This window comes from Ammospiza caudacuta, chromosome 31, assembly GCF_027887145.1.
Source record: "Ammospiza caudacuta isolate bAmmCau1 chromosome 31, bAmmCau1.pri, whole genome shotgun sequence".
NCBI classification, from domain to species: domain Eukaryota; kingdom Metazoa; phylum Chordata; class Aves; order Passeriformes; family Passerellidae; genus Ammospiza; species Ammospiza caudacuta.
In genome coordinates, this window is record NC_080623.1 from 3,841,091 (window position 1) to 3,976,479 (window position 135,389).

The 135,389-nt window shown below is 60.3% G+C and overlaps 10 protein-coding genes across 11 annotated transcripts in view; 6 read left to right on the plus strand and 4 right to left on the minus strand.

The window, feature by feature from the left end:
• Nucleotides 1-6,334: 6,334 nt before the first annotated feature.
• Nucleotides 6,335-14,262, minus strand: SUOX (sulfite oxidase). The gene is made up of 5 exons (XM_058822084.1): nt 13,946-14,262; nt 13,122-13,233; nt 12,799-13,042; nt 10,094-11,269; nt 6,335-8,380 (listed from the first exon to the last, which is right to left on the minus strand). The coding sequence occupies exons 2-5, from the start codon at nt 13,151-13,153 to the stop codon at nt 8,126-8,128; spliced, it is 1,707 nt and encodes a 568-aa protein (XP_058678067.1). The 5' UTR covers nt 13,154-13,233; nt 13,946-14,262; the 3' UTR covers nt 6,335-8,125.
• A 6,169-nt stretch (nt 14,263-20,431) lies between these two features.
• On the minus strand, nt 20,432-32,297 carry RAB5B (RAB5B, member RAS oncogene family). Its single transcript, XM_058822146.1, has 6 exons — nt 32,273-32,297; nt 29,451-29,641; nt 27,240-27,391; nt 24,850-24,972; nt 23,095-23,188; nt 20,432-20,591 (listed from the first exon to the last, which is right to left on the minus strand). The coding sequence occupies exons 2-6, from the start codon at nt 29,611-29,613 to the stop codon at nt 20,476-20,478; spliced, it is 648 nt and encodes a 215-aa protein (XP_058678129.1). The 5' UTR covers nt 29,614-29,641; nt 32,273-32,297; the 3' UTR covers nt 20,432-20,475.
• Nucleotides 32,298-33,961: 1,664 nt separating this feature from the next.
• Nucleotides 33,962-43,377, minus strand: CDK2 (cyclin dependent kinase 2). The gene is made up of 7 exons (XM_058822092.1): nt 43,163-43,377; nt 43,000-43,077; nt 41,211-41,331; nt 39,815-39,985; nt 37,855-37,956; nt 35,257-35,460; nt 33,962-34,208 (listed from the first exon to the last, which is right to left on the minus strand). The coding sequence occupies exons 1-7, from the start codon at nt 43,276-43,278 to the stop codon at nt 34,104-34,106; spliced, it is 897 nt and encodes a 298-aa protein (XP_058678075.1). The 5' UTR covers nt 43,279-43,377; the 3' UTR covers nt 33,962-34,103.
• A 3,644-nt stretch (nt 43,378-47,021) lies between these two features.
• PMEL (premelanosome protein) lies at nt 47,022-63,145 on the plus strand. The gene is made up of 12 exons (XM_058822000.1): nt 47,022-47,085; nt 51,711-51,842; nt 52,044-52,190; nt 53,779-53,904; nt 54,946-55,107; nt 56,721-57,119; nt 58,224-58,520; nt 58,649-58,936; nt 59,025-59,112; nt 60,129-60,334; nt 61,508-61,595; nt 62,947-63,145. The coding sequence occupies exons 1-12, from the start codon at nt 47,022-47,024 to the stop codon at nt 63,107-63,109; spliced, it is 2,160 nt and encodes a 719-aa protein (XP_058677983.1). The 3' UTR covers nt 63,110-63,145.
• Nucleotides 63,146-65,290: 2,145 nt separating this feature from the next.
• Nucleotides 65,291-71,603, plus strand: PYM1 (PYM homolog 1, exon junction complex associated factor). The gene is given in 4 exon segments (XM_058822211.1): nt 65,291-65,371; nt 67,785-67,878; nt 69,494-69,759; nt 71,174-71,603. Coding segments are annotated over 4 exon segments (660 nt in total). The 5' UTR covers nt 65,291-65,340; the 3' UTR covers nt 71,443-71,603.
• Nucleotides 71,604-76,572: 4,969 nt separating this feature from the next.
• Nucleotides 76,573-84,451, plus strand: DNAJC14 (DnaJ heat shock protein family (Hsp40) member C14). Of its 2 annotated transcripts, XM_058822182.1 has the most exons (6): nt 76,573-78,241; nt 78,321-78,427; nt 79,581-79,691; nt 81,648-81,808; nt 83,400-83,502; nt 84,162-84,451. In XM_058822182.1, exons 1-6 carry the CDS (start codon nt 76,592-76,594, stop codon nt 84,379-84,381), a joined length of 2,352 nt encoding a protein of 783 aa, XP_058678165.1. In that variant the 5' UTR covers nt 76,573-76,591; the 3' UTR covers nt 84,382-84,451. The 2 variants fall into 2 exon arrangements, with proteins under 2 accessions (XP_058678165.1, XP_058678166.1); XM_058822183.1 differs by lacking the exon at nt 81,648-81,808 and having other exon boundaries at nt 84,162-84,411.
• Nucleotides 84,452-85,811: 1,360 nt separating this feature from the next.
• Nucleotides 85,812-99,454, plus strand: SARNP (SAP domain containing ribonucleoprotein). The gene is made up of 11 exons (XM_058822161.1): nt 85,812-85,847; nt 88,356-88,455; nt 88,578-88,624; nt 90,075-90,142; nt 90,269-90,320; nt 90,483-90,556; nt 91,169-91,197; nt 91,474-91,499; nt 95,342-95,422; nt 96,848-96,901; nt 99,097-99,454. The coding sequence occupies exons 1-10, from the start codon at nt 85,812-85,814 to the stop codon at nt 96,887-96,889; spliced, it is 555 nt and encodes a 184-aa protein (XP_058678144.1). The 3' UTR covers nt 96,890-96,901; nt 99,097-99,454.
• A 9,121-nt stretch (nt 99,455-108,575) lies between these two features.
• Nucleotides 108,576-120,199, minus strand: GDF11 (growth differentiation factor 11). The gene is made up of 3 exons (XM_058822140.1): nt 119,848-120,199; nt 111,620-111,993; nt 108,576-108,956 (listed from the first exon to the last, which is right to left on the minus strand). The coding sequence occupies exons 1-3, from the start codon at nt 120,197-120,199 to the stop codon at nt 108,576-108,578; spliced, it is 1,107 nt and encodes a 368-aa protein (XP_058678123.1).
• Nucleotides 120,200-122,053: 1,854 nt separating this feature from the next.
• Nucleotides 122,054-128,851, plus strand: INPP1 (inositol polyphosphate-1-phosphatase). The gene is given in 8 exon segments (XM_058822001.1): nt 122,054-122,069; nt 123,963-124,230; nt 124,308-124,368; nt 125,321-125,524; nt 125,909-126,083; nt 126,927-127,089; nt 127,091-127,412; nt 128,562-128,851. Coding segments are annotated over 7 exon segments (1,419 nt in total). The 5' UTR covers nt 122,054-122,069; nt 123,963-124,026.
• The window catches only part of CD63 (CD63 molecule), a 7,691-nt gene continuing 1,115 nt past the window's right edge, over nt 128,814-135,389 (plus strand). The window contains exons 1-7 of the mRNA XM_058822186.1: nt 128,814-128,847; nt 129,442-129,519; nt 132,493-132,672; nt 133,940-134,014; nt 134,291-134,386; nt 134,813-134,956; nt 135,037-135,120. Of these exons, the coding sequence (XP_058678169.1) occupies nt 129,454-129,519; nt 132,493-132,672; nt 133,940-134,014; nt 134,291-134,386; nt 134,813-134,956; nt 135,037-135,120 (645 nt within the window). The 5' untranslated portion in view covers nt 128,814-128,847; nt 129,442-129,453. The remainder of the gene's footprint in view (nt 128,848-129,441; nt 129,520-132,492; nt 132,673-133,939; nt 134,015-134,290; nt 134,387-134,812; nt 134,957-135,036; nt 135,121-135,389) is intronic.

The following is a 135,389-nucleotide window of genomic DNA, read 5'->3' on the forward strand; positions in this document are numbered from 1 at the left end:
AGGGACCCTCCCCCTAAAAGGGTCAAGGACCCCCCAAAAGTCAGAGACCCCCCCCCCAAAATCAGGGACCTCCCCTAAAGGGAAAAGGACCCCCCAAAAGTCAGGGACCCCCCCAAAAATCAGGGACCCCCCCCAAAAGGGAAAAGGACCCCCCCAAAAATCAGAGACGCCCCCAAAAATCAGAGACCCCCCGCAAAAGGGAAAAGGACCCCCCAAAAGTCAGAGACCCCCCCAAAAGGGAAAAGGACCCCCCAAAATCAGGGACCCTCCCAAAAATCAGGGACCCCCCGCAAAAGGGTCAAGGACCCCCCCAAAAGTCAGAGACCCCCCCAAAAAGGGAAAAGGACCCCCCAAAATCAGAGACCCCCCCCAAAAGGGAAAAGGACCCCCCAAAATCAGGGACCCCCCCCTAAAAGGGTAAAGGACTCCCCCAAAATCAGAGAGCCCTCCAAAAAATCAGGAACCCCCCCAAAAGGGAAAAGGACCCCCCCAAAAAATCAGACTCCCCCAAAACTCAGGGACCCCCCCCCAAAAGGGAAAATCAGGGACCCCCCAAAATCAGGGACCACCCCTAAAAGGATCAAGGACCCCCCAAAAAATCAGAGACCCCCCCCAAAAGGGAAAAGGACTCCCCAAAAAATCAGGGACCCCCCCCCAAAAGGGAAAAGGACCCCCCAAAAAATCAGGGACACCCCCCTAAAAAGGGGCAGAGACCCCCCCCAAAAGGGAAAAGGACCCCCAAAATCAGGGACCTCCCCCAAAAGGTTAAAGGACCACCCCAAAAATCAGAGACCCCCCCCAAAAGGGAAAAGGACCCCCCAAAAAAATCAGAGACCCCCCCCAAAAGTCAGGGACCTCCCCTAAAAGGGAAAAGGACCCCCCAAAAGAAATCACAGTCCCCTAAAAGGGACAGGAGCCCCCCCCCGAAAATACAGCCTGGACCCCCCAAAAAATCAGGAACTCCCCCTCAAATAGAGCCCAGACCCCTCCCCAATATCAGACACCCCCCCAAAAATACAGCCCGGACCCCCCCCCAAACACAGCCCTGACAGTGCTGGGGAGACACGACCCCCCCCTCAAATAGAGGAGACCCCCCCCTCAAATCCAGCACTGAGACCCTCAGGGACCCCTCCCCAAAATCCCCTGAGGGGGACGCGAGCACCCCCAAAATCAGAGCCCGCCAAAATTCCTGAGGGGACACGGAGCCCCCCCCTCAAAAAACAGCACTGACACCCCCGGGGGGACACGACCCCCCCTCAAATTCAGCCCTGACACCCTCAGGGACCCCTCCCCACATTCCGAGCCCGCCAAAACCCCCTGAGGGTGTCAGAGGGACGCGACCCCTCCCCCCCCTCAGAACATGAGGGGAGCGACCCCCCCCAGAAATCAGAGCCCGCCAAAATTCCTGAGGGGACACGGAGCCCCCCCCCCCTTAAAAAATACCGCTGACACCCCCGGGGGGACACGACCCCCCTCAAATCCAGCCCTGACACCCTCAGGGACCCCTCCCCAAATTCCGAGCCCGTCAAAACCCCCTGAGGGTGTCCGGGGTCCGCGCCCCCCCCTCAGAACATGAGGGGACACGAACCCCCAAAATCAGAGCCCGCCAAAACTCCTGAGGGGACACGGAGGCCCCCCCTTAAAAAACAGCACTGACACCCCCGGGGGGACACGACCCCCCTCAAATCCAGCCCTGACACCCTCAGGGACCCCTCCCCACATTCCGAGCCCGCCAAAACCCCCTGAGGGTGTCAGGGGGATGCGAGCCCCCCTCAGAAAATGAGGGGAGCGACCCCCCCCAAAATCAGAGCCCGCCAAAATTCCTGAGGGGACACGGAGCCCCCCCCTCAAAAAACAGCGCTGACACCCCCGGGGGGACACGACCCCCCCCTCAAATCCAGCCCTGACACCCTCAGGGACCCCTCCCCACATTCCGAGCCCGGCATAACCCCCTGAGGGTGTCAGAGGGATGCGAGCCCCCCCTCAGAAAAGATCCCTCAAGACCCCCCAAAATCCAGACCTGAGGGGAGAAACACGCCCCCCCCCTAAAATAACCAGACCCCCCCCCCACAAATCCAGCCCTGAGACCCTCAGAGAGGACAGGGACCCCTCCCCAAAATCCCCTGAGGGAGACGCGAGCACCCCCAAAATCAGAGCCCGCCAAAATTCCTGAGGGGACACGGAGCCCCCCCCTCAAAAAACAGCACTGACACCCCCGGGGGGACACGACCCCCCCCCTCAAATTCAGCCCTGACACCCTCAGGGACCCCTCCCCAAATTCCGAGCCCGCCAAAACCCCCTGAGACCGTCATGGAAACGCGCCCCCTCCTCAGACCAGACCCCCCCCCAAAAACAGCGCTGACACCTCAAGGGGGACACGACCTCCCCCCTCAAATCCGACCCTGAGATCCTCAGGGACCCCTCCTCAAATTCCGAGCCCGTCAAAACCCCCTGAGGGTGTCAGGGGTCCGCGCCCCCCCCTCAGAACATGAGGGGACACGAACCCCCAAAATCAGAGCCCGCCAAAATTCCTGAGGGGACACGGAGCCCCCCCCTCAAAAAACAGCACTGACACCCCCGGGGGGACACGACCCCCCCCCCTCAAATTCAGCCCTGACACCCTCAGGGACCCCTCCCCAAATTCCGAGCCCGCCAAAACCCCCTGAGGGTGTCAGAGGGACGCGACCCCCCCCCCCCCTCAGAACATGAGGGGAGCGACCCCCCCCAGAAATCAGAGCCCGCCAAAATTCCTGAGGGGACACGGAGCCCCCCCCCCCTTAAAAAATACCGCTGACACCCCCGGGGGGACACGACCCCCCTCAAATCCAGCCCTGACACCCTCAGGGACCCCTCCCCACATTCCGAGCCCGCCAAAACCCCCTGAGGGTGTCCGGGGTCCGCGCCCCCCCCTCAGAACATGAGGGGACACGAACCCCCAAAATCAGAGCCCGCCAAAACTCCTGAGGGGACACGGAGCCCCCCCCTTAAAAAACAGCACTGACACCCCCGGGGGGACACGACCCCCCTCAAATCCAGCCCTGACACCCTCAGGGACCCCTCCCCACATTCCGAGCCCGCCAAAACCCCCTGAGGGTGTCAGGGGGATGCGAGCCCCCCTCAGAAAATGAGGGGAGCGACCCCCCCCAAAATCAGAGCCCGCCAAAACTCCTGAGGGGACACGGAGCCCCCCCCTTAAAAAACAGCACTGACACCCCCGGGGGGACACGACACCCCTCAAATCCAGCCCTGACACCCTCAGGGACCCCTCCCCACATTCCGAGCCCGGCATAACCCCCTGAGGGTGTCAGAGGGATGCGAGCCCCCCCTCAGAAAAGATCCCTCAAGACCCCCCAAAATCCAGACCTGAGGGGAGAAACACGCCCCCCCCCTAAAATAACCAGACCCCCCCCCCACAAATCCAGCCCTGAGACCCTCAGAGAGGACAGGGACCCCTCCCCAAAATCCCCTGAGGGAGACGCGAGCACCCCCAAAATCAGAGCCCGCCAAAATTCCTGAGGGGACACGGAGCCCCCCCCTCAAAAAACAGCACTGACACCCCCGGGGGGACACGACCCCCCCCTCAAATCCAGCCCTGACACCCTCAGGGACCCCTCCCCAAATTCCGAGCCCGCCAAAACCCCCTGAGACCGTCATGGAAACGCGCCCCCTCCTCAGACCAGACCCCCCCCCAAAAACAGCGCTGACACCTCAAGGGGGACACGACCCCCCCCCCTCAAATCCGACCCTGAGATCCTCAGGGACCCCTCCTCAAATTCCGAGCCCGTCAAAACCCCCTGAGGGTGTCAGGGGTCCGCGCCCCCCCCTCAGAACATGAGGGGACACGAACCCCCAAAATCAGAGCCCGCCAAAATTCCTGAGGGGACACGGAGCCCCCCCCTCAAAAAACAGCACTGACACCCCCGGGGGGACACGACCCCCCTCAAATCCAGCCCTGACACCCTCAGGGACCCTCCCCAAATTCCGAGCCCGTCAAAACCCCCTGAGGGTGTCAGAGGGACGCGACCCCCCCTCAGAAAATGAGGGGAGCGACCCCCCCCAAAATCAGAGCCCGCCAAAATTCCTGAGGGGACACGGAGCCCCCCCCTCAAAAAACAGCGCTGACACCCCCGGGGAGACACGACCCCCCTCAAATCCAGCCCTGACACCCTCAGGGACCCCTCCTCAAATTCCGAGCCCGGCAAAACCCCCTGATGGTGTCAGGGGGACGCGCCCCCTCTCAGAACAGCACCCCCAAAAAAACACAGCTGGGGAGACACAACCCCCCCGCAAAAAGAGGAGACCCCCGTCAAATCCGGCCCTGACACCCTCAAGGACCCCTCCCCAAATTCCGAGCCCGCCAAAACCCCCTGAGGGTGTCAGGGGGGCGCGCCCCCCCTCAGAAGAGCCCCCGCCGCCCCTCCCTCACCCGGACGCCCCCAACCCATCCGGGGGGGTCACCGCGCCCCCCCCCCGCCCCTCCCGGTGCTCGGACACCCCGTGAGGCCGCGCCCCCGCTCCCCGCCCCGCTCCCTCAGGCCCGGCCCGCGCGGCGCTCGCTCTCACCGGCGGGGCCGCGGCGGGCTCGGGAGGCCCCCCCGGGGCTGGGGGGGGGCGGCGCGGCGGTGCCGGTGCCGGTGCCGGTGCGGGGGGGTCCGGGGGGGTCCGGGCGCGGCGGCGGCGGCGGCTCCTGAGGAGGCCCCGGGCCCCCCCCCCCCGCCCCCGCCACTTCCGGCCCCGCGCCGCGCGCCGAGAGCATCGAGCGGGCGGCAGCGCAAGGGGAGAGCGCCGAGAGAGTCGATGGGGCACGGAGGGGGGGGGGGGGAAGTGCGCGGAGAGAATCGAGCGGGGAGTGCCGAGCGAGTCGATGGGGCGGGGGTTGATAACGGGGATTGATAACGGGAGTGAGAATGGGGATTTATAATGGGATCGATATCTGGGATTGATAACGGGGAGTGATATTGGGGATTTATAATGGGGATTGATAACGGGATCAAGAATGGGAGTGAGAGCAGGGATTGATAACGAGGATTGATAAAGGGGATCGATAACGGGGATCAGGGGGTCATTTGGGGTCAGGAGGTTCCTGTGGGGTCACAGGGCCCTACAGGACCAAGGGATCCCATAGGATCAGGGGGTCCCATAGGGTCAGGAGGTTTTTTAGGGTCAGGGGCTTACAAGGGTCACAGGGCCCTGTAGGGTCAGGGCATTATTAGGATCAAAGGGTCCCATAGGGTCAGGGGTCCCATGGGGTCACAGGGCCCTATAGGGTCAGGGGATCTCATAGGGTCAGGGGGTCCCAATAGGATCAGGGGCTTCCATCATACCATGGGGTCCTATGGGGTCCCAGTGTCCTATAGGGTCAGGGGTCCCAGGGGTCCCTATAGGGTCAGGGGTCCCAGGGGTCCCTATAGGGTCAGGGGGTCCCTATAGGGTCAGGGGTCCCATGGGTCCCTATAGGGTCAGGGGATCCCAATAGGATCAGGGGGTTCCATCATGCCATGGGGTCCTATGGGGTCCCAGTGTCCTATAGGGTCAGGGGTTATTTAGGGTCAGGGGTCCCAGGGGTCCCTATAGGGTCAGGGGGTCCCTATAGGGTCAGGGGTCCCATGGATCCCTATAGGGTCAGGGGGTTATTTAGGGTCAGGGGATCCCAATAGGATCAGGGGGTTCCATCATGCCATGGGGTCCTATGGGGTCCCATGGGTCCCTATAGGGTCAGGGGTCCCATAGGTCCCTATGGGGTCAGGGGGTCCCATGGGTCCCTATGGGGTCAGGGGGTCCCATGGGTCCCTATAGGGTCAGGGGTCCCATAGGTCCCTATGGGGTCAGGGGGTCCCATGGGTCCCTATGGGGTCAGGGGGTCCCATGGGTCCCTATAGGGTCAGGGGTCCCATAGGTCCCTATGGGGTCAGGGGGTCCCATGGGTCCCTATGGGGTCAGGGGGTCCCATGGGTCCCTATAGGGTCTGGGGTCCCATGGGTCCCTATAGGGTCAGGGGTCCCATAGGTCCCTATGGGGTCAGGGGGTCCCATAGGTCCCTATGGGGTCAGGGGGTCCCATGGGTCCCTATGGGGTCAGGGGGTCCCATAGGTCCTTATGGTGTCAGGGGGTCCCTATAGGATCAGGGGTCCCAGGGGTCCCTATAGGGTCAGGGGGTCCCATGGGTGCCTATGGGGTCAGGGGGTCCCTATAGGGTCAGGGGTCCCAGGGGTTCCTGTAGGGTCAGGGGGTCCCTATAGGGTCAGGGGGTCCCTATAGGGTCAGAGGGTCCCAGAACCGCCCCCACCCCCCATCCCCCCCGCCCTCACTGCCCCAGGAAGGCACCGAACCCATAAAAGTTCCCAAATCTTTATGGCAGGAGGCACTTTCACACATCGGGGTGTAAAACCGGGGCCATAAACCCCCGAGGCCATAAAACCCTGAGGCCATAAAAGTGTGGGGGCCATAAAAGTGCGGGGGCCATAAAACCCTGCTGACCTTCGAGCTGTGGGGCTGCAGGAACCCGCAGGATCCTTCGGGGCCGCAGAAATCTTTGGGGTCACCAGAACCCTTTGGGGTTCATAAAAATCCTTTGGAGTCCATAAAATCTTTTGGAGTCCATAAAATCTTTTAGGGAGCCATAAAATCCTTTGAGGGGCCATAAAAACCTTTTGGGGTCTGTGGAACCATTTGGGGTCTATAAAATCCTTTTGGGGTCATAAAGTCCTTTTGGGGTCTGTGGAACCTTTTGGGGTCTATAAAATCCTTTTGGGGTCATAAAGTCCTTTTGGGGTCTGTGGAACCTTTTGGGGTCAATAGAAGCTGGCGGTCTGCAGGACCTATTGGGGTCTGTAGAGCCCATTGGGGTCTGTGGGGCACTTTGGGGCCCTGGAATCCTTTAGGGTCTGTAGGACATTTTGGGGTCTGTAGGACACTTTGGGGTCTGTAGGATATTTTGGGGCCATGGAACCCATTGGGGGTCTGTAGGACTCTTTGGGGTCTGCAGGACACTTTGGGGCCATGGAACCCATGGGGGTCTGCAGGACTCTTTGGGGTCCATAGGACACTTTGGGGTCTGCAGGATCTTTTGGGGTCTCTAGGACATTTTAGGGTCTCTAGGACACTTTGGGGCCATGGAACCCATTGGGGTCTGCAGGACACTTTGGGGTCTCTAGGACATTTTGGGGTCTGTAGGACATTTTGGGGTCTGTAGGACACTTTGGGGTCTGTAGGACATTTTGGGGTCTGTAGGACACTTTGGGGTCTGTAGGACACTTTGGGGTCTGTAGGACATTTTGGGGTCTCTAGGACACTTTGGGGTCTGTAGGACATTTTGGGGTCTCTAGGACATTTTAGGGTCTGCAGGACACTTTGGGGTCTGTAGGACATTTTGGGGTCTGTAGGACACTTTGGGGTCTGTAGGACATTTTAGGGTCTGTAGGACATTTTGGGGTCTCTAGGACATTTTGGGGTCTGTAGGACACTTTGGGGTCTGCAGGACTCTTTGAAGCCATGGAACCCTTTAGGTTCCACACATGCCATTGATCTGCAGGGATCCCCGATGTCCCCGATGTCCCTCACTGGGTGACGGTGACACTGACCCAGTGCCAGGCGTTGCTCAGGACCCCGCGCAGGTTCCGGATGTCCCCGATGTCCCCGATGTCCCTCAGCAGGTGACGGTGACACTGACCTGGTGCCGGGACCCCGCGCAGGTTCCGGATGTCCCCAATGTCCCTGCTGTACCTGACGTCCCCGATGTCCCCAATACCCCGATGTCCAGGTGACAATGTCCCTCACAGTGTCCCTCGCTTGGTGACGGTGACGCTGACCCCGTGCCAGGCCTTGCTCAGGTTCCAGATGGGCCCCACAGCGTCCGCTTGGACGTCGTACCTCTGATGTCCCCAATGTCCCCGATGTCCCTGCTGTGTCCCCGATGTCCCCGATGTCCCCAATACCCCAATGTCCTTCACTTGGTGACGGTGACACTGACCCCGTGCCAGGCGTTGCTGAGCAGGTTCCACATGGGCCCCACGGTGTCAGGTTGGACGTTGTAGCTCTGATGTCCCTGGTGTCCCCAATGTCCCCAATGTCCCTGCTGTGTCCCCAATGTCCCCAAAGCCCCAATACCCCAATGTCCTGGTGTCCCTCACTTGGTGACGGTGATGGGGACGCGGTGCCAGGCGTTGCTCAGGACCCCTCTCAGGTTCCAGATGGGCCCCACGGTGTCGGGCTGGACGTTGTAGCTCCGGTCCACGGCCTTGCAGACGATCTCCAGCCGCGCCCCCGCGGGCACCGGCGCCCGCAGCTCCCACAGCGCCCAGGCCCAGCCCCGGCCCCGCTCCGGCCGCGGACCCAGCTCAGCCTCGCGCCACGTCCGGCCCCCGTCCAGCGACACGTCCACCTGCGAGACAGAGATAATTACCGTGGAGATGGCTAATTGGTGTTAATTAGCGGTAGTTAATTAGCATTGAGCCAAATCCGTCCATAGTCGAGCAACACATTCCCCTTTCCCCATTTTCCCTGCCCCGTTCCCTCATCCCATTCCCCAACCCCCTTGTTTCCCCTATCCCATTCCCCCCATTCCTGCCCCATTTCCCGCATCCCATTTCTCATCCCTGCCCATCCCATCCCCCTTTCCTATCCCCCTTTCCCCCACCCCATTCCCCATTCCCCTTTCCCCACCCCCTTTCCTCCCATTCCCGTTCCCCATCCCCTTTTCCCCATCTCCCATTTTTTCCATCCCTACCCCATTTCCCTTTCCCCACCCCATTCCCCCATCCCCATTTCCTGTCCTGTTCCCCCACCCCATTTTTGCCATCCATCCCCCTTTTCCTATCCCATTTTTCCCACCCCATTCCCCTATCCCCCTCGTTTCCCCCACTCCATTTTTCCTATCCATTCTCACTCCCCCATCCCATTCCCCCACCTCGTTTTCTGCCATTCCCGTTCCCATTTTCTCCCCCCCATTCCCATTCCCCCACCCCCTTTGCCCCCACCCCACTCCCACCCCATTCCCCATCCCATCCCCCTTCCTCCCACCCTATTTTGCCCACCGCATCCCCGCTCCCACCTCATTGCCTTTCCCCCATTCCCATTCCCTCATCCTATTTCTCCCCCACTCCATTTTCCCCATCCCATTTTTCCCATCCCATTCCCCTATCCCCCTTCCCCATTCCCTTTCCCCCACCCCATTTTTCCTATCCATCCCCGTTCCCCCCACTCCATTTTCCCTCCTTTCCCCTTTCCCCCCACCCCATTTCCCCCCATTCTCTTTCCTATTTTCCCCACCCCATTTTTCCCATCCCATCCACATTCCCCCACTCCATTTTTCCTATCCATCCTCACTCTCCCATCCCATTACCTCCATCCCCTTTGCTCCCATCCTGCTCCCACCCCATTTCCCCATTCCACCCCACCCCATTCCCCCCTTTCCCCCATTCCCCCATCCCATTGTTCCCCCACCCCATTTCCCCCCATTCCCGTTCCCCTTTCTCCCATCCCCATTCTCCCACCCCATCCCCTTTTCCCCCACCCCATTTCCCCCATTCTCGTCCCCATTTTCCCCACCCCATTTCCCCCCACTTCATTTCCCCCATTCCCATTCCCCTTTCCCCGTTCCCATTCCCATCCCCATTCCCCATTTCCCATCCTTGCCCCATTCCCCATTCCCCATTTTCCTCACCCCATTTCCCCCCTATCCCCTTTCCCTCCACCCCATTCCCCCCCCCCATTCCCGTTCCCCTTTCCCCCACCCCATTTTCCCCCCACCCCATTCCCCCACTCCCCGTTCCCATTCCCATCCCCATTCCCCATTTTCCTCACCCCATTCCCCCATTCCCCGTTCCCATCCCCATTCCCCATTTTCCTCACCCCATTCCCCCATTCCCCGTTCCCATCCCCATTCCCCATTTTCCTCACCCCATTCCCCCATTCCCCATTCCCATTCCCATTCCCCATTTTCCTCATCCCATTCCCCGTTCCCATCCCCATTCCCCATTTTCCTCACCCCATTCATTTCCCCCTATCCCCTTTCCCTCCACCCCATTTCCCCCCCGCCCCCATTCTCGTTCCCTTTGCCCCCACCCCATTTTCCCCCTCCCCTTTCCCCACTCACCCTGACCACCTCCCTTCCTCCTCCGCTCCACGCGTATCCCTTCACCGTCAGCTCCCCGGCGGGCACGGCCGCTCCGGGCCGCGGCTCGGTGATCGCCGACTGCACCGGCAGCTCCTGGATGGCGGGCGCGGCCCCGAAATCCACGGAATCCCAATCCACGGACGGACAGAAGCCCTTGTAGTCGTTCTGCTGCCAGTGGCTCGGGCTCTCCTCGGGCGACACCGCCACGCTCCGCAGCCACTTCACGCTCCGCGCCCCGACCACCCCGGGCACCACCACGCGCACCGGGAACCCGTGATCGCGGGGCAGCTCCCGCCCGTTCATCTCGTACGCCAGCAGCACCTCGGCGTCGGCGCTCAGCGCCCGTTTTAACGGGATGGACGCTCCGTACGGCGTCCCCGAAGCGTCCGCGTCCAGCCCTTCGAAGCACACGTGCCACTCGCCGTTCTCGGCGCCGTCGCGGACACCGGCGGCCAGCAGCACGTCCCGGAGCCGCGCTCCGCCCCAGCGCGCCGTGCTGATGGCACCGATATCCCACGCCAGCCCTTTAACCGGGCGGACCCGGCTCATCTCGGATCTCCGGTTACCGGCGCACTGCAGCGTGGCCGTCACCTCGTGCTTCGGGAAGCGCCGCCGCAGCTCCGACAGCGACAGCGACAACGCGCGGCCGCCGGGCCCCTCCACGCGCAGCCGGTAGGACGCCGGTTCCACGGCGGGCACCGGGAGGTGGTTGCGGGTGAAGAAAAGCTCGTTGGGCGTCAGGAAGCTCTGCGTGAGCAGCTCCGGGGGCGGCTCGGCGTTGAAAGGCTTCGAGCTGTTCACCCGCAGCGCGGGGTGGCGCGGGGGGTCCCCGGCGAACGGGTCCGCGCTGTCCGCCGGTGGCGGCGCCGCCTCCTCGGGGCTCAGCTCGCCCACTTTGTAGTCGCGGAGCAGCTCCAGGACGTGGGGCTGGCTGTGGACGGCGTAGAGAGCCCAGAAAGGCTCCAGGGCCCCCCCGGCCGCCAGCAGGATCTTGTCCGGTCCCCCCGGGTGCAGCTCCACGAATTCGGTAACGTCGAACACGTCGGTGCCGTAGGTGACCCACACGCGATCCGCCGGCGTGCGGTGCTGCGCCACCTCCGCCCGCGTGTAACGGGGGAACGGCGGGGCGGGGGCGGCCCGGGCGGCCTGGGCGGTCTGCGGGCACCGGGAGGGTCAGCGGGACCCACCCGTGATCCCGGGATCCCGGTGTCACCCTGTCCTGGATCCCGGTGTCACCCCGGTCCCCGATTTCCCTGTCCCGGTGTCACCCCCGCCCGGGATCCCGGTGTCACCCTGTCCTGGATCCCGGTGTCACCCCGGTCCTGGATCCCCTTGTCCCGGTGCCACCCCTGCCCCCGTATCCCGCTGTTCTGGTGTAACCCTGCCCGGTGTCCCGGTGTCACCCCCGCTCCTGTCCCGGTGTCACCCCTGCCCGGGATCACTCTGTCCCGGTGTCACCCTTGTCCCGGTGTCACCCTTGTCCGGGATCCCGGTGTCCCGGTGTCACCCCCGCTCCTGTCCCGGTGTCACCCTTGTCCCGGTGTCGCCCCTCCCCGCGATCTCCTTGTGCCGGTGTCACCCCTGTCCTGGTGTCACCTCTGCCCCGAGATCCCGCTGTTCTGGTGTCACCCTGTCCCGGATCCCTCAGTCCCGGTGTCACCCCGTCCCGGTGTCATCCCTGTCCTGGGATCCCGGTGTCACCCCTGCCCCAGGATACCCTGTCCCGGTGTCACACCTGCTCGGGATCTTCCTGTCCGGGATCCCGGTGTCCCGGTGTCACCCCGCTTCTGTCCCGGTGTCACCCCTGCCCGGGATGCCCCGTCCCGGTGTCAACTCCTCTTCAGGATCGTCCTGTCCCGGTGTCACCTCCACCCCCGTGTCACCCCTGTCCCGGTGTCATCCTGTCCCGGGATTCCTCTATCCCGGCGTCACCCCTGTCCCCGTGTCACCCCTGTCCCGGTGTCACCCCGGTCCCGGTGCCACCCTCGCCCCACGATCCCCCTGTCTGGGATTCCTCTGTCCCGGTGTCACCTATGCCCCGGATCCTCCTGTCCCGGTGTCCCCCCCTGTCCCGGTGTCCCCCCGCCCCGGGATCACGGTGTCCCGGTGTCACCTCCGCCCCTGTGTCACCCCTGTCCCGGTGTCACCCCTGTCCCGGTGTCACCCCCGCTCCAGGATCTCCCTGTCCCGATGTCACCCCCCCGCCCCGGGATCCTTCCCCCGGTGCCACCCCGTCCCCAGGATGTCCCTTTCCTGGTGTCACCCCTGTGCCGGTGTCACCCTGTCCCGGGATTCCTCTGTCCCGGTGTCACCCTGCCTCGGGATCCCCCGGTCCTGGTGCCACCCCGGTTCTGGGTTCCCGCTGTCCCGGTGTCACCCCGGTCCCGGTGTCACCCCCTGCTCGGGATCCCTTTCCCGGTGCCACCTTTTTCCCTGGTGCCACCACCCCCGTTCTGCGTTCCGCTGTCCCGGTGCCACCCCCTCTCCCCGGGATCCAGCCCCGGTGCCACCCCTGGTGCCACCCCCCCTCCGTTCCCGCTGTCCCGGTGTCACCTCTCCCCGGGCTCCGCCCCTCCGGTGCCGCCTCCCGCCGGGATCCAACCCCACCCCGGTGTCCCCGGCACGGGGACGGACCCCGAGCTGTCCCCGCCCCTCCCGGTGCCACCGGCCCCGGTGTCGCTCACCCTCCGCCGCCGCTCTCCGTAGGCCACAACGACGCCGAGCCCGAGCAGCGCCGCCAGCACCGGGGCCGCTCCTCGGTGTCCCCCCGGTGTCGCTTCCCGGTGTCCCCCCGGGTTTCCTTCCCGGTGTCCCCCCGGGTTCCCTTCCCGGTGTCCCCCCGGGTTCCCTTCCCGGTGTCCCTCCGGGGCCGCGCTACCGGCGGCCAACCGGGAGCAGCCGCGGGGCGGCCGCATCAGCGGCGGGAGCCTGCGGGGACAGCGGGGTTACAGCGGCCCCGGGACACCGGGGGGACACCGGGGGGACACCGGGAGCCCCCCGTTCCTACCTGCGGCCGGCCATGGCCCGGAGCAGCAGCATCGCGGCGGCGGCGGCGGGACGGGAGAGCGCGGCTGGGGCGGGCACCGGACACCGGGTACCGGGAAACGGCTCCGCTGGCGCTGCCGGGGAAAGCGAAAATCAGCGACTCTGCTGCGACACAACCGCGGTTTCCGCTGCGCTTCTGCCCTTCCGTGACCCGAGCACCGTTCCCAGCCCGGTGCCCGGTGTGTCCCCACCCAGTCGGTGCCGGTTGGTCCCGGTTTTTCCCAGCTCCATCCCGGTCCCCGTTGTCCCCAGCCCGCTCGGTCCCGGTTGTCCCCTCCCCAACCCTGTCCCGATCCCGATCCCGGTCCCGGTTCTTCCTGCTCCCAACGCCATCCCGGTCCCGGTTGTCCCCTCCTCAACCCCATCCTGGTCCCCGTTGTCCCCTGCCCGGTTGTTCCCGGTTTTTCCCAGCCCCATCCCGGTACCGGTTGTCCCCTCCCCAGCCCCATCCCGGTCCCCGTTGTCCCCTCCCCCAGCTCCATCCCGGTTCCGATTTTCACTTTCCCCGCCGCCACCCCGGTCCCGGTTCTCCCCTCCCCAGCCGCCACCCCGGTCCCGGTTCTCCCCTCCCCAGCCCCATCCCGGCCCCGGTTGTCCCCGCCGTAGGCCGAGGCCACCGCCGGTTGTCCCCAAACCGCCTCCCGGTCCCGTTGTTTTCTCGCAGCCCCAACGAGTTCCCGCTTTTCCCTCCCTCAGCCCCATCCCGATCCGGTTTTCCCGCCCTGCTCCCATCCCGGTTTTTCCTTCTCCCGGTTGTTCCCGCTCACGGTTGTCCCCGCCGCGCACCTGCGTAACGGTTCCGGTCCCGCGATGTCGCCGTGGGCGCGGCCCCTTTAAGAGGGGGGCGATGGGCGTGGCCTCGAGGAGAGCGCGACTCACCTGGCCACGCCTCTCTATTTACTTTAACGGGGGCCCAGTGGGCGTGGCCTCGCTCACGGTGGGCCCCACCACCGCCGGTTTAAAACGGCAACGCCACGCCAACCACCGGGGGTCTTAAAGCGGCCCCGCAGATTTAAAGGAGCAGCGCAGCCCGAAATTCCCGCTGGGAATTTGGGGGAAAAAACCGGGAAAAAAGGGAAAAAAACGGGGAAAAAAAGGAGCCAGCAGGCAGCTGTGAACTCTGATAAGCGTTATCAGGGCAGGGCTGCGATCTGGCAGCGGCTGCTGGCACCGGATGGCCCCGGTGTTGTCGCCTGTCCCCTCCCTTGGCACACAAAAAGTTGGGAATTTTCGCTTTTTTGGGGATTTTTTCCTGGTTTTTTTTGGTTTTTTTTTTTTTTTTTTTGTCCTTGTTGTGTTTTTTTTTTACTTTACATTAAATACACGGGTAAATCAGCGCCCCGAGGGTGTGGTCACCACGATTGTTATTTCACGGCGAGGGAGGAGCTTCCCAAAGCGAGGAGAAAAAAACAACGGAAATGAACCGAGGAGAGAAAGAAAATCCGAGGGGAAAAGGCGGAAAAAGAGAGAAAAAAAGGGAAAAAATAAAAATAAAATAAAATAAAATAAAAAGGGTGGCAGGAGCTGCGGTGTCACCGTTTGGGTCACCACTTTGGGGACAGCGATGTCACCAAGTGCAGAGGCTTTGGAGCACTGGGAATGTCCCCAAGGTGGCCTTGGGAATGTCCCCAAGGTGGCCCCGGGAATGTCCCCAAAGTGGCCTCAAGGTGGCCCTGGGAGTGTCCCCAAGGTGGCCCTGGGAGTGTCCCCAAGGTGGCCCTGAGGGTGCCCTTGAGATGTCCCCAAGGTGTCCTTGGGAGTGTCCCCAAGGTGGCCCCGGGAATGGCCCTCAGGTGTCCCCAAGGTGGCCCTGAGAATGTCCCCAAAATGGCCTTAAGGTGGCCCCAGGAATGTCCCCAAAGTGTCCCAGGGAATGTCCCCAAAGTGGCTCCGGGAGTGTCCCCAAGGTGGCTCCGGGAATGTCCCCAAGGTGGCTCCGGGAATGTCCCCAAAATGGCCCCAAGGTGGCCCCAAGAGCGTCCCCAAAGTGGCCTCGAGGTGGCCGCGGGAATGTCCCCAAGGTGGCCCTGAGGTGGCCCTGGGAGTGTCCCCAAGGTGGCCTTGGGAGTGTCCCCAAGGTGGCCCTGAGGTGGCCCTGGGAGTGTCCCCAAGGTGGCCTTGGGAGTGTCCCCAAGATGAACCTGGGAGTGTCCCAAAAGTGTCCCTGGGAATGGCCCTGAGGTGTCCCCAAGGTGGCCTTGGGAGTGTCCCTGGGAGTGTCCCCAAGATGGCCCTGGGAGTGTCCCTGGGAATGGCCCTGGGAGTGTCCCCAAGGTGTCCCCAGGGGTGGGGACAGGACAAGGACTCAGCGGGCTCTGTCACCACCCTGGGGACACCAATGTCACCAAGTCCAGAGGCTCTGGAACAGTAGGAATGTCCCCAGAATGTCCCCAAGGTGTCCCCGGGAATGTCCCCAAGGTGGCCCCGGGAATGTCCCCAAGGTGGTCCCAGGAATGTCCCCAAGGTGGCCCTGGGAATGTCCCCAAGGTGGCCCCGGGAATGTCCCCAAGGTGGCCCTGGGAATGTCCCCAAGGTGGCCCCGGGAATGTCCCCAAGGTGGCCCTGGGAATGTCCCCAAGGTGGCCCCGGGAATGTCCCCAAGGTGGCCCTGGGAATGTCCCCAAGGTGGCCCTGGGAATGTCCCCAAGGTGGTCCCAGGAATGTCCCCAAGGTGTCCCCAGGGGCTTCATACGGGACCGGGTCCCTCCACCCCACAGCCGCCACCCCCCGTGCCCGAGGGGACAATTCTGGGTGTCCCCAAATTCTCAGGTGCCACCACTTTGGGGTGTCCCCACTCGGGTGGCAGCACCCCAGGTGTCCCCTGGACAGGGTGGGGACACCGAGGGCCCAGAAGGGACAAGGACAGAGGGACAAAGGGCAGGGGGGTGGCCCTGCTGTCCCCTCACTGTCCCCTCATTGTCCCCTCATTGTCCCCTCACTGCCACCCTGGGGACACGGGGACAGCGCCAGGGGACGTCTGAGCGTGAAGGGCAAAGAGGGACAGGGACAAACTGGGGACACTGGGAGGGGACTGGGGGACACCCGAGGGTGGCCCTGGCTGGGATCACCTGGGGACATCGAGGCCACCACCGGGACCGCTGAGGGGACATTGGGGACACCACAGAGGGGACATTGAGGGGACACTGAGGGGACACTGAGGGGACCTTGAGGCCACCACAGAGGGGACACTGGGGCCACCATGGCTGGGAACACTTGGGGACATCGAGGCCACCACAGAGGGGACACTGAGGGGACATTGAGGGGACATTGAGGGGACATTGGGGCCACCACAGAGGGGACACTGAGGGGACATTGAGGGGACATTGAGGGGACATTGGGGCCACCACAGAGGGGACACTGAGGGGACATTGAGGGCACATTGAGGGGACACTGAGGGGACACTGAGGCCACCACAGAGGGGACATTGAGGGGACATTGGGGCCACCATGGCTGGGAACACCTGGGGACATCGAGGCCACCACTGAGATCACAGAAGGGACATTGTGGCCACCACTGAGGGGACATCAAGGCCACCACTGGGACAACCTGGGGGATGTCACCTGGGGGACATTGAGGCCACCACTGAGATCATTGAGGGGACATTGGGGCCACCATGGCTGGGACCACTTGGGGGACATCAAGGCCACCACTGGGACCATCTGGGCGATGTCACCTGGGGGCCAGGAATACCTGGGGGACACTGAGGCCACCACTGGGACCATTGAGGGGACATCAAGGCCACCACTGGCACCAGCTGGGGATGTCACCTGGGGGGCCACCATGGCTGGGACACATGGGGGACATCATGGCCACCATTGGGACCACTGAGGGGACATTGTGGTCATCACTGGGATCATTGAGGGGACACCGAGGCCACCATTGGGACCACCTGGGGGACGTCACCTGGGGGGTGACCATGGCTGAGGACACTGAGGGGACATCCCTGGGAGGTGACCACGGCCAAGATCATTCAGGGGACATCCCTGGGAGGTGACCATGGCTGAGGACACTGAGGGGACACCCCTATGGAGTGACCATGGCCAGGATGACCATGGGGACATCCCAACAAAGCCACCCCAGCTCCCACATCAGTGTCCCCCCAGGTGTCCCCTCAGTGTCCCCTCAGTGTCCCCAAGCACTTGGGTTCTCACACGGTGCCACCACAGCTCCTGTCCCACCAAAACCCCCCAGAGACCCCTGGGGGGCTCCTGGGACCCCCAAATCCTGGGATCCAGGAGGACCTGGGGGGGCTCCAGGAGGATCTGGGGGGGCTCCAGGAGGGATCCACAGGAGGCTCTGGGACCCCCAGATCCTGGGATCCAGGAGGGTCCATGAGGATCCACAAGGAGCAACCAAAACCCCCCAGAGACCCCTGGGGGGCTCCTGGGACCCCCAAATCCCAGGATCAAGGTGGATCTAGGAGGGATCTGGGGGTGTCCAGGAGGATCTGGGGGTGTCCAAGAGGGATCTGGGGGTGTCCAGGGGGGATCTGGGGGTGTCCAGGGGGGATCTGGGGGTGTCCAGGAGGATCTGGGGGTGTCCAGGAGGAATCTGGGGGTGTCCAAGCGTCCGAGGCCCCGCGGGGTCCCCGAGAGTCCAGTCCTGGACCCGGTGCTGCCAGAGAGGGATCTGAGGAGATCTCAGGAGATCTGAGGAGATCTGAGGAGATCTGAGGAGATCTCAGGAGATCTGAGGGATCCAGGAGGGGCTGGGGGGATCCAGGCGGGGGCTGGTGGAGCCAGAGGGGCTCTGGCGACTCCAAAAGGGATCTGGTGGAGCCTGGAGGGATCTGGAGGATCCTGGTGGAGTCTGGAGCATCTGTGTGACCTCTGGGGGAATCCAGGAGGGATCTGAAGGATCCGTGTGAAATCTGGAAGGTCCAGGTGGGATCTGGAGGATCCAGGAGGGATCTGGTGGATCCTGGTGGAGTCTGGAGGAGCCAGGAGGATCCTGGTGGAGTCTGGAAGGTCCAGGTGGGATCTGATGGAGCCAGGAAGGATCTGGAGGATCCTGGTGGAGTCTGGAAGATCCGGGTGGGATCTGGAGGATCCTGGTGGAGTCTGGAGGAGCCAGGAGGATCCTGGTGGAGCCTGGAAGGTCCAGGTGGGATCTGGTGGAGCCAGGAAGGATCTGGAGGATCCTGGTGGAGTCTGGAGGAGCCAGGAGGATCCTGGTGGAGTCTGGAAGGTCCAGGTGGGATCTGATGGAGCCAGGAAGGATCTGGAGGATCCTGGTGGAGTCTGGAAGATCCGGGTGGGATCTGGAGGATCCAGGAGAGATGTGGAGGATCCAGGAAGGATCTGGAGGATCTGTGTGAAATCTGGAAGGTCCAGGTAGATCCAAGTGGGGCCTGGTGGAGCCAGGAGGGATCTGGCGGAGCTGGGCAGGATCTGGAGGATCCAGGAGGTATCTGGAGGACCCTGGCGGAGTCTGGAAGGTCCAGGTGGGATCTGGAGGATCCAGGAAGGTTCTGGAGGAGCCGGGAGGGATCTGGCGCTGAGGTGGAGCTTTGGAAGCTTCAAAAAGTGCTGGGAGAGAGCTCAGGGAGAGTCCCAGGGCGGAGCTGGGATCTGGTGGGATCCAGGCTGAGACCTGGGCTGGATCCTGGCTGGATCCCCCCGTTGCCCCAGCACTGGCTGTGGCCCTGGGAGCTGGAGCTGGGCTCAGTCCTGCTGGATCCTGGCTGGGTTTGGGCTCAATCCTGGCTGTGATCCCAGCTGGATCTGGGCTGGAGCCCAGCTCTGATCCCAGCAGATCCCAGCAGATCCCTCAGCGGCTCCAGCACTGCCCACAGCCCTGTGAGCTGGGTCTGGGCTCAGTCCTGGTGGATCCTGGCTGGACTTGGGCTCAGTCCTGGCTGTGATCCCAACTGGATCTGGGCTGGAGCCCAGCAGATCCCAGAAGATCTCTCAGTTACTGCAGCACTGCCCACAGCCCTGTGAGCTGGGTCTGGGTTCATTCCTGCCTGGGTTTGGGCTGGATCTGGGTTCAATCCTGGTGGATCTGGGTTCAATCCCAGCTCTGATCCCAGCAGATCCCAGTGGATCCCTCAGCTGCTGCAGCACTGCCCACGGCCCTGTGAGCTGGCTCTGGGTTCAGTCCTGGTGGATCTGGGTTCAACCCCAGCTGGGTCTGGGCTGGAGCCCAGCAGATCCCAGTGGATCCCAGCAGATCCCTCAGCGGCTCCAGCACTGCCCGCGGCCCTGCTGGGTGGCTCTGGGTTCAGCCCAGGTGGATCCTGGCTGGATCTGGATTCAGTCTTGGCTGGATTTGGGCTGGAGCCCAGTCCTGATCCCAGCAGATCCCAGTGGATCCCTCAGTTGCAGCACTGCCCACGGCCCTGCTGGCTCTGGGTTCAATCCTGGTGGATCCTGGCTGGGTTACGCTGGATCTGGGTTCAATCCCAGCTGGATTTGGGCTGGATCCCAGCTCAGATCCCAGTGGATCCCATCAGATCCCTCAGTTGCTGCAGCACTGCCCGCGGCCCTGCTGGCTCTGGGTTCAGTCCTGGTGGATCCTGGCTGGCTCTGGGTTCAGTCCTGGCTGGATTTGGGCTGGATCCCAGCTCTGATCCCAGCGGATCCCTCAGCTGCTGCAGCACTGCCCACAGCCCTGCTGGGTCTGGGTTCAATCCTGGTGGATCCTGGCTGGGTTTGGGCTGGGTCTGGGTTCAATCCTGGCAGATCTGGGTTCAATCCCAGCTCAGATCCCAGCAGATCCCAGTGGATCCCTCAGCTGCAGCAGCACTGCCCACAGCCCTGTGAGCTGGCTCTGGGTTCAGTCCTGGTGGATCTGGGTTCAACCCCAGCTGGATTTGGGCTGGATCCCAGCTCAGATCCCAGTAGATCCCAGTGGATCCCGTGGATCCCTCAGCTGCTGCAGCACTGCCCGCGGCCCTGCTGGGTCTGGGTTCAATCCTGGTGGATCTGGGTTCAGTCCTGGTGGATCCTGGCTGGGTTTGGGCTGGATTTGGGTTCAATCCTGGCGGATCTGGGTTCAATCCCAGCTCAGATCCCAGTGGATCCCGTGGATCCCTCAGTTGCTGCAGCACTGCCCACAGCCCTGCTGGGTCTGGGTTCAATCCTGGTGGATCTGGGTTCAATCCCAGCTGGATTTGGGCTGGATCCCAGCTCAGATCCCAGTAGATCCCAGTGGATCCCGTGGATCCCTCAGTTGCTGCAGCACTGCCCACGGCCCTGCGGGCTCTGGGTTCAGTCCTGGTGGATCCTGGCTGGGTTTGGGCTGGATTTGGTTCAATCCTGGTGGATTTGGGCTGGATCCCAGCTCAGATCCCAGCTCAGATCCCAGTGGATCCCTCAGTTGCTGCAGCACTGCCCGCGGCCCTGCGGGCTCTGCTCGCTCAGGTCCACGCCCCGGCCCCGGCCCCCGGCCCCGCTCGTGCTCTGCGGCTCCGTCTTTGGCAGCTTCTTGGCTGCAACGGGAAACTCACGGTCATTTGGGGTGCTTTGGGGTTATTTGGGGTGCTTTGGGGTTATTCGGGATGGTTTGGGATCATTTGGGGTGGTTTGGGACCATTTGGGATCATTTGAGGTGATTTGGGACCATTTGGGGTGGTTTGGGACCATTTGGGATGGTTTGGGATCATTTGGGGTTATTTGGGATGGTTTGGGACCATTTGGGGTGGTTTGGGGTTATTTGGGATCATCTGGGTTATTTGGGGTGGTTTGGGATCCTTTGGGATGGTTTGGGGTTATTTAGGATGGTTTGGGATCCTTTGGGATGGTTTGGGGTTATTTAGGATGGTTTTGGGGTTATTCAGGATGCTTTGGGGATCATTTGGGGCCATTTAAGGTGATTTGGGATGGTTTGGGATGGTTTGGGGTTATTTAAGGAGATTTGGAATGGTTTGGGACGGTTTGGGTCTATTTGGGATGGTTTAGGGTGATTTGAGTTTGTTTGGGATCATTTAGGATGGTTTGGGATGGTTTGGGGATATTTTGGGGCTATTTTAAGGTGATTTGGGATGGTTTGGGATAACTTGGGGTTGTTTGGGATGATTTGGGATCATTTGAGATGGTTGAGGATGGTTTGGGATGGTTTGGGGTTATTTAAGGTGATTTGGGATCATTTGGGATGGTTTGGGTTTATTTTAGGAGATTTGGGATGGTTTGGGATGGTTTGGGATGGTTTGGGATCATTTGGGATGATTTGGGTTGGTTTAGGATGGTTTGGGGTTATTTTAGGAGATTTGGGATGGTTTAGGATCATTTGGGATCACTTGGGACGGTTTGGGATCATTTGGGATCACTTGGGACGGTTTGGGATAATTTGGGATGGTTTGGGATGGTTTGGGATGGTTTGGGATGGTTTGGGATGGTTTGGGGTTATTTTAGGAGATTTGGGATGGTTTGGGATCATTTCGGATCATTTGGGATGGTTTGGGATCATTTGGGATCACTTGGGACGGTTTGGGATCATTTGGGATGGTTTAGGATGGTTTGGGATGGTTTGGGGTTATTTTAGGAGATTTGGGATGGTTTAGGATCATTTGGGATGGTTTGGGATGGTTTGGGGTTATTTAAGGAGATTTGGGATGGTTTGGGATGATTTGGGGTTGTTTGGGATCATTTGGGATGGTTTGGGATGATTTGGGATGGTTTAGGATGGTTTAGGATGGTTTGGGATGGTTTGGGATGATTTGGGACGGTTTAGGATGGTTTGGGATGGTTTGGGATGATTTGGGGTTATTTTAGGAGATTTGGGGTTGTTTGGGATCATTTGGGATGGTTTGGGGTTATTTAAGGTGATTTGGGATGGTTTGGGGTCGTTTGGGATGGTTTGGGATCATTTGGGACCATTTGGGGTGGTTTGGGATCATTTGGGATGGTCTGGGGTCCTTTGGGATGGTTTGGGATGGTTTGAGATGATTCTGAATCATTTGGTTTGGAAACGGGGCAAGCTCAGAAACCCAAAACCCCTCAGGACCCCCAAAACCCTCCTGGAACCCCCTCCTCAAATCCTCTTGAGCCTCCTCAGAACCCCCAAAACTCCTCAGGACCCCCAAATCCCTCAGAGCCTCCTGAGACCGCCCCCAAAAACCCCTCAGAGCCCCCCAAAACATCATTGAAACAGCCCCAAACCCCTCAGGACCCCCCAAAAACCCCTCAGGACCCCCCAAAACCCCTCAGGACCCCCCAAAACATCATTGAAAAAGCCCCCAAACCCCTCAGGACCCCCCAAACCCCCCTCAGGACCCCCAAAAACCCCTCAGGACCCCCCAAAAACATCATTGAAACAGCCCCAAAAACCCCTCAGGACCCCCCAAAACCACTCAGGACCCCCCAAAAGCCCCACAAAACATCATTGAAACAGCCCCAAAACCCCTCAGGACCCCCCAAAACCCCTCAGGACCCCCAAAAAACCCTCACAAAATATCATTGAAACAGCCCCCAAACCCCTCAGGACCCCCCAAAAACCCCCCAAACCTCCTCTAAAACAGCCCCAAAAACCCCTCAGGACCCCCAAAAACCCCTCAGGACTCCCCAAAAGCCCCACAAAACATCATTGAAACAGCCCCCAAACCCCTCAGGACCCCCCAAACCCCCCTCAGGACCCCCCAAAAACATCATTGAAACAGCCCCAAAAACCCCTCAGGACCCCCCAAAACCACTCAGGACCCCCCAAAAGCCCCACAAAACATCATTGAAACAGCCCCAAAACCCCTCAGGACCCCCCAAAAACCCCTCAGGACCCCCAAACCCCCTCAGGACCCCCCAAAAACCCCTCAGGACCCCCCAAAACCCCTCAGGACCCCCCAAAAACGCCTCAGGACCCCCAAACCCCCTCAGGACCCCCCAAAAACCCCTCAGGACCCCCAAATCCCCTCAGGACCCCCCAAAAGATCATTGAAACAGCCCCCAAACCCCTCAGGACCCCCAAACCCCCTCAGGACCCCCCAAAAGCCCCAGACCCACCGATGGCCAGGAAGAGGTCGTTGACATTCATGGCTGTCTTGGCCGAGGTCTCCATGAAGAGCAGGCTGTTGTCATCAGCGTAGGCCTGGGCTTCCTGCAGGGAAAAAACTCATCAAAAACCCCAAAATTCCCCCCAAAAAATCCCCAAGAATTGCTCAGAACAGTCACAGAAAATTCCCAAAAAACAACCTCAAAAAATTCCCCCAAAAAAACCCCAAAAATTCCCCCCAAACCCCACAAACTCCCAAGAAAAACCCCAAAAAATTCTTAGAAAAAATTCCACACATTTCCAAAAAAACCTCCTCCAGAAATTCCCAACATTTTTCCAAGAATTTCCAAAATTCCCCCCAAAACCTCCCATACCTCGTATTCCACCATCCAAAAATTCCTCCTAAAAAAATCCCCAAATCCCCCAAAAATTCCAAAAAAATCCCCAAAGAATCTCCTCAAATCCCCCAAAAATTCCCCAAATAAATCCTGAAACGCCCCCTAAATCCACCCAAAAATTTCCAAAATTCCCCAAACCCCCCATACCTTGTACTGCACCATCAAAAAATTCCCCCCAAGAAATACCTCTAGATCTCCAAATAGTTCCAAAATTGCGCCCCCCAAAAAAAACCCCAAAATTCAAAAAAAATTCCCTCAAAATCCCTCAAAAATCCACCAAAATTCACCAAAAAGTTTCCAAAATCCCTCAAAAATCCCCCCCAAATTCCTCAAAAAATCCCCAAAATCCCTCAAAAATCCCCCCAAAATGTCCCAAAATCCCTCAAAAATCCCTCCAAAATGCCACCAAAATTCCCCAAAAAGTTCCTATAATCCCTCAAAAATCCCCCCAAAATGTCCCAAAAATCCCCAAAAGTTCCCAAAACCCCTCAAAAAAACCCCCAAAATCCCTCAAAAATCCCTCAAAAATCCCCCCCAAATTCCCCAAAATCCCTCAAAAATCCCCCCAAAATTCCCCAAAATCCCTCAAAAATCCCCCAAAAGTTCCCAAAATCCCTCAAAAATCCCCCCAAAATTCCCCAAAAATTCCCCAAAATCCCTCAAAAATCCCCCCAAAAGGTCCCAAAAATCCCCAAAAGTTCCCAAAATCCCTCAAAAAAAACCCCAAAATTCCCCAATATCCCTCAAAAATCCCCCCCAATTTCCCCAAAATCCCTCAAAAATCCCCCCAAAATTCCCCCAAAAGTTCCCAAAATCCCTCAAAAATCCCCCCCAAATTCCTCAAAAAATCCCCAAAATCCCTCAAAAATCCCTCCAAAATGCGCCCAAAATTCCCCAAAAAGTTCCTATAATCCCTCAAAAATCCCCCCAAAATGTCCCAAAAATCCCCAAAAGTTCCCAAAATCCCTCAAAAATCCCCCCAAAATTCCCCAAAAAATCCCCAAAATCCCTCAAAAATCCCTAAAAAAACCCCCAAAATCCCTCAAAAATCCCTCAAAAATCCCCCCAAAATTCCCCAAAATCCCTCAAAAATCCCCCCAAAATCCCTCAAAAATCCCCCAAAATTCCTCAAAATCCCTCAAAAATCCCCCCAAAATTCCCCAAAAAATCCCCAAAATTCCTTAAAAATCCCCCCAAAATGTCCCAAAAAGTTCCCAAAATCCCTCCAAAATCCCCCAAAATTTCCCAAAATCCCTCAAAAATCCCCCCAAAATGTCCCAAAAATCCCAAAAAGTTCCCAAAATCCCTCAAATATCCCCCTAAAATGTCCCAAAAATCCCCTAAAATCCCCCAAATATCCCCCCGTACCTCGTACTCCACCATCCTCTTGCTGGCCAGGTCAGCCTTGTTCCCGGCCAGGGCGATGACGATGCTGGGGCTGGCCTGGCGCTGCAGCTCCTTCACCCAGCCCCGGGCCCGGGCAAACGTCTCCTGGGGGGGCACTGGGGCTGAGACCCCTCCCCAAATACCCTGAGACCCCTCCTCAAAATCCCCTGAGACCCCTCCCCAAATACCCTGAGACCCCTCCCCAAATATCCCCTGAGACCCCTCCTCAAAAAACCTGAGATCCCAAGACGCCCCTGCAGCTCCTTCACCCAGCCCTGGGCTCGGGCAAACGTCTCCTGGGGGGGGACTGGGGCTGAGACCCCTCCCCAAATACCCTGAGACCCCTCCCCAAATACCCTGAGACCCCTCCTCAAATCCCCTGAGACCCCTCCTCAAATCCCCTGAGACCCCTCCTCAAATATCCCCTGAGACCCCTCCTCAAATATCCCCTGAGACCCCTCCCCAAATATCCCCTGAGACCCCTCCTCAAATCCCCTGAGATCCCAAGACGCCCCTGCAGCTCCTTCACCCAGCCCCGGGCACGGGCAAACGTCTCCTGAGGGGGGAAATTGGGGCTGAGACCCCTCCCCAAATATCCTCAAACTCCTGAGACCCCTCCCCAAATATCCGCTGAGACCCCTCCCCAAATATCCCCTGAGACCCCTCCCCAAATATCCCCTGAGACCCCTCCTCAAAAAACCTGAGATCCCAAGACGCCCCTGCAGCTCCTTCACCCAGCCCTGGGCTCGGGCAAACGTCTCCTGGGGGGGGACTGGGGCTGAGACCCCTCCCCAAATACCCTGAGACCCCTCCTCAAATCCCCTGAGACCCCTCCTCAAATCCCCTGAGACCCCTCCCCAAATACCCTGAGACCCCTCCCCAAATATCCCCTGAGACCCCTCCTCAAATCCCCTGAGATCCCAAGACGCCCCTGCAGCTCCTTCACCCAGCCCTGGGCTCGGGCAAACGTCTCCTGGGGGGGGACTGGGGCTGAGACCCCTCCCCAAATACCCTGAGACCCCTCCTCAAATCCCCTGAGACCCCTCCTCAAATATCCCCTGAGACCCCTCCCCAAATATCCCCTGAGACCCCTCCTCAAATCCCCTGAGATCCCAAGACGCCCCTGCAGCTCCTTCACCCAGCCCCGGGCACGGGCAAACGTCTCCTGAGGGGGGAAATTGGGGCTGAGACCCCTCCCCAAATATCCTCAAACTCCTGAGACCCCTCCCCAAATATCCGCTGAGACCCCTCCCCAAATATCCCCTGAGACCCCTCCCCAAATATCCCCGAGACCCCTCCTCAAAAACCCTGAGAATTCCAGACCCCCCTGCAGCTCCTTCACCCAGCCCTGGGTGTGGGCAAATGTATCCTGGGAGGGGAGATTGGGGCCTGAGACCCCTCCTCAAATATCCTGAAACTCGTGAGACCCCTCCCCAAATATCCCCTGAGACCCCTCCTCAAATATCCCCTGAGAATTCCAGACCCCTCTGCAGCTCCTTCACCCAGTCCCGGGCTCGGGCAAACGTTTCCTGAGGGGGAATTGGGGCTGAGACCCCTCCTCAAATACCCTGAGACCCCTCCTCAAATATCCCCTGAGACCCCTCCCCAAATATCCCCTGAGACCCCTCCTCAAATCCCCTGAGACCCCCAGACCCCCCTCCAGCTCCCTCACCCAGCCCCAGACACGGGCAAACGTTTCCTGAGGGGGAATTGGGGCTGAGACCCCTCCCCAAATAATCTGAAACTCCTGAGACCCCTCCTGAAAAAACCTGAGACCCTTCCTCAAATTCCCTGAGCTCCCTCAGAACCCTGAGACCCCCAGATCTGCCCCAAATCCCCCCCAAACCCCCCCAGACCTGGTTGGTGATGCCATAAAACACCATGGCTGCCTGGACCCCTTGGCAGTGCCCCTGAGACCCCCCAAAACCTCCTCAAATTCCCCCAAAAGCCTTCAGGACCCCCTCAAATGTCCCCAAACCCCTCCAGGACCCCCTGAAATCCCCTCAGGACCCCCCAAATCCCCCCCCAGACCTGGTTGGTGATGTCATAAACCACCATGGCTGCCTGGACCCCTTGGCAGTGCCCCTGAGACTCCCCAAAACCTCCTCAAATCCCCCCCAAAACCCTTCAGGACCCCCCCAAATTCCCCCAAATCCTCTCAAGACCCCCCCCAAATCCCCTGAGGACCCCCCAGACCTGGTTGGTGATGTTGTAGACCACGATGGCAGCCTGGGCCCCCCGGTAGTACCCCCTGAGACCACCCCTAAAACCCTTCAGGACCCCTCAAATTCCCCCCAAAACCCCTCAGGACCCCCTCAAATCCCCCCAAATCCCCTCAGGGCCCCCCCAAACCCCCTCAGGGCCCCCCAGACCTGGTTGGTGATGTCGTAGACCACGATGGCAGCCTGGGCCCCCCGGTAGTACATGGGGGCCAGGCTGTGGTAGCGCTCCTGCCCCGCCGTGTCCCAGATCTCAAACTTCACCGTGGTGTCGTCCAGACAGACGGACTGCGTCAGGAACGCCGCTGGGGACAGGGGACAGGGTCACCTCAGTGTCACCAACCCATCCACAGAGCCACCACAGGGTCACCAACCCAGACAGGGACACCTCAGAGTGTCACCAACCCATCCACAGAGCCACCACTGCACCCCAAACCCGGCCAGACACACGGACTGCGTCAGGAACGCCGCTGGGGACAGGGGACAGGGTCACCTCAGTGTCACCAACCCATCCACAGAGCCACCACAGGGTCACCAACCCAGCCAAGGACCCCTCACTGCACCCCAAACCCGGCCAGACAGACGGACTGTGTCAGGAACGCCGCTGGGGACAGGGGACAGGGTCACCTCAGTGTCACCAACCCACCCACAAAGCCACCACAGTGTCACCAACCCATCCACAGAGCCACCACAGTGTCACCAACCCAGACAGGGACACCTCAGAGTGTCACCACCCCATCCACAGAGCCACCACTGCACCCCAAACCCGGCCAGACAGACGGACTGCATCAGGAACGCCACTGGGGACAGTGTCACCAGTGTCATCAGTGTCACCAACCCAGACAGGGACACCTCAGAGTGTCACCATCCCATCCACAGAGCCACCACTGCACCCCAAACCCGGCCAGACACACGGACTGCGTCAGGAACGCCGCTGGGGACAGGGGACAGGGTCACCTCAGTGTCACCAACCCACCCACAAAGCCACCACAGTGTCACCAACCCATCCACAGAGCCACCACAGTGTCACCAACCCAGACAGGGACACCTCAGAGTGTCACCATCCCAGCCACAGAGCCATGACTGCACCCCAAACCCGGCCAGACACACGGACTGCGTCAGGAACGCCGCTGGGGACGGGGACAGTGTCACCACAGTGTCACCAGTGTCACCAACACAGCCAGGGACACCTCAGAGTGTCACCATCCCAGCCACAGAGCCACCACTGTGTCACCAACCCACTCTCAGAGCCACCATTGCACCCCAAACCCGGCCAGACAGACGGACTGCGTCAGGAACGCCGCTGGGGACAGGGGACAGCGTCACTAGAGCGTCACCAGTGTCACCAGTGTCACCACAGAGTCACCAACCCAGCCAGGGGCAGCCCAGAGTGTCACGACAGTGTCACCCGAGTGACACCACAGTGTCACCAACCCACCCAGAGAGCCATCACTGTGTCACCAAGCTGCGCAGGGACAGCTCAGAGTGTCCCCAGACCCACCCAGGGACAGCTCAGAGGGTCCCCAGACCCACCCAGGGACAGCTCAGGGCATCCCAAACCCTCCCAAAAAGCTCTCCCTGCACCCCAAATCCCACCCAGGACAGCCCCAGACCCCTGTGGGATCCCCCAAATCCCTTTTGGGATCCCCCAGACCCTTTTGGGATCCCCAATCCCGGCTCACTGCCAAGGAACTGGCCCTTGACGAAGCCCTTTCTGCACCCCAAATCCCACCTGGCATCACCCCAAATCCCACCTGGCATCACCCCAAATCCTACCCCAGACCCTTTTAGGACCCCCAGACCCTTTTGGGATCCCCAGACCCTTTGGGATCGCAGCTCACCGCCGGTGGTGCTCTCCTGGTACTCGTGGAACTGGCCCTTGACGAAGCCCTTCCTGCACCCCAAATCCCTGTGGGATCACCCCAAATCCCACCCAGGACAGCCCCAGACCCCTGTGGGATCCCCCAAATCCCTTTTAGGACCCCCAGACCCTTTTGGGATCCCCAGACCCTTTGGGATCCCAGCTCACCGCCAATGGTGCTCTCCTGGTACTCGTGGAACTGGCCCTTGACGAAGCCCTTCCTGCACCCCAAATCCCGCCTGGCATCACCCCAAATCCCACCCAGGACAGCCCCAGACCCCTGTGGGATCCCCCAAATCCCTTTTGGGATCCTCCAGACCCTTTTGGGATCCCCAATCCCGGCTCACTGCCAAGGAACTGGCCCTTGACGAAGCCCTTCCTGCACCCCAAATCCCTGTGGGATCACCCCAAATCCTACCCCAGACCCTTTTAGGACCCCCAGACCCTTTTGGGATCCCCCAGACCCTTTTGGGACCCCCAGACCCTTTGGGATCGCGGCTCACCGCCGATGGTGCTCTCCTGGTACTCGTGGAACTGGCCCTTGACGAAGCGCAGCACCAGGCTGGACTTGCCCACGGCCGACTCTCCCAGTAGCACCAGTTTGAACTGGCAGATCTTACTGGGCTGCGAGTGCCCGTTGGGCCGCTGGGCCCCGCGCGCGGCCATGGCCGGGCTGGGCGCTGGCACCGCGGTCCTGGGGACAGACGGACAGGGTGGCACGGGGCCAGCAGGGGGGACAACCCAACTGGGATGGGATCAACCCAACTGGGATGGGATCAACCCAACTGGGATGGGGTCAACCCAACTGGGATGGGATCAACCCAACTGGGATGGGGTCAGCATGGGGGACAACCCAACTGGGATGGGGTCAGCACACTGGGACAAGCTGGGTGTGATGGCACTGCCGGTCCTGGGGACAGACAGACAGGGCGGCACGGGGTCAGAATGGGGGACAACCCTACTGGGATAGGGTCAACTCAACTGGGATGGGATCAACCCAACTGGGACGGGATCAACCCAACTGGGATGGGATCAACCCAACTGGGATGGGATCAACCCAACTGGGACGGGATCAACCCAACTGGGACGGGATCAACCCAACTGGGATGGGATCAGCATGGGGGACAACCCAACTGGGATGGGATCAACCCAACTGGGATCAACCCAACTGGGATGGGGTCAGCACACTGGGACAAGCTGGGTGTGATGGCACCGCGGTCCTGGGGACAGACGGACAGGGTGGCACGGGGTCAGAATGGGGGACAACCCTACTGGAATGGGATCAACCCAACTGGGTCAACCCCACTGAGATGGGGTCGGAACACTGGGATAACCCAATTGGGATGGGATGGGGTCACTGGGATGGGATAACCCAACTGGGATGGGGTCGACCCGACCGGGATAAGCCAGCTGGCATGGGGTCAGAACACTGGGACGGGCTGGGCACAACGGCACCGCGGTCCTGGGGACAGACGGACAGGGTGGCACGGGGTCAGAATGTGGGATAACCCAACTGGGATGGGGTCACACCACTGGGATGGGATCAGCCTACTGGGATGGGATCAACCCAACTGGGATAACCCAACTGGGATGGGATCAACTCAACTGGGATGGGATCGGAACATGGGATGACCCAACTGGGATGGGATCACACTACTGGGATGGGACCACTGGGACGGGACCACAGAACACCAGGATGGGATGGGATGGGGTCAGAACATGGGATAACCCACTGGGACAGGGTCACTGGGATGGGATAACCCACTGGGATGGGGTCACTGGGATGGGATAACCCACTGGGACGGGGTCACTGGCATGGGATAACCCACTGGGATGGGGTCACTGGGATGGGATAACCCACTGGGATGGGGTCACTGGGATGGGATAACCCACTGGGACAGGGTCACTGGGATGGGATAACCCACTGGGATGGGGTCACTGGGATGGGATAACCCACTGGGATGGGGTCACTGGGATGGGGTCACTGGGATGGGATAACCCACTGGGATGGGATAACCCACTGGGATGGGATAACCCACTGGGATGAGATAACCCACTGGGATGGGATAACGCACTGGGATGGGATAACCCACTGGGATGGGGTCAGAACATGGGATAACCCACTGGGATGGGGTCACTGGGATGGAATAACCCACTGGGATGGGGTCACTGGGATGGGATAACCCACTGGGATGGAATAACCCACTGGGATGGGGTCACACTACTGGGATGGCGTCAGAACACTGGGACCAACCCACTGGGATCCGCCCCTGGGATGGGACAGGCTGGCCACCCAGGGGATCCCAAATTCTGGGGCAAGCCTCAGTTCTGGGGCATCCCAAATATCCGAGGAATGCCAAATTCCAGGGAATCCCAAATTCTGAGCAATCCCAAATTCCAGGAAATCCCAAATTCTGAGCAATCCCAAAGCCTGGGTGATCCAAAATCCCAGGGAATCCCAAACTCTGGGTGAACCTCAGTTCTGGGGGATCCCAAACCCTGAGGGATCCCCAGCTCCGGGCAGGGATCAGAACTCTCCGTAATGAGAGAGAGAAACACCCCCAGAATGGGAAAGGGAGGAGAAAAAAACCCCAAAGTGTGAGGAAAATGTTCCCAAACAGGGATAAACCCCAATAATGGAGAGTGAGGCAGGAAAAAAAATGCAAAACAGGAGAGAAACCCCAATAATGAGAAAGAAAGCCCAAAACAGGAGAAAAACCCCAATAATGGGGAGAGGATGGGAACCCCCCCCCCCCAAAACAGGGGAAAAATACCAATAATTGGGAAAGAGTGGGAAAAAAACTTCCCCAAAACAGGGAAAAAACCCAGATAACGGGGAGGTGGCAGAAAACCACCCCCAAAACAGGGGGAAAACCCCAATAATGGGGAAGGAACAGCAAAAAAATACCCAAAACAGGACAAAAACCCCACTAATGGGGAGTGGACAGAAAATAACAACCCCAAGAGAGGAGAAAAATCCCAATAATTGGGAGGGGGGCCAAAACCCCCCCCAAAATGGGGGCTGCCCCTCACAACGAGGCAGCGCCGCTCCCTTCAACCCCAACCCGGCCAAGCCGCGACCCCTCCGGGGGATCCCAGCTCGGAACCCCCCGGCTCGAGGCGGCCGCGGCCCCCTCAGGCCCGGAGCCCCCTCCCCAAATCCCCACAGGGGGGTCCCGCCCTCCTCTCAGCGCCCTCAGCGGGCCGGGCCGGGCCCAGCGCGGTTCCCCCCGGTTCCCCCCGGTGCTCGGGCGCTGTCGGTGCCCGGTGCTGCTCCCGGAGCGCCCCCGGTGCCACCGGGACCCCCCGCCCGCCCCTCCGGTACCTCCGGGCCCTCCCGGCGCGGCCCCGAGCGCACAAACAGCGGCTCCGCCAAGCCCTCACGGAGGGGGGCGGGACTAAGTAGGGTGTGGACCAATCAGCGAAGAGCCCGCCTTTGCGCTCCGCCAATGGGAAGAGAGGAGGGCACCGCCCCGCAGAGCGCCACCAATAGGTAGATGAGAATGGGTGATAGACAGCAGGGCGGCCAATAAGGAGAAGAAAGAGCATGGCCAATTGGGAGGAGGGAAGGCGGTGAGGAGGCGGAGTTTGTGCTGAATTACACTGCAGGCTACCAATGGGAAGAGGAGACGCGCGTGTGGGCGGGGCGAACAACAAATAAGGTGACCGAGGGGGGCGGAGCCCCGTGGCTGCATCACCCAATGAGAAGGCGGGCGGAGATGAAGCCTCGCCCAATCAGAGGAGCCGCTGTCTATGATTGACATCGGGGAAAGCCGGGAAGGCGCATGCTGGGGGCGTCGCTTAGACGAACCAATCAGAACGTTCCGATGGTGGGGTGGGCGTGGCTTATAGGTCAGGGGGCGTGGCCTGAGAGGCCCCTCAGGGGGGCTTGGGGACATTTTGGGGACATTTTGGGGCGGTTTGGGGACACTTAGGGAGGTTTGGAGACAGTTTGGGGGCTTTTAGGTGGGAATTTTTGACATTTTGGGTGCATTTGGGGACATTTGCAGGGATTTTAGGGGGTTTGGGGACATTTTTTGGGGTTTTGGGGCCATTTTGGGACATTTGGGGGGGGGGGTGTGAGGTGACAGGCCACCCCCAGAGGTGACAACGCCACTCTGACTCCCCCCCCCCCCCCCCCCAATCAAAAGAACCCCAACAACCAAAAGAAATTTTATTGCAAATTGTTTGCCTAAAAATTACCAAAAACATTTCGGCTCCAAAAACCGCGAAGGGGGGGGAGGGGACAAAGGGGGGGAGGGGACAAAGGGACATCGAGGGGGTGGCATTGGGGGAGGGGCATTGGGGGAGGGGACAGCCTGTAAGTGCCACACAACTGGGGGGGGGTGGCCTTGGGACCCCTCCTGGGGACGTTTTGGGGACAATTTTGTGTATTTTGGGTCATTTTGGGGACATTTGGGGACAATTTGGGTCATTTGGGGGACATTTGGGGACATTTTGGGGGTCCTGGGGACATACGGGGACATTAGGAAAAGTTTTAGGGGCATTTTTGGGGCTTTTAGGATCATTTTGGGGCCATTTGGGGTTATTTTAGGGACATTGGAGGGATTTTGGGGACACTTGGGGGCAATTGGGGACAACTGGGAGAATTTTAGGGACATTTTGGGGGGATTTGGGGCCATTTTGGGATTTTCGGGGGTTGTTTTGGGGCTTTGGGGCTGTTTTGGAGGGTTTAGGGGATATTTTGGGGGATTTGGGGTCATTTTTGGGGGATTCGGGGTCATTTTTGGGAGATTTGGGGTCATTTTGGGGGGGTTTTGGGACATTTCGGGGGTTTTGGGGTCGTTTTTGAGGGGATTTGGGGTCATGTAGGGGGAATTTGGGGTCGTTTTTGGGGATTTGGGGCCATTTTTGAGCCATTTCTGGTGGTTTTGGGGTCATTTGTAGGGATTTGGGCAGTTTTAGGGCCAGTTTTGGGGATTTGGGGTCATTTTGGGGGGATTTGGGATCATTTTGGAGATTTGGGACTCTTTTGAGGAGTTTTCGGGTTGTTTTTGGGGATTTGGGGCCATTTTTGGGGCCAATTTTGGGTCACTTGGGGGGATTTTGGGGCGGTTTTTGAGGATTTGTGATAATTTTGGGGATTTGGGGATATTTTGGGGGCTATTTTGGGGGATCTGGGGCCGTTTTTGGGGTCAGAGGCGCAGGTGGGGCACGGCTCTGGTGACGTCCCTGAAGAAGGGGTGGCCCAGGGCGGCCTTGGCCGAGATTCGCTTGTTGGGGTCGTAGTGCAGCATTTGCTGGGGAGAGAAATGGGGAAATCGGGAAAAAATGGGGGAAAAATGAGAGAAAAGTAAGGAGAAAATGGGGGGAAAGGGGTAAAAAATTGGAGGAAAAATCCGGGGGGAAATGGGGAAAAATGGGGGGAAAAAGGCAGGGGAAAAAAGGGAAAAATAATTGGGAAAAATCAGGAAAAAGTGGGAAACGAGGAAAAATTGGGGGAAAATCGGGGAAAAGTGGGGAAATCAGGGGAAAAATCAGGGAAAAAATCAGGGGAAAATCAGGAAAATTTGGGAAAAATCGGGGAAATCAGGGGAAAAATCAGGGAAAAAATCAGGGAAAATTGGGGAAAAATCATGAAAATTTGGGAAAAATCAAGGAAAAATTGGGGGGAAATTAGAGAAAAACCAGGAAAATTGGGGGGAAATTAGAGAAAAACCAGGAAAATTGGGGGGAAATTAGAGAAAAATTGGGGAAAAATCAGGGAAAAGTGGGGAAAATAGGGAAAAAGGGGAAAAATGGTGGCGGGAAAAGGTGGGGGGAAAATCAGGAAAAAGTGGGGAAAAATCAGGGGAAAAGTGGAAGAAAATGAGGAAAATCGGGGAAAAATCAGGAAAATTTTGCAAAAAATCAGGAAAAATTGGGGAAAATTGGAGAAAAATCAGGAAAATTGGGAAAAATCTGGAAAAATCAGGAAAAATGGGAAAAGCAAGGAAAAAGTGGGGGAAAAGCAGGGAAAAAATGGGAAAAATTGAGAAAAAATTGGGGAAAATCAGGGAAAAATTGAGGAAAAAATCAGGGAAAAGTGGGAAGAATTGGGAAAAATTAGAGGAAAATTGGGGAAAAAGTGGGGAAAAAGACAGGAAAAAAGCAATGAAAAATTGGGGAAAATTGGAAAAAAATGGGAAAAATCTGGAAAAAATCAAGGAAAAATTGGGGAAAATCAGGAAAAATTGGGAAAGGCAAGGAAAAAGTGGGGAAAAAGCAGGGAAAAAATGGGAAAAATTGAGAAAAAATTGGGGAAAATCAGGAAAAATTCAGGAAGAAGTGTCCCTTTTGTCCCCTCACCGCCAGCAGCTTGCGTCCCTCGTCGTCCAGCGGTGGCAGCACCTTGGCCAGGTCCTGGCGTGCCCAGCGGGGGAAGGTGGCCTTGTAATCGGGCAGCGCCGACACCCCCGGCCAGGCGGCCTCGTCCGGGGTGCCCAGGGTGCGGAAAATGCGGAACAGCTGGTCGATCTCGGAGTCACCGGGGAACAGCGCGCGGCGGGTGATCTGTGGGGTGACAGGGACATTGGGGACATTGGGGACATTGGGGACATTGGGGACAGCTGGTCGATCTCGGAGTCACCCGGGAACAGCGCACGGCGGGTGATCTGTGGGGCATTGGGGACATTGGGGACATTGGGGACAATGGGGATATTGGGGACATTGGGGATATTGGGGACAATGGGGATATTGGGGACATTGGGGACATTGGGGACAATGGGAAAGCTGGTCGATCTCGGAGTCACTGGGGAACAGGGCATGGCGGGTGATCTACGGGACATTGGGGACATCATGGTGACATTGCAGGGTCAGGACATTAGGGACAATGGGGACATTGGGGACAATGGGGACATTGGGGACATTGGGGACAGCTGGTCGATCTCGGAGTCACCGGGGAACAGTGCGCGGCGGGTGATCTGTGGGGCATTGGGGACATTGGGGACATTGGGGACAATGGGGACATCATTGGGACACGGGGACATTGGGGACATTGGGGACATTGGGGACAATGGGGACATCATTGGGACACAGGGACATTGGGGACATTGGGGACAATGGGGACATCATTGGGACACAGGGACATTGGGGACATTGGGGACAATGGGGACATCACAGGGTCATTGGGGATACAGGGACATTGGGGACATTGGGGACATCCATTGGGACACAGGGACATTGGGGACATTGGGGACATTGGGGACAATGGGGACAATGGAACAGCTGGTCAATCTCGGAGTCACCGGGGAACAGCGCGCGGCGGGTGATCTGTGGGGCATTGGGGACATTGGGGACAATGGGGACAATGGGGACATTGGGGACATTGGGGACAATGGGGACATCATTGGGACACGGGGACATTGGGGACATCCCAGGGTCACAGGTACATTGGGGACAATGGGGACAATGGGGACATTGGGGACAATGGGGACAATGGGGACAGCTGGTCGATCTCGGAGTCACCAGGGAACAGGGCACGGCGGGTGATCTGTGGGGTGACAGGGACACTGGGGACATTGGGGACACCATTGGGACATCACAGGGACATCACTGGGACACAGCAGATACAGGGACGTTGGGGACATCACAAGGATATTGGGGACACAGGGGACACGCCAGGGGACACCCACAGGGGACACAGGGCTGGATCTCAGAGCCCTGGGAGTGATCTGGGGGCACGCGGGGCTGTGGGGACACTGGGGACATCACCGGGGACACAGGGGACACTCCCAGGGGGGTTTGGGGACACAAGGGACACCCCCAGGGGGTTTGGGGACACTCCCAGGGGGGTTTGGGGACACTGGGGACACCCCCAGGGGGATTTGGGGACACTGGGGACACCCCCAGAGGGTTTGGGGACACTGGGGACACTCCCAGAAGAATTTAGGGACACAGGGGACACTCCCAGGGGGTTTGGGGACACAGGGGACACCCCCAGGGGGGTTTGGGGACACAGGGGACACTCCCAGAAGGATTTAGGGACACAAGGGACACCCCCAGGGGGTTTGGGGACACTGGGGACGCTCCCAGAAGGATTTAGGGACACAGGGCACACCTCCAGGGGGGTTTGGGGACACTGCTGAGGAGGGGACACCCCAAAGGACACCTGAGCCCCCCCAAAGCCACCCCGGGGGCGTTGGGGACATCCCGGTGTCCCCAGTCCCGTCCTGTCCCCTCCCCCCCCGGGCTCTGTCCCCTCCCCCGCCCCGTGAGCCCCTCGTGACCCCCCCCGGGCGTTGTGGCCACCCCGGGTGACGTGGGGGGGGTCACACGATGTCCCCTCCCCCCCCAGACCCCACAATGTCCCTTTGTTCCCACGGTGACGTCACCGCGGGGTCACCCCGGGGGGGTGGGGACAGCCTGGACACCCCCGGGGTCACCTGGGGGAGGTGGGGACATCCTGGGGGTCCCCAGTGTCACCTTAGGGGGGCCTGGGGACATCAGTGTCACCCCTGGTGTCACCCAAGGGGGGTTTGGGGACATCTTTGTCACCCCCAGTGTCACCTGAGGGGGGTCAGGACATCCTGGGCGTCCCCAGTGTCACCTCAGGAGAGGTTTGGGGACATCAGTGTCACCCCCAAGGGACCCTGGTGCGACCTGAGGGGGATTTGGGGACATCAGTGCCACCCCTCAGTGTCCCCAGTGTCCCCAAATGTCCCCAAGTGCCACCCACCATCTCGGCGAAGATGCAGCCCAGGCTGTGTCACACCGTGTGCAGTGTCCCCAGTGTCCCCTCAGTGTCCCCTCAGTGTCCCCTCAGTGTCCTTAATGTCCCCAGTGTCCCCTCAGTGTCCCCAAGTGTCCCTCACCCTCTCAGCAAAGATGCAGCCCAGGCTCTGTCACACCGTGTGCAGTGTCCCCCGTGTCCCCTCAGTGTCCCCAATGTCCCCAAGTGCCACCCACCATCTCGGCGAAGATGCAGCCCAGGCTCCAGATGTCCACGGCTGTGCTGTAATATTTGCAGCCCAGCAGGATCTCGGGGGCGCGGTACCAGAGTGTCACCACCTGGGGACAATGGGGACATTGGGGACATCACCAACATCATCATCAGCATCCCCAAGGTACCAGAGTGTCACCGCCTGGGGACAATGGGGACATCAATGGGGACGTTGGGGACATCGCTGACACCATCAATATCATCAGCAGCATCCCTAAGGTACCAGAGTGTCACCGCCTGGGGACAATGGGGACACCAATGGGGACATCATGGACATCATCATCAGCATCCCTAAGGTACCAGAGTGTCACCACCTGGGGACAATGGGGACATCAATGGGGACGTTGGGGACATCGCTGACACCATCAATATCATTACCAACATCCCTAAGGTACCAGAGTGTCACCACCTGGGGACATTGGGGACATCAATGGGGACGTTGGGGACATCGCTGACACCATCGACATCATCAGCAGCATCCCTAAGGTACCAGAGTGTCACCGCCTGGGGACAATGGGGACACCAATGGGGACATCATGGACATCATCATCAGCATCCCTAAGGTACCAGAGTGTCACCACCTGGGGACAATGGGGACATCAATGGGGACGTTGGGGACATCGCTGACACCATCAACATCATCAGCAGCATCCCCAAGGTACCAGAGTGTCACCTCCTGGGGACATTGGGGACTTCATCAGGGACATCATCAGGGACATTGGGGACATTATCAGCAACAGAACACCCTGACCCCGCTGGGGAACACCCCTAAGGTACCACAGGGTCTCCACCTGGGGACATTGGGGACAATGGGGACATCATCAGGGACATTGGGGACATCGCTGACACCATCAACATCATCATCAGCATCCCTAAGGTACCACAGCGTCACCACCTGGGGACAATGGGGACACCAATGGGGACATCAGGGACATCATCATCAGCATCCCTAAGGTACCACAGGGTCACCAGAGAGACAGGGGACACTGGGGACATTGGGGACACCATCAGGGACAGGACACCCAGAGGTATCACAGCATCACCACCTGGGGACACTGGGGACAATGGGGACATTGGGGACATCATCAACATCATCATCAGCGTCCCTAAGGTACCAGAGTGTCACCAGAGAGGGGACACTGGGGACATCAGGGACAGGACAAGCCTAGAGGGGTTCTGAGCCCCCAAATCCTCCACCTGGGGACCCCAAATCCCCCCCAAACCCCTGAAATCCCACCCAGATCCCACACAGGGACCCCAAATCCCCCCCAAACCCCTGAAATCCCACCCAGATCCCACACAGGGACCCCAAATCCCCCATAAATCCCCCCAAATCCTCACCTTGTGTGGGCAGGTCCTGACAGGCGCCCCAAAAGCGCGGGCCAGTCCGAAGCCAGCCAGCTTGATGGAGCCCCCAAACCCCTGAAATCCCCCCCAAATCCCACACAGGGACCCCAAATCCCCCCTAAACCCCTGAAACACTCCCCAAATCCCACATAGGGACCCCAAATCCCCCCCAAACTCCTCCAACCCCCACAAGGGAACCCCAAATCTCCTCACCTCATGCATGTAGGTCCTGACAGGCACCCCAAAAGCGCGGGCCAGCCCGAAGCCAGCCAGCTTGATGGAGCCCCCAAACCCCTGAAATCCCCCCCAAATCCCCCCCAAACTCCACATAGGGACCCCAAATCCCCCCCAAACCCCACAAGGGAACCCCAAATCTCCTCACCTCATGGGGGTAGGTCCTGACAGGCACCCCAAAAGTGCAGGCCAGCCCGAAGCCAGCCAGCTTGATGGAGCCCCCAAACCCCTGAAGCCCCCCAAACCCCCTGAAATGCCCCCAAATCCCTCCCAAACCACCCCAAAACTGCTTAAGGGAACCCCAAACCCCCTGAAATCCCACCTGGGGACCCCAAATCTCCTCACCTCGTGTGTGTAGGTCCTGACAGGCACCCCAAAAGCGCGGGCCAGCCCGAAGTCAGCCAGCTTGATGGAGCCCTCGGCGTTGATGAGCAGATTCTGCGGCTTCAGGTCCCGGTGCAGCACACGGTGGGCGTGGCAGAACGCCAGGCCCTGCAGCAGCTGGAACAGGTAACTCTGGGGACAGCATTGGGGACATTGGGGACATTGTTGGGGACAGCTCTGAGTGAGCCCTGAGTGGCCCAGGGGACCCCCAGGATGGGTTTGGGGTTTTGGGGTCAAATGGCAGAAGGCCGGGCCCTGTAGAATATAGGACAGGTGACTCTGGGGACAACACTGGGGACATTGGGGACACCAGGGACATCACTGGGACAGCTCTGAGTGACCCAGGGGACCCCCAAGATGGGTTTGGGGTTTTGGGGTCACATGGTAGAACACCAGGCCCTGAAGCAGATGGGACAGGTAACTCTGGCAACATTGTTGGGGACATTGGGGACATTGAGGACAGTCCCATAAGTGACCCCTGAGTGGCCCAGGGGACCCCCAGGATGGGTTTGGGGTTTTGGGGTTAAATGGCAGAAGGCCAGGCCCTACAATAGATGGGACAGGTAACTCTGGGGACAGCATTGGGGACATTGGGGACATCACTGGGGACATGACAGACACCAAGGTCAGTCCCCTGAGTGGCTCTGGGGACCCCCAGGATGGGTTTGGGGTTTTGGGGTCAAATGGCAGAACACCAACCCCTGCAGCAGCTGGAACAGGTAACTCTGGGGACAGCGGGGACAGCGTTGGGGACATTTGGGACAGTCCCTGAGTGGCCCAGGGGACGCCCAGAATGGGTTTGGGGTTCTGGGGTCACATGGCAGAAGGGCAGGCCCTGCAGAATATGGGACAGGTGACTCTGGGGACAGCATTGGGGACATTGGGGACATCACTGGGGACATCAGGGTGAGACCCCTGAGTGACCCAGGGGACCCCCAGAATGGGTTTGGGACAGGTGACTCTGGGGACAGCTTGGGGACATCAGGGTCAGACCCCTGAGTGGCCTAGGGGGCCCTCAGGGTGGGTTTGGGGTTTTGGGGTCCCCCAATATCCCCCCAGATGTTTAAGGGTCCCTCTCCCAGGTGTTTCAGGGTCCCCCCCAGGTGTTTCAGGGTCCCCCCAGGTGTTTCAGGGTCCTGCAGGTGTTTCAGGGTCCCCCCAGGTGTTTCAGGGTCCTGCAGGTGTTTCAGGGTCCCCCCAGGTGTTTTAGGGTCCCTCCAGGTGTTTTAGGGCCCCCCCAGGTTTTAGGGTCCCCCCAGGTGTTTCAGGGTCCCTCCAGGTGTTTTAGGGTCCCCCCAGGTGTTTCAGGGTCCCTCCAGGTGTTTCAGGGTCCCCCCAGGTGTTTCAGGGTCCCCACCTTGATGAGCGGCAGCGCGATCCCGCTGAGGGACGAGGAGTCCATGAACTTCTTCAGGTCCTGGTGCAGGAACTCGAACACCAGGTACAGCTTGTTCTCCGTGTGGATGACATCCAGCAGCCTGGGGACACATGGGGACAGCTTGGGGACAGCTTGGGGACATGGGGACAGCACCTGGGGACAGCTTGGGGACATGGGGACAGCCATGGGACACACGGACAGGGACATGGGGACAGGAACACCAGGTACAGCTTGTTCTCCGTGTGGGTGACATCCAGCAGCCTGGGGACACATGGGGACAGCTTGGGGACAGCTGGGGGACAGGGACAGGGACACAGGGACAGCCATGGGACATGGGGACAGCTTGGGGACAGGGACACAGGGACAGCCATGAGACATGGGGACAGCCATGGGACACACGGACAGGGACATGGGGACAGGAACACCAGGTACAGCTTGTTCTCCGTGTGGGTGACATCCAGGAGCCTGGGGACACATGGGGACAGCTTGGGGACAGCTTGGGGACAGGGACACAGGGACAGCCATGGGACATGGGGACAGCCATGGGGACAGGGACATGGGGACAGGAACACCAGGTACAGCTGGTTCTCCGTGTGGGTGACATCCAGCAGCCTGGGGGACACATGGGGACAGCTTGGGGACATGGGGACAGCCATGGGACACACAGACAGGGACATGGGGACAGGAACACCAGGTACACCTTGTTCTCAGTGTGGGTGACATCCAGCAGCCTGGGGACACATGGGGACAGCTTGGGGACAGCTTGGGGACAGGGACACAGGGACAGCCATGGGACACAGGGACAGCCATGGGACACGGGGACAGGGACACGGGGACAGGAACACCAGGTACAGCTGGTTCTCCGTGTGGGTGACATCCAGCAGCCTGGGGACACATGGGGACAGCTTGGGGACATGGGGACAGCACCTGGGGACAGCCCTGGGACACGGGGACAGGGACACGGGGACCCCACAGGGCCTGGCACAGCCTCAGCACATCCTGGGGACAGCCCTGGTCACAGGGGACCCCCCAGGACACTCTTGGGGACCCCTCCTCGGTGACATCTCCCGCAGGACCCCCCAGAGCCCCCCAAGACACCTCCAAAACACCCTCAGGACATTTCTGGGGACCCCTCCTCGGTGACATCTCCATCACAACCCTCCAGGACCCCCCAGAGACCCCCAGGACACTCTTGGGGACCCCTCCTCAGTGACATCTCCCCCAGGACCCCCAGAGCCCCCCAAGACATCTCCAAGACACACCTGGGACCCCCCAAACCACCCCCAGGACCCCCCAAAACACCCTCAGGACATTCCTGGGGACCCCTCCTCAGCGACATCTCCCCCCAAATCCCCCCAGGACCCCCCAAAACACCCCCAGGAGCCCCCAAAACACCTTCAGGACATTCCTGGGCACCTCTCCTTGGTAACATCTCCCCCCAAAGCCCCCCAGGAACCCCCAAATCCCCCCCAAACCCCCAAAACACCCCCAGGACCCCCCTGGGCACCTCTCCTCAGCGACATCTCCCCCCAGAGCCCCCCAGGAACCCCCAAATCCCCCCCAGGACCCCCCAAAACACCCTCAGGACATTCCTGGGGACCCCTCCTCAGTGACATCTCCCCCCAAATCCCCCCAGGACCCCCCAAAACACCCTCAGGACATTCCTGGGGACCCCTCCTCAGCGACATCTCCCCCCAAACCCCACCAAGACACCCCCAGAGCCCCCCAACCCCCCCCAGGACCCCCCTCCCGAAGCCCCCAGACCCACTTGACGATGTTGGGGTGGTTGAGCTCCTTGAGCAGCGAGATCTCCCTGATGGCCGTGCTGGGGACACCCTCGGTCTCCCTGCGGTGACAACGGCACGGGGGGGGCCGTGAGCCTCGGGGACCCCCCCGGGACCCCCCAGAGACCCCCGGGGACCCCCACTCACGTGTCCAGGCGGATCTTCTTGAGGGCCACCACCTCTCCCGTCACCTTGTTCCGCGCCTTGTAGACCACGCCGTAGGTGCCCTCGCCGATCTTCTCCACCTTCTGGAAGTTCTCCATTGGGGAGGGGGCGGCACCGGAGAGACCCCCGGGATTGGGGGGGGACCCCCGGGTGACACCGGGAATGGGGGGGACACCGAGGGGACAGCGGGAATGGGGATAAGGGGGGGGTTTTGGGGGGCGGGTCTTGGGTGGTTTTGGTGGTCCTGGAATTGGGGGCGGTGGTCTCAAGGTGGGGGAGGAGCTCTGGGGGTGTCCCCGGTGGTGGCACGGGAGTGTCACCGGGAGGGGGGGGGGGGGGTGTCCCCGGGGGTCTCGGGGGGGGTCCCCGGGGGTCTCGGTTGGGATATCCGGGATGGGGGAGGGGTTCCGGGGGGTCCTGGTTGGGATATCCGGGTGGGGGAGGGGCTCCGGGGGGTCCCGGTTGGGATATCCGGGTGGGGGAGGGGCTCCGGGGGTGTCCCGGGGGGGTTCCGGGGGTCCCGGTTGGGATATCCGGGATGGGGGAGGGGCTCCGGGGGGTCCCGGTTGGGATATCCGGGATGGGGGAGGGGCTCCGGGGGTCCCGGTTGGGATATCCGGGTGGGGGAGGGGCTCCGGGGGTGTCCCCGGCCCCGGGGGGGTCCCTGGGCGGGTTCTGGGGGTCCCTGGGTGTCCCCGGGGGTCCCTGGGGGGGTCCCTGGGGCTCCCGAGCGCCGCCGCCTCCCCCCCGCTCCCGCCAAAGCCGCGGCGGCCCCGCCCGCGCCGCTTCCCGCCTTGCCGCCGGCCACGCCCCCCGCGCCGCCGCGCATTGGCTGAGCGGGGAGTGACGTCAGCGGAGACGCGGGAGATCCCTTAAAGTGATAGTGACACTACCGGGAACGGGCGGCGGGGGTGGGATCGGGACACCGGGGACCGGGACAGGGGACAAGGACAGGGACAGAGGATTGGAATTGGGGCACCGGGCCCGGGACAGGGACCGGGATCGGGGATTGGGATCGGGACATTGGGGACAGGGACCGGGGACTTGGAGGGCACCGGGGACAGGGACACCGGGGACAGAGACCGGGACCGGGGATTGGGATCGGGACAAGGGGGACAGGGACACGGGATTGGAACTGGGACCCGGACCGGGACCGGGGATTGGGACCGGGACCGGATCGAGATCAAGGACCGGGATTGGGATCGGGACTGAGATTGGGATCCGGGACCAGGGATTGGAATGGGGACCGGGACCGGGACCGGGGACTGAGACCGGGACCGGAGATTGGAACTGGAATCCGGGACCGGAGAATGGAATGGGGACCGGGACCGGGACCGGGGACTGAGACCGGGACCGGAGATTGGAATTGGGATCCGGGACCGGAGAATGGAATAGGGACCGGGACCGGGGACTGAGATTGGGATCGGGACCGGAATCAGGAGCGGGTTTGGGATCAGGATCGGGACCAATGACCGGGACCGGGGACTGGAATCGGGACTGAGATCGGGACCGGGACCGGGGATTGGAATTGGGATCGGGACCGGAATCGGGATCGGGATCGGGACCAATGACCGGGACGGGGTCGGGGTCGGGCCCGGGGCACCGCCGGCTCCGCGCGGGATGCTCGGGCAGTGCCGGGAGCGGACACCGGGACCGCAACCGGACACACGGGGGGGTCACGGGGGACACACGGGGGTCACGGGGAGCGGCCCGGGGGGACGCACGGGGGTCACGGGGCTCTCCGGGGTCACGGGGCTCGCCGCACACGCACGAGCGGCCACACGCACCGGGAGAGCCCCGGGGGCACGGAAACGGCCCGAGATGGAAAGATCGGGGTCCTCCCGTGTCCCACACCGGGATCGGGGTCCCCCCGTGTTACACACCGGAATTGGGGTCCCCCCGTGTCACCCACCGGGATCGGGGTGCCCCCGTGTTACACACCGGGATCGGGGTCCCCCCGTGTCACCCACCGGGATCGGGGTCCCCCCGTGTTACACACCGGGATCGGGGTCCCCCTGTGCAATCGGGGTCCCCCCGTGTCCCCTCCCGAGATCGGGGTCCCCCCCCGTGTCACACACCGGGATCGGGGTCCCCTCGTGTGTGCAGAACTGGGGACCCCCCCTTTTGTCATGATTGGGGTCCCCCCGTGTCACCCTCCAGGACTGGGGTCCCCCTGTGACATCGGGGTCCCCCTGCGTGTGCAGAATTGGGGATCCCCCCCCTTTGTCACGATCGGGGTCCCCCCGTGTCACCCCCCAGGATCGGGGTCCCCCCATGTCACACACCGGGATTGGGGTCCCCTCGTGTGTGCAGAATTGGGGACCCCCCCCCTTTTGTCATGATTGGGGTCCCCCCCGTGTCACCCCCCAGGATCGGGGTCCCCCCATGTCACACACCGGGATCGGGGTCCCCTCGTGTGTGCAGAATTGGGGATCCCCCCCCTTTTGTCGTGATTGGGGTCCCTCTGTGACTTCGGGGTCCCCTTGTGTCACCCCCGTGCCATTGGGGTCCCCCCCGTGTGCCCCCCCCGGGATCGGGGTCCCCCTGCGTGTACAGAATTGGGGACCCCCCCCCTTTTGTCATGATCGGGGTCCCCCCGTGTCACCCCCCAGGACTGGGGTCCCCCACTCTCCCTAAACTCGGGGACCCCCTTGAGTGCCCCCCGCCGTGTGCAGAATTGGGGGACCCCCCCCATTTTCCTCACCCGCTTTTCCCCCCCATGGCTCGGTCACCCCCGCGACCCCCCAAAATCCCAAATAACCCCCAAAAACCCCCCAAAAACCCCAAATCCCCATCCCTGGGGTCTCCAGGATGGTGGGGCCGCCCCCCAAAACCTCCTTAGTGAATTGGGGGGTCCCTATATCCCTCCTAAACCCCCCAAACTCTGGGGGCGGGTCCCTAAATCCACTCACAACCCCCAAAACTGTGGGGTGGGGTCCCCATGTACCCCCCAAAACCCTCTCAGCGATCTAGGGGGGGTCCCCATGTCCCCCCCAAAACCCAAACCCCCTCACTGAACTGGGGGAGTGGCCCCCATGTCCCTCCCAGACCCCCAAAACGGTCCCGATGTCACCCCAAAACCCAAAATGGTGGGGAAGGGGCTCCCTATGTCCCCCCAAAACTCGGGGGGGGGGGTCCCCATGTCCCCCCTGACCCCCATAACTGTGGGAGGGGGTCCCCATGACCCCTCCAAACCCCCAAAACGCAGGGGGGGGGGTCCCCATGTCCCCCCTGACCCCCAAAACTGTGTGGGGGGGGTGTCCCCATGTCCCCTCCAAACCCCCAAAACTCGGGGGGGGGTCCCCATGTCCCCCCTGACCCCCAAAACTGTGGGAGGGGGTCCCCATGTCCCCTCCAAACCCCCAAAACTCGGGGGGGGTTTCCACATGTCCCCCCTGACCCCCATATCTGTGGGGGGGGGGGGGTGTCCCCATGTCCCCTCCAAACCCCCAAAACGCAGGGGGGGGGGGGTCCCCATGTCCCCCCTGACCCCCAAAACTGTGGGGGGGGGTGTCCCCATGTCCCCCCACCCCCTCCCGCGCACGTGGCCCCACGTGGGTTGGGGCGTCCCCCGCGCCCCCCCCCTTTTTTTTTTGTTTAAATTTAACGAGAGGGCGGAGTTATGCAAATGAGCGGGACTCCTTTTAGGCGCGGTGGGCGGGGTTACGCAAATGAGCGCCTCCCTTTAGGCGTTGCGGGCGGGGTTATTCAAATGAGCGCCCCCTTTCGGTGCGGTGGGCGGGGTTATGCAAATGAGCGCCCCCTTTTTGTGTCGCTGTCGCCGCTGGCGGCGCCTCTGCCCCGGCCGAGCCGAGCGAGGAGCGCGACACGAGCGGGGACCATGAGGGGACTCGGGGCCATCGCGGTGCTGGGGGCGCTGCTCATCCTGGCTCAGGCTCAGAGCAGTAAGTCGGGGGGTTTTGGGGTGCGGGGGGCGTCCAGAGTTCCATCCTTTGGGGTTTTGGGGTGCGCGGGGCGTCAGGAGCTTCATCCTGTGGGGTTTTGGGGTGTGGGCTGTGGGCTTTTGGGGTGCAGAGCCCACCCTGAAAAGGAAATCCTTCACTGAGTTGGGTTGCACCCCGATTTCCCCCCTTTTGGGTGGTTTTGGGTTCGGGTTAGAGGCATAAATTGGGGGTTTTTGGGGTGCAGGGGGTGTCGAGAGTTCCATCCTTTGGGGTTTTGGGGTGTGCGGGGCTTCATCCTGTGGGGTTTTGGGGTGCAGAGCCCACCCTGAAAGGGAAATCCTTCATGGAGTTGGGTTGCACCCCAATATTTCCCCTCTGGGGTGGTTGTGGGTTCGGGTTAGAGGTATAAATTGGGGTTTTTTTGGGGTGCAGGGGGTGTCGAGAGTTCCATCCTTTGGGGTTTTGGGGTGTGCGGGGCTTCATCCTGTGGGGTTTTGGGGTGCAGAGCCCACCCTGAAAGGGAAATCCTTCACTGAGTTGGGTTGCACCCCGATTTTCCCCCTTTGGGGTGGTTTTGGGTTCGGGTTAGAGGCATAAATTGGGGGTTTTTGGAGTGCAGGGGGTGTCGAGAGTTCTATCTTTTGGGGTTTTGGGGTGCAGAGCCCACCCTGAAAGGGAAATCCTTCATGGAGTTGAGTTGCACCCCAATATTTCCCCTCTGGGTGTGGTTTTGAGTTAAGGTTGGTGGCATAAATTGGGGTTTTTTGGGGGGTGGGGGGCTTCATCCTGTGGGGTTTTGGGGTGCAGAGCCCACCCTGAAAGGGAAATCCTTCACTGAGTTGAGTTGCACCCCAATATTCCCCCTTTGGGGTGGTTGTGGGGTCTCTGGGGGTGGTTTTGGGGTCCTTGGGGCTGGTTGTGGGCTCAGGTTAGAGGCATAAATTGGGGTTTTTTTGGGGTGCAGAGGGTGTCAAGAGTTCCATCTTTTGGGGTTTTGGGGTGCAGATCCCCTCCCTTAAAGAGTAATCCTTTATGGAGCTGGGGTGTACCCCGATAATTCCACTTTGGGTTTAGGGTTACAGGCATAAATTGGGGTTTTTTTGGGGGGTGGGGGGCTTCATCCTGTGGGGTTTTGGGGTGCAGAGCCCACCCTGAAAGGGAAATCCTTCACTGAGTTGGGTTGTACCCCAATATTCCCCTTTGGGGTGGTTTGGGGGTCCCTGGGGGTGGTTTGGGGGTCCCTGGGGGTGGTTTTGTGTTCATGTTGGCGGCATAAATGGTTTTTTTTTTGGGTGGGGAGTGCCAGGAGCTTCATTCTTTGGGGTTTTGGGGTTCAGAGCCCCCCCTTAAAGGCAAATCCTTCATGGAGTTGGCTTGTACCCCAATAATTCCTCTTTGGGGTGGTTTTGGGGTCTCTAGGGAGGGTTGGGGTTGGTGGAATAAGTGGGGTTTTTTTTGGGGTGTAGGGAGTGCCAGGAGCTTTGGGGTTTTGGGGTGCAGAGCCCCCCCGTCAAAGCCAAATCCTTCATGGGGTTGGCTTGTACCCCAATAATTCCTCTTTGGGGTGGTTTTGGGGTCTCTGGGGGTGGTTTTGGGGTCTCTGGGGGTGGTTTTGGGGTCTCTAGGGCTGGTTTTGGGGCCTCCAGGGGTGGTTTTGGGGTCTCTAGGGGTGATTTTGGGGTCTCTAGAGGTGGTTTTGGGGTCTCTAGGGGTGGTTTTGGGGTCTCTAGAGGTGGTTTTGGGGTCTCTAGGGGTGGTTTTGGGGTCCTTGGGGGTGGTTTTGGGGTCTCTGGGGGTGGTTGTGGGTTGGTGTTGGTGGTGTAAATGTTTTTTTTTTTTGGGTGGCGAGTGCCAGGAACTTTATTCTTTGGAGTTTTGGGGTGCAGAGTCCTCACTTAAAGGGAGATCCTTCACGAAGCTGGGTTGAACCCCGATATTCCCATTTGAGGGTGGTTTTGGGGTTCCCGGGAGTGGTTTTGGGGTTCCCAGGAGTGGTTTCGGGGTCTCTAGGGGTGGTTGTGGGGTCTCTGGGGGTGGTTTTGGGGTCTGTAGAGGTGGTTTTGGGGTCTCTAGGGCTGGTTTTGGGGTCTCTAGAGGTGGTTTTGGGGTCTCTAGGGGTGGTTTTGGGGTCTCCAGGGGTGGTTTTGGGGTCTCTGGGGGTGGATTTGGGGGTCTCTAGGGATGGATTTGGGGTCTCTAGGGGTGGATTTGGGGTCCCTGGGGGTGGATTTGGGGTCTCTGGGGGTGGATTTGGGGTCTCGGGGTGGTTTTGGGGTCTGACACTGGGGGCTCACAGGGGACTTTGCAGCCCCCCGAACATTGGGGTGACCTGGCAGCCCCCCGACCTTAGGGGGACCCTGCAGCCCCCCGATGCTTGAGGGTCACGGGGGGACCGTGCATCCCCCCTGACGCTGAGGGGACTCTGCAGCCCCCCAGCATTGGGGCGATCTGGCAGCCCCCCGACCCTGGGGGGACTCTGCAGCCCCCCGAGACTTGGGGGGGGGACAGGGGGACCCTGCAGCCCCCCGACCCCGGGGTGTCCCCGTTCCATCCCGTCCCGTCCCCCCCCGGCTCAGCTGAGCGTCACATGCAGCGGCTTTGGGGCCATGTGACGGCTTTGGCCGCGCGTGGCTTGGCCCGAGCTCCGTCACGAGGGCCCCGAGTCCCCCCCGGGTCTCCCCAGGGTCCCCCCAGGGTCGGGGGGACACCCCAGGGGAGGGGGGGGCGGACCCCGGCAAAGGGGAGACGCTTGGGGCTTATGGGGGGGACACTGGGGACATTGAGGTCCTGAGAGTTGGGGACATGGGGGACACTGGGGACTCGTCAAACTCCCAAGAACTGGGGACACAGGGGACCTGGCAGTGTCCTGAGAGTTGGGGACATTGGGGACTCGTCAAACTCCCAAGAACTGGGGACCTGGCAGTGTCCTGAGAGTTGGGGACATGGGGGACATTGGGGACCTCAGTGACCCCTGGGACTTGGGGACATGGGGAACCTGGGAGTGTCCTGAGAGTGGGGGACATGGGGGACATTGGGGACCTGGCAGTGTCCTGAGAGCTGGGGACATGGGGGACACTGGGGACTTGTCAAACTCCCAAGAACTGGGGACACAGGGGACCTGGCAGTGTCCTGAGAGTTGGGGACATGGGGGACATTGGGGACTTGTCAAACTCCCAAGAATTGGGGACACAGGAGACCTGGCAGTGTCCTGAGAGTTGGGGACATGGGGGACATTGGGGACCTCAGTGACCCCTGGGACTTGGGGACATGGAGGACCTGGGAGTGTCCTGAAAGTGGGGGACATTGGGGACTTGTCAGACCCCTGCAAGTTGGGGACATGGGGGACATGAGGGGCCTGGCAGTGTCCTGGGAGTGGGAGACATGGGGGACATTGGGGACCTCAATGACACCTGAGAGTTGGGGACACAGGGATGTGGGAGTGGGGAAATTGGGGACATGGGGCATGTGACAGTGTCCTGAAAGTGGGGGACACTGGGGACTTGTCAGACCCCTGCGAGTTGGGGACATGGGGGACATGAGGGGCCTGGCAGTGTCCTGGGAGTGGGGGACATTGGGGACATTGGGGACCTCACTGACCGCTGAGAGTTGGGGACATGGGGGACCTGAGAGTGGGGCCATGGGGGACATTGGGGACCTCAATGACACCTGAGAGTTGGGGACACAGGGATGTGGGAGTGGGGAAATTGGGGACATGGGGCATGTGACAGTGTCCTGAAAGTGGGGGACATTGGGGACATTGGGGACCTCACTGACCGCTGAGAGTTGGGGACAAGGGGGACCTGGGAGCGTCCTGAGTGTGGGGGACATGGGGGACATTGGGGATGTGGCAATGTCCTGGGAGTGGGGAACATTGAGGACACTGGGGACATGGGCACCTCATTGACTCCTGAGAGTTGGGGACACGTGAGGACCTGGAAATGTCCTGGGAGTGGGGGGCGTGTGGGACCCAGCAGTCCCCCAAAAATGGGGGACAGGGGGGGACACGACAAACCCCGGAAAAAGGGAACACAGGGGACATGACAGCCACCGAAAATGGGGACACGGAGGGACACGACAAACCCCGAAAATGGGGACACATGGGACACGTGGGACCCTTCATCCCCCTGAGCGTAAGGGACATGTTGGGGACATGGGAGACATGACAACCCACAAAAATGGGGGACATGGGGGGACATGACAAACCCCGAAAATGGGGACACATGGAACCCTTCATCCCCCTGAGCATAAGGGACATGTTGGGGACATGATAGCCCCCCAAAAATGGGGGACATGGGGGCGCATGTGGGACCCTTCATCCCCCTCAGTGTAAGGGACGTGTTGGGGACGTGGGGGACGTGACAACCCACAAAAATGGGGGACATTGGGGGGATACGACAAAGCCCTGAAAATGGGGACACGGAGGGACATGTGGGACCCGACAGCCCCCCGAAAATGGGGGACACGGGGGGCACATGCGGGACCTCTGATCCCCCTGAGAATGGAGACGCGGGGGACACGACAACCCCCCAAAACAGGGGACACGTGGCACCCGAGAGCCCCCCGACGACGGTGCCGCGTGTGCCCCGTGTGGCGCTGTCCCTGAGCGGGTGTCGCTGTCCCCGCAGGAGCCGCCGGGCGCGGCCGCAGCCGCGGGCGGGGCCCGGCCTGGGGCGGGCAGGGGCGGCCGGGGCCGTTCGGAGCCTGGGACTCGGCGCTGTACCCGCCCTGGCAGCGCGACAGCCGCGACTGCTGGACAGGTGAGTGCCACCCCCGGGACAGCCGGGTCACCTGCCCGGGGCGACCGTGTCACCTACCTGGGACAGCCGCGTCACCCACATGGGCTGGCCGTGTCGCTGACCCCCCCCCCCCCCACCCTGATGGTGTCCCCGCACAGGTGGCGATGTCACCTACCCGGGATGGCTGTGTCGCTGACCCCCCCTCCCATTGTCCCCGCACAGGTGGCGATGTCACCTTCGACATCAGCAACGACGCGCCGACGCTGGCGGGCGCCCAGGCCACGTTCTCCATCGCGCTGCGCCTGCCGGGCACCCAGCGGGCACTGCCCGACGGCCGCGTGGTCTGGGGGCAGAACTGCACCGTCAACGGTCTGGGAGCCCCGAAACACCCTGAAACTGCCCCAAAACCCACCCCGAAACTGCCCCAAAACCACCCTGAAACAACCCTGAAACCACCCTGAAACTTCCCCAAAAACCACCCTGAAACTGCCCCAAAACCACCCTGAAACAACCCTGAAACAATCCCAAAAACCACCCTGAAACTGCCCCAAAAACAACCCCGAAACTGCCCATAACTAACCCAAAACCCACCCTGAAACAACCCCAAAAACCACCCTGAAACTGCCCCAAAAACAACCCTGAAACAACCCTGAAACAATCCCCAAAACCACCCTGAAACTGCCCCAAAAACCACCCCAAAACTGCCCATAACTAACCCAAAAACCACCATGAAACTGCCCCAAAAACCACCCCAAAACTGACCCAAAAGCAACCCTGAAACTGCCCCAAAAACTACCCTGAAACTGCCCCAAAAACCACCCTGAAACTGCCCCAAAAACCACCCTGAAACAACCCCCAAAACAACCCTGAAACCACCCTGAAACTGCCCATAACTAACCCAAAACCCACCCTGAAATTATCCCAAAACCATCCTGAAACCACCTCAAACCAACCCCAAACCACCCTGAAACAACCCCAAAAACACCCTGAAACCCCTTAAACCTCCCAAACCACCCTGAAACAACCCAAAACTAACCCCAAAACCACCCTGAAATTATCCCCAAACCACCCTGAAACCACCCCAAAATCCCTTAAACCTCCAAAACCACCCCAAAACCACCCTGAAACCACCCTGAAGCTACCCCAAAAACCACTCTGAAACAACCCCAAAAACCACCCTGAAACCACCCTGAAACAACCCAAAACTAACCCCAAAACCCACCCTGAAATTATCCCCAAACCACCCTGGAACTGCCCAAAACCATCCTGAAACCACCTCAAACCAACCCCAAACCACCCTGAAACCGCCCCAAAATCCCTTAAACCTCCAAAACCGCTCCAAAACCACCCTGAAACCACCCTGAAACTACCCCAAAAACAACCCTAAAACCACCCTGAAACTGCCCCAAAAACAACCCTGAAACAACCCTGAAACCACCCTGAAACAACCCCCAAAACCACCCTGAAACCACCCTGAAACTGCCCATAACTAACCCAAAACCCACCCTGAAATTATCCCAAAACCATCCTGAAACCACCTCAAACCAACCCCAAACCACCCTGAAACAACCCCAAAACAACCCCAAAAACACCCTGAAACCCCTTAAACCTCCCAAACCACCCTGAAACTGCCCCAAAAACAACCCTGAAACAACCCCAAAAACCACCCTGAAACAACCCCCAAAACAACCCTGAAACTGCCCCAGAAACACCCTGAAACCCCTTAAACCTCCCAAACCACCCTGAAACAACCCAAAACCATCCTAAAACCACCTCAAACCAACCCCAAACCACCCTGAAACCGCCCCAAAATCCCTTAAACCTCCGAAACCACCCTGAAAGAACCCCAAAACTACCCTTAAATCACCCGAAACCACCCCAAACTCCCCAAAACCCCAGCGTCCCCTTTATGCCACGTGTCCCCACAATGTCCCCAATGTCCCCGGTGTCCCCGCAGGCACGCAGGTGACACGGGGGGACCCGGTGTTCCCGGAGCAGCCGGACGCCACCGGGACCTTCCCGGACGGGACCCCCCTGCCCCGGGGCCGGCGTGGGAAGTTCGTCTACGTCTGGTGGACCTGGGGTGAGTGAGGTGGCACCGCTGTCACCAAGGTGCCACCGCTGTCCCCGGGGTGGCACCGAATCCCTCTGGTGGCACCGCTGTCCCCAGGGTGGCACCGAGCCTGCTGAGGTGGCACCGAGCCCACCCTGGGGGCACTGACAATGCTGTGGTGACACTGACTTCGTGTGGTGGTGGCACTGAGCCTGCCATGGTGGCACTGGCGCCGCTGTGGTGGCACCAACCTCATGTCGTGACACCAACTTTGCCGTGCTGGCGCTGTCCCCATTGTGGTGGCACTGTTCCTGCTGCGATGGCACTGTCCTGATGGTGGCACTGTCCCCACGGTGGTGGCTCTGTCCCCACTGTCCCCAGGGCGGTACTGGCAGGTGCTGGACGGGCCGGTGTCACAGCTCACCGTGGAGGTGGCACTGTCCTGATGGTGGCACTGTCCCCACTGTCCCCAGGGCAGTACTGGCAGGTGCTGGACGGGCCGGTGTCCCCGCTATGGTGGCACTGTCCCCACTGTCCCCACTGTCCCCAGGGCAGTACTGGCAGGTGCTGGATGGGCCGGTGTCCCTGCTACGGTGGCACTGTCCCCATGGTGGTGGCACTGTCCCCATCGTCCCCACTGTCCCCGTTGTCCCCAGGGCGGTACTGGCAGGTGCTGGACGGGCCGGTGTCCCTGCTATGGTGGCACTGTCCCCACTGTCCCCATTGTCCCTGTTGTCCCCAGGGCGGTACTGGCAGGTGCTGGACAGGCAGGTGTCCCCGCTATGGTGGCACTGTCCCCATGGTGGTGGCACTGTCCCCATTGTCCCCACTGTCCCTGTTGTCCCCAGGGCAGTACTGGCAGGTGCTGGATGGGCCGGTGTCCCTGCTATGGTGGCACCGAGCCCACGGTGATGGCACTGTCCCCATTGTCCCCACTGTCCCCAGGGCGGTACTGGCAGGTGCTGGACGGGCCGGTGTCCCCGCTATGGTGGCACTGTCCCCATGGTGGTGGCACTGTCCCCACGGTGGTGGCACTGTCCCCACTGTCCCCACTGTCCCCGTTGTCCCCAGGGCGGTACTGGCAGGTGCTGGACGGGCCGGTGTCACAGCTCACCGTGGACACCCAGGGGGTGGCACTCGGCTCCTACACCATGGAGGTCACCGTGTACCACGCCCGGGGACGGCAGAAATTCGTCCCCATCGGCCACGGCAGCAGCCAGTTCAGTGTCACCGGTGGGTGACAGCGGGGGGACACCGGGGGGGTGACAACGGGACACCGGGGGGGCACGGGATGGGTGACATAGGGGGCACAGGGTGGGGGGATTTGGAATGGGAAATGGGGGGGATTTGGGGTGGGAGTGGTGGGTGAGGGGGTGCGGGTGACACTGGGTGCGGGTGACACTGGGTGTGGGTGACATTGAGTGTGGGTGGCACTGGGTGCGGGTGACATTGACTGTGGGTGGCACTGGGTGCGGGTGACATTGGGTGTGGGTGGCACTGGGTGCAGGTGACACTGGGTGCGGGTGACACTGGGTGCAGGTGACATTTGGTGTGGGTAACATTTGGTGTGGGTGACATTGGGTGTGGGTGGCACTGGGTGTGGGTGACACTGGGTGCGGGTGACACTGGGTGCGGGTGGCACTGGGTTTCAGGACTGTGACACTGGGCTTTGGGGCTGTAGGTGACACTGGGCACAGGTGACACTGGGCACAGGTGACACTGGCTGTAGGTGACAGTGCGAATGACACTGGGTGCTGAGGCTGGAGGTGACACTGGGTGTAGGTGACAGTGCAGGTGACACTGGGCGCAGGTGACACTGGGTTTTGGGTCTGTGACACTGGATTTTGGGGGCAGTAGGTGACACTGGGTGCTGAGGCTGGAGGTGACACCGGGTGCAGGTGACACTGGGTGCTTGAGCTATAGGTGGCACTAGATGTGGGTGACACCGGGTGCTGAGGCTGGAGGTGACACCGGGTGCAGGTGACACTGGCTGTAGGTGACAGTCAGGTGACACTGGCTATAGGTGACACCACACGCCACCACTCCATCTCCCAGTCACTCCCCTGCCCGTCCCCACGCTGTCCCCACACCCTCACTGTGTCCCCACATTGTCCCCAACTGTCCCCCTACCCTCACTATGTCCCCACATTGTCCCCTCGCTGTCCCCACCCTCACGCTGTCCCCGCTCTGTCCCTCCACTGTCCCCAACTGTCCCCATACCCTCACCGTGTCCCCTTGCTGTCCCCTCGCTGTCCCCAACTGTCCCCATACCCTCACCATGTCCACAACTGTCCTCTCACCCTCACTGTGTCCCCACACTGTCCCCTTGCTGTCCCCACACCTTCACCATGTCCCCAACTGTCCCCCACCCTCACCGTGTCCCCTCGCTGTCCCCGCACTGTCCCCCCACCCTCACTATGTCCCTGGGCTGTCCCCAACTGTCGCCATACCCTCACCGTGTCCCCTTGCTGTCCCCAGCCGTCCTCTCACCCTCACCGTGTCCCCACGCTGTCCCCTCGCTGTCCCCACGCTGTCCCCCCACCCTCACTATGTCCCTGGGCTGTCCCCAACTGTCGCCATACCCTCACCTTGCCCCCTCGCTGTCCCCACCCTCACGCTGTCCCCGCTCTGTCCCCATACCCTCACCGTGTCCCCTTGCTGTCCCCAGCTGTCCTCTCACCCTCACGCTGTCCCCGCACTGTCCCCCCACCCTCACAATGTCCCTTGGCTGTCCCCAACTGTCCCCATACCCTCACCGTGTCCCCACGCTGTCCCCCACCCTCACCGTGTCCCCACGCTGTCCCCACGCTGTCGCCCCCCTCACGCCGTCCCCTCGCTGTCCCCAGACCAGGTCCCGCTCTCGGTGGCGGTGTCGCAGCTCCCGGGCGCGGTGCCGGTGCCCGGTGCCGGTGCCTTCGTGCGGAACCGCGCGGTGGCGTTCGCGGTGCGGCTGCACGACCCGAGCCGGTACCTGCGGGACGCGGACGTGTCCTTCTCGTGGGACTTCGGCGACCAGAGCGGGACCCTCATCACCCGCAGCGCCACCGTCACGCACACCTATCGCGACATCGGCACCTTCTCGGCGCGCCTGGTGCTGCAGGCCGCCATCCCGCTCAGCCCCTGCGGGCCCAGCACGGCCCCCGCGGCCACCACCGAGGGTGGCACCGAGCCCGCGGCCACCACCGAGGGTGGCACCGAGCCCGCGGCCACCACGGCCACCCCCGCCGCGGGGGGACAGAGCACGGGTGAGGGGAATGGCGGGCGGGGTGGGGTCGCTGTCGCCGCGGGCTGGGGGGACAGGTCGGGGTTGTCGCAGCGCGTGGTTTGTGGCGCTGGTGTCGCCAAACCCCCCAGAGCCATCCCAGTCACAACGGTGTGACACCCTTGTCCCCCCGCCCCAGACTGAGTGTCCCCAATGTCCCCCCACCCCGTACTGAGTGTTCCCAGCCCCTCAGAGCCACCCCGTGCCAGAACGTGTGTCACCGGTGTCCCCTCACCCCGTAATTTGTGGCCCTAATGTCCCTCCAGCCCGTAATGTGTATCCCCAATGTCCCTTCACCCTCCAATGTCCCCCCACACCAGACTGAGTGTCCCCAATGTCCCCCCAGCCCCTCAGAGCCACCCCATGACAGAACACGTGTCCCCAGTGTCCCCTCACCCCGTAATTTGTGGCCCTAATGTCCACTCACCCTTCAGAGCCGCTCCATCCCATCATTTGTGTCCCCAGCGTCCCTCCAGCCCGTAATGTGTATCCCCAATGTCCCTTCACCCTCCAATGTCCCCCCACACCAGAGTGAGTGTCCCCAATGTCCCTTCACCCTCCAATGTCCCCCCGCACCAGACTGTGTGTCCCCAATGTCCCCCCAGCCCCTCAGAGCCACCCCATGACAGAAGGCGTGTCCCCAGTGTCCCCTCACCCCCCAGAGCCACCACAATTCATAATGTGTGTCACCAGTGTCCCCTCACCCCATAATTTACGTCCCCCCACACCAGACTGAGTGTCCCCAATGTCCCTTCACCCTCCAATGTCCCCCCACCCCATAATTTGTGTCCCCCTGCCCCACAGAGCCCCCAGACCGCCCCAACCCACCGTGTGTCCCCCCAGTGTCACCTAAGGGGACACGGAGCACCCCGGACACTGCAACTGGGGGGTCCCAGGGGGTCCCAAACCAAGAGGTGACCCCAGCCCGGAATCGAGCGGTCCCAGGGGGGTCCCAAACCAGAGGTGACCCCAGCCTGGACTCTGGGGGGGTCCCCGGGTGACCCCAGCCCAGATTTTGGGGGTCCCCGGGTGACCCCAACCCGGATTTGGGGGTCCCCGGGTGACCCCAGCCCCTTTTCCCCCGCAGCCTCCGGGGAGCCGGCGGAGCCCACGGGGGGCTCGGCAGCGGAACCGTCGGACCCGGCTGTCACCGAGCCCGCTGTCCCTGTTGTCACCGAGCCCGCTGTCACCGAGCCCGCTGTCCCCGTTGTCACCGAGCCCTCCGTGCCCTCCGCCACCGACCCCGCCGCCACCGAGCTCTCGGTCCCCGCTGTCACCGCCAGCGCCGCTCCTGTCGCCTCCTCCGCGTCCCCCGCTGTCGCCACCGCGCCCGGGGCCACCTCTGTCCCCTCTGTCCCCTCGGTGGAAGCGACAGCGGCTGCAGGTGGGTGCTGGCCCTGCCCGGGGGTGGGGACACGTCAGGGATTGTCCCCAAGGGCCGGGGGTGGGGACGCGTCGGGAATTGTCCCCAAGGGTTCCGCTGTCCCCAGCGTTTCCCGTGTGTCCCTGCAGGCGCGGGTGATGTCACGGCTGCTGCCACAGCTGGATCGGCCACAGCTGGATCAGCCCTCGATGCCACCGCCGCGGCCACGCTCGCTGTCACCGCAGATGCCACCGTGGGAGCGGCCGCTGTGTCCCTGGCGGCTGCCACATCTGGAGCCACATCTGGCGCCACATCTGGCGCCACGCCTGGCACCACGGCCCAGCCCCTGGCACTGGTGAAGCGCCAGGCGCCGGTTGGGGACGTGCCCTGTGTCCTGTACCGCTACGGCACCTTCGCCACCCAGCTGGACATTGTCCGTGAGTCTGGGGTCCCCGGGGGTCCCTGGGGGTCTTGGGGGCTCCAACCGGGGGTCCCCACCCCGCTGAGCCCCCCTGTCCCCCCCAGAGGGCATCGAGAGCGTGGCCATCGTGCAGGTGGTGCCCGAGGGCGGCGGTGGCAGCAGCGTGGAGCTGACGGTGACGTGCGAGGGAGGGTGAGTGGGGACAGAGGGGACAGCGGAGGGGACGGCGCCCAAAATGCTCCCCAAAACCCCCCCAAAGCCTCAAAATGGTCCCAAATCCCCGCAAAAATGACCCCAAATCCCCCCAAAACGGTCCCAAAAATGACCCCTAATCCCCCCCAAAAACTGCCCCCAAACCTGCAAAAACGGTCCCAAAAATGACCCCAAATCCCCCCAAAACGGTCCCAAAAATGACCCCAAATCCCCCCAAAATGGCCCCAAATCCCCAAAAATGCCCCCAAATCCCCCCAAAACGGACCTGAAACCACCAGAAATGGGTTGAAAATGGCCTCAAATCCCCAAAATTATTCTGAAACCCCGCAAAAACTGCCCCGAAACCCCCCAAAACTGCCCCTGAACTCCCCAAAATGGTCCCAAAGATGACCCCAAATCCCCCCATAATGGCCCCAAATCCCCCAAAATGACCCCAAATCCCCAAAATTGCCCCCAAATCCCCCAAAAAGGACCTGAAATCACCAGAAATGGCCTGAAAATGGCCTCAAATCCCCAAAATTATTCCGAAACCCCGCAAAAACTGCCCCGAAACCCCCCAAAACTGCCCCTGAACTCCCCAAAACGGTCCCAAAGATGACCCCAAATCCCCCCAAAATGGCCCCAAATCCCCAAAAATGGCCCCAAATCCCCCCAAAACGGACCTGAAACCACCAGAAATGGCCTGAAAATGGCCTCAAATCCCCAAAATTATTCCGAAACCCCCCAAAACTGCCCCCCAAAAATGGTCCCAAAAATGACCCCAAATCCCCCCATAATGGCCCCAAATCCCCCAAAACGGACCTGAAACCACCAGAAATGGCCTGAAAATGGCCTCAAATCCCCAAAATTATTCCGAAACCCCGCAAAAACTGCCCCGAAACCCCCCAAAACTGCCCCAAAGACGACCCCAAATCCCCCCAAAACGGCCCCAAATCCCCCGAAAACGGCCCCAAATCCCCCGAAAACGACCCCAAATCCCCCCAAACGACCCTCAGGGTGCCGTCGGAGGTGTGCACGGTGGTGGCGGACCCCGAGTGCCGCGCGGCCGAGGCCGAGTCGTGCTCGCCGGTGTCGCCGTCGCCGCCGGGCTGCGAGCTCGTGCTGCGCCAGGACTTCAACCGCAGCGGCCTCTTCTGCCTCAACGTGTCCCTGGCCAACGGCAACGGGCTGGCCGTGGCCTCCACCCGCGTGGCCGTGGGAGGTGCGACACCACCACGGGGTCCCCGATGTCCCCAAGGTCCCCTGGGTGTCCCCTGGGTGGGGCTGGGCAGTTCCTGGTCCTGGGAGGTGGCACTGGGTCCTGGGACGTCCCCAGTGTCCCCTGGGTGGGGCTGGGCAGTTCCTGTCCTCGGAGGAGGTGGCACCTGGCCGTGGCCTCCACCCGCGTGGCCGTGGGAGGTGCGACACCGCCACGGGGTCCCCAATGTCCCCAAGGTCCCCTGGGTGTCTCCTGAATGGGATTGGGCGGTTCCTGGTCCGGGGATGTGACAGGGACACGGGGACGGGCTCCTGGGATGTCCCCAATGTCCCCTGGGTGGGGCTGGGCGGTTCTTGCTCCGGGGAAGTGGCGGGGACACGGGGACAGGGTCCCCAAGATCCCTTGGGTGTCCCTTGATGGGTGGTTCCTGGTCCCAGTACGTGGCACAGGGTCCTGGAATGTCCCCAAGGTCCCCTGGGTGTCCCCTGAATGGGATTGGGCAGTTCCTGGCCCAGGGACGTGACAGGGACAGGGGGAAAAGGGTCCCTAAGGTCCCCTGGGTGGCACTGGGGTGTTTCTGTCCTGTCAGAGGTGGCACTGGGTCCTGGGATGTCCCCAGTGTCCCCTGGGTGGGGCTGGGTGGTTCCTGTCCTCGGAGGAGGTGACACCTGGCCGTGGCCTCCACCCGCGTGGCCGTGGGAGGTGCGACGCCACCACGGGGTCCCCGATGTCCCCAAGGTCCCCTGGGTGTCCCCTGGGTGGGGCTGGGTTGTCCATGGCCCAGAGGAGGTGACAGGGACACGGGGACAGGGACAGGGAGATGTCCCCGGCTGTCCCCTGAGTGGCACTGGGTGGTTCTTGCTCCTGGGAAGTGGCAGGGACACGGGGTCAGGGTCCTTGAGGTCCCCTGGGTGTCCCCTGGGTGGGGCTGAGGTGTCTCTGGCCCAGAGGAGGTGACAGGGACATCGGGACAGGGTCCCTGAGGGTTCCTGGGAGGGGCTGGGCTGTCCCTGCTCTGGGAGGTGACAGGGACACAGGGACAGGTCCCGGGGACGTCCCCAAGGTCCCCTGGTGGCACCGGGCTGTCCCTGCTCTGGGAGGTGACAGGGACACAGGGACAGGTCCCGGGGACGTCCCCAAGGTCCCCTGGTGGCACCGGGCTGTCCCTGTCCCCAGGAGCCAGCCCGGCCCGCGGTCACACCACGCTGTTCGTGGCACTCGTGCTGGTGGCGGCCGCCCTGGGCACGGCCGCGTACACCTACAGGTGAGGGGACAGCGGGGACAGTGGGGGGACATCGGGGACACTGCAGACATTTGGGACAGCGGGGGCATCGGGGACATCGGGGGGACACTGGGGGGATTGGGAACAGTGGAGCATTGGGGACATCGGGGGGATTGGGGACATTGGGGACAGCGGGGACAGCGGGGGGATCGGGGACATCGGGGACATCGGGGACAGCGGGGACATTGGGGGGCTTGGGGACATTGGGGACAGTGGGGACATCGGGGACAGCAGGGACATCGGGGACATTGGGGACAGCGGGGACATCAGGGGGATTGGGGACATTGGGGACAGCGGGGACAACGGGGACATCGGGGACATCAGGGACATTGGGGACAGCGGGGACATCGGGGGGTTGGGGACATTGGGAACACATGGGAGGGGAGCAGGGTGAGAGGACATTGGGGACATGGGGGAGCTGGGGACATGGGGGACAGTGGAGACATTGGGGACATTATGGGGTGGAGGTGACACCGTGGGGTTGGGGACACTCTCTGTGGGGTTGGGGACATCGGGGACACTTCCAGTGGGGCTGGGGACACTCTGTGTGGTTGGGGACACTTTTTATGGCTTTATGGGGTTGTTATGGGGTTGGGGACATTGGGGACACTCTGTGGGGTTGGGGACATTGAGGACACTCCCTATGAGGATGGGGACACTCTGTGGGGTTGGGGACACTTTTTATGGGGTTGGGGACATCGGGGACAGTCTTTATGGGGTGGAGGTGACACCATAGGGTTGGGGACATTCTCTGTGGGGTTGGGGACACTTTTTATGGGGTTATTATGGGGTTGGGGACACTGGGGACACTCTTTATGGGGTGGAGGTGACACCGTAGGGTTGGGGACACTCTGTGGGGTTGGGGACACTTTTTATGGGGTTGGGGACATCGGGGACACTCTTTATGGAGTTGGGGACACCGTGGGGTTGGGGACACGCTTTATGGGGTTGGGGACAGTTTTTATGGGGTTGGGGACATCGGGGACCCTCTTTATGGGGTGGAGGTGACACTGTGGGGTTGGGGACACTCTCTGTGGGATTTGGGACACTTTTTATGGGGTTGGGGACATCGGGGACAGTCTTTATGGGGTGGAGGTGACACTGTGGGGTTGGGGACACTTTTTATGGGGTTATTATGGGGTTGGGGACATCGGGGACCCTCTTTATGGGGTGGAGGTGACACCGTGAGGTTGGGGACACTCTGTGGGGTTGGGGACACTTTTTATGGCTTCATGGAGTTGTTACGGCCTTGGGGACATCGGGGACACTTCCAGTGGGGTTGGGGACATCGGGGACACCCCCAACGAGGCGGTGACCCCGTGTCCCCCCCCAGACGGGCCAAGTCGCCGTCGCTGTCCCCGGTGTCCCCCGCGGTGTCCCGCTCGCGGCCGTGGCTGTCCCCGAATGTCCCCGCGGTTCGGCGGCTGCTGCAGCGCGCCCTGGGCGCGGCCCCGAGCGGCGAGAGCAGCCCCCTGCTCCGGGCCCGCTCGGTCTAGGGACCCCCGCCCCAAAATCCCACCCCAAACAACCCCCCCGGAGCTGGGGACAGGCTTGGGGACAGACGTGGTGGCCTTGGTGGCACCGGGATTAAAGCTGCGATGCGCCCAAAGCTTTGGCTCTGTGGGATTTTTAGAGGGGGTCTGGGGGCGTTTCGAGGGGTCCCGGAGGGGTTTTGGGGGGCTCTGGGGGGGGGTCCAGGAGGGTTTTGAGGGGATTTTGGGGGGATTCTGGGGAATTTGGGGGGATCCGGGGGGGATTTTGGGGGGCTCTGAGGGGGATCCAGGAGGGTTTTGAGGTGATTTTGGGGAATTTGGGGGGATCCGGGGGGGTTTTGGGGCAGTTTTGGGAATGTCTGAGGTGATCTGGGGGGATTTTGGGGGGCTCTGGGGGGGATCCAGGAGGGTTTTGAGGGGATTTTGGGGGGATTCTGGGGAATTTGGGGGGATCCGGGGGGGATTTTGGGGGGCTCTGGGGGGGATCCAGGAGGGTTTTGAGGTGATTTTGGGGAATTTGGGGGGATCCGGGGGGGTTTTGGGGCAGTTTTGGGAATGTCTGAGGTGATCTGGGGGGATTTTGGGGGGCTCTGAGGGGATCCGGGGAGGTTTCGGAGGGGTCTTGGGTGGATTTTGGGGGAGTTGGGTGGATTTTTGGGGGGTCCTGGGGGGGCTATGGGGGGATTTTTGGGAGATTCTGGGCGTTTGGGGGTGGGGGTTTGGGTGGGTTTTGGGGGGGTCTGGGTTGTCCTGAGTGGATTTTGGGGGGTCTTGAGGGGTCCCAAGAGGAAATTTTGGGGGATCGTGGGGGGTTTTAGGGCGTCCTGAGGGGAAGTTGAGGCACCTTGGCGTGTCTGGAGACGTCCCAAGAGAAATTTGGGATGTCTGAAGAGTTTTGGGATGGATTTTGGGGGGTTTTGGGGTGTTCTGGGGGGTCCCGAGCAGCGAGAGCAGCCCCCTCCTCTGGGGCCGCTCCCTCTAGAGACCCTCACCCCAAAAAGAGTGACCACACCCCCTAATTTACATATTAATTAAAGACTTATTTGACTAAATCCTCAAATTTCTTGATTTGTTAATGACCACACTCACATTGTCCATATAAGCCAATGACCACGCCCCTAAATTTACATACAATGAATAATTCCTGTGCCCACACCCTCTAATTTCCATATTTGTTAATGACCCCGCCCATTATGTGACCACGCCCATATTTTCAACATGAGTAATGGCCACACCCCCTAATTTCCATAAAAGCAAATGTTCACGCCCCCAATTTTAATATTAATTAAGCTAATGCCTCCTTGACCACGCCTGCTAAGATCCATACTTTTAATGGCCACGCCCCCTAATTTGCATAACACAGACATAAATTTTGACCACATGATTGTCATTCTACTCAATGACCACGCCCCCTAATTTCCATATTAATTAAAGTTAATATCAGCATTTTGGTTCATGCTCTCAATTTTCATAGCAGTGGCCACACCTCTTAATTTCCATATTATTTAAATATAGTTCCCACTAGTTTGCATATCAAGTGACAACGCCCTCTAGTTTACAAAGTAATTAAAGGTCATATCCTCATTGTGGCCACGCCCTCTAATTTCCATATTAATCAATGGCCACGCCCCCTCAAATACACACATTTTCATTTTAATAAATGTCCACGCCCCTTAATTTCCATATTATTTAAATATAACATGTGGTCACGCCCATTATTTCCATACCAATCTATAACCACACCCTCTAATTACCATATGGATGAAGCTAATTTCTACTGTTAGCCCCACCCTCTAATTTGCATATCCCACAATTGGCCAAGCCTCCACGTTGGCCACACCCCCTAATTTCCATATCAACAAATGACCACGCCCTCTAGTTTGCATGCTAATTAAAAGTCATGCCATCGAGTTTGGACACGCCCTCTTGTTTCCATACCTGTCGTTGGCCACGCCCCCTAGCACCACCCACTTTCAATTTAAATGAATAACCGCGCCCCTTAATTTCCATGTCATTGAACTATAATATTTAGCCACGCCCACTGATTTCCATACAGACATAGCGCCACGCCCCCTAATTACCATATGAACGCAGCTCATTTGCGCTGTTAGCCCCGCCCTCTCATTTCCATATACCACATTTGGCCACGCCTCCATTTTTTTGCCACGCCCCCTGCTCGCCGCGCCGCCGCCTTTGCGTCACTTCCGGGGCGGCCCCGCGGCGCGCGCGCAAAGATGGCGACGCCCTATGTGACGGACGAGACCGGTGAGAGCGGGGGGGCCCCGCGGCCTGGGGGGGCTCCGGGACCCCTCCGGGGCTGCCCCGGAAACCCCGCGGCCCCCCGGGACCGCCCCCAACCCGCGCGGGGCTCCCGGGGGCGGGAAAGGCCTCAAGGGGGGGTTGGGGGGGCGGGACCCCCGTGAGGGGCCTGAGGAGGGGTCCGGGGGTTGTGAGGGGAGGGCGCGGCGAGGGTTTTGGGGAGGGGTCCGTGAGGGGTTTGGGGTCCCCCTGAGGAATTTGGGTTTGCGATTTTGGGGTGTCTGAGAGAGAAGTTGAATTTGAGGGGGGGTCCCGGGACCCCCGTGAGGGGCCTGAGGAGGGGTCCAGGTTTGGTTGGGGAGGGTCCGGGGTTTGTGAGGGGAGGGGGCGGGGAGGGTTTTGGGGAGGGGTCCTGGAGGTCTCCGTGAGGGGTTTGGGGTCTCTAAGGGGGCGTCTCGGGGTCGGGAAGGGTCTGAACGGGGGTTTGGGGAGGGGTCCCGAGACCCCCATGAGGGACCTTAGGGGTTCTCGGGTTTGCAAGGGGAGCAGGGGGGGGAAAGGTTTTGGGGAGGGGTCCTGGAGGTCCCCGTGAGGGGTCTGGGGTCTCTGAGGGGTGATTGGATTTGAGGGGGGTCCCGGGACCCCCGTGAGGGGCCTGGGGGGTCTCTGGGGGTTGTGAGGGGAGGGAAGCATGAGGGATTTGAGGAGGGGTCCGTGAGGGGTTTGGGGTCCCCGAGAGGGATTTGGGGTCTCTGGGGGGGGGTTGGATTTGAGGGGGGGTCTGGGGATCCCTGTGAGGGGTCTGAGGGGGCAGCGAGGATTTTGGGGAGGGGTCTTGGAGGTCGCCAGGAGGGGCTTTGGGGTATCCATGAGGGGTTTGGGGTCTCTGGGGGGGGGGTTTGGATTTGAGGGGGGTCCCGGGACCCCCGAGAGGGGTCTGGGGGTGTCCTGGGCTATTTGGGGAGGGGTCCCGGTGGTCTCCGTGAGGGGTTTGGGGTGTTCTGAGGGGGGGCTGGCTTTGGGGGGGGGGGGGGTGTCCCTGGGAATGTCCCCGAGCCCCCCCGGGGGTCCTGGCAGGGTCTTTGGGGTGTCCTGGGGTCCCCCCGGTACCGAGGGCTGTCCCCAGGATGTCCCCAGGATGTCCCCAGGATGTCCCCAGGATGTCCCCATCCCGCCATGAGTGTCCCCGTGGTGTGCCTGGGGTGTCCCCACGGTGTCCCCACAGTGTCCCCAATCCCTGTGCTGTCTGTGGGGCTGTCCCCGCTCTGTCCCCATGTCCCCACAGTGTCCCCACGGTGTCCCCACGGTGTCCCCATGGTGTCCCCAATCCCTGTGCTGTCTGTGGGGCTGTCCCCACGGTGTCCCCATGTCCCCACGGTGTCCCCACGGTGTCCCCATGGTGTCCCTGCTGTCCCCACCATGTCCCCACCGTGTCCCCATGGTGTCGCTGGTGTCCCCATGCTGTCCCCAGCTGTCCCCATGGTGTCCCTGCACTGTCCCTCTGTCCCCATGGTGTCCCTGCTGTCCCCACCATGTCCTGCCATGTCCCCATGGTATCGCTGGTGTCCCCAGCTGTCCCCACAGTGTCCCTGCACTGTCCCCATGGTGTCCCCACCATGTCCCCACCGTGTCCCCAGCTGTCCCCATGGTGTCCCTGCACTGTCTCAATGTCCCCAGTGTGTCCCCATGCTGTCCCCACCACGTCCCCACCACGTCCCCATGGTATCGCTGGTGTCCCTGCACTGTCCCCATGGCGTCCCCACCGTGTCCCCAGCTGTCCCCAGCTGTCCCCATGGTGTCCCTGTACTGTCTCAATGTCCCCATTCTGTCCCCATGCTGTCCCCACCATGTCCCGCCGTGTCCCCATGGTATCGCTGGTGTCCCCAGCTGTCCCCATGGCGTCCCCACCATGTCCCCAGCTGTCCCCATGGCGTCCCCACCATGTCCCCACCGTGTCCCCAGCTGTCCCCATGGTGTCCCTGCACTGTCTCAATGTCCCCAGCTGTCCCCACCATGTCCCCAGTGTGTCCACATTCTGTCTCCATTCTGTCCCCATTCTGTCCTCATGCTGTCCCCCCCGTGTCCCCGCCGTGTCCCCAGCTGTCCCCATGCTGTCCCCACCATGTCCCCAGTGTGTCCCCATGCTGTCCCCACCACGTCCCGCCGTGTCCCCATGGTATCGCTGGTGTCCCCAGCTGTCCCCACGCTGTCCCCACCATGTCCCCACCATGTCCCCATGGTGTCCCCCCGTGTCCCCGCCGTGTCCCCAGCTGTCCCCATGCTGTCCCCCCGTGTCCCCGCCGTGTCCCCAGCTGTCCCCACGCTGTCCCCACCACGTCCCCACCATGTCCCCACCATGTCCCCATGGTGTCCCCCCGTGTCCCCGCCGTGTCCCCAGCTGTCCCCATGGTGTCCCCAGGCAGGTACATCCCCTCCACGCAGCGCCCGGACGGCACCTGGCGGAAGCAGCGCCGGGTCAAGGAGGGCTACGTGCCCCAGGAGGAGGTGCCCGTGTGAGTGGGGGTCCCTGGGGGGGTCCTTGGGGGGGGTCCTGAGGGGTCTCGGGGGGTCCTGGGGGGGTCTCAGGGTGTGGGGAGGGGTCGGGTCCCACCCAGGCCTGGCTCTGCATCCCCCACACCTTCCCTGTCCCCCCTGTCCCCCTCAAATCCCTTTCTGGAGCCCCCCTCAGACCCTTCAAATCCCCCCCAAAACCCCTCCTGTCCCCCCCAGACCCCTCCTGTCCCCCCCAGACCCTTCAAATCCCCTCCAGGACCCACCAAAACCCCTCCTGTCCCCCCCAGACCCCTCAAATCCCCTCCAGGACCCCCCAAAACCCCTCCTGTCCCCCCCAGACCCCTCCTGTCCCCCCCAGACCCTTCAAATCCCCTCCAGGACCCCCCAAAACCCCTCCTGTCCCCCCCCAGACCCCTCCTGTCCCCCCTAAACCCCTCAAATCCCCTCCAGGACCCCTTAAATCCCCTCCTGTCTCCCCCAAACTCCTCAAATCCCTTCCTTGATTCCCCTAGACCCCTTCAGGACCCCCCAAAATTTCTCTTTTCCCCCCCTAAACCCCTCCAGGACCCCCTCAAATCCCTTAAATCCCCTCTTGGATGCCCCCAGAACTCCCCCCAACCCCTCTTGTTACCCCCAGATCCCTCAAATCCCCTCCAGGACCCCCCCAAACCCCTCCAGGACCCCTCAAATCCCTTCCTGTCCCCCCATAACCCCTCAAATCCCCTCCTGTCACCCCCAAACCCCTCCAGGACTCCCCCAAACCCCTCAAATCCCCTCCAGGACCCCCCAAATTCCCTCTTGTCTCCCCCAAATCCCCTCCAAAACCCCCCCTAAACCCCTCCTGTGTCCCCCAAAACCTCTCCTCTGCCCCCCTAAACCCCTCAAATCCCTTCCTTGATGCCTTGAGACCCCTCCAGGACCCCTCAAATCCCCTCCAGGACCCCCCCAAATCCCTTAAATCCCCTCCTGGATCCCCCCAAACCCTTCCAGGACGCCCCTCCATCCCCTCCTGTTACCCCCAGACCCTTTCAAATCCCCTCCAGGACCCCCCCAAACCCCTCCTGTCCCCCAATAACCCCTCCAGGACTCCCCCAAACCCCTTCAGGACTCCCCCAAACCCCTTCAGGACCCCCCAAACCCCTCCAGGACCCCCCAAACCCCTCCAGGACTCCCCCAAACCCCTTCAGGACCCCCCCAAACCCCTCAAATCCCCTCCAGGACTCCCCCAAACCCCTCCAGGACCCCCCAAACCCCTCAAATCCTCTCCTGGACCTCCCCCAAACCCCTCCAGGACTCCCCCAAACCCCTTCAGGATCCCCCCAAACCCCTCAAATCCCCTCCAGGACCCCCCCAAACCCCTCCAGGACCCCCCAAACCCCCTCTCATCTCCTTCAAACCCCTCCAGGACCCCCCCAGATCCCCTCCTCAAACCCCTCCTGTCCTCCCCAAACCCCTCAAATCCCCTCCTGGACCTCCCCCAAACCCTTCCAGGACCCTTTCAACCCCCTCCTGTTACCCCCAAACCCCTCCACGCCCCTTCCCCAAAACCCCCTGACCCTCTTCATTTATTTGATTTGATTTGATTTTGATTTTTTTCCCCCCCTTTATCTCCAGCTACGAGAACAAATACGTGAAATTCTTCCGGAGCAAACCCGAGCTGCCGCCGGGGCTGAACCCCGAGGCCGCCGCCCCCTCCCCGCCGGGCCGAGGGACCCCCGGGCGGCCCGATGGGGGCGGCTGCGACCCCTCCCCAACTTTATCCAAGAGCGCCCGAAGGAACCTGAAACGCAAAGAGAAAAGGAAACAGCAGCAGGAAAAAGATCGGGAAAACCACGGGGACGGACTGAGCCAGGAGCTGGAAAAAATCAACCTGGGAGGAGGAGGAGGAGGAGGAGGAGGAGGAGGAGGAGGAGGAGGAGGAGACAACGGAGGAGGAGGCGGGACAACGGGAGGGGAGAAAAACGTGGAAAACCCCGGGAATCCCGGCAAGAATTCGGGGAAAAATTCCAGCAAGAATTCGGTGAAAAATTCAGCAGAATCGGGGAGGAATTCGAGCAAGAATTCAGAAGATTCTGGGAAGAATTCCAGCAAAAGTTCAGCAGATTTTGGGAAGAATTCAGCGAATTCCGGGATTAAATCGGGGAATAGTTCTGGGGATAATTTGGGGAGTAACGTTGGGAGTTTGGGGAGTCATTTGGGGGCTAACACTGGGAATTTGGGGAGTAATTTAGGGTGTAACACCAGGAATTCCGGGGGTAATTTGGGAGGTAATTTAGGAGGTAACACTGGGAATTTGGGGGGTAATTTAGGGGGTAATTTGAGGAGTAATTCTGGGAATAACCTCGGGAATTCCGGGGGTAATTCTGGAAATAATTTGGGGAAAACTCCTGGAAATAATCCCGAGAATAATAATAATTTGGGGGCTAATAATTCAGGAAATAATAATTCAGGAAACAATCCTGGGAATAATAACTCGGGGAACAACAATTTGGGGCTGAACTGGGGGAAAAATTCCGCGAATAATCCTGGGAATAATCCCGGAAATAATAACTTGGGGATGAATTTGGGGAATAATTCTGGGAGTAAGCAGATGGATTCGGGGGGCAGTTTAGGGACCCGCTCGGGTGGTACCCAGATGAATTCGGGGGGCAATTCTGGGACGCCCTTGGGCAGTAAGCAGATGAATTTGGGGGGCAGTTACGGGAATACCTTGGGCAGCACCCAGATGAATTCGGGGGGCAGTTATGGGAATATCCTGAGCAGTACCCAGATGAATTCGGGGGGCAATTCTGGCACCCCCTTGGGCAGTAAGCAGATGAATTCGGGGGACAGTTATGGGAATATCCCGAGCAGTACCCAGATGAATTCGAGGGGCAGTTTAGGCACCCCCTTGAGCAGTAAGCAGATGAATTCAGGGGGCAATTCTGGGAATACCTTGGGCAGCACCCAGATGAATTTGGGGGGCAGTTTAGGCACCCCCTTGAGCAGTAAGCAGATGAATTCAAGGGGCAATTCTGGGAATACCTTGGGCAGCACCCAGATGAATTTGGGGGGCAATTCTGGCACCCCCTTGGGCATCACCCAGATGAATTCGGGGGGCAATTCTGGCACCCCCTTGGGCATCACCCAGATGAATTCGGGGGGCAGTTCGGGGACCCCCTCGGGCATCACCCAGATGAATTCGGGGAGCAATCCTGGGACCCCCTCGGGCATCACCCAGATCAATTTGGGGGGCAATCCCGGGACCCCCTTGGGCATCACCCAGATGAATTCGGGGAGCAGTTTGGGCACCCCCTCGGGCATCACCCAGATGAATTCGGGGGGCACTCCCGGCACCCCCTCGGGCAGCACCCCCCGTGCCCAGCCCCGGGCTCACCCCCGGCCCCTCGGAGCGGGCCCGGCGCATCAAGAGCCTGCGGAAGAAGCTGCGGCAGGTGCAGGAGCTGCAGCAGCGCCTGGAGCGGGGGGCGCTGCCCGAGCCCAGCCCGGAGCAGCTGCAGAAGCTGGGCCGGAGGAGGGCGCTGGAGGAGGAACTCAGGGCGCTGGAGCCGGACTCGGAGTGAGGGCGGCTGGGGCTTTTCAAGGCTTTTTTAAGTTATTTTTGGGGGTTTTTTCTTGGTTTATTTTGGTTTTAGTTTAGTTTTTATTTTGGTTTATTTGGGTTTTTTATTTTGGTTTATTTTAGTTTTATTTGGGTTTTTTATTTTGGTTTATTTTAGTTTTATTTGGGTTTTTTATTTTGGTTTATTTTGGTTTTATTTTGGTTTTTTATTTTGGTTTATTTTGGTTTTATTTTGGTTTTTTATTTTGGTTTCTATTGGTTTTATTTTGGTTTTTTATTTTATTTTATTTTGGTTTTATTTTGGTTTTTATTTTGGTTTTATTTTGGTTTTTTTATTTTGGTTTTATTTTAGTTTTTATTTTGGTTAATTTTGGTTTTATTTTGGTTTTTTATTTTGGTTTATTTTGGTTTTATTTTGGTTTTGTATTTTGGTTTATTTTGGTTTTATTTTGGTTTTTTATTTTGTTTTATTTTGGTTTTATTTTAGTTTTTATTTTGGTTTTATTTTGGTTTTTTTATTTTGGTTTTATTTTGGTTTTTTATTTTGGTTTATTTTGGTTTTATTTTGGTTTTTTATTTTGGTTTATTTTGGTTTTTTATTTTGGTTTATTATGGTTTTTTATTTTGTTTTATTTTGGTTTTATTTTTATTTTATTCTGTTTTATTTTAATTTTAATTTTATTTTTATTTTATTTTTATTTCATTTTATTTTTATTTTATTTTGTTTTATTTTTATTTTATTTTTGTTTTTATTTTATTTTGTTTTATTTTTTACTTTGTTTTATTTTATTTTTATTTTATTTTATTTTTATTTTATTTTTATTTTAATTTAATTTTATTTTGTTTTATTTTTATTTTATTTTTTATTTTTGTTTCACTTTTATTTTATTTTTGTTTATTTTATTTTTGTTTAATTTTATTTTTAACCTATTTTTATTTTATTTTACTTTATTTCATTTTATTTCATTTCTTTTGGTTTTATTAAATTTCGTTTATTTAATTTTGATTTTGTTTCATTTAATTTTGTTTTACTTTATTTGTTTTAATTTTTATTTGATTTTATTTTTGTTTTATTTTGGTTTATTTGGTTTTACTTTATTTACTTTATTTCATTTTGTTCCATTTTGTTTCATTTTATTTCATTTTATTTCATTTTATTTTATTACATTTTATTTTACTTTATTTTGTTATACTTTGATTTTATTTTGTTTTAGTTTATTTGTTTTACTTCATTTTATTTTGCTTTATTTTATTTTGTTTTATTTTGTTTTGTTTAATTTTATTTCGTTTATTATTTTGTTTTATTTTTTCTGTTATTTTCTTTTAAATTTTCATTTCTTTCATTTTAATTTTTCTTGGTTGATTTTTCAGTTGATTTGATTTGATTGATTTTTTGATTCCTTTATTTTAATTTTCTCCTTTTTTTTTTTTGGCTTATTTTATTTTAATTTAATTTTTGTTTATTCTGTTTTATTTTTATTTAGTTTTTGTTTATTCTGTTTTTATTATTTTATTTTTATTTTCTTTTATTTTTATTATTTTATTTTTATTTTATTTTATTTTTATTTTTATTATTTTATTTTATTATTTTATTTTTATTATTTTATTTACTGATTCCTTTTCGATTTTTTTTTGTTTGTTTCTTATAAATTTTATTTTGTTTCTTTTGATTTTCTTTTTTTTTTTTTTTTTCAATTTTTTATTTTAATTTTTTTTTTTTGCTCCATTTCATTTAATTTTTCCCCTAATTTTATTCCATTTTTTTTTGTTCTCTCCGCGTCCTTCATCCCTCTCCTCTCCCTCTTTTTAACGGGATTTAAAACTGGGGTGAAAATCCACAAAAACGGGGCCGTGCCCCCTCCCCCCGTGCCCCTCCCCCCTCTCTGTGGCGCCGCCCCCTCCCCAAATTTTCTCTTTTTGGTCTTTTTTTGCTTCCGTTTTTCAGAGCGGTGGAAGAATAAAAAAAAATCAGTGATCAATGGGGGGTCGGGGTGTTTGGGGGGGTCCTGGGGGAATTTGGGGGATCTTTGGGGGGTCCTGGGGAGGATTGGGGGGGTCCCAGAGGGGTTTGAGGGGGGACTTGGGGGTCCTGGGGGGGATTTTGGGGGGTCCTGGGGAGGATTTGGGGGTTCCTGGGAGGATTTGGGGGATCCTTGGGGGGTCCTGGGGGGATTTGGGGGGGTTCTGGGGGTGTTTGGGGGGTCCTGGGGGGATTTGGGGGGTCCCAGAGGGGTTTGAGGGGGGACTTGGGGGTCCTGGGGGGGATTTTGGGGGGTCCTGGGGGTGTTTGGGGGGGTCCTGGGGAGGATTTGGGGGGTCCTGGTGGGGGATTTGGGGGATCCTTGGGGGGTCCTGGGGGTGTTTGGGGGGTCCTGGGGAGGATTTGGGGGGTCCCAGAGGGGTTTGGGGGATCCTGAGGGAGATTTGGGGGTCCTTGGGGTATTTGCGGGATCCTGGGGAGGATTTGGGGGGGTCCCAGAGGGGTTTGGGGGGTTTGAGGGGGGATTTTGGGGGGTCCTGGGGGGGATTTTGGGGGGTCCAGGGGGGGTTTGGAGGGGTCCTGGGGAGGATTTCGGGGGTCCCAGAGGGGTTTGGGGAGGATTTGGGGGGTCCTGGGGGTGTTTGGGGGGTCCTGGGGAGGATTTCGGGGGTCCCAGAGGGGTTTGGGGGGGTCCTGGGGAGGATTTGGGGGGGTCCCAGAGGGGTTTGGGGGGTCCTGGTGGGGGATCCTTGGGGGTCCTGGGGGGATTTTGGAGGGATTTGGGGGGTCCTGGGGGTGTTTCGGGGGTCCTGGGGAGGATTTGGGGGATCCTTGGGGGATCCTGAGGGTTTTGAGGGGGTCCTGGGGAGGATTTGGGGGGTCCCAGAGGGGGTTTGGGGGGTCGTGAGGGAGATTTGGGGGATCCTTGGGGGTCCTGGGGGGATTTGGGGCTCCCGGGGAGGATTTGGGGGGGTCCCAGAGGGGGATTTGGGGGGTCCTGGGGGGATTTTGGGGGGGATTTTGGGGGGGTCCCAGAGGGGTTTGGGGGGTCCTGAGGGGGATTTTGGGGGTCCTGGGGGGATTGGATTGAAGAGGGTACAGGAGGGAGCCCAGACTGGGAGGAACTGGGAGGGGGAACTGGGAGCAACTGGGAAGGGGCATTTGAGGCACTGGTGGGTACTGGGAGGAACTGGGAGGAACTGGGAGGAACTGGGAGGAGGGGAATGGGAGCAACTGGGAGCACTGGGAGGGGGCACTGGGAGGAACTGGGAGCGCTGGAAGGAACTGGGAGCAATGAAAGGGGTCACTGGGAGGAACTGGGAGCACTGGGAGGGGGCACTGGGAGGGGGCACTGGGAGGGGTCACTGGGAGGAACTGGGAGCACTGGGAGGGGTCACTGGGAGCACTGGGAGGGGTCACTGGGAGGAACTGGGAGGGGTCACTGGGAGGAACTGGGAGCACTGGGAGCACTGGGAGGGGTCACTGGGAGCACTGGGAGGGGTCACTGGGAGGAACTGGGAGGAACTGGGAGCACTGGGAGGAGTCACTGGGAGGAACTGGGAGCACTGGGAGGGGTCACTGGGAGCACTGGGAGGGGTCACTGGGAGGAACTGGGAGCACTGGGAGCACTGGGAGGGGTCACTGGGAGCAATGGGAGGGGTCACTGGGAGGAACTGGGAGCACTGGGAGGGGTCACTGGGAGCACTGGGAGGGGGCACTTGGGCCGCTGGTGGGCACTGTGCGGAACTGGGAGCGCTGGGTCCCACCGCGGTGATGGGACGGCGGCGTTGCCCCTTTAAAGGGCGTGCTTCTAGCCATTTAAGGGGCGTGGCTATGCAGATTTAGAGGGTGTTGCCAATCCTTTAAGGGGCGTGGTCGCACCATTTAAGGACAGGCTCATGCCGATGAGAGGGCGTGGCCATTTCCTTTTAAGGAGTGCGCCGCGCGCCGCTCGCGCGTGCTGCCCCACCCCGGAAGTGGGCGTGGCCAGCGCGGCGGCGGGCGGAAAGCGGAAGTGCGGCTGTGAGGGGACCCGGGGGGGGGCGGCGGCGCGACCCCCCCCCCCCCCCCCCGCCGGTACCGGCGTGGTGAGTCCAGAACCCCCCAAAACCAGCCCCGAACCCCCCCGGTACCGGCGTGGTGAGTCCCGATCCCCCAAAACCAGCCCCGAACCCCCCCCGGTACCGGCGTGGTGAGTCCCGAACCCCCCAAAACCAGCCCCGAACCCCCCCCCGGTACCGGCGTGGTGAGTTCAGAACCCCCCAAAACCAGCCCCGAACCCCCCCCGGTACCGGCGTGGTGAGTCCAGAACCCCCCAAAACCAGCCCCGAACCCCCCCCGGTACCGGCGTGGTGAGTCCCGAACCCCCCGGAACCTCCTCCGAATCCCCCCGGTACCGGGGCTCCGAGCGCCCGGGGGATCCCGGGACCGGTTCGGGGCTCCCGGTTCCATCCATGAGGTCCCCGGGGCCGGATCTCGAGGTTGCCGGGGTTGATCAGGGGATCCCCGGGGGCCGTTCTGAGGGTCCCAGGGCTCGGTCCGGGGGGGTCCCGGGGCCATCCTGGGCTCCCCAGGGCCGTTCGGGGCTCCCGGGACTCGGTTCGGAGGTCCCGGTGTGTCTCAGAGGGTCCCGGGGCCGTTCTGGGTGTCCCGGGGCTCGGTTGGGGCGTCCCAAGTCCATTTTGGGGGGTCCCGGTGGTGTTCTGGGGGTCCCGGTGCGGCTCAGGCGGTCCCGGTGCTCGGTTCGGGGGGTCCCGGTGGTGTTCTGGGGGTCCCGGTGCGGCTCAGGCGGTCCCGGTGCTCGGTTCGGGGGGTCCCGGTGAGGCTCAGGGGGTCCCGGTGAGGCTCAGGGGGTCCCGGTGCTCGGTTCGGGGGGTCCCGGTGAGGCTCAGGGGGTCCCGGGGCTGTTCTGGGTGTCCCGGGGCCCTTCGGAAGGTCCCGGGTCCCTTTCGGGGGGTCCCGGCTCCATTCTGAGAGTCCCGGGGCCATCTGGGGGGGGTCCCGGTGCCGTTCGGGAGGGTCCCGGGGCTCGGTTCGGGGGTCCCGGGTCTGTTCTGGAGGGTCCCGGTGCTCGGTTCGGTGGTCCCGGTGCCGCTCCCTGGGTGCTGACCCCGCTGTCCCCTCTCTGTCCCCGGTGTCCCAGGGATGGCCGTGACCTAAGCCCGCAGCGATGGAGCGGCCCCGGTACCGGGAGGCGGCGCCCGGGGGCAGCGGGCCCGGGGGGGGCTCCAGCGCCGCCTGGAACGGGAGCTGCGGCCGCGCCCCCGGTGCCACCAGCGGCAGCGGTACCGGCACGGCGGGGGGCGAGGACGACGAGAGCGGCGAGCGCGACATTGCTGTCCCTGCGCCCGGGAGTGTCCCCAACCCCGGGGGTGTCCCCAACCCCAGCACTGTCCCCAACCCCGGGGGTGTCCCCATTTCCAGGACTGTCCCCAAATCCGGGAGTGTCCCCAACCCCAGGACTGTCCCCAACCCCGGAGGTGTCCCCGAGGGTGTCCCCAGCACTGAGAGTGTCCTCAAATCCGGCAGTGTCCCCAACCCCGGGGGTGTCCCCAATACGGGGCGTGTCCTCCCCAACCCTGAGGGTGTCCCCAAACCCAGGAGTGTCCCCAACCCTGAGGGTGCCACCAGCCCTGGCGGTGTCACCGGTGCCGGGATTGTCCCCAGCACTGGGAGTGTCTCCAACCCTGAAGGTGTCACCAGCCCTGGTGGCGCCCCTGGTCCTCGGGGTGTCCCCTGCACTGGGACTGTCCCCACTCCTGGCAGTGTCCCCAGCCCCAGCAGTGTCCCCAACTCTGGGAGTGTCCCCAACCCTGAGGGTGTCCCCAACTCTGGGACTGTCCCTGGTCCTGGGAGTGTCCCCGTTGCTGCGGGTGTCCCCAACTCTGGGAGTGTCCCCAGCCCCAACAGTGTCCCCAACACCGGGACTGTCCTTGGTCCTGGGAGTGTCCCCAACACCAGGAGTGTCCTCAACCCTGAGGACATCCCTAAAAGTGTCCCCAACTCTGAAGGTGTCCCCACATCTGGGAGTGTCGCCAGCCCCAGCAGTGTCCCCAACACCGGGACTGTCCTTGGTCCTGAGGGTGTCCCCAACCCCACGAATGTCCCCAGCCCTGGGAGTGTCCCCAACCCCACGAATGTCCCCAGCCCTGGGAGTGTCCCCAGCCCCGGCAGTGTCCCCAGCCCCGGGGGTCGCTGCAGCTGCCGGTGCCCCCCGGCCTCTCCCCCGAGCCCCTCCCGGGACCTCCCGTGCGGCCTCGGCTGCCGCCACCGCCGACCCCCGGAGCGCCCCGGCGACCCCCGGCCACACGGCCGCCACCACGAGGAGCCCGGTGCCACCACCGCCAGGGGACACGGCCACCAGCACGAGGAGCCCGGTGCCACCACCGCCAGGGGACACGGCCACCAGCACGAGGAGCCCGGTGCCACCACCGCCAGGGGACACGGCCACCACCACGAGGAGCCCGGTGCCACCACCGCCAGGGGACACCGCGGGTCCCTGCGGGCGGCCCGGGCGGGGGTCGCGCTCTGCCTGCGCCTCCTCGGCGCCCTCCTCGCGCTGCTCTTCCTCCTCCTCCTCCTCCTCCGCTCCTTCCTCCGCGCCGCCTCCGCGGGGCTCCGCCGCTCCCGGGAGCTGCTGGCCGAGGGGTTCCGGCCCCGGGCGAGCCACCGGGGTGGTGACAGCGACGAGGAGGTGACGCGTTTGGTGACGATGGCCGAGGTGGCCGAGGAGGAGCTGGATCCGTTCCGGGTGCTCGGCGTGGAGCCCACGGCCACGGACGCGGAGCTGCGGAGGGCGTACCGGAGGCTGGCCGTGCTGGTGGGTGTTGGGGACATCCCCGAGGGGTTGGGGACGCTTTGGGGACGTTTTGGGGACATTGAGGGTCGTGTCTCGGCAGGTGCACCCCGATAAAAGCCGTGACCCCCGGGCGGAGGCGGCGTTCAAGGTGCTGCGGGCGGGCTGGGAGAGGGTGAGCAGCCCCGAGAGGCGGCGCGAGTACCAGGCGTGAGTTTGGGGTGAAAATACCGAATTTTGGGGCACGAATCCCCAATTTTGGGATGTCAATCACAAATTTTGGGGTGGAAATCCCAGGTTTTGGGGTGTAAATCCCATATTTTTGGGCGTAGATCCCAGTTATGGGGTGGGCTGGGAGAGGGTGAGCAGCCCCGAGAGGCGGCGTGAGTTTGGGGTGAAAATACTGAATTTTGGGGCATGAATCCCCAATTTTGGGATGTCAATCACGAATTTTGGGGTGGGAATCCTATGTTTTGGGGTGGGAATCCCGGGTTTTGGGGTGGAAATCCCATATTTTTGGGTGTAAATCCCGGTTTTGGGGTGGGCTGGGAGAGGGTGAGCAGCCCTGAGAGGCAGCGCGAATACCAGACATGAGTTTGGGGTGAAATCCCAAGTTTTGGGGTGCAAATCCTATATTTTGGTGTGGGAATAGCAGTTTTGGGGTGGGAATCCCGGGTTTTGGGGTGGAAATCCCATATTTTGGGGTGTAAATCCCGATTTTGGGGCGGGCTGGGAGAGGGTGAGCAGCCCCGAGAGGCGGCGCGAGTACCAGGCGTGAGTTTGGGGTGAAAATACCGAATTTTGGGGCACGAATCCCCAATTTTGGGATGTCAATCACGAATTTTGGGGTGGGAATCCCGTGTTTTGGGGTGTAAATCCCATATTTTGCGGTTCCAATCCCATATTTTGGGTTCCAATTTCCATATTTTGGGTATTAATTCCCGTTTTTGTGTCGCAGGAAGCAGCTGGCGCAGGGGGAGCTGGCGCAGGCACTGGGCACATTCCTGGGGCTGTCATTCCCATTTTAATGGCTTTAAATCCCATTTTTTGGTGTAAATCCCATATTTTGGGGTTCCAATCCCATTTTTTGAGGTGCCAATCCCATATTTTGGGTATTAATTCCTGTTTTTGTGTCCCAGGAAGCAACTGGCTCAGGGGGAGCTGGCACGGGGGCAGGGGGAGCTGGCGCGGGCGCTGGGCACGTTTTTGGGGCTGTCATTCCCTTTTTTAGGGCTGTATATCCCAATTTTTTTGGTGTAAATCCCATATTTTGGGGTCCCAATCCCATATTTTGCGGTTCCAATCCCATATTTTGGGTTCCAATTCCATATTTTGGGTATTAATTCCCGTTTTTGTGTCCCAGGAAGCAGCTGGCGCAGGGGGAGCTGGCGCGGGCGCTGGGCGCGTTCCTGGGCCGGCTGCAGGAGGAGCTCAGGGACGCCATGGGCTGCACCCGCTGCGGGGGGCGCCACAGGTGGGGACACCGTGGGGACACCGTGGGGACACCTGTGACACTGCAGGGACAATGGGGACACTGTGGGGACACCGTGGGGACACCTGTGACACTGTGGGGACAGTGGGGACAATGGGGATAAGAGGGACGCCATGGGCTGCACCTGCTGCGGGGGGCGCCACAGGTGGGGACACCGTGGGGACACTGTGGGGACACCTGTGACACTGCAGGGACAATGGGGACACCATGGGGACACTGTGGGGACACTGTGGGGACACCTGTGACACTGCAGGGACAATGGGGACACTGTGGGGACAGTGGGGACACTGTGGGACAGTGGGGATAAAAGGGACACCATGGGCTGCACCCGCTGCGGGGGGCGCCACAGGTGGGGACACCGTGGGGACACTGTGGGGACACCTGTGACACTGCAGGGACAATGGGGACAGCAGGGACACTGTGGGACACTGCAGGACACTGGGACAGTTGGGACGCCATGGGCTGCACCCGCTGCGGGGGACACTGTGGGGACACCTGTGACACTGCAGGGACAATGGGGACACCGTGGGGACACCGTGGGGACACCTGTGACACTGTAGGGACAATAGGGACACTGTGGGGACAGTGGGGACACTGTGGGACAGTGGGGATAATAGGGACGCCATGGGCTGCGCCCGCTGCAGGGGACACCGTGGGGACACCTGTGACACTGCAGGGACAATGGGGACACCACAGACACCAGGGACACTGTGGGACACTGCAGGGGCAGCAGGGACAGTAGGGACTGCAGGGACAATGGGGACAGCAGGGACACTGTGGGACACTGCAGGACACTGGGACAGTTGGGACGCCGTGGGCTGCACCCACTGCGGGGGACACTGTGGGGACACTGTGGGGACACCTGTGACACTGCAGGGACAATGGGGACAGCAGGGACACTGTGGGACACTGCAGGACACTGGGACAGTAGGGACGCCATGGGCTGCACCCACTGCGGGGGGCGCCACAGGTGGGGACACCGTGGGGACAACGGGGACACTGTGGGACAGTGAGGACAGTGAGGACAGTGGTGGCATTGTGGGGACAATGGGGACAGTGAGGACATTGGGGACAGCAGGGACACTGTGGGACGGTGGGGACAATGGGGACAGCGGGGGCACTGTGGGGACACCTGGGACACTGCAGGGACAGTGGGGACAGCGCTGGGGGGGACATTGTGTGACATGTCCTGCAGGGTTGGGGTGACTCTGCGTCCTGGGGGTCTCACTGTGTCGATGGAGATGTCATGCTGTCCCCAATGTCCCTGGGGGTGGCCCCAATGTCCCCGTGTCCCCACAGGTGGTTCCAGCTGGACAGGGACCCGCGCGGTGGCCGCTGGTGTGGCCTGGGTGTGTCCCCATGTCCCCAATGTCCCCGTGGGTGTCACAGTGTCCCTGTGGGTGTGACAGTGTCCCCAATGTCCCCGGGGGTGTCACAGTGTCCCTGTGGGTGTCACAGTGTCCCCAGTGTCCCCGGGGTGTCACAGTGTCCCTGTGGGTGTTACAGTGTCCCCAATGTCCCCGGGGGTGTCACAGTGTCCCCAATGTCCCCTGTGGGTGTCACAGTGTCCCTGTGGGTGTCATAGTGTCCCCAGTGTCCCCAGGGGTGTCACAGTGTCCCTGTGGGTGTCCCCATGTCCCCAGTGTCCCCGTGGGTGTCACAGTGTCCCTGTGGGTGTCACAGTGTCCCCAGTGTCCCCGTGGGTGTCACAGTGTCCCCGTGGGTGTCACAGTGTCCCTGTGGGTGTCACAGTGTCCCCAGTGTCCCCGTGGGTGTCACAGTGTCCCCGTGGGTGTCACAGTGTCCCTGTGGGTGTCACAGTGTCCCCAATGTCCCCGGGGGTGTCACAGTGTCCCCGTGGGTGTCACAGTGTCCCTGTGGGTGTCACAGTGTCCCCAGTGTCCCCGGGGGTGTCACAGTGTCCCCGTGTCCCCACAGGCGGTTCCAGCTGGACAGGGACCCACGCGGTGGCCGCTGGTGTGGCCCGTGCGGGGGGTGGCACGCGGCCGACGAGGGTGACCTGTGGGCAGAGTCCAGCCTGATGGGCCTCAAGGTCACCTACCTGGCCCGCATGGACGGCCACATCTACGACGTCACCGGTGAGGGGACACCTGGGGGGGCACGGCCACAGAGACGGGGGTGACACGCAGAGAATGGGGGGGGACGGGTCCCCGGGGGGTCCCTGGTGTCACCATCCTGGGGACCTCTCTGGTGTCACCATGAGCAAGGGGACACCATGGCCAGGTCACTCTGGGGGACACCATGACCAAGGGGTCTCTGGGGACATCATGACCAGGGTGGTGTCTCTGGTGTCACCATCCTGGGGACCTCTCTGGTGTCACCATCCTGGGGGTCTCTGTGGTGTCACCATGACCAAGGGGACACCATGAACAGGTCACTCCTGGGTGGTCACCATGACCAAGGGGTCTCTGGGGACATCATGACCAGGGTGGTGTCTCTGGTGTCACCATCCTGAGGGTCTCTGTGGTGTCACCATGACCAAGGGGACACCATGGACAGGTCACTCTGGGGGACACCATGACCATCCTTGGGGACCTCTCTGGTGTCACCATCCTGGGGACTTCTCTGGTGTCACCATGACCAAGGGGACACCTTGGCCAGGTCACTCTGGGGGACACCATGGCCATCCCAAGGGTTCCTGGTGTCACCATTACCAGAGGGACACCATGACCAAGGGGTCTCTGGGGACATCATGACCAGGGTGGTGTCTCTGGTGTCACCATCCTGGGGGTCTCTGTGGTGTCACCATGACCAAGGGGACACCATGAACAGGTCACTCCTGGGTGGTCACCATGACCATCCCAGGGTTTTTGGTGTCACCATGACCAAGGTGACGCCATGAGCATCCCCAGGAGTCTCTGGGGACACCATGACTGGGTGTCCCTGATGTCACCATGACTATCCCTGGGGGTCTCTCGTGTCACCATGACCAAGGGGTCTCTGGGGACACCACAACCAGGGTGGTCTCTCTGGTGTCACCATGACCAAGGGGACACCATGTGCCGGTCACTCTGGGGGACACCATGACCATCCTTGGGGACTTCTCTGGTGTCACCATCCTGGGGGTCTCTCTTATGTCACCATGACCAAGGGGACACCGTGCCCAGGTAACTCTGGGAGACACCATGGCCATCCCAAGGGTCCCTGGTGTCACCATTACCAGAGGGACACCATGACCAAGGGGACACCATGACCAGGTGTCTTTGGTGTCACCATCTCAGGGATCTCCCTGATGTCACCATGGCCAAGGGGACACCATGCCCGTCCTTGGGACCCTTCTGGTGTCACCATGACCAAGGGGACACCATGACCAGGTGTCTTTGGTGTCACCATGCCCAGGGATCTCTCTGATGTCACCATGACCAGGGGACACCATGAGCATCCCTGGGGTGTCCCTGGTGTCACCATCCTGGGGACCTCTCTAGTGTCACCATCCCTGGGATGTCCTTGGTGCCACCATGACCAGGGGACACCATGCCCAGGTGTCTTTGGTGTCACCACCTCAGGGATCTCCCTGATGTCACCATGACCAGGGGACACCATGCCCAGGTGTCTTTGGTGTCACCATCTCAGGGATCTCCCTGATGTCACCATGACCAGGGGACACCACGACCACCCCTGGGGTCTCTCTGGTGCCACCCTGACCGAGTGTCCCCTGTGTGTCCCCAGAGTGGGCGGGCTGCCAGCGCGTGGCCATCTCCCCGGACAGCCACCGTGTCCCCTACCACCTGTCCTTCGGCGCCAGGACAGCCACGCCGGCCGGACGCCAGCGGTCAGTGCTGGGGGGGGTGTCCTGGGGGTGTCCTGGGGTGTCCCCAGGTGTGTCCCTGAGGGTGTCCAGGTGTGTCTGGGGGTGTCCCCAGGTGTGTCCCTGAGGGTGTCCAGGTGTGTCTGGGGGTGTCCAGAAATGTCCAGAGATGTCCAAGGGGTGTTCAGGGATGTCCACGGGGTGTCCCCAAGGGTGTCCAGGTGTATCCAGGGTGTGCCCAGGTATATCTAGGTGTGCCCAGGGGGTGTCTAGGGAATGCCCAAGTGTGCCCAGGTACATCCAGCTGTGCCCAGGCAGTGCCCAGGTACATCCAGGTGTGCCCAGGTGTATCCAGGCAGTGCCCAGGTACATCCAGGTGTGCCCAGGTGTGCCCAGGTACATCCAGCTGTGCCCAGGCAGTGCCCAGGTACATCCAGGTGTGCCCAGGTGTATCCAGGCAGTGCCCAGGTACATCCAGGTGTGCCCAGGTACATCCAGGTGTGCCCAGGTGTATCCAGGCAGTGCCCAGGTACATCCAGGTGTGCCCAGGTGTGCCCAGGTACATCCAGCTGTGCCCAGGCAGTGCCCAGGTACATCCAGGTGTGTCCAGGTGTGTCCAGGTGTGCCCAGGTGTGCCCAGGTCCATCCAGCCGTGCCCCAACCCCTTTCCTCTCTCCCCCCAGGGCCCCCCCCAAGGGCAGCCCCCCGACCCCCGCTGACCTCCAGGATTTCCTGGCCCGCGTTTTCCAGGGAAATCCGGGCCCGGAGCCCGGGGGGGCTTTCCCCGCCCCCCCCGGGGCTGCAGGACCCCCCCAGGGACACCCCCAGCCCCAAGGGGGCCCCCCCAGGGGGGACACGAAGCACAAGAGGAGGAAGAAGGGGCGGCGGCCGCTGCCGCGATGAGGAGACCCCCACCCCAAAACAAAAAAAAAAGGGCTTGGAATAAAAAAAAATCTATTTTTTTTTCTTTTTTTTTCGGGTTTTTTAAAGAAAATCGAGTGGTGTTTTTTGTGTTAAAAATAAAAAAATAGCGGGTGGAAATAGCGGGGGGGATTTGGGGGTCCTCAAAGCCCCGGGAGGTCGTGGTGGTGCCACTTTCGTTCCGCGCCGGAAAAAGAATGACGTCACTGACGGCGCCGCAGTGGGCGCCGCCATGTTGGAGGTTCCGGTGAGGCCTCAGAGTGCGACGCCATCTTGAGTGTGGGCAGGGCCGCGCTGGGGGCGCTTCAGGCGCCGTTAACGGGGTGATGGCGGGTCCGGAGCGGCCGGGACGCAGCCGTGGGGGGGGGCGTGGCCGGTTAGTGCGGGAGACACGGCCTGCCCTGACGGAGAGGCGGCCACTCCCATCATGGCGGCTGCCACATCCAACATGGCGACCTCCATGTCCAACATGGCGGCATCCTCATCCAACATGGCGGCCTCAATCCAACATGGCGGCCTCAATCCATCATGGCGGCCGCCCCACCCAAAAAGAATTATTTTAATAATTCGAATTATTTTAATTGCTCTAGTTTTTGATTATTTAAATTACTTAAGTTACTTTGATTATTAATGAGGGAGGTTGTGGGTCAGGAGCTGCAGGAAGCAGGGTGAAATACACGATACTACTTAATAATAATGCAAATAAATTAAATTATAATCAATTTAATAACCGAATAAACCAGCAGCGATTGGGAGCCGCACCTGGAGAGGGAAACTCTGGAATATTCTGGAAAATTACCCCAAGTTTGTGCTTTGAACCCCTGGGTACAGGACAATAATTAATGAACAAATTTACAATAAGCAATTAATAAAAAGTATTTAATACATAATAGTTTAATTAAATAGCTACAACACAAGCAATTTTTACCTAATAAATGTACAATTAACAGGTTAAGTCATACCAAATAATATATTTTGGTAAACAAAAATGCCACAAGGAATATACCAACATTATAAACGATAAACACATAATAAATAGAGCTACTAGATAATATGTATCTGAATCTATCTAGGAATACCAATAGCCCAATAGACTGAGATAATTTTTAATAATTAATTACACCCGAGTCCCTCAATGACCCCGCTCTGGTCGCGGCCACACCTCCCGGAAGTCCGCGTTTCCCGCCCTCTTTTTCCATTGGCCACCGCTTAGCACTTCCCTAGTTCTATTGGTTCATCTGCATGTCAGTCAATACCGCCCCGCCCCCAGCGCCCGACCGACCAATCACCGGCGGATGCTGCCGGCAGCGCTGACCAATGGCGAGCGGCGCGTTTGGGCGGGGCGGCGGAGGACGCGCGGCGCTGATTGGCCGGGGCGCTGTGAGGGGCGGGGCCGGAGCGGGGGTGGCAAGATGGCGGCGGAGCCGGTGGAGCTGCACAAGCTGAAGGTGCCGCTGGGAGCGGGAGCGGGGCCGGGAAAACGGCGGGGAGCCAGCCGGGACAGAGCCCGGGAACCGGGACAGCCCCGGGGGGAGCGGGGAAAGCGGGGACGGAGCCCGGGAACCGAGACAGCCCCGGGAGGAGCGGCTGGGACTGAGGGAACGCGCGGGGGAACGGCGGGAAACGGGCCGGGGGCTCTGGGGGGACCATGCGGGTCTGAGGGGGCTCTGAGGGTCCCTGAGGAGGGTCTGAGGCTTTGAGGGAGCCCTGAGGGGGCTCTGAGGTGGTCTTGAGGGAGTTCTAAGGGGGCCGTGAGGGTCTGAGGGGACTTTGAGGTGTCCTAAGGCGGATCTGGGAGGGTTTTGAGGGGATTCTGAGAGTCTGAGGGGTCCCTGAGGGGGCTCTGAGGGTCTGAGGGGGATCTGGGGGAGTTTGGGGGGTCCTGAGGGTGATCTGGGAGGGTTTTGAGGGGATTCTGAGAGTCTGAGGGGTCCCTGAGGGAGCTCTGAGGGTCTGAGGGGGATCTGGGGGAGTTTGGGGGGTCCTGGGAGGGATCTGGGAGGGTTTTGAGGGGATTCTGAGAGCCTGAGGGGTCCCTGAGGGAGCTCTGAGGGTCTGAGGGGGATCTGGGCGGACTTTGAGGGGTCTCTGAGGGGGATCTGGGGGAGTTTGGGGGGTCCTGAGGGGGATCTGGGGGGTTCTGAGGGAGCTCTGAGGGTCTGAACAGACTCTGGGGAGCTCTGAGGGTCCCTGAGGGGGTCCTGAGGGGGATATGGGGGGCGCTGAGGGGGTCCTGGGTGGGGGTCCTGAGGGGGATTTGGAGGCATCTCAAGGGCTGAGGAGTCCTGAGAAGGATCTTTGGGCCTGTGAGGGCCCCTGAGGGGGTCGTGGAGTTGGTCTGAGGGGGTCCTGGGTGGGGGTCCTGAGGGAGATCTGGGGGATCTTTGGGTCTGAGGGATCCTGGGTGGGGGTCCTGAGGGAGATCTGGGGGGCCCTGAGGGGGATCTCAGGGTCTGAGGGGGATATTTGGGTCTGAGAGGGTCCTGGGGGGCTCTGAGGGTCTGAAGGGACCCTGAGAGTCCCTTGGGGGGGGTCCTGGGTGGGGGTCCTGAGGGGGCCCTGGGGGGGGTCCTGGGTGGGGGTCCTGAGGGGGCCCTGGGGGGGGTCCTGGGTGGGGGTCCTGGGGTCCCTGGGGGGGGTTCTGAGGGTCAGAGGAGGTCCTGGGAGGGATCTGGGTGAGGGTCCTGAGGGGGATCTGGGGGGGGTCCTGTGTGGGGGTCCTGAGGGGATCCTGGCATTGGTCTGAGGGGGATCTGGGTGGGGGTCCTGAGGGATCCCTGGGGGGGTGCTGGGTGGGGGTCCTGAGGGGGTTTGATGGGGGATCTGAGGGGGTCCTGGGTGAGGGTCCTGAGGGGGATCTGGGGGGTCCCTGGGGGGGTCCTGAGGGGATCCTGGCGTTGGTCTGAGGGGGTCCTGGGTGGGATCTGGGTGGGGTCCTGGGTGGGATCTGGGTGGGGGTCCTGAGGGGGTTTGAAGGGGGATCTGGGGCTTCCTGGCGTTGGTCTGAGGGGGTCCTCGGTGGGGGTCCTGAGGGGGCTTTGATGGGGCCCTGAGGGGATCCCTGGGGGGGTTCTGTATGGGGGTCCTGTGTGGGGGGGGGTCCTGAAGGGGATCTGGGGTTCCTGGATGGGTGTCCTGGGTGGCATCTGGGTGGGGGTCTCTGAGGGGGATCTGGGGGTCCCTGATGGGGATCTGGGTGGGGGTCCTGAGGGGGATCTGGGTGGGGGTCTCTGAGGGGGATCTGGGGGTCCCTGAGGGGGATCTGGGTGGGGGTCTCTGAGGGGGTCTGGGGGTCCCTGAGGGGGATCTGGGGGTCCCTGAGGGGGATCTGGGTGGGGGTCCTGAGGGGGATCTGGGTGGGGGTCTCTGAGGGGGATCTGGGGGTCCCTGAGGGGGATCTGGGTGGGGGTCCTGAGGGGGATCTGGGTGGGGGTCCCTGAGGGGGTCTGGGGGTCCCTGAGGGGGATCTGGGTGGGGGTCCTGAGGGGGATCTGGGTGGGGGTCCCTGAGGGGGATTTGGGTGGGGGTCCCTGAGGGGGTCTGGGGGTCTCTGAGGGGGATCTGGGTGGGGGTCCTGAGGGGAATCTGGGGGTCCCTGAGGGGAATCTGGGGGTCCCTGGGGGCTCCTATATGGGGGTCCTGAGGGGATCCTGGCGTTGGTCTGAGGGGGTCCTGGGCGGGGGTCCCTGAGGGGAATCTGGGGGTCCCTGAGGGGGATCTGGGGGTCCCTGAGGGGGTCTGGGGGTCCCTGAGGGGGATCTGGGGGTCCCTGAGGGGAATCTGGGGGTCCCTGAGGGGCATCTGGGTGGGGGTCCTGAGGGGGTCCTGGGCGGGGGTCCTGGGCAGGGGTCCTGAGGGGGATTTGGGGGATCCCTGAGGGGGATTTGGGGGATCCCTGAGGGGGATCTGGGGGTCCTTTCTGGGGGTCCCTGAGGTGCCCCCCGTGCCGTGCCCAGCTGGCAGAGCTGAAGCAGGAGTGCCTGGCACGAGGCCTGGAGGCCAAGGGCAACAAGCAGGACCTGATCCACCGGCTGCAGGCCTACCTGGAGGAGCACGGTGGGTGCCCCCCAAAAACCCCCAACCCCACAGAATCCCCCCCCCCCAAAAAAAATCCTCTTTTTTTTTTGGGATTTCCAAGAATTTTGCCCTTCTGACCTTTCCCTGCTTTTCTTTCCCAGCTGAGGAAGAGCCCAACGAGGAGGACGTGCTGGGAGAGGAGATCGAGGTGAGGATTTTTGGGATCATCCCGATTTTCTGGGGGGGTTTGGGCTGGGAATGAGGGGCTGGAAAAGGGGAAATTTGGGGAATTTTGGGAATCCCAAATCCCTCTGGAGCATCCCTGATTTTTTCCCGAACGTTTTCCAGGATCCAGAATTTCAATCGTTTTTGCATTTTCACCGTCTTTTTTTGGGGCTAAACCCGCCGGGTTTGGTGCCTGGGACGCTCCTGCTTTTCTGTGGGTTTTCCATGGGTTCCCTGTGGACATTATGGGTTTTTTTATGGATTTTCCATGCATTTCCCATGGATTTTATGGTTTTTTATGGATTTTCCATGGATTTCCCATGGATTTTATGGGTTTTTATGGATTTCCCATGGATTTTATGGGTTTTCCGTGGATTTCACATGGATTTTATGGTTTTTTTATGGATTTCCCATGGAGTTTCTGGATTTTCCATGGATTTTATGGGGTTTCCATGTTTTCCATGAATTTTATGGGTTTTTCATGGATTTTTTATGGATTTTATGGGGTTTTTATGGATTTCTCATGGAGCTTCTGGATTTTCCATGGATTTCCCATGGATTTTATGGGGTTTTTATGGATTTTCCATGGATTTTATGGGTTTTCCATGGATTTCCCATGGATTTTATGGATTTTCCATGGATTTCTCACTGATTTTATGGATTTCCCATGGACTTTCCATGGGTTTCCTATGGTTTTCCCATGTGGATTTCCCATGTGGATTTTATGGGTTTTCCGTGGATTTCCCATGGATTTTATGGGTTTTTTATGGGTTTTCCATGGATTTTATGGTTTTCCCATGGATTTCCCATGGATTTTCCATGGATTTTATTGTTTTCCCATGGATTTCCCATGGATTTTATGGGTTTTTTAATGGGTTTTCCATGGATTTTCTGGATTTTCCCATGGATTTCCCATGGATTTTATGGTTTTTTAATGGGTTTTCCATGGATTTTCTGGATTTCCCATGGATTTCCCATGGATTTTATGTTTTTTTTTATGGATTTCCCATGGATTTTATGGATTTTCCATGGATTTCCCATGGATTTTTCATATTTCCCATGGATTTTCCATGGATTTTCTATGCATTTTATGGGTTTTTTATGGGTTTTCCATGAATTTTATGGTTTTTCCATGGATTTCCCATGAATTTTTCATATTTCCCATGGATTTTCCATGGATTTTCTATGATTTTTATGGGTTTTCCATGGATTTTATGGTTTTCCCATGGAATTCCCATGGACTTTCCATGGATTTTCCATAGATTTCCCATGAATTTTATGGGTTTTTTATGCGTTTTCCATGGATTTCCCATGGATTTTATGGGTTTTCCATTGATTTTGTGGTTTTCTAATGGATTTCCCATGGATTTTCTATGAATTTTATGGTTTTTATGGATTTCCCATGGATTTTATGTTTTTTTATGGATTTTCAGGAGGAGGAGCCCAAGGCGCCGGAGCCGCCGGTGAAGGTGGAGGAGGCGCCGGCGAAGTCGCCCGACGTGTGAGTGAGGAGAATTCCCAGGAAAACCTGGGAATGAGGGGCTGGAAAAAGGGGAAATTTGGGGAATTTTGGGAATCCCAAATCCCTCTGGAGCATCCCTGATTTATTTCCCCAAACTTTTTCCAGGATCCAGGAGAAGAAAGTGGTGAAAATCTCCTCAGAAATCTCCCAGATGGAGGTAAAACCACCGGAAAATCCCGATTTTCTCAAAAAAAAAAATAAAAAATAAAACAAAAATCCTAATTTTTTTTGCTGGAAAATCCCAATTTTTTTGCTGGAAAATCCAAGTTTCCCGCTGTAAATCCCCAAAATTCCCTTTTTTATTTCTCCCATTTCCCAGAGGATGCAGAAAAGGGCCGAGAGGTTCAACGTCCCCGTCAGCCTGGAGAGCAAAAAGGCAGCGAGGGCAGCACGGTGAGCCAGGAAAATTTGGGAATTTTGGGGGAAAATTGGGAATTTTGGGGGAAAATTGGGAATTTTGGGAGGAAATTTGGGAATTTTGGGAGGAAATTTGGGAATTTTAGAGGGAAATTTGGGGATTCTGGGGGGAAATTTGGGGATTTGAGGGAGAAATTTGAGAATTTTGAGGGGAAATGTGGGAATTTTGGGGGGAAAATTGGGAATTTTGGGGGTAAATTTTGGGATTTTAGAGGGAAATTTTGGGGATTTGAGGGAGAAATTTGGGAATTCTGGGGGCAAATTTGGGAATTTTGGGAGGAAATTTGGGAATTTGGGATGGGATTCCTGTCTAGGAGGGCTGGGCTGGAATTTCCAGAGGATTCCAAATCCTTGGGATCAGGGAATTTTGGGAAAAGGGATTTTGTGGGATTTTGGAGGAATTTTTGGGAATTTTACTGGACTTTGTGGGAATTTGAAGGATTTTTTGGGAATTTTGTGGGATTTTTGGGTGTTTTGGGAATTGTTCATCCCTGGGATTGGGGAACTCTGGGAAAAGGGAATTTATGGGAATTTTGGCCCTAATTCCCAAAATTCCTGCATTAATTCCCATTTTTTTCATTCCCACAGGTTTGGCTTGGCCACAATTCCCACAAAAGGTGAGGAGAGAAAATTCTTGGAATGGGAATTTTAGGAATTCCTGAAATTCTGGGAATTCCCTGGAATTGCAAATTCCCCTTTTCCCACATTTCTGGGAGCAGGAATTTTGGGATTTGATGGAAAAAAAACCCAAATTTTCCTGGATTTTTCTGAGATTTCTCATCCCAAAAAAATCCAGAGTTGGGATTTTCCTGGAATTCCTGAGAACTTCCAGTTCTGGGCTGAAATTTGGGAATTTTGGCCAATTCCTGATGGGAATTTTCCTCCTTTTCCAGGGCTCTCAGGAGACTCCAAACCCACGGTGAGGAAATTTGGGATTCCCAGAGAATTTGGGGAATTTGGGGAATTCCAATAGGGAAATTTGGGAATTTGGGTGGAATCTTGGGGAATTTGGGTGGAATTTGGGTGGAATTTTTGGGAATTTGAGTGGAAATTTTGGGAATTTGAGTGGAATTTTGGGGAATTTGGGGAATTCCAATGGGAATTTTGGGGAATTCCAATGGGAATTTGGGTGGAATTCCAATGGGAATTTGGGTGGAATTTTGGGGAATTTGGGGAATTCCAATGGGGAATTTGGGGAATTTGAGTGGAATTTTGGGGAATTTGAGTGGAATTTTGGGGAATTTTAGTGGAATTTTGGGGAATTTGGGGAATTCCAATGGGAATTTTGGGGAATTTGGGTGGAATTTTGGGGAATTTGGGGAATTCCAATGGGAATTTGGGTGGAATTTTGGGGAATTTGGGTGGAATTTTGGGGAATTCCAATGGGAATTTGGGTGGAATTTGGGTGGAATTTTGGGGAATTTGAGTGGAATTTTGGGGAATTTGAGTGGAATTTTGGGGAATTTGGGGAATTCCAATGGGGAATTTGGGGAACTTGGGTGGAATTTTGGGGAATTTGGGTGGAATTTGGGGAATTCCAGTGGGAAATTTGGGTGGAATTTGGGGAATTCCAATGGGAATTTGGGTGGAATTTGGGTGGAATTTGGGTGGAATTTGGGTGGAATTTTGGGGAATATTAAAGGAATTTTGGGGAATTTGAGTGGAATTTTGGGGAATTTGGGGAATTCCAATGGGAATTTGGGTGAAATTTTGGGAATTCCGTTGGGAATTGGGAGGGAATTTTGGGGATTTAAGGTGGAATTTTGGGAATTCCATTGGGAATTGGGAGGGAATTTTGGGGATTTAGGGTGGAATTTTGGGAATTCCGTTGGAATTTTGGGATCCCAGCTGGAATTTTGGGTTGAAATTCCCCCAAAAAAAAGCCCCTGGAATTTTTCCAGGAATTTGGGGAATTTTTGGAAGTCCCAGGGATCCCAAATCCCAAATTTCCTTTTCCCAGATAAACCTGGAAAAGCTCAAGGAAAGGGCCCAGAGGTTCGGCCTCAACGTCTCCTCCCTCTCCAAGAAGGTGAGATTTGGGAATTTTGGGGAATTTTGGGGAATTTTGGGAATTCTGGGAATGCCAGGGTGCTCTCCCCACCCCAGGATTATCCCAAAATTCCAAATTTTCCAGCCCTGGGTTGGGTTTTTTGAGAATTTTGGGGTTTTTGGGAATTTGGGGATTTTGGGAATTCTGGGGTTTGGTTTTTTGGGAATTGGGATTTTGGATTTTGGGATTTTTGGAATTTTGGGGTTTTGAGGATTGGGGTTTTTTGGGAATTTTGGGGATTGGGGTTTAGGGAATTTTTGAGTTTTGGGGATTGGGGTTTTTTGGGAATTGGGGTTTTTTGGGGAATTTTGGAGTTTGGGTGTTTTGGAATTTTGAGTTTTTGGGGATTGGGATTTTGGGAATTTTGGGGTTTTTGGGAATTGGGGTTTTTAGGAATTCTGGGGTTTGGTTTTTTGGGAATTGGGATTTTGGATTTGGGGATTTTTGGAATTTTGGGTTTTTTGAGGATTGGGGTTTTTGGGAATTTGGGGTTTTTGGGAATTGGGGTTTTTGAGGATTGGGTTTTTTTGGGAATTGGGGTTTTGGGAATTTGGGTTTTTTGGAATTTTGGGGTTTCGGAATTTTGGAATTTTGGGAATTTTAGGACTTGGGGTTATTGGGAGTTGGGATTATTGGGAATTCTGGGGTTTTTGGAATTTTGGGTTTTTGAGGATTGGGGTTTTTTGGGAATTTTGGGGATTGGGTTTTTGGGAATTTTTGAGTTTTGGGGATTGGGGTTTTTTGGGAATTGGGGTTTTTTGGGGAATTTTGGAGTTTGGGTGTTTTGGAATTTTGGGTTTTTGGGGATTGGGGTTTTTGGGAATTGGGGTTTTGGGGATTGGGGTTTTTGGGAATTGGGGTTTTTGAGGATTGGGTTTTTTTGGGAATTGGGGTTTTGGGAATTTGGGTTTTTTGGAATTTTGGGGTTTCGGAATTTTGGAATTTTGGGAATTTTAGGACTTGGGGTTATTGGGAGTTGGGATTATTGGGAATTCTGGGGTTTTTGGAATTTTGGGTTTTTGAGGATTGGGGTTTTTTGGGAATTTTGGGGATTGGGTTTTTGGGAATTTTTGAGTTTTGGGGATTGGGGTTTTTTGGGAATTGGGGTTTTTTGGGGAATTTTGGAGTTTGGGTGTTTTGGAATTTTGAGTTTTTGGGAATTGGGGTTTTGGGGATTGGGGTTTTTGGGAATTGGGGTTTTTGAGGATTGGGTTTTTTTGGGAATTGGGGTTTTGGGAATTTGGGTTTTTTGGAATTTTGGGGTTTGGGAATTTTGGAATTTTGGGAATTTTAGGACTTGGGGTTATTGGGAGTTGGGATTATTGGGAATTTTGGGATTTTTTGAATTTTGTGGTTTGGGGGATTGGGGTTTTTGGGGATTGAGGTTTTGGGAATTTTGGCTTTTTGGGAATTGAGGTTTTTGGGGATTGAGGTTTTGGGAATTTTGGCTTTTTGGGGATTGGGGTTTTTGGGAATTTTGGCTTTTTGGGAATTGAGGTTTTGGGAATTTTGGCTTTTTGGGAATTGAGGTTTTTGGGAATTGAGGTTTTTGGGAATTGAGGTTTTGGGAATTTTGGCTTTTTGGGGATTGGGGTTTTTTGGGAATTGGGGTTTTTGGGGATTGGGGTTTTTGGGGATTGGGGTTTTGGGATTTTTGGAATTTTAGGTTTTTGGGGCGTTGGGATTTTTGGGACTTCAGGTTTTGGGAATTGTGGTTTTGGGGAATTTTGAGGTTTGGGTGTTTTGGAATTTTGGGTTTTTGAGGATTGGAGTTATTGGAATTGGGATTTTTTGGAATTTTGGGGTTTGGGAATTTTGGAATTTTGGGAATTTTAGGACTTGGTATTATTGGGAATTTTGGGTTTTTTTTTTAATTTTGTGGTTTGGGGGATTGGGGTTTTTGGGGATTGAGGTTTTGGGAATTTTGGCTTTTTGGGAATTTTGGCTTTTTGTGAATTGGGGTTTTTGGGAATTGAGGTTTTTGGGAATTGAGGTTTTGGGAATTTTGGCTTTTTGGGAATTGGGGTTTTTGGGGATTGGGGTTTTTGGGGATTGGGGTTTTGGGATTTTTGGAATTTTAGGTTTTTGGGGAGTTGGGATTTTTGGGACTTCAGGTTTTGGGAATTGTGGTTTTGGGGAATTTTGAGGTTTGGGTGTTTTGGAATTTTGGGTTTTTGAGGATTGGAGTTATTGGAATTGGGATTTTTTGGAATTTTGGGGTTTGGGAATTTTGGAATTTTGGGAATTTTAGGACTTGGTATTATTGGGAATTTTGGGGTTTTTTTTAATTTTGTGGTTTGGGGGATTGGGGTTTTTGGGGATTGAGGTTTTGGGAATTTTGGCTTTTTGGGAATTTTGGCTTTTTGTGAATTGAGGTTTTTGGGAATTGAGGTTTTTGGGAATTGAGGTTTTTGGGAATTGAGGTTTTGGGAATTTTGGCTTTTTGGGAATTGAGGTTTTTGGGAATTGAGGTTTTTGGGAATTGAGGTTTTGGGAATTTTGCCTTTTTGGGGATTGGGGTTTTTGGGGACTGGGTTTTCGGGAATTTGGGCTTTTTGGGGATTGGGGTTTTGGGAATTTTGGCTTTTTGGGAATTGGGTCACCCAGGGATAATGGCAAGGTTTCCCTGCCCTGGAATGGGATCAGGAGGGATCCCAGGGATCCATCCCAAACATTCCCAATCCTGATCCCATTCCCAATCCCATTCCCAGAGTGAGGAGGATGAGAAGCTGAAGAAGAGGAAGGAAAGGTTCGGGATCGTCACCGGGGCCGGCGCCGCTGAGGACTCCGAGGTGGGACTGGAAATTCCTGGGATTTGGGTCAGGAATTCCTGGGATTTGGGGCTGGGAATTCCCAGGATTTGGGTCAGGAATTCCCAGGATTTCAGGCTGGGAATTCCCAGGATTTGGGTCAGGAATTCCCAGGATTTCAGGCTGGGAATTCCCAGGATTTGGGGTCAGGAATTCCTGGGATTTGGGGTCAGGAATTCCTGGGATTTGGGGCCAGAATTCCTGGGATTTGGGGCTGAGAATTCCCAGGATTTGGGTCAGGAATTCCCAGGATTTGGGGCTGGGAATTGCTGGGATTTGGGGCCGGAATTCCTGGGATTTGGGGCTGGAATTCTGGGATTTGGGGCTGGGAATTGCTGGGATTTGGAGCTGGGAATTTCCAGGATTTGGAGCTGGGAATTTCCAGGATTTGGGGTCAGGAATTCCCGGGATTTGGGTCAGGAATTCCCAGGATTTGGGGTCAGGAATTCCTGGGATTTGGGGCTGGGAATTCCTGGAATTTGGGTCAGGAATTCCTAGGATTTGGGTCCAGGAATTCCCAGGATTTGGGGTCAGGAATTCCCGGGATTTGGGGCCAGAATTCCCAGGATTTGGGGCCAGAATTCCCGGGATTTGGGGTCAGGAATTCCTGGGATTTGGGGCCAGAATTCCCAGGATTTGGGGCTGGGAATTCCTGGGATTTGGAGCTGGGAATTTCCAGGATTTGGAGCTGGGAATTTCCAGGATTTGGGGTCAGGAATTCCTGGGATTTGGGGGCTGGAATTGCCGGGATTTGGAGCTGGGAATTCCCGGGATTTGGGGTCAGGAATTCCTGGGATTTGGGGTCAGGAATTCCCAGGAAATTGAGCTGGGAATTCCCAGGATTTGGGGCTGGGAATTCCTGGAATTGGGGACAGGAATTCCCAGGATTTGGGTCAGGAATTCCTGGGATTTGGGTCAGGAATTCCTGGAATTTGGGTCAGGAATTCCCAGGATTTGGGGTCAGGAATTCCCAGGATTTGGGGCCAGAATTCCTGGGATTTGGAGCTGGGAATTCCCAGGACTTTGAGCCAGGAATTCCTGGGGTCCCTGGGCTCCTCCCAAAACCACCTCCCAATTCCCAACCCTTGAGAGATCCAGGGATTTTGGGGGGGATTTTCCATGGATTTAGGGAGCTTTTCCATGGATTTGGGTCCAATTTTCCAGGAATTTTGGGGCCTTTTTCCCAGGAATTTTGGGGCCTTTTTCCCCAGGAATTCAAGGTTTGGAATTCCCTGTGTTTTGTACCATTTTTCCTCAGGAAAACCCCCCCCCAAAATCCCAGGATTTTCCCACATTTTGGGATCAAAAATTTCCCCATTCCCACCCCCTTCCCTCTCTCTCTGTTTCCTGGGATTCTCCTCATGGATTTCTGGAATTTTCTCTCTTTTTGGCCTTTCCCAAATCCAGGCAAAGAAGCGGAAAAGGGCGGAAAGGTTTGGGATCGTCTGAGCTGCTCCTCAGGTCAGGAATTCCCTTTTCCCCCATTCCCGATTTTCCATGGAATTTCCAAACCCCCACCCAGGGAATTCTCCTTTTCTTAGAGGATTTTGCTCCTCAATTTTTGAATTTTTTTTCCTGAAAAATGGAAAGGAAAAGGAGGAGCTGGGCTTGGGAGGGAGGGAATTCCCAAATCCTGGGCACAATTCCCGAAATGTCGTGGTTTTCCATGGATTTGGGGCTCATTTTGCAGGGATTTGGGAGCTCTTTTTCCAGGGATTTTAGGATGTTTTTCCAGAGATTTTGGGGCCATTTTCCCAAGGAATTTGAGGTTGTTTTTTCCAGGAATTTTGGGGCTGTTTTCCCAGGAATTTGGGATTATTTTTCCAGGGATTTTGGAGCTCTTTTCCCAGGGATTTTGGGATATTTTTCCAGAGATTTTGGAGTGTTTTTCCATTAATTTGGGGTTATTTTTCCAGGGATTTGTGGCCATTTTCCCAGGGATTTTGGAGCTTTTTTCCCAGGGATTTTGGGATATTTTTCCAGGGATTTTGGGGCTCATTTTTCCAGGAATTTGTGGCTGTTTTTCCAGGGATTTTGGGATGTTTTTCCATGAATTTGGGGTTATTTTCCCAGGGATTTTGGGATATTTTCCCATGAATTTGGGGCCATTTTCCCAGGGATTTTGGAGCTCTTTTCCCAGGGATTTTGGGATATTTTTCCAGGGAATTTGGGGCTCATTTTTCCAGGCATTTGTGGCTGTTTTTCCAGGGATTTTGGGATGTTTTTCCATTAATTTGGGGCTGTTTTTCCAGGGATTTTGGGGCTGTTTTCCCAGGAATTTGGGGTTATTTTCCCGGGAATTTTGGAGCTCTTTTCCCAGGGATTTTGGGATATTTTTCCAGAGATTTTGGAGTGGTTTTCCATGAATTTGGGGCTGTTTTCCCATTAATTTGGGGTTATTTTTCCAGGGATTTTGGAGCTCTTTTCCCAGGGATTTTGGAGCTTTTTTCCCAGGGATTTTGGGATATTTTTCCAGGAATTTTGGGGCTGTTTTCCCAGGAATTTGAGGTTGTTTTTTCCATGAATTTGTGGCTGTTTTTCCAGGTATTTTGGGGTTGTTTTTCCAGGGATTTGTGGCCATTTTCTCAAGGATTTGGGGGCTCTTTTTCCAGGGATTTGGGGTTATTTTTCCAGGAATTTTGGAGCTCTTTTGCCAGAGATTTTGGGACCATTTTTCCATGAATTTCAGGCTGTTTTTCCAGGAATTTGGAGCTGTTCTCTCAGGGATTTGGTGTTATTTCTCCAGGGATTTTGGGGCTCATTTTTCCAGGCATTTGTGGCTGTTTTTCCAGGGATTTTGGGATGTTTTTCCATTAATTTGGGGCTGTTTTTCCAGGGATTTTGGGGCTGTTTTCCCAGGAATTTGGAGCTCTTTTCCCAGATATTTTGGAGCTCTTTTCCCAGGGATTTTGGGATATTTTTCCAGGGATTTTGGGGCTCAATTTTCCAGGAATTTGTGGCTGTTTTTCCATGAATTTGGGGTTATTTTTCCAGGGATTTTGGAGCTTTTCTCCCAGGGATTTTGGGATATTTTTCCAGGGATTTTGGGGCTGTTTTCCCAGGAATTTGGGGTTATTTTTCCAGGGATTTGTGGCCATTTTCCCAGGGATTTTGGAGCTCTTTTTCCAGGGATTTTGGGATATTTTTCCAGGGAATTTGGGGTTGTTTTTTTCCAGGATTTTGGAGCTGTTCTCTCAGGGATTTGGTGTTATTTTTCCAGGGATTTGGGGATGTTTTCCCAGGAATTTGAGGCTGTTTTTTCCATTAATTTGGGGCTGTTTTTCCAGGGATTTTGGGGTGTTTTTCCATGAATTTGGGGCTGTTTTTTCCAGGGATTTGGGGGCCATTTTTCCAAGGAATTTGGGGTTGTTTTTCCAGAGATTTTGGGGCTGTTTGTCCAGGGATTTTGGGGTTGTTTTTCCAGGGATTTTGGGTTAATTTTCCAGGGATTTGTGGCCATTTTCACAGGGATTTGGGGCTATTTTCCCAGGGATTTTGGGGTGTTTTTCCATGAATTTGGGGTTGTTTTTCCGTGGATTTTGGGGAGATTCACGGAGCAGCTCCCCTGGGAATCACGGCGTCCCAACCCTGTGGGATTTTTTGGGATTTTCCCATGAGATCCAAGCAGCAATTCCAGAGATTTCTTGGATTTCCAGGTGGGCCTTGCCTGAACCCTTCCCCTGTTGAAGACTTGAGCTCCCAGGATTTGGAATTTCGGGAATCTCATCCCGGAGCCGTGGGAGCGGCGGGGCCGGGGCCATCCCGGAATTCCGGGGCCATTCCCAGCCCCAGAGATTCTATTTTTTTGGGAATTCTCCATTTTCCATCCTCGGGAACCTGAGAAATTCCCGGGATGCTCTTTCCCATCCCCAAAATCCTCCGTTTTTCCCGGTTATTTTTCCCCGGTTTTTCCCAGGTTTTGTATTTTCCCGGTTTTTTGTATTTTCCCGGTTTTCCCCTCGGAAGGGTCAGCACTGCCCTCATCCCACATTTCCCAATAAAAATCTTCCCTTTTCCAAGGAAATCCCATTTTATTCCATGGGTTTGCATGTGGGGCTGGAACTGTGGGAATTCCCTCCTTTCCTGGAGTATTCCTGAGGTTTTCCAGGAATTCAATTCCTGCAGTTCTCCTGGTGTTAAAATCCAGATTTTCCTGAGATTTTTCATGAATTTCCAGTGTTAAATCCCATTTTTCACAATGATTTCCAGGAATCCCTGGTGCTAAATCCCGGTTTTCCAGGATTTCCACGGTGTTAAATCCCAGTTTTCCCGACGTTTTCCAGGAATTCCTGGTCTTAAATCCAGGTTTGCTCGAGGTTTCCTTGAGATTTTCCAGGAATTCAATTCCTGCAGTTCTCCTGGTGTTAAAATCCAGATTTTAAAATTCCTGAATTTCCAGGAATTCCTGGTGTTCTCCAGATTTTCCTGTTTCAGGAATCCCTGCTGCTAAATCCAGCTTTTCCTGAGGTTTTCCAGGAATTCTTGAAGTTTTCCTGGTGTTAAATCCAGGTTTTCTTCAGATTTTCCAGGAATTCCTGGTATCAAATCTCGGTTTTCCCGATGATTTCTGGGAATCCCCGGTGTTAAATCCCGGTTTTCCCAAGGTTTTCCAGGAATCCCTGCAGTTTTCCTGGTGTTATCCAGATTTTCCTGAGATTTTTTTTCAGGAATCCCCGGTGTTGAATCCCGGTTTTTCCCGATGATTTCCGGGAATCCCCGATGTTAAATCCCGGTTTTCCAGGAATTCCCGATGTTAAATCCCGGTTTTCCTGCAGTTTTCCTGGTGTTCAATCCCGTTTTTCCTGGTGTTTTCCATCAATCCCCGTTGTTCGATCCCGGTTTTTTAGGAATCCCCGTTGTCAATCCCGTTTTTCCCGGTGTTTTCCATGAACCCCCGGTGTTAAATCCCGGATTTCCATGAATCCCCGTTGTCAATCCCGTTTTTCCCGGTGTTTTCCAGGAATCCCCGTTGTCAATCCCGTTTTTCCCGGTGTTTTCCAGGAATCCCCGCTGCTCAATCCCGTTTTTCCGGTGTTTTCCATGAATCCCCGTTGTCAATCCCGTTTTTCCCGGTGTTTTCCAGCAATCCCCGTTGTTCAATCCCGGTTTTTTAGGAATCCCTGCTGTCAATCCCGTTTTTCCCGGTGTTTTCCATGAACCCCCGGTGTCAATCCCGTTTTCCCGGTGTTTCCCAGCAATCCCCGTTGTTCAATCCCGTTTTTTCCCGGTGTTTTCCATGAATCCCTGGTGTTAAATCCCGGATTTCCATGCATCCCCAGTGTCAATCCCGTTTTTCCCGGTGTTTTCCATGAACCCCCGTTGTCAATCCCGTTTTTCCCGGTGTTTTCCATGAATCCCCGCTGCTCAATCCCGTTTTTCCCGGTATTTTCCATCAATCCCCGGTGTCAATCCCGTTTTTCCCGGTGTTTTCCATGAATCCCCGTTGTCAATCCCGTTTTTCCCGGTATTTTCCATCAATCCCCGTTGCTCAATCCCGTTTTTCCCGGTGTTTTCCATGAATCCCCGGTGTTAAATCCCGGATTTCCATGAACCCCCGCTGTCAATCCCGTTTTCCCGGTGTTTTCCAGCAATCCCCGTTGTTCAATCCCGGTTTTTTAGGAATCCCCGGTGTCAATCCCGTTTTCCCGGTGTTTTCCATGAATCCCCGGTGTTAAATCCCGGATTTCCATGAACCCCCGGTGTCAATCCCGTTTTCCCGGTGTTTTCCATGAATCCCCGGTGTTAAATCCCGGATTTCCATGAACCCCCGCTGTCAATCCCGTTTTCCCGGTGTTTTCCATGAATCCCCGGTGTTAAATCCCGGATTTCCATGAACCCCCGCTGTCAATCCCGTTTTCCCGGTGTTTTCCAGCAATCCCCGTTGTTCAATCCCGGTTTTTTAGGAATCCCCGGTGTCAATCCCGTTTTTCCCGGTGTTTTCCATGAATCCCCGGTGTTAAATCCCGGATTTCCATTACTCCCCGGTGCTCAATCCCGTTTTTCCCGGTGTTTTCCATGAACCCCGGTCCCCTCTCCGTCCCCTCGGTGCCGCCGCCGCTCTCTGCCGGTGGCCCCGGGCCAGGCGGGCTCGGCCGCGGCCGCGTTCCCGTCGTTAATTGCGTTAATTGCGTTCATTAGCGCCCATGCCGCCGCCGGGCCCGCGGCCGCTGTCGCCGTGGGTGGCCCCGGATGTCCCCGGGCCGCGTTTGTGTCCCCGGGGCTCCGAACTAGGTCAGGGCAGCGGGGCCGGCAACGGGGAACGGGAACGGGGAATGGGAGCGGGGAAAATGGGAACGAGGAATGGGAATGGGGAAAATGGAAATGGGAATGGGGGAAATGGGAACGGGGGAAATGGGAAAGGGGAATGGGGGAAATGGGAGCGGGGAAAATGGGAATTGGGAATGGGAATGGGGAAAAGGGGAATGGGAATGGGGGAAATGGGAACGGGGGAAAGGGGAATGGGGGAAATGGGAACGGGGGAAATGGGAATTGGGAATGGGAATGGGGAAAAGGGGAATGGGAATGGGGGAAATGGGAACGGGGGAAATGGGAACGGGGGAAATGGGAAAGGGGAATGGGAACGGGGAACGGGGAATGGGGAATGGGGGAAATGGGAGCGGGGAAAATGGGAATGGGGAATGGGAATGGGGGGAATGGGGGAAAGGGGAATGGGAAAAGGGGAACAGGAACGGGGAAAATGGGAATGGGGAAGGGGAATGGGAATGGGGAATGGGAATGGGGGGAAATGGAAACAGGGAATGGGGGAAATGGGAACGGGGAGAAGGGGAAAAGGGGAATGGGAACGGGGAAAAGGGGAATGGGGGGAAATGGGAACGGGGAAAATGGGAAAGGGGAATGGGAATGGGGAAAATGGGAAAGGGGGAAATGGGAACGGGGAAAATGGGAAAGGGGAAGGGGAATGGGGAAAAGGGGAATGGGAATGGGGAATGGGGGAAATGGGAACGGGGAAAGGGGATGGGGAACGGGAACAGGGAATGGGGGGAAATGGGAACGGGGAAAATGGCAATGGGGAAGGGGAATGGGGGGAAATGGGAACGGGGAAAATGGGAATGGGGAAAAGGGGAATGGGAAAGGGGAACAGGAAAACAGGAATGGGGAAAGGGAATGGGAATGGGGAAAAGGAACGGGGAAAAGAAGCGGGGAAAGGGGATGGGAATGGGGAATGGGGAAAGGGAAAGGGGAACAGGGAATAGGAAAAGGGGAATGGGGAAAGGAAAAATGGGGAAGGGGAACGGGGAAAGAGAAAAGGGGAATGGGAATGGGTAAAGGGGAAAGGGAACAGGAAAAGGGGAATGGGGAACGGGGAACAGGAAAAGGGGAGTGGGGAAAAGGGAATGGGAACGGGGAAAAGGAGCGGGGAAAGGGGATGGGAATGGGGAAATGGAAAAGGAGAATGGGGAACAGGGAAGGGGAATAGGAAAAGGGAAAAGGGGAATGGGGAAAGGAAAAATGGGGAAGGGGAACGGGGAAAGGGAACAGGAATGGGAATGGGGAAAGGGGAACAGGAATGGGGAGAAGGAAATGGGAGTGGGAAAAAGGAAATGGGAATGAGGAGAAGGGGTAAAGGGGATTGGGAATAGGGAAAGGGAAAAGAGGAATGGGAAAAGGGGAATGTGAAAGAGGAAACGGGAAAGGGGAATGGAAATGGGGAAAGGGAAAGGGGAAAAGGAAAGGGAAAGGGGAACAAGATAAGGGGAAATGGGAATGGGGGAAGGGAAAGGGGAAAATTCCCCCTTTAAAAATTCCCCTTAAAAAGGGGAAAGGGAACAGGAATGGGAAAAGGGGAAAGGGAAAAGGGGAATGGGAACGGGGAAAGGGGGAATAAGAATAGGAAAAAGGGGAATGGGGAAAGGAGAGAAGGGGAATGGGGATGAGAAAAGGAGAAGGAGGAAAGGGGAATGGGAACAGGACAAGGGGAACAGGGGAATGGGAAAAGGGGAATGGGAATGGGGAAAGGAGAACAGGAAAAGGGAAAATGGGGATGGGAAAGCGAAATGGAAATGGGAAGAAGGAAAAGGGGAGTGGGAAAGGGGAAAGGGAATGGGAAAAAGGAACAAGAATGGGAAAGGGGAATGGGAGTGGGGAAAGGGAACAGGGAAAGGGGAAAGGGGAAAAGGGAAAGGGGAATGGGCACGGGAGCAGAAATGGGACAAAGGGAACGGGCAAAGGGAATGGGGACTGGAAGGGGAGCTGGAACAGGAAAAGGGGAATGGGGAAAAGAAAAAGGGGCGTGGGAAAGGGGAATGGGGAAAGGGGATGGGAACAGGAAAAGGGGAATGGGAACGGGCAAGAGAACGGGAACAGGGCTGGGAATGGGAACGGTGGAACAGAACAAAAGTGAGCGCTCGTTCAATTCCTCAGAGCGGAAAAACGAAAACCAAAATCCCCCCAGTGCCCCCCAGTCCCTCCAGTGCCCCCTCAGGCTCAGCTGCAGGGGACAGGACAGGGACAGGGACAGTGGTCACTGTGGGGACAAGGACAGTGGTCACTGTGGGGACAGGGACAGTGGTCACTGTGGGGACAGGGACAGGGACAGTGGTCACTGTGGGGACAAGGACAGTGGGCACTGTGGGGACAGGGACAGTGGTCACTGTGGGGACAGGGACAGGGACAGTGGTCACTGTGGGGACAGGGACAGTGGTCACTGTGGGGACAGGGACAGTGGTCACTGTGGGGACAGGGACAGGGACAGTGGTCACTGTGGGGACAGGGACAGTGGTCACTGTGGGGACAAGGACAGTGGTCACTGTGGGGACAGGGACAGGGACAGTGGTCACTGTGGGGACAAGGACAGTGGTCACTGTGGGGACAGGGACAGTGGTCACTGTGGGGACAGGGACAGGGACAGTGGTCACTGTGGGGACAGGGACAGTGGTCACTGTGGGGACAGGGACAGGGACAGTGGTCACTGTGGTCACTCGGAGGTGACCGGGCCTGCATGGGGAGGCCTCAGAGGTGTCCTGGAGGATCCAGCTGGAGTGGACAGAGGGGACATTGGGGACATGGCCAGAGGTGACACTGGGGACATGGCCAGAGACCACAGGGCCACCAACCCGGCAGGGCCCCCTGGAGCCACGTCCTGTGTCCAGACCTTGTGTCCAGTCCCTGCTTGGACACCGGGGGGTCCCTGCCCACCCTGTCCCCTCCCCTGCCCAGTGTCCCCCTCCCCTCGGTGACACCTCCCTGTCCCCTCAGCCCTAATTAGCCAGGGACATTCCCGGCATAGCTGCAGCCCCTAATGAGGCTCCATAAAGGGCCGGCTCCTGGGGCCGCTCGTAAAATCCCCCCTTCAATTCCCCCTTAAAATCCTCCCCCATTAAAAGTCCCCCCTTCAATTCCCCTTTAAAATCCCCCCTTAAATTCCCCCTTTAAAATCCTCCCCCATTAAAAATCCCCCCTTAAATTCCCCTTTAAAATCCCCCCTTCAATTCCCCCTTAAAATCCTCCCCCCTTAAAATTCCCCCTTCAATTCCCCTTTAAAATCCTCCCCCATTAAAAATCCCCCCTTAAATTCCCCTTTAAAATCCCCCCTTAAATTCCCCCTAAAATCCTCCCCCATTAAAAATCCCCCCTTCAATTCCCCTTTAAAATCCCCCCTTAAATTCCCCCTTAAAATCCTTCCCCATTAAAAATCCCCCCTTAAAATCCTCCCTTCAATTCCCCTTTTAAAATCCCCCCCTTTAAAATCCTCCCCCATTAAAATTCCCCTTTAAAAATCCCATTAAAATCCTCCCCTAAAATCCCCCATTCAAAATTAAAAATCCCCTTTTAAAATCCCCTTTTACAGCCAGGGGGCTGTGCCAGGACCCCAAATGTCCCCAGTGTCCCCAAGGACCCAGGGTCAGCAGTGGTGGCATTGTCCCCGTGCCAGCCTGGGGTGTCCCCTGTCCCCTCGATGTCACCCCAAGGTCCCCTCTGGAACCTTCCAGAGCCCAAATCCTTCCCCCACCCCACGGGAGGTGACAAAGGTGACAATGAGGACATGGCCTGAAACCTTGGAACTTTCAGATTATTTCTCTATTTTTTAAAAAAAAACATTTTTAATTTTTTTTTGGGGGGGGGGGGGGATTTTTTTTTTTTTATTCTTTCTTTTTTTTATATTCTTGCTGTTCAAGTGCTGAGTTCGGCCCCGCCCCCCCCTCCCCCGGGACCCCCCCCCGGAGCCACAGAACGAGGGACAGAACAACGGACGGACCAACGGAAAGGGAGCCTGGGACGGCACGCACAGCCCGGGAGCGGGAAATCATTCGAATAATTAGAATAATTAGAATAATCATATACGCGGGGGGGCCGCCACACCCCCCAGCACCCCCTGCCTGTGGCACCAGTCGGTCCCGGGAACTGGGACCAGTTAGAGCCCATACTGGGACCAGTTAGAGCCCACACTGGGACCAGTTAGAGCCCACACTGGGACCAGTTAGAGCCCATACTGGGACCAGTCAGTGCCTGGTACTGGGACCAGTTAGAGCCCATACTGGGACCAGTCAGTGCCTGGTACTGGGACCAGTTAGAGCCCATACTGGGACCAGTCAGTGCCTGGTACTGGGACCAGTTAGAGCCCATACTGGGGCCAGTTAGAGCCAGGTACTGGGACCAGTCAGTGCTGGGCACTGGGACCAGTCAGTGCCCATACTGGAACCAGTTGGTCCTGGGCACTGGGACCAGTTAGAGCCAGGTACTGGGACCAGTTAGAGCCAGGTACTGGGACCAGTCAGTCCCAGGCACTGGGACCAGTTAGAGCTGGGCACTGGGACCAGTCAGTGTTGGGTACTGGAACCAGTTACCCCCAGATACTGGGACCAGTTATTCCCAAGCACTGGAACCAGTCAGCACTGGACACTGGGACCAGTTACCCCCAGTTACTGGTCCCAGTGCTGCCCACGGGGGTGACTGGTGCAGTGCCCGGAGGTAACTGGTCCCAGTTTCCAGCTCTGACTGGTCCCAGTTTCCAGCTCTGACTGGTCCCAGTTTCCAGCTCTGACTGGTCCCAGTGCCTGGAGCCGGTGCGTTCCAGTGCCCAGTCCTGAACTGGTCCCAGTGCCCAGCTCTGACTGGTCCCAGTGCCGGGGGGTAACTGGTCCCAGTGCCCAGCTCTGACTGGTCCCAGTGCCCGCCCTTCCCGTCCTGTCCCCTTTGTGCCGCCTGCCCGTGGCGGCCCCGGGGCCCCGCGGGGTTTTTGGGGTGCGGCCCCGCGGGTTTGGGGCTCCAGGGCCCCTCCAGCGGTTCTGGACCCTTCCCGGTGGGCACGGGGGGTGTCCCCTGTCCCCCGCCATCCCCGGAGCCCCCCGGGCACCGACGGGGGAGCCCCAACCCCGGACTGGCCACCACGAGGGGCTGGAGGTCACCATGAGGGTCTGTGGTCCCCACGAGGGTCTCGGGACCACCAAGAGGGACTGGTGGTCCGCATGAAGCTCTGGTGGTCACCATGAGGGTCTGGAGGTCCCCACGAAGGGCTTGGCGACCACCGGACCAGGCTGTGCGCCTTTTGGGGTCTGCGGGACCTCCCCCTCCCCTTCCTGGCTGTCCCCATCCCCGTCCACTCGCTCCGGCGCCACCAGGGCGGTGACACCGGGCAGTGACACCGGGCGGTGCCATCGGGCGGTGACACCGGGCAGTGACACCGGGCAGTGACACCGGGCAGTGACACCGGGCGATGCCATCGGGCGGTGACACCGGGCAGTGACACCGGGCAGTGACACCGAGCGGTGCCATCGGGCGGTGACACCGGGCAGTGACACCGGGCAGTGACACCGAGCGGTGCCATCGGGCGGTGACACCGGGCAGTGACACCGGGCGGTGCCATCGGGCGATGCCATCGGGCGATGCCATCGGGCGGTGCCACCGGGCAGTGACACCGGGCGGTGCCATCGGGCGGTGCCACCCGCCTGGCACGAGGGGCCCCTTAAGTGCTGCGGCGCCAGGATGGGGGTCCGGGGGTGTCCGGGGGGGCCCCCTCGGCCCCGTGAGCGCTGCGGGGCTGTCACGGAGCTGTCGCGACAAGTGCTAAAGATCCCGAGTGGCCCCGGTGTCCCCTAAGTGCTGCGGGGCCGGAGCCCCCCGGGCCGGGGCCGCTCCCGGGTTAAGTGCTGGGGGGCCGCGGGGGCCGCTCCCGGTTCCCGGAGCCTCCTCCGCTCCCGCCCGCATCGCCCGGGGCCGGGAGGGAACCGCGGGACACGCGGGGGGTTCGTTCTCACGTGAAACAAACACAAACAACAGGGGGGAAAAAAAAAAAAAAAAAAAACCCACAAAAAAAGAAAAGAAACAAACCCAAAACCCTCCGAGGGCAGCGCGAGGCGAATGTGCGGCGTAAGCGGAATTTCGGCCCCAGCCGGAGCCTCCCAGCAATTCTGGTGTCGCCTCCGGGTGAGCCCCGGGCCGCCCTCGCCCCCCGGCGGAGCGGGGCCGGTGCCAGGGCCGCGGGCCAAGGCCGGGCCGAGGCTCCGCTCCGTGCCCGGGGGTCCCCGGGGGTCCCTGCGGAGGGAGCGGGGCGAGCGCCGGCCGGGAGGGCGATTAATAAATAAATAAATTAAAGAAGGGAGGCGGATTCCTCCCGGTGCCGGGGGTCCCGCGGCCGCAGCGAGGTCCGGGGTCGCCCCCCCTTCCCCCCTCGGTGTCACCAGCGCTGCTCCGGGAGCGCGGGGAGACGCGGGGTGCGCTCGCTGCTCTTCCTCCTCCTCCTCCTCCTCCTCCTCCTCGTGGTGCTGCTGCTCTCCCCGCCACCCGGGGCCGTGTCCCCGCCGTGTCCCCGTGTCGCCACCGCGGCCTGGGGGTCCCGGTCCCCCCTCCCCGTTCCCTTCTCCGTCCGGTCGCTTTTATTGCACAATGCGCGTGGGATCGCGGGCTCGCTGCTCCTCCTCCTCCTCCTCCTCCTCCTTCTCTCTCCTCCACCATCCAAACCGATTTCAACGCTTGGCCTTTGTCACTTTGCGCTTCCCGCCCCGCCCCGAACCAACAACAAAATGAAAAAAAAAAAAAAAATTAAAAAAAAAAAAAAACCGCAAAAAAAAAAAAAAAAAAGAGCGGAAAAAATGCAGAGGAGGCCGCGGGGGGCAGCGGGGGCTCGGCGGGCCGGGGCAGCGGCAGGCGGGGCAGCAGCGAGGGAGGCAGCGCGGCTCTAGGAGCAGCCGCAGCGATCCACCACCATGCCGGGGATCTTGCCGTAGATGATCTGCTGCTTGTCGTTGAAGTAGAGCATGTTGATGGGGGACATCTTGGTGGGCGTGCAGCAGGGCCCGGCCGAGCCGCGCGGGTTGGCCTGCTGCACCAGGTGCGTGTGCGGGTACTTCTGCATGAACATGTACTCGCACTGGCCCGAGCAGTAGTTGGCCTTGTAGCGCTTGGGGGCGATGATCCAGTCCCAGCCGAACGCCTCGAAGTCCACGGTGAGCGGGTAGCGGCAGCAGCGCGACTCCGTCGAGTGCTCGTCGCAGTCCAGCCCCAGGTTCCGCCGGGAGCGCTTGTTGTTCTCCAGGACGCGCAGCTCCATGAACGGGTGCTGGGGACAGGGACCGAGCGAGGGGACAGGGAGCAAGGGAGGGGACACAGCGGGGACAGCGATGAGGGGACATGGACAGCCGGAGGGGACAGGGACAGACAGAGGGGACAGGGACAGAGATGAGGGGACAGGGACGGACAGGAGGGGACAGGGACCAAGCGAGGGGACAGGGAAAGGGGTGAGGGGACAGGGACAGACAGAGGGGACAGCGATGAGGGGACATGGACAGCCGGAGGGGACAGGGACAGACAGAGGGGACAGGGACAGAGATGAGGGGACAGGGACGGACAGGAGGGGACAGGGAAAGGGGTGAGGGGACAGGGACAGCAGGAGGGGACAGGGACAGCGAGGAGGGGACAGGGATGAGGGGACAGGGACAGAAGAGAGGGGACAGTGGTGAGGGGACAGGGACACCAGGAGGGGACAGGGACAGCGAGGAGGGGACACGGGGAACAGCCAGGAAGGGACAGGGACAGTGGTGAGGGGACAGCAACGGACAGGAGGGGACACAGAGGATAGGGGTGAGGGGACAGGGACAGCCAGGAAGGGACAAGGGGGACAGCAGTGAGGGGACAGTAGTGAGGAGACAGGGACAGAAGTGAAGGGACAGGGACAGAAGTGAAGGGACAGGGACAGCAAGGAGGGGACACAAGGGGTAGGGGTGAGGGGACAGGGACAGCGGGAGGGGACACGGGGATAGCAGGGCGGGGACAGGGACGGACGGGAGCAGACAGGGACAGCAGTGAGAGGACAGATGTGAGGGGACAGGGACAGAAGAGAAGGGACCGTGGTGAGGGGACAGGGACAGAAGAGAGGGGACAGTGGTGAGGGGACAACCATGAGGGGATAGGGAAAGGGATGAGGAGACAGGGACAGCCAGGAGGGATCAGGGACAGCCGAGAGGGGACACGGGGGACAGAAGTGAGGGGACAGACACGAGGGGACAGGGACAGCAGGGAGAGGACAGCGGGGACAGGCAGGAGGGGACACAGGGGACAGCAGTGAGGGAATACGGACAGTGGTGAGGGGAGAGATGTGAGGAGACGGGGACAGGCGGGAGGGGACAGATGTGAGGGGACATGGACAGTGGTGAGGGGACAGCGACGGCCAGGAGCAGACACAGGGGACAGCAGTGAGGGGACAGGGACAGCCGGGAAGGGACACAGGGGACAGGGACAGTGGTGAGGAGACACAAGGGACAGTGACGAGGGGACAGCAGTGAGGGATACAGGACAGTGTTGAGGGGACACAGGGGACAATGGTGAGGACAATGGTGACACACCATCCCCACTGCACACTGCTCCATCCAGCCCAGCTCATGGAGGTGGCAGTGTCCCCACAGAACTGCCACCAGCCCCGTGGAACTGCCATCAGTCTATCGAGATGTCCCCAGCCCCACAGAGCTGTCACTGCCACCCACACCTGTGCCCTCCAGGCTGGCACCAGCCCCACAGAACTATCACTGTCCCCACAACCTGTGATCATCGTCCCTAAAACTGCCACCAGCCCTCGGAGCTGTCACTGTCCCCCAGCCTCATCCCCTGCCTCCAGAGCCGCCCCTCTGGGGACACCCTGAACCGGGGGGCAGTGCCACCCACAAGTCCCTTTGGGGACACCCTGAGCCCCCCGTGCCCCCTGGGCAGTGCCACCCACTGGGGTCACCCCAAACACCGTGTACCCCCCTGGCAGTGCCACCTGCCAGCCCCTTTGGGGACACCCCAAACATGCTGTCCCCCCAGGAACTGAGGCACCAGCCCCTCTGTGCCCCCTGGCAGTGCCACCCAGCAGCCCCTCAGTTCTCCTTTTGGGGACACCCTGAACAGGGGGCAGTGCCACCCATCCAGTGCCTCTGGGAACACCCCAAAGCCCCCGTGCCCCCCTGGCAGTGCCACCCACCAGCCTCTTTGGGGACACCCTGAACATGGGCAGTGCCACCCACCCAGCGCCCCTCTGTGCCCCTCTGAGGACACCCCTAACCCCCCTGTGTCTCCCAGTGCCACCCACCAGCCCCTCGGTGCCCCCTGGCAGTGCCAGTGCCACCCCCCAGCCCCTTTGGGAACACCTTGAGCCCCTCAGGCAGTGCCACCCCCCAGCCCCTCTGTGCCCTTTTGGTGACACCCCAAACCCCTCGGTGCCCCCTGGCAATGCCAGTGCCACCAAGCAGCCCCTCTGTGCCCTGTTGGTGACACCCCAAACCCCTCGGCGCCCCCTGGCAATGCCAGTGCCACCAAGCAGCCCCTCTGTGCCCTGTTGGTGACACCCCAAACCCCTCGGCGCCCCCTGGCAGTGCCAGTGCCACCCACCAGCCCCTCGGCGCCCCCTGGCAGTGCCAGTGCCACCCCCCAGCCCCTTGGCGCCCCCTGGCAATGCCAGTGCCACCCACCAGCCCCTTTGGGAACACCTTGAGCCCCTCAGGCAGTGCCACCCACCCAGCGCCCCTCTGTGCCCTGTTGGTGACACCCCAAACCCCTCGGCGCCCCCTGGCAGTGCCAGTGCCACCCCCCAGCCCCTCTGTGCCCCCCGGCAGTGCCAGTGCCACCCCCCAGCCCCTCTGTGCCCCCCGGCAGTGCCAGTGCCACCCCCCAGCCCCTCGGTGCCCCCCGGCAGTGCCAGTGCCACCCCCCAGCCCCTCTGTGCCCCCCGGCAGTGCCAGTGCCACCCACCAGCCCCTCGGCGCCGGGCCCCAGCGAGGTGACGGCCAGGTCGTTGCCGTTGGGGTCGAAGGCGTTGATCTCGATGCCCCAGTTGTTGTGGGGCTGCTTGAACCAGTTCTGCAGGACGTGCTTGAAGTCGATGCTCTGCCAGTGGCCGGCGCGCGAGTTGAGCTCGATCTTGAGCGAGCGGATGCGGATGTGGCGGCTGCCCTCGTCCGTGACGGGCTTGAGGCGCAGGATCTGCAGGTACACGGTGGAGGTGTGCTGCACCGGCCGCAGGTACACCCACAGCTGCGCCTTCACCACCTTGGTGAACATGATCTTGGGGCTGAAGTTGAAGAAGCAGCAGTGCGGGTTGCCCTCGATCTGCACCGCCGGGTCGGCTGCGGGGCGAGGAGGGAGAGGAGGGGTCAGGGTGGGATTGGGACACTCAGTGGGACCCCCAAATTGTGCTCTAGGACTCGCTGTGGGGCAAGGAGGGGTCAGGGCGGGCTTAGAACCCTTGGTGGGACCCCCAAACCGCGTTCCAGGACTCGCTGTGGGGTGAGGAGGGGTCAGGGGTGGGCTTAGAACCCTTGGTGGGACCCCCAAATTGTGCACTAGGACTCGCTGCGGGGTCAGCAGGGAGAGGAGGGGTCAGGGTGGGATTGGGAGACTCAGTGGGACCCCCAAATTGTGCTCTAGGACTCGCTGTGGGGCCAGGAGGGAGAGGAGGGGTCAGGGCGGGATTGGGACACTCAGTGGGACCCCCACGTCGCGTTCCAGGACTCGCTGTGGGGTGAGGAGGGGTCAGGGTGGGCTTAGAACCCTTGGTGGGACCCCCAAATTGTGCTCTAGGACTCGCTGTGGGGCGAGGAGGGGTCAGGGCGGGCTTAGAACCCTTGGTGGGACCCCCAAACCGCACTTCAGGACTCGCTGTGGGGTCAGGAGGGAGAGGAGGGCTCAGGGTGGGATTGGGAGACTCAGTGGGACCCCCAAATTGTGCTCTAGGACTCGCTGTGGGGCGAGGAGGGGTCAGGGCGGGCTTAGAACCCTTGGTGGGACCCCCAAATTGTGCTCTAGGACTCGCTGTGGGGCGAGGAGGGAGAGGAGGGGTCAGGGTGGGATTGGGAGACTCAGTGGGACCCCCAAACCGCGTTCCAGGACTCGCTGTGGGGTGAGGAGGGGTCAGGGGTGGGCTTAGAACCCTTGGTGGGACCCCCAAACCGCGCTTCAGGACTCGCTGCGGGGTGAGGAGGGAGAGGAGGGGTCAGGGTGGGATTGGGACCCCCGGTGGGACCCCAACACTGCACTCTGGGACAGGCAGCACTCGCTGCGGGGTGAGGAGGGGTCAGGGTGGGCTTGGGACCCCCGGTGGGATCCCCCAAACCGCACTCTGGGGGAGCCAGGACTGGCTGTGGGATCACCCGGACCCCGCACCGGGACCCCCGAGCCCCTCTCAGGGATCCCCCAGCCCCACACCGGGACCCCCGAGCCAAATTCTGAGACCTGGGACCCTCTCTGGGACCCCCGAGCCCCTCTCTGGAAAACCCAGCCCTACACCGAGACCCCCAAGCCGCACTCTGGGGCCCCCGAGCCACATTCTGGGACCCCCCCCGACCCCAGACCAGGACCCCTGAGCTGTGTGGGGACCCGAGCCCCTCTCTGGGACCCCCCAGCCCCACCCCGGGACCCCCAAGAGCGGCGGGGTCGGGGCAGCCCCTGCCGGGAGGTGAAGGTCGGGTCAGAGCCCGGCCCGGGGGTCGCCCCCTGACCCACGGCCCCGGGTGGGGGTTGGGGGGGGTCCCAAATGGGGCGGGGGTCCCGATCTGTGTGGGGCTCCCAGAGCGCTGCATCTCCCACCCCCCAAATCCCACACATCCCACACCTCGGGGGGCTCCCGCAGCCCCCCAAAACCGGGAGGTGACAAACCCGGTGACCCCCCCCGAGCGCCCCCCCAGCACCCCCCGGCCCCGGGGTCCCCCCGAGCACCCCCAGCCCCACATCTGGCTCGAATTGAGGTGGGAATTTTCCCGGTCAGGTTTAATCACCCCCAGCTGCAGCCGCGGCCATTTGTGCGCCGGCCCCGCGGGGGTCGCGACAGCGCCAATGTCGCAAATGGGGCTGGGGGCGGCGGGGACCCCCCCCCGAATGGGGCTGGGGGCGGCGGGGACCCCCCAAACACCCCCGGAGAAGCTGAGGGGGGGGGTTGGCACCAGGGGGTGCGGGGCCGGCGGGTGCTGGGGGGGACCTGGGGGGCTCCAGGTGGGATTTGGGGGCTTCGGGTGGGGATTTGGGGGTTCCAGTTCGGAATTTGGGGGTTCCACTTCGGAATTTGGGGGTTCCAGGTGAGGACCTGGGGGACTCCAGGTGGGATTTGGGGGCTTCGCTTGGGGATTTGGGGGTTCCAGTTCGGAATTTGGAGGTTCCAGGTGGGGACCTGGGGGGCTCCAGGTGGGATTTGGGGGCTTCGCTTGGGGATTTGGGGGTTCCACTTCGGAATTTGGGGGTTCCAGGTGAGGACCTGGGGGGCTCCAGGTGGGATTTGGGGGCTTCGCTTGGGGATTTGGGGGTTCCAGTTCGGAATTTGGGGGTTCCAGGTGAGGATCTGGGGGGTTCCAGGTGGGGATTTGGGGGCTCCAGGTGAGAATTTATGGGGAGGGTTCCAGGTGGGAATTTGGGGGCTACAGGTGAGGAATTGGGGGGTTCCAGGTGGGGATTTGGGGGTTTCAGGTGAGAATTTATGGGGGGGGGGGGGTTCCAGGTGGGAATTTTTGGGGATTTGAGGTGAGGATTTGGGGGGGCTCCGCGTGGGAATTTTTGGGGGGTCTCCATATGGGGATTTGGGGGACTCCAGGTGAAGATTTAGGGGGGTTCCAGGTGAGGATTTGGGGGGGCTCTGGGTGGGAATTCGGAGGGGACTCCGAGTGGGGATTTGGGGGGTCTCTAGGTGGGGATTTGGGGGGTTCCAGATGAGGATTTTTGGGGTTCCAGGTGAGGATTTGGGGGGGTCTCTAGGTGGGGATTTTGGGGGGTTCCAGATGAGGATTTTTGGGGTTCCAGGTGAGGATTTGGGGGGGTCTCTAGGTGGGGATTTTGGGGGGTTCCAGATGAGGATTTTTGGGGTTCCAGGTGAGGATTTGGGGTCTCCAGAAGCCCCCGAGGCCCCTCCTTGGTGTCCCCCCTATCCCGGGGGTCTCTCTGCCCATCCCGGGGGACCCCGGGCTCGGTGAGGGGGGGGGTCCGGCTGAGGGGGGGGGGGGCGTTGCCAGGATGCTCCTCCCGTCTCCATGGCAACGGGGGATAAAGGTTACCGGGACACCGGGCACAGCTGGGGCCGAGCGGGGCGGGGGCGGCCCCGGACCCCCCCCCCGCTCTTTGTTCGGCACCGGGGGCCCCCCGAGCGCTGCCCGCGCCCCCCCCGCGGTGTCCCCCTGTCTGTCCCTGTGTCCCCCTGTCCGTCCCTGAGTCCCCCTGTCCGTCCCTGTGTCCCCCTGTCTGTCCCTGAGTCCCCCTGTCTGTCCCTGTGTCCCCCTGTCTGTCCCTGCGTCCCCCTGTCCATTCCTGTGTCCCCCTGTCCGTCCCTGTGTCCCCCTGTCCGTCCCTGTGTCCCCCTGTCTGTCCGTGTCCTTGTGTCCGTCCTTGTGTCCTCCTGTCCGTCCCTGTGTCCCCCTGTCTGTCCCTGTGTCCCCCTGTCTGTCCCTGTGTCCTTGTGTCCGTCCCTGTGTCCTTGTGTCCGTCCCTGTGTCCTCCTGTCTGTCCCTGTGTCCTTGTGTCCGTCCCTGTGTCCCCCTGTCCGTCCCTGTGTCCCCCTGTCTGTCCTTGTGTCCTTGTGTCTGTCCCTGTGTCCCCCTGTCGGTCCCTGTGTCCTCCTGTCCGTCCCTGTGTCCCCCTGTCTGTCCCTGTGTCCTTGTGTCCGTCCCTGTGTCCTTGTGTCCGTCCCTGTGTCCTCCTGTCTGTCCCTGTGTCCTTGTGTCGGTCCCTGTGTCCCCCTGTCCGTCCCTCTGTCCCCCTGTCTGTCCCTGCGTCCCCCTGTCCATTCCTGTGTCCCCCTGTCTGTCCCTGTGTCCCCATGTCCGTCCCTGTGTCCCCCTGTCTGTCCGTGTCCTTGTGTCCGTCCTTGTGTCCCCCTGTCTGTCCCTGTGTCCCCCTGTCCGTCCCTGTGTCCCCATGTCCGTCCCTGTGTCCCCCTGTCCGTCCCTGTGTCCCCATGTCTGTCCCTGTGTCCCCCTGTCCGTCCCTGTGTCCTGGTGTCCGTCCCTGTGTCCTCCTGTCCGTCCCTGTGTCCCCCTGTCTGTCCCTGTGTCCCCCTGTCCGTCCCTCTGTCCCCCTGTCCGTCCCTGTGTCCCCCTGTCTGTCCCTCTGTCCCCCTGTCCGTCCCTGTGTCCTCCTGTCGGTCCCTGTGTCCCCCTGTCTGTCCCTGTGTCCTCCTGTCCGTCCCTCTGTCCCCCTGTCCGTCCCTGTGTCCCCCTGTCCGTCCCTGCGTCCTGTCCGTCCCTGTGTCCTTGTGTCGGTCCCTGTGTCCCCCTGTCCGTCCCTGTGTCCCCCTGTCTGTCCCTCTGTCCCCCTGTCCGTCCCTGTGTCCCCCTGTCCGTCCCTGCGTCCTGTCCGTCCCTGTGTCCTTGTGTCGGTCCCTGTGTCCCCCTGTCCGTCCCTGTGTCCCCCTGTCTGTCCCTCTGTCCCCCTGTCTGTCCCTGTGTCCCCCTGTCGGTCCCTGTGTCCCCCTGTCCGTCCCTCTGTCCCCCTGTCTGTCCCTGTGTCCTTGTGTCGCTGTCCCCGCGTCCCGCTGACCTTGAGCCCCCCCGGGCCCCCCCCCCCAAAGGGCCTCATTAATCTCCCCCACCCCCCCCGGGGGTCGCGGGGGTCACGGGTGGCCCCTCGGGGGGGGGCTCGGAGCCAATTAACCCTCGCGGCTCCGGGCGGGGCCGGGGGAACCCGAGAGCTTTATGGCCCATAAAGCGCCTTCCCCTCCTTCTGTTCAGGAACCATAAAAACCCCGAATTGCCCGCGGGGGGCGAGCCCAGAGGGGGGAAAAAAGGAAAAAAAAAATCAAAATAATAACGGAGAGAAGCCCCCTCCCCTTTCTCCTCCCCTCCTCGGGTGCATCCGGACCCGCGGGACCCCCGGGAGGAGGGGAGGGGGCTCTGCCCTTTATTTTGGGGGGCCCCGAGCTGCCAAAGGGGCGGGGAGGGGGGGCCCGAGGCCCGGGGAGGAAAACCCCAGCGTGTCGTCAATTTTATGGGTAATAAAATTTCAAAGCCGCCCGAGCGCATTTAATGCCTGGGAAGGAAATTCGGGGAGGGGGCGGCAGCGCCTCGCCCCTCCCTCCCTTCCGCTCCCCCCCCCCCGCCGGGGGTCCCGCCCGGGAGCAGGTGGAGAAAGCCCGGGGGAAACTGAGGCACGGGGGGGGCGGGGCCGGGCATGGCTGTGTCCCCGTGGGGACCCCCTGGGACCCCCTGGCTGGGCTGGGCTGGCCCCAGCACGGCCCTGCTGTCACCGTCACCCCCTTTGTCACCCCGACGTCACCCCCATGTCACCCGGCTGTCATCACAACCCTGTTTGTCACCCCAATGTCACCCTGGTGTCACCATCACCCTCTGTCACCCTGCTGTCACCCTGCTGTCACTGTCACCTTGTTTGTCACCCTGTTTGTCACCCCGATGTCACCATCAACCTGCTGTCACCCTGCTGTGGCCTCGCCGTCACCCTGCTGCCACCCTGTTTGTCACCCTGCTGTCACCATCACCCTGTTAGTCACCCTGATGTCACCCTGGTGTGACCCTCTTTGTCACCCTGTTTGTCACCTTGCTGTCACCCTATTGTCACCCTGCTGTCACCCAGGTCACCGTGTGCCACCTGCCCCGTGTCCCCAGTTTGCTCCCAGTGCCCGGTGCCAGGTCCCAGTGGCGCTGCTGAGCGGTGCCAGTGCCCGGTGACAGCGCCCGGTGCCAGCTCCCAGCACGCAGCGACCGCTCACGGTCCCTGCTGCCAACTCCCGTTCCCAGTCCCAGTCCCAGTTCCCGGTCCCAGTTCCCAGTCCCAGTCCCAGTTCCCAGTCCCAGTCCCAGTCCCAGTCCCAGTCCCAGTCCCAGTCCCAGTTCCCGGTCCCAGTCCCAGTCCCAGTCCCAGTTCCCAGTCCCAGTCCCAGTTCCCAGTTTCAGCCTCCTGTCTCAGTCCCCAGTCCCAGGTCCCAGTGCCCTTTCTCCATTCCCAGTCTCAGCTCCCAGTCCCCAGTCTCAGTTCCCACTCCCCAGTGTCCTCCCAGTCCCAATCCCACTCCCCAATCCCACTCCCCAGTCCCAATCCCAGTCCCCAGTCTCAATTCCCAGTCCCCAGTCTCAGTTCCCAGTCCCAATCCCAGTCCCCAGTCCCAATCCCAGTCCCCAGTCTCAATTCCCAGTCCCAGTTCCCAGTCCCAGTCCCAGTCCCAGTTCCCAGTTTCAGTCTCCTGTCTCAGTGCCCAGTCCCAGTCCCCTTTCTCCATTCCCAGTCTCAGTTCCCAGTCCGAGCTCCCAGTCCCTGTCCCAGTCTCACTCCCCAGTCCCAGTCCCCAGTTCCCACTCCCCAGTGTCCTCCCAGTCCCAATCCCAGTCCCAATCCCAGTCCCCAGTCTCAATTCCCAGTCCCAATCCCACTCCCCAGTCCCAATCTCAGTTCCCAATCCCAGTCCCCAGTCCCAATCCCAGTCCCAGTCTCAGTTCCCAGTACCCAGCCAGGTCCCAGTGCTGGTGCTGGGCCGGGTGCTGCTGCCAGCTCCCAGTGCCTGTGCCCAGTCCCAGCTCTGTGTCCCCTGTCCCCTGTCCCATCTCCCAGTGCCAGCTTCCAGCCCCCAGTCCCGGCACTCAGAACCAGCTCCCAGTCCTGTGTTCCCAGTCCCAGTTCCCAGTCCCAGTTCCCAGTCCCAGCTCCCAGTCCCAGTTCCCAGTCCCAGTTCCCAGTCCCAGCTCCCAGTCCCAGTTCCCAGTCCCAGTTCCCAGTCCCAGTTCCCAGTCCTGTGTTCCCAGTCCTGTGTTCCCAGTCCCAGCTCCCAGTCCCGGTGTCAGCTCCCAGTCCCAGCTCCCAGTCCCAGTTCCCAGTCCCAGTTCCCAGTCCTGTGTTCCCAGTCCCAGCTCCCAGTCCCAGTTCCCAGTCCCAGTTCCCAGTCCCAGCTCCCAGTCCCAGTTCCCAGTCCCAGTTCCCAGTCCCAGCTCCCAGTCCCAGTTCCCAGTCCCAGTTTCCAGTCCCAGCTCCCAGTCCCGGTGTCAGCTCCCAGTCCCCAACCCCAGCACTCTGTGCCACCTCCTGGTTCCCAGTCCCAGGTCCCGTTCCCAGTGCCCTGTCCCCAGTCCCAGCTCGATGTCCCCCGTCACCTGTCTCAGCTCCCAGTCCCCAGTCCCAGCTCCCAGCACTCGGAACCAGCTCCCAGTCCCAGTTCCCAGTCCCCAGTCTCAGCTCCCAGTAACAACTCCCAGAACTCACAACCGGCTCCCAGTCCCCAGCTCCCAGTCCCTGGTGCCATCTCCCAGTGCCAGCTCCCAGTCCCTGGTGCCATCTCCCAGTGCCAGCTCCCAGTCCTCTGTCCCCAGTCCCAGCTTCTAGATCCCAGTGCCACCTCCCCAGTGTCGCCAGTGTCCCCATTCCCAGTCCCCAGTTCCAGCTCCGCTCCCCAGCTCGGGGCCCCTCTCCCAGTCCCAGTTCCCGGCGCTGTCCCCTCCTTGTCCCCTCCTTGTCCCCTCCTTGTCCCCGCAAACACGAAGCGTCCCCGCGGTACCCGCACTGACCGGGGGGGACCTGAAGGGCCCGGAGGGAGCTCGGGGACCCCCGAGAGGGTTCAGGGACCCCCATGATGAGCTCATGGACCCGGAGAGGGACTCGGGGACCCTCGAGAGGGACTCAGGGACCCCCGGCAGAAGCTCAGAGACCCCCGGAGGAGGCTCAGGAACCCTCGAGAGGGACTCAGGGACCCCCGAAAGGACTCACGGACCCCCCGGGAGGAGCTCAGGGACCCCCGGGACGAGCTCAGGGACCCCCGGCAGGGACTCAGGACCCCCAAAAGGACTCAAGGACCCCCGGGAGGGACTCGGGGACCCCCGGGGAGAGGGGGGGGGCTCGGTGAGGACGGGGCGCCCCGCGGGACCATCGGTACCGAGCACCGGGCAGGGCAGCGGGAACCGGGAGCGGAGCCGGGGGGGGGGGCTCCGTGGCGGGGCTGGGGGCCCGGGGCCGGGGGGGGGGAGTCCTGCGGCGAAGTTTGCAGCGGAACAAAGGGCGGCACTGACTTTCCTGGGCCATGCTGATGACGGTCTCGGTGGTGGCGTGGTACTCGTCCTCCTCCAGGTACTCGTCGTGCTGCAGCGAGTCCCCCTGGAAGTCGTGGAGGTCCAGGAGCTGCTGCAGCGGGGGGGCCTTGGGCAGCAGCTGCTTCACCACCTCCCGGGTGATGTTGGGCGCTTCCTTCAGCCGCAGCTTGCTCAGGATCTGCGACTTGATGCTCTCCAGGCGCAGCTCTTTGCTCTGCCGCCGCCACAGGCACACGGGGCAGGCGGGCTCGGGGGCCGGGGGCTGCTCCACCGACCCCCCCCCCGCCACCGCGGCCACCAGCGAGCCCAGCAGCCACCACAGCGGGGCCATGCCGGGGGGGGACAGCAAAAAATACATCGGGGAAAACAAAAAACAAACAAAAAAAAAAAAAAAAAAACCCAAAAAACAACAACAACAACAACAAAAAAAAAAAAAACCAACAAAACAAAAAGAAGAATAAAAAAAAAAAAACCCACAGAAACAAGAGGGAGGGGATTAAAAATAATAATAATAATTAAAAAAAAAAATGAAAATAAAATAAGCAAACCCTTCCCCACCGGGCCGCCCCCCCGCCCCGCTTCCACCGCAGCGCGCAAGGGGGGGGAAGGCGGTAACGGCGGCGGGGGCGGGGAAGCCCCGGGGGGGGCCGAAGGGGGGGGGGGATGAAAAAAAGCGGCGGCAGCGGCGGCCCCGGGGTTTTATACCCCAAGAGAAGTGTGTCGTCAGCGGCCTTGATTGGCTGCGGGCGCACAAAAGAGGTTCTGGCAGGGGCTTGGCACCGCCGCCGCCGGCCCCCCGAGCCCCGGGAACGGCCCCGCCGCCGCCCGGGCAGCCCCGGCACCCCCGGCCCGCCCCTCGCCTCGGGGGGGGGGCCCGGGGGCGGCCGCGGCTCCCGGAGAGCGAGGCGGGATGGACGCGAGTCCGGCAAGTGCGACCCCCGCCCCCGGGGGACCCCCGAGCCCCCCCGGGCCCGCTCCGGGCCGGCCCCGCTGGAACCGGGCACGGGTTCGGCCACCGGAGAGACCGGGAGGGACCGGGAGAGGCGGAACCCGGTCTGGGGGTGCCCCACAGGGACTTGGGGGGCTCGGGGACCCCCGGAGGAGCTGAAGCTCCGGGAGGGGGTGCGAAGGTGCCCGGTCTGGAGCATCCTGGAACCGGGCACGGGATCCGGCACCGGAGCTACCGGGAGGGACCGGGAGAGGCGGAACCCGGTCTGGGGGTGCCCAAACGGGGGCTGGGGGGCTCGGAGACCCCCGAGGGCGCTCCAGAGGGTGAGGAGGGGGTAAAAGTGCCCGGTCTAGAGCATCCTGACATTGGGAAGTGCTGCGGGAGCACCGGGAGCTCACAGAAGGAACCGGCACCGGTCTGGGGGTGCCCGACCGGGGGTTGGGGGGCTCAGAGACCCCCGGGGGGGCTGAAACTCGGGGGGGGGAGTGCGAAGGTCCCCGGTCTGGAGCATCGCGGCACCGAGAAGCGCTGCGGGAGCACCGGGAGGTCCCGGGAGGGACAAGGACATCCCAGCACGGTTTGGGGCACACCGGGGGTCACCGGGGATCACGGGGGTCCCATCCCCAACACGAGGGGGTCCTGCCCACCCCGCAGCGGCACCGGGCAGCGCTCCCAGGAGGAGCCGGGGGAACAACGAGGGGACCCCGACCCTGAGATCACCGTGGGGACCCCCCCAAAGCAAAGTGACCGGGACCCCCCCTCCTCTTATCCCGCCCCATCAGAACCATGGAGAGGGGAAATCGCACCGGGGGGGGGGCTCGGGAGGGTGGGCACGGCCATGGGGGGGGGGGGGGGGGTCCCGGTGGGTTTTGGGGGGGGGGAGCGGCCCCGTTGCCCCTCGGGCCCGGCGGGGTCGGTGCCGGTGCCGCAGCCCCGGGGACAGCGCCCCCCCCTGGCGGCCGGGGCGGGAACTGCAGCGGGGGCGCTTTGGGGACAGCGACAGCGACAGCGACACGGGACACGGGACACGGGACACGGGACACGGGACACCGCCACGGCCACCGAGCGTGTCCCCCCGCCGTGTCCCCGGTGCCACAATGCCGGCGGTGTCGCCTCCCCGCCGTGTCCCCTCCCCGCCGGTGTCCCCGCGCTCCGCTGTGACCCCGGCAGGCGGGGCCGGCACCGAGCGGGTTAAGCCCGGCTGTGACGCGGCCCCGTCCCCGCCCCCGGGCTGGAGCTGTCAGCGGCCCCGGTAACGGCGGCGCGGGCGGGGGGCGGCCCCGGTGTCCCCGCGGGTCCCCGGTGTCCCCAGGGGTGGGGACGCGGCCTGGGGGGGTCCCGGTGCGGGGGTAGCGGGGATGGGGGGGGGGGGTTGGGGCCGTTCCGGGGCCGTTCCGGGGCCGTTCCGGGGGGGCCGCGTGGCTCGGAGCCTTCCGGGGGGACAGCGGGGACACCCCCGGCCCCAGCGGGTCCGGTCCCCGCGTGACAGCGCCACCCCCCCTTGGGGACACCCTGGGGACAGCCTGGGGACAGCCTGGGGACAGCCGCGTGTCCCCGCGGCCACAGCGCCGGGGCCATTTCTCCGTGGCCGCCTTTGTGTCCCCGCGGCCGCATCGCCACCTCCCCCGTGTCCCCGTGTCCCCGCCTGCCCATGTCCCCGTGTCCCCGCGCTCCCGTGACGCCCTGTCCCCGTGTCCCCGTGTGCCCACATGCACATCACCACGTTCCTGGCGTCCCTGTGTCCTCACATCCGCATGTCAATGTCCCCGCATCCTGCTGTCCCCAAATCCGCCCATCCCCGTGTCCCCAAACTCCCACTGTCCATGTCCCAATGTCCCCAAATTCCCACATCCCAGAGTCCCTAAAATCCCAATGTTCATGTCCCAATGTCCCCCGTCCCTCTGTCCCCCTGTCCCCACATGTCTTCCTGTCCCCACATCCTCCTGTCCCCAAATTCCCACATCCCAATGTCCCCAAAATCCCAGTGTCCATGTCCCCCTGTCTCCCTGTCCCCCTGTCCCCATATCCCAATGTCCTCAAAATTCCACTGTCCATATCCCCAAATTTCCACATCCCAGTGTCACCCTGTCCCCCTATCCTCCTGTCCCCAAAATCCCACTCTCCATGTCCCCAGTGTCCCTCTGTCCCCATGCCCCCTTGTCCCCCTATCCTCCTGTCCCCAAAATCCCACTCTCCATGTTCCAATGTCCCCCCTGTCCCCCTGTCCCCTTGTTCCCCCGTCCCCACATCCCAATGTCCCCAAAATCCCATTGTCCATGTCCCCCTGTCCCCCTGTCCCCAAATCCCCATGTCCCACCATCCCAATGTTCCCAAAATCCCACTCTCCATGTCCCAATGTCCCTCTGTCCCCACATCCCAATGTCACCCCGTCCCCACATCCTCCTGTCCTCACATCCCAATGTCCCCGAAATCCCACTGTCCGTGTCCCTCTGTCCCCCTGTCCCCACATTCCCTTGTCCTCACATCCCAATGTCCCCAAAATCCCACTCTCCGTGTCCCAATGTCCCCACATCCCCGTGTCCCCAAATTCCCACTCTCGGTGTCCCAATGTCTCAATGTCCCAATGTCCCCACATCCCAATGTCCCCAAAATCCCATTGTCCATGTCCCCCTGTCCCCCTGTCCCCACATTCCCCTGTCCTCACATCCCAATGTTCCCAAAATCCCACTCTCCATGTCCCAATGTCCCTCTGTCCCTCTGTCCCCACATCCCAATGTCACCCCGTCCCCACATCCTCCTGTCCTCACATCCCAATGTCCCCGAAATCCCACTGTCCGTGTCCCAACGTCTCAATGTCCCAATGTCCCCACATCCCAATGTCCCCAAAATCCCATTGTCCATGTCCCCCTGTCCCCCTGTCCCCACATTCCCCTGTCCTCACATCCCAATGTCCCCAAATTCCCACTCTCCGTGTCCCAATGTCTCAATGTCCCAATGTCCCCACATCCCCCTGTCCCCAAATTCCCACTCTCCGTGTCCCAACGTCTCAATGTCCCAATGTCCCCACATCCCCGTGTCCCCAAATTCCTACTCTCCGTGTCCCCAGTGTCCCCCTGTCCCCATTATTCGGGGTCTCTCCGCTCCCTTCCCGAGCGCGCCCCTGACCCCGCGCTGCCCCCGCCAGGTGTCGCCGCTGTATCGCGACTCAATCGCGGCGGTGTCGCGGCTGTCGCGGCGGTGTCGCGGCCATGGCGGGGCTGCTGCCGGCGCTGGTGGCGGTGTCGCAGAAGGCGGCCGAGGTGGCGCGGCGCTGCCGGGCGGAGGAGCCGCTGTTCCGGCTCCTGGTGGCCGAGAAGTCGGGCCCGGAGCGCAGCGCCCGCTTCGAGCGCGACTTCAAGACCCTGGCGGATGTGCTGATCCAGGAGCTCATCAAACACGACCTGGGGACACAGGTGGGGACACTGAGGGTGGCCCGGGGGGGGTGGCACCTCCCGGGATGTCCCCTGAGCCACCCCCGGTGTCGCCGCAGTTCCCCGAGCTCCGGGGACACATCCACGGCGAGGAGAGCAGCGAGTTCAGGGACGCCAACGGTGAGAGGGGACAGCGGGGACAGCGAGGGGACAGAGGGGACAGCGAGGGGACAGAGGGGACAGCGGGGACAGCGAGGAGACAGCGGGGACAGCGAGGGGACAGCGGGGACAGCGAGGGGACAGTGGGGACAGCGAGGACAGGGAGGGGATGGAGGGGGCAGCAGGGGACAGAGGGGACAGCGAGGGGACAGCGGGGACAACGAGGGGACAGAGGGGACAGCGGGGACAGCGAGGGGACAGTGGGGACAGCGAGGACAAGGAAGGGATGGAGGGGGCAGCAGGGGACAGCGGGGACAGCGAGGGGACAGAGGGGACAGCGAGGGGACAGTGGGGACAGCGAGGGGACAGAGGGGACAGCAGGGACAGGGAGGGGATAGAGGGGACAGGGGAGACAGCAGGCTGGGGACAAAGTGGGGACAGTGTGGGGACAGGCACGGGTGACAGCGGGGTGGGGACATCTGGGGGGGGTGTGGGGACAGCGGGGACACACGTGGGGATGTGGGGCCAAGGCTGAGGAGGGAGGGAGTCCCCATATGCCAATGTCACCCTGTCCCCATGTCCCAGTGTCACCCTGCCCATGTCCCCGTGTCCCTGTGTCCCCACATTCCCATGGCTGAGTCGGGGGTCCCTGGGCCATGTCCCTGGCAGGTGACACAGTGACAGTGCGGGTCAGTGCCACCCTGGGTGTCCCCGTGCCATGTCCCTGTGTGATTTGGGGGTCCCTGCAGGTGGCACGGTGACAGTGTGGGTCGGTGCCACCCCAGGGGCTGATTTGGGGTCCCTGCAGGTGGCGCGGTGACAGTGCGGGTCGGTGCCACCCTGGGTGTCCTTTGCCATGTCTCTGTGCCGTGTCCCTGTGCCATGTCCCTGCAGGTGGCACGGTAACAGTGCAGGGTCAGTGTCACCCTGGGTGTCCCCGTGCCATGTCCCTGTGTGATTTGGGTCCCTGCAGGTGGCACGGTGACAATCCAGGTCGGTGCCACCCCGGGGGACACGGTGGCCCTGCTGGTGGCCGTGCTGGGCCCCGAGCACACGCGGGCGGCCGAGCTGCTGGCAGAGGCCGTGCACCAGGAGGTGACACTTGGGGACACGGAGCTGGATGGCATCGACCCCGGCTTGTCCCCAGGGGACCTCGGGATCTGGATAGACCCCATTGGTGAGAGGGTGGGACAGGGGTGGGATGGGGACGGGGACAGAAATGAGATGGGGACAGGGATGGCACGGGGACAGGGTGGGGTTGATGGGGTGGGATGGAGGGGACAGAAACAGAAACAGGGACAGGGATGGGGACAGGGAATGTTGTGGAGTGGGATGGAGATGGGGACAGGGATGGGGACACGGATGGGAACAGGGACAGGATGGGAACAGGGACAGGATGGGGACAAGAACGGGGACAGGATGGGGACAGGGAATGTTGGAGGGTGGGATGGGGATGGATGGGGACAGGGACAAGGACAGGGAACGGGACAGAATGGGATGGGGACAGGGCCAGGGCAGGGCTGGCACCCCGCAGACCCCTGGCACCCCCTGGCACCCCCAGACTCCACCAACGAGTTCATCGGGGGCCGCGAGGACGTGGCCGCCGTCGATGGCGTCGCCCCCGGGGGGCTGCGCTCGGCCCTGGTGCTCGTGGGGGCCTTCGAGCGCCACAGCGGGGTCCCCGTGCTGGGGGTCATCAACGAGCCCTTCTTCCAGAGGGACCCCCAGACACACAGGTACGGCCCGAGCCCCCAGCCGGGACCCCCGGGACCCCTAAACCTGCACCCCCAGATCCCTGGGACCCCCTGACAGCCCTGAACCTGAACCCCATTTCTGCTCACGCCACGGTCCCCATTCCCCCACACCCCGGGGTCCCCCCTGATCCCCCACCCTGGGGTCCCCATTCCCCACACCCTGAGGTCGTAATTCCCCCATTCCCCCCCACCCCAGGGTCCCAATTCACCCCACCCTGGGGTCCCCATTTTCCCCCACCCCAAGGGTCCCAGCCCTCCCATTTCCCCCCATATCAGGGTCCCCATTGCCCCCATATTGGGGACCCCATTTCCCCCCGCCCTGGGGTCCCCATTCCCCCCATATTGAGGTCCCCATTCCCCCCATCCTGGGGTCCCCATTTCCCCCATATTGGGGTCCCCATTCCCCCCATATTGAGGTCCCCATTCCCCACATCCCGGGGTCCCCAGTCCCCTCACCCTGGGATTCCAATTTCCCCATTTCCCTCATCCTGGGGTCCCCATTCCCCCCATCCCGGGGTCCCCATTCCCCCCATCCTTGGGTCCCCATTCCCCCCATCCTGGGGTCCCCATTCCCCCATATTGGGGTCCCCAGTTTCCCCCCACCTGGGGGGTCCCAGCCCCCCATACCCCTGACCCAGGGGTCCCCATTTCCCCCCATCCCAGGGTCCCCATTCCCCTCACCTCCCATCCCTGGGGTCCCCATTCCCCCCCACATCCTGGGGTCCCAATTCCCCCATTTCCCCCATATTGGGGTCCCCACACCCCTCACCCTGCTGTCCCCACGCCGCGTCCCCCCAGTCTCACGCCATGTCCCCCCTCCCGCAGGTGGCAGGGTCGCTACCACTGGGGGGTGGCTCACGGTGCCACCCGCCTGTGCTCGCTGTCCCGCCCTGTCCCCCGTGCCCGTCCCCGCGTGGTGCTGAGCCGGGCCGAGAGCGCGGCGGTTCGGGGGGCTCTGGCCTCGCTGGGGGGGGGGTCCCCCGGTTTTGGCGGCCGGGGCCGGGTACAAGCTGCTCTGCGTGGCGCTGGGGCTGGCGGACGCCTTCGTGCTGTCGCAGGGCACGACGTTCGCGTGGGACTCGTGTGCCCCGCACGCCGTGCTCCGGGCCCTGGGGGGGGCCGTGCTGCCCCTGGCGGGGGCGCTGCGGGCGGGGGGCGGCCCCGGGGACCCCCCCGAGCTGCGCTACCACCGGCCCGGGCCGGGAACCGGGCCCGAGCGCTGGGCGAACCGGGACGGGCTCGTGGCGTTCGTGCACCCGCCGGTGCTGCGGGCGGTGCTGGCGGCGCTGCGGGGGCTGGGGGAGCTGGGGGGCACGGGGGGCGTGGGGGGCACAGGGGACAATGGGGACAATGGGGACATGGGGACCACGGGGGGCTTGTGACACGGGCTGGCCGACAATGGGGAGGCGGATTTGGGGGGCTGGGACCCCGGGGTGGGGGGTATGGGGGCGTTGGGGACATTGGGGTGGGGTCAGGAGGGGCTGGGACCCCGGGGGAAGGGGCTGGGGGACAATGGGGTGGGGGATTTGGGGGGCTGGGACCCCGAGTGTGAGGTCAAGGGGGTCCAGGGACCCCCGAGTGTGGGGTCAGGGGGTGACAGGGACCCCAAGTGTGAGGTCAAGGGGTGACAGGGACCCCGAGTGTGGGGTCAGGGGGTGACAGGGACCCCCGAGTGTGAGGTCAAAGGGGTCCAGGGACCCCCGAGTTTGGGGTCAGGGGGTGACAGGGACCCCGAGTGTGAGGTCAAGGGGGTCCAGGGACCCCCGAGTGTGGGGCCAGGGGGTGACAGGGACCCCAAGTGTGAGGTCAAGGGGTGACAGGGACCCCCGAGTGTGGGGTCAAGGGGGTCCAGGGACCCCCGAGTTTGGGGTCAGGGGGTGACAGGGACCCCGAGTGTGGGGTCAGGGGGTGACAGGGACCCCAAGTGTGAGGTCAAAGGGGTCCAGGGACCCCGAGTTTGGGGTCAGGGGGTGACAGGGACCCCAAGTGTGAGGTCAAGGGGTGACAGGGACCCCCGAGTGTGGGGTCAAGGGGGTCCAGGGACCCCCGAGTTTGGGGTCAGGGGGTGACAGGGACCCCGAGTGTGGGGTCAGGGGGTGACAGGGACCCCAAGTGTGAGGTCAAAGGGGTCCAGGGACCCCGAGTTTGGGGTCAGGGGGTGACAGGGACCCCCAAGTGTGAAGTCAAAGGGGTCCAGGGACCCCCGAGTGTGGGGTCAGGGGGTGACAGGGGCCCCCGGGGTGAGGAGTCGGGAGGGACTGGGACCCCCAGGGGGAGGCTCCGGGGTGTTTGGGACCCCCGGGTGAGGGGCTGGGGGTCCCGAGGAGCTCGGGGTGCGGGACCAGGGGGACAGGGACCAAGGACAGCGGGGACAGCGGGGACCCCCGGGTGTGGGGTCAGGAGGAGCTGAGACCCCCGGTATGGGGTCAGGGGTCACAGGGACCCCCGGTATGGGGTCAGGGGGGATCTGCGACCCCCGGTGCGAATCGCGGCGGGAGCTCCGAGTCCCGGGTCCCCTGTGTGGGACCCCCGGTGTCCCCTCGGTGTCCCCAAATGTCCCCCCCAATAAAGGATCGCTCGGAGCCGTTGGTGTTTTGCCGGTCCCGGGGGGCGGTGCCGGTGCCGGTGTCAGTCCCGGTTCCGGGGGGGCGGTGCCGGTGTCGGTGCCGGGGCGGGCCCGGGGCGGTCCCGGGGCTCTCCGGGCTCGCCCCCGTCACATGATCCGGAGCCCTCGGGAAGGGCGGCGGTGAGCGGGACCGGGAGCGGGTGGGGGACGGCACCGGGACCACCGGAAACGGGGGGGGAAACGGGACCGGGACCGGGGAAAACGGGGGAGGACGGGGAGGGGACGGACCGGGACCGGGACCACCGGGAGTTGGGGGAAAACGGCACTGGGACCACCGGGAGTGGGAAGGGAACGGCACCGGGATCGGGGGTACTGGGAGGGAAACGGCACCAGGACCACCGGGAGTAGGGGCAAGTGGTACCGGGACCACCGGGAGCGGTACCGGGACCGCCGGGAGTGGGTGGAAGCGGTCCCCGGGACCCCCGAGAACCGGAAGGGGAACAGCACCGGGAGCGGGGCAGGGGGGGAGCAGCCCCGGGAGCACCGGGAGCGGGGCATGGAGCAGAACCGGAACCGGGACCGGGCCCCGGGAGGGAGCGGTACCGGGAGTACCGGGAGCGGTACCGGGAGCGGTACGGGGAGCACCGGGCCGGGCTGCAGCCGTACCGGAGCCGGTACCGGTAGCGGGGCGGGGCCGGGCCCGGCGGTTCCGCGGCCTCGGGGAGCGGTACCGGTGCCGGTACCGGAGCCGGTGCTGAGCGGCGGCTTCCGCAGCACGGCCGGGCCATGGCGATCGAGGGCGGCATGAAATGCGTGAAGTTCTTGGTTTTCTTCTTCAACTTCATCTTCTGGGTGAGTCCCCACCGGGGGGGTCCCGGTACCGACAGAACCGGGGGGACCCTCCTGATCACCCCAATTTGGGGGTCCCGGTACCGGCAGAACCTTGGGGACCCTCCTGATCACCCCAATTTGGGGGTCCCGGTACCGGCAGAACCGGGGCATCCTCCTGGTCACCCCAATTTGGGGGTCCCGGTACCGGCAGAACCGGGGGGACCCTCCTGATCACCCCAATTTGGGGGTCCCGGTACCGACAGAACCGGGGGGATCCTCCCGGCCACCCCAATTTGGGCGTCCCGGTACCGACAGAACCGGGGGGATCCTCCCGATCACCCCAATTTGGGGGTCCCGGTACCGGCAGAACCTTGGGGACCCTCCTGGTCACCCCAATTTGGGGGTCCCGGTACCGGCAGAACCGGGGGGATCCTCCTGGTCACCCCAATTTGGGGGTCCCGGTACCGGCAGAACCTTGGGGACCCTCCTGGTCACCCCAATTTGGGGGTCCCGGTACCGGCAGAACCTTGGGGACCCTCCTGGTCACCCCAATTTGGGGGTCCCGGTACCGGCAGAACCTTGGGGACCCTCCTGGTCACCCCAATTTGGGGGTCCCGGTACCGGCAGAACCTTGGGGACCCTCCTGGTCACCCCAATTTGGGGGTCCCGGTACCGGCAGAACCTTGGGGATCCTCCCGGCCACCCCAATTTGGGCGTTCCGGTACCGACAGAACCGGGGGGATCCTCCTGGTCACCCCAATTTGGGGGTCCCGGTACCGGCAGAACCTTGGGGACCCTCCTGGTCACCCCAATTTGGGGGTCCCGGTACCGGCAGAACCTTGGGGACCCTCCTGGTCACCCCAATTTGGGGGTCCCGGTACCGGCAGAACCTTGGGGACCCTCCTGGTCACCCCAATTTGGGGGTCCCGGTACCGGCAGAACCGGGGGGATCCTCCCGGCCACCCCAATTTGGGCGTCCCGGTACCGACAGAACCGGGGGATCCTCACGGCCACCCCAATTTGGGGGTCTCGGGCACTGGGGGGGTGCCGGTGCTGGGGGGGGGAGTTGTTGTCACTTTGTCACTTTGGGTGAAGCCGCGTCCTGTCCTCAAAGGGGGCACGGGGGACCCCAAAATGAGGGGGGAGGGACCGGGGGGACCGGGGAGGGTTTGGGGGGGGACCCCCGGGGGGGGCGGGACGGGGCTTTGGGGAAGTCGGGGTGAGGAAAGAGCGGCGGAGGCAACGGCCGGAGCGGGGGGGGGACATTGAGGGGACATTGAGGGGACACCGGGGGGGACATTGGGGACACACGGCGCCATTTCCCGCCCCCCCCGCCGCACCGGAGCCGTCCCCACCCGGCTGAGTCACCCCCGGAGTGGCCGCGGGGGGGGGGGGGGGGGGGGGGGCACACACGGTGACACGGCGGGACACGGTGCCAACCCCCCCCGCCCCCCCGCGCTCACCGGCCGTGGGGAGGGGTCTCTGAGGGGGGGGGATGGGGGGATGGACCCCCCCCGGGACCCCCAGCGGGGTTGGCGCTGCCCCCCCCGCGCTCTCGCGTGGCCGGAAGGCCGAAACTTCCTGAACTTCCCGCGGTGCCCCCCCCGCGGGTCCCCCGGTGTCCCCTCCCCCCATTGGTGTCACCCACCCCCCCCCCATCTCGGTTTGTCCCCAAATTGGTGCCGCGCGGGGGGGTTGGGGGGGGGGGGATTTGGGGAGGGGGGTCTCCAACTCATTGTGCCCCCCCGGGGGGGCTCCGCTTCTGTCCCCCCCTTCCTCATTTTGTCCCCAAATTGGAGCAGAACGCGGCGCCGAGGGGGGATTTGGGGAGGGGGGTTGTGTATTGAGGGGGGTCCCCAACTCTCTGTGACTCCCCGCCCCCCCCCCGTGCCCCCCCTGGTGTCCCCCCCCCGCTCCTCATTCTGTCCCCAAGTCCCCAAATTGGCGCCTTGGGGGGATTTGGGGAGGGGGGATCTGTGTAGTGGAGGGGTCCCCAACTCTCTGTGCCCCCCTGGTGTCCCCCTCCCCTCATTTTGTCCCCAGATTGGCACCGTGGGGGGATTTGGGGAGGGGGGGTTGTGCAGGAGAGGGGGTCCCCCAGCTGTCAGTGCCCCCCCCCCCGTGTCCCTCCTGGTGTCCCCCCCTCCTCATTTTGTCCCCAAGTCCCCAAATTGGCGCCGTGGGGGGATTTGGGGAGGGGGTTGTGCATTATGGGGGTCCCCAACTCTCTGTGCCCCCCCCCCCCGTGTCCCCTGGAGTCCCCCCCACCCTATTTTGTCCCCAAATTGGAGCAGAACGCGGCACCGTGGGGGGATTTGGGGAGGGGGGATTTGGGAATGGGGGTTTTGAGGAGGGGGTTTTTGGGGAGGGGGTTGTGCCGGGGGGGTCCCCAACTCTCTGTGCCCCCCCCCGTGTCCCCCTTCCCCCTCATTTTGTCCCCAAATTGGAGCAGAACGCGGCACCGTGGGGGGATTTGGGGGGGGGGGGCGAATTTGGGAATGGGGGTTGTGTATTGAGGGGGGTCCCCAACTCTCTGTGCCCCCCCCGTGTCCCCCTTCCCCCTCATTTTGTCCCCTAATTGGAGCAGAATGCGGCACCGTGGGGGGATTTGGGGAGGGGGGATTTGGGGGGAGGGGAATTTGGGAATGGGGGTTTTGAGGAGGGGGTTGTGTATTGAGGGGGGTCCCCAACTCTCTGTGCCCCCCCGTGTGTCCGTCCCCCCCCCTCATTTAGTCCCCCAATTGGAGCAGAACGCGGCACCGTGGGGGTTTTTGGGGAGGGGGATTTGGGGAGGGGGGATTTGGGGTGGGGGTTGTGCCGGGGGGGGTCCCCAACTCTCTGTGCCCCCCCCGTGTCCCCCCTTCCCCCTCATTTTGTCCCCAAATTGGAACAGAACGCGGCACCGTGGGGGGATTTGGGGAGGGGGTTTTTGGGGAGGGGGTTTTTGGGGAGGGGGTTGTGCCGGGGGGGTCCCCAACCCTCGGTGCCCCCCAGGTGTGCGGCGTGGCCCTGGTCGCCATCGGCATCTACGCGCTCGTGGCTCTGGGCCGGGCCCCGGTGGGCGGCTCGGGCTGGAGCCCCGCGGCCGTGGTGGCCCTGGGCGTCGTCATCTTCTTCACGGCCTTCTGGGGCTGCTGCGGGGCCTGGAGAGAGAGCTACTGCATGGTGACCACGGTCAGTGCCGGGGCTGGGACCCCGGGACCCCCACAGGGACCCCAGACCCAGCCTGGAATGGGGGAACATCCCTGGGACCCCCACAGGGACCCCCACAGGGACCCCTGACCCAGCCTGGAATGGGGAAACATCCCTGGGACCCCCGGGACACCCCCACAGGGACCCCAGACCCAGCCTGGAATGGGGGGACCCCCGGGGACCCCCACAGGGACCCCTGACCCAGCTTGGAATGGGGGAACATCCCTGGGACCCCCACAGGGACCCCAGACCCAGCCTGGAATGGGGGAACATCCCTGGGACCCCAGACCCAGCCCCTCATGGTCACCATGGTCAGTGACGGGGCTGGGACCCCCGGGACCCCCACAGGGACCCCTGACCCAGCCTGGAATGGGGGAACCCCCGGGGACCCCCACAGGGACCCCAGACCCAGCTTGGAATGGAGGAACCCCCGGGACCCCCACAGGGACCCCAGACCCAGCCTGGAATGGGGGAACCCCTGGGACCCCCGGGACCCCCACAGGGACCCCAGACCCAGCTTGGAATGGGGGAACCCCTGGGACCCCAGACCCAGCCCCTCATGGTCACCACGGTCAGTGAGGGGGGGGCACACTGGGACACCCCCGGGACAACCCAGGGACCCCTGAGCCAGCCCCTCATAGGGGACACCCCCGAATCCCCCCAGGGACACCCCCTGGGACCCCTGACCCAGCCTGGAATGGGGAAACCCCCCCGGGACACCCCCGAGACCCTTCAGGACCCCCCCAGGGACCCCCCCGGGAACACCCCTGGGACCCCTGACCCACCCAGAATGGGGGAACCCCCCCAGGACCCCCTGACCCCGCCCTTTGTGAGGACAGCACAATGAACGTCCCCATCGGACCTCCCCTTGTGACGCCCCCCAACTCAGCCCCTCATTGTGCCCCCCCAGCTTGATTTCCTCTCCGTGACCCTCCCTTTATCGAGACCCCCCCTATTGTGACCCCCCAACCCTGCCTCCCCCACCCTGACCCCCCCCGTGACCCCCCCATGCCCCTCCTTAATCCCCACTAGGGCCCCCCCAAACCTCTCCTTTGCCCCCCACCCTGCCCCGAACCCCTCTGTGACCCCTCCCCAGCACCCCCAGTGCCCCAGACCCCTCTGTGACCCCTCCAGAGCTGCCAAAACCCCCCCAGACCCCCCCTGATCCCCCCCAGACCCCTCTGTGACCCCTCCAGAGCTGCCAAAACCCCCCCAGACCCCTCTGTGACCCCCCCCCGTGCCCCCCCAGTTCGCCGTCCTGCTCAGCCTCATCTTCCTGGTGGAGATCGCCGCCGCCATCACCGGTTACGTCTTCAGGCACAAGGTGGGTGGGGGGGGTGGGGGGGTGGGGGTCCCTCCCCATCCCGGGGGTCCCTTCCCTTCCCTTCCCTTCCCTTCCCTTCCCTTCCCTTCCCTTTTCCCTTTTCCCTTTTCCCTTTTCCCTTTTCCCTTTTCCCTTTTCCCTTTTCCCTTTTCCCTTTTCCCTTTTCCCTTTTCCCTTTTCCCTTTTCCCTTCCCCCCCCTCTCTGGGGGTCCCCGACCCCTCCCCACCCCCGGGGGTCCCTCCCCCCCCCCCCGTGACCCCCCGGTGCCCCCCCAGGTGCACGGGCTGGTGCAGGAGGGGCTCTGGGAGGCCGTGAGGAGCTACGAGCAGGACCCGTCCCTGGCCGCCGCCCTGGATGGGTTCCAGCAGGAGGTGAGTCTGGGGTCTCCCTTAATTTGGGGAGGGGGCTGCTCCTGGACCCCCTCCTGGGTGGGTTCCAGCATAGGGGTCACCCCAATTTGGGGAGGGGGCTGCTCCTGGATGGATTCCAGCATAGGGGTCACCCCAATTTGGGGAGGGGGCTGCTCCTGAATGGATTCCAGCATAGGGGTCTCCCTTAATTTGGGGAGGGGGCTGCTCCTGGATGGATTCCAGCATAGGGGTCTCCCTTAATTTGGGGAGGGGGCTGCTCCAGGACCTTCCCCCCGGATGGATTCCCGCATGGGGGTCACCCTTAATTCACCCCCAGTTTGGGGAGGGGGCTGCTCCTGGATGGATTCCAGCATGGGGGTGACCCCAATTTGGGGAGGGGGCTGCCCCGGGACCCCTCCCCACCATTCCTGACCCATTTCTGGGCAGTTTTCCTGCTGCGGGGTGAACAATTTCACCGACTGGGCGGGCGTGGGGCCCTTTGGTGCCAACGACTCCGTGCCCACCTCGTGCTGCCGCCACCCCGGCCCCGCCTGCAACGTGCACCCGACCCCCAGCACCGTGTTCGCTGAGGTGAGACCCCTCCCCAATTCCTGACCGGCCCCTTTGGGGGTCCCTGAGCCCCCCTGACCCCGCTGTGCCCCCCATGCCAGGGGTGCCTGCCCAGCCTCGAGGCCTGGGTCAAGAGGAACGTGCTGGTGCTGGCGGCCGTGGCGCTGGGCATCGCCTTCTTCGAGGTGAGAGACCCCAAAAAATGGAGCTGGGAACCCCCCAAATAGGGGCTGAGATCCCCCCAAAATTTGGGCTGAGATCCCCCCAAAATTTGGGGCTGGGAACCCCCCAAATAGGGGCTGAGACCCCCCCAAATAGGGGCTGAGAACCCCCCAAATATGGGCTGAGATCCCGCCAAATATGGGCTGAGATCCCCCCAAAATTTGGGGCTGGGAACCCCCCAAATAGGGGCTGAGGTCCCCCCAAAATTTGGGGCTGAGACCCCCCCAAATAG

Bases quoted from the DNA above. Each gene is read 5' to 3' on its own strand.
- SUOX (XM_058822084.1), bottom strand. From the start codon at position 13,153: ATGCTGCTGCTCCGGGCCATGGCCGGCCGCAG. The intron at 13,043-13,121 runs GTAGGAACGGGG...CTGTCCCCGCAG, and splicing joins CGGGCCATGGCCGGCCGCAG to GCTCCCGCCGCTGATGCGGC. The intron at 11,270-12,798 runs GTGAGCGACACC...CGGTGCCCGCAG, and splicing joins ACGGAGAGCGGCGGCGGAGG to ACCGCCCAGGCCGCCCGGGC.
- RAB5B (XM_058822146.1), bottom strand. From the start codon at position 29,613: ATGGCCGCGCGCGGGGCCCAGCGGCCCAACGGGCACTCGCAGCCCAGT. The intron at 24,973-27,239 runs GTCTGGGGGGCC...GTGCCCCCCCAG, and splicing joins TCTACGACATCACCAACCAG to GAGACGTTTGCCCGGGCCCG. The intron at 20,592-23,094 runs GTGGGTCTGGGG...TTCCCGTTGCAG, and splicing joins CGACCTCTTCCTGGCCATCG to CCAAGAAGCTGCCAAAGACG.
- CDK2 (XM_058822092.1), bottom strand. From the start codon at position 43,278: ATGGAGAACTTCCAGAAGGTGGAGAAGATCGGCGAGGGCACCTACGGC. The intron at 43,078-43,162 runs GTGAGTGGGGGT...TTGTCACCGCAG, and splicing joins AAGAAGATCCGCCTGGACAC to GGAGACCGAGGGTGTCCCCA. The intron at 35,461-37,854 runs GTGGGTGGCACT...GTCACCCCACAG, and splicing joins GCTGCATCTTCGCCGAGATG to ATCACCCGCCGCGCGCTGTT.
- PMEL (XM_058822000.1), top strand. From the start codon at position 47,022: ATGAGGGGACTCGGGGCCATCGCGGTGCTGGGGGCGCTGCTCATCCTG. The intron at 60,335-61,507 runs GTGCGACACCAC...CCCTGTCCCCAG, and splicing joins CACCCGCGTGGCCGTGGGAG to GAGCCAGCCCGGCCCGCGGT. The intron at 61,596-62,946 runs GTGAGGGGACAG...GTCCCCCCCCAG, and splicing joins ACGGCCGCGTACACCTACAG to ACGGGCCAAGTCGCCGTCGC.
- DNAJC14 (XM_058822182.1), top strand. From the start codon at position 76,592: ATGGAGCGGCCCCGGTACCGGGAGGCGGCGCCCGGGGGCAGCGGGCCC. The intron at 78,428-79,580 runs GTGAGTTTGGGG...TTTGTGTCCCAG, and splicing joins AGGCGGCGCGAGTACCAGGC to GAAGCAGCTGGCGCAGGGGG. The intron at 83,503-84,161 runs GTCAGTGCTGGG...CTCTCCCCCCAG, and splicing joins ACGCCGGCCGGACGCCAGCG to GGCCCCCCCCAAGGGCAGCC.
- SARNP (XM_058822161.1), top strand. From the start codon at position 85,812: ATGGCGGCGGAGCCGGTGGAGCTGCACAAGCTGAAG. The intron at 88,625-90,074 runs GTGAGGATTTTT...ATGGATTTTCAG, and splicing joins TGCTGGGAGAGGAGATCGAG to GAGGAGGAGCCCAAGGCGCC. The intron at 90,321-90,482 runs GTAAAACCACCG...CCCATTTCCCAG, and splicing joins CAGAAATCTCCCAGATGGAG to AGGATGCAGAAAAGGGCCGA.
- GDF11 (XM_058822140.1), bottom strand. From the start codon at position 120,199: ATGGCCCCGCTGTGGTGGCTGCTGGGCTCGCTGGTGGCCGCGGTGGCG. The intron at 111,994-119,847 runs GTCAGTGCCGCC...CTCGCCCCGCAG, and splicing joins CATCAGCATGGCCCAGGAAA to CCGACCCGGCGGTGCAGATC. The intron at 108,957-111,619 runs GTGGGTGGCACT...CCCTGTCCCCAG, and splicing joins GGCCCGGCGCCGAGGGGCTG to CACCCGTTCATGGAGCTGCG.